Genomic DNA, 128466 nt, shown 5'->3' with positions numbered 1-128466 from the left:
TCTATGATGAGTATATTGGGTAAACGCTCGGGCAATTTCAGGATGTTAGCTACCTGCAAATAGCACATCGTCCAAAACCAGCAGATTGTTTTTATGAGGTGGTAAAAGTTCAGACAGGGAATCAGGTATTCCTTCAACAAACTTGATTTTTATTGTCTTCAACAATTCATCATACAGAGGTTGATAACAATAACACCACACAACATTATCAGGCTTTTGAGATAACACATGTTCAGAATTCTCAAATACTTTTTACAAAACAAGTTACCACTATTCGAAGGCCCTGCGATTAAGGCCGAAAATGGTAGTTGCAACCGGGGGTCAAAACCTTCTACAGCAGTCATTATATCTTAAGCTTTAAGACACCCTGTAGCTTGTAGCATAAGTCAGTAGCCAAAGGGACAATGTGGTCCAGTCAGGCAGGCAAAAGCATAGACAACCCTGAATCTTTTTAGTAAGTGGGGCCTTCCTCAGATGGAAGCCCTTTTTTATACCCAACAATCTTTTTGTAGGAGCTCCTAAATCTCCAAGTCACTATTCCTGTCATTTAGGAACCCCCTCGAACAAGCGTGTGATTGATTCCTATTTTTACACGCGGGGTATTTTCATAGTTTTGAGTCACGCCTGACACACTGTGGCATGTAGCATAAGTCAGTAGCCATAGGGCAATGTGGTCCCGTCAGGCAAAAGCAGTCTCGTCATAGACAACCCTGAATCTTTTAGTGAGTGGGGCATTCCTCAGATGGAAGCCCTTTTTATCCCTAACCATCTTTTTGTAGGAGCTCAAAATCTCCAAGTCACTATTCCTGTCATTTAGGAACCCCTCGACCAAGCGTGTGATTGATTCCAAGTTTACACGCTGGGCATTTTCATAGTTTTGAGTCACGCCTTTGGCTTTCAAAACCACGTGATTCTTTAGAGTCCTAAAAGCATAGCTTTTGGGACCACAGGAGGACCATTCTGTGATTATGGTCACCCTCTGCGAGTTCACTCGTTAAGCCACCCAGATAGTTGCTAAGTGGGGGGCTCCAACCCCCCCGGTTTGCTTACATAGACCACAGAGTCTGTCATGGTAAAGAACCCGCCTCTGAAGCTGCTCCATGAGCGTGTACAGTTCAAGTCGGCCATAGGCCGTGGTAAATGCTGCAAGAAACACATTTACATTACCCGGGGGTAGAACCCACTTCTTGTTACGTCGCCATTGCACCAAGGCAATGTCTTGACTCTAGAATGAAAAATGTGAAATTTCGTATTGGTCCGAAAAAACAAATTCCCAAAATTCTTCAGGGTCTTTAATAATCGACGTTGTTAGCATATTACACCTCTGCGCTAATTTGCCCCAAAGCGAATTTAAGTACAATTTCGACACATTTCGTTTGGTTTTGTTGACCTCTATATTCTGTCAGGGTCAAGAAGGATGCCTTCTCTGTCATGATAGTCTTGAATGTACCTGTCTTTACTCTCTTGATCTGTGACCGATGCAGGATAGCCTGAAGCCATTTGCTTACATCTCAAGAAGGTCTTGATGTACTCTTTAAAAAGAGTGTCTTGATTTCTTTGAAAAGTTCCATACTTCAAAGATTTTGGCCACACGATAGCCCATCTCTAAAGCCTTAGAGAATTCAGCTGTGACCCATACACCTGTCAGGGCTCTTTCTTGATCGGTGTGATCACATGGGTTTTGTTGTATGTTTTCACTGCAGGTGCGACAAAGGGGAAAGAAAAGTTTTCCTTGAGGGCCCCTGTAAGGCAACACAGTTATAAACAAACCCCTTGGAGGGTAGACTGTTGCTTTGATCAGACCAAAATATTTTTGAGGTAAGTCAAAATCACGATGAATAATTTCCTGATGCCCTATAGGATAGGATGAGGAACTCATTACATGCGGATAAAGGGATGTAAAATCTACATAGCCTATTGTCTCGTCGGGTTGCGCTACATACCGCAATGTCAAAGCATTGGTACGGCCGCCATACAAGGCCTGTCTGGGATCCAGGGGCTCGGGGGTGTCAAAGCTGGAAAGGAAGGCTTGAACATGAGGATCAGACTTTGAGGGCTGTCCATTCGTGCTCCCACAAAACAACCACTTTTAGACCGTAAGTAGCCTGTAAAGAACCAACTTTGTCTTGAAACTCTTGGTACATTTCCCCAAAAGTCTTTGGGTTAGGACACATGTTCTGGGGCACAAAGCAAGATTTGCAACCATGGAAGAAACAACCGTTGTACTCATACACTGTCTCAACCCCGTCAATCTGGGTGTAGCCATCAACATGGTAAGAGCCAAATGCCTTCTCCCCTCGATTCAAAGCATGTTGAATAAAAATGTCTTTATCCTGGGCCATATACTCTAACAATTGAATGGACCCACTAGAGTATGACTTGAATTGGCGTCGGTAGTTGTCAGGCGAGGGGATAGCTATAGAGGCTGTAGGCAGATAGTGTGTACGGTAGGTTTTCATGCATGCCGATGCAATAGTTGTACAACTCCAGGGGTCAATGCCTGCATCTTTGATTACCTCTTCTCTGAATCTGAGGCATCCTTCACAAAGTATAACCACATCATTGTCACAGTATGATTCCATCTCTTTATGGAAATCAAAAGGTGCCATGTCTTACTGTCTCGTACCACGTCATGAATCTCTCACGCTCTTTGGGAGACATTTGATCACACCCGTACATTTCAGGGCTGGGATATGATCCGACATAATTTAGATTCGCCTCAGATGTGAAGTGGGGGAACCAGCCTTTCACAGAGTTTTCAAAACCCAAGGCCTCTGGCATTTGCGCCAATCGCATTGGTAAGAAGCTTAGGCTGTCAATGTATCTCTGGTTGAAGGCGGGGTCTACAAAACACAAGATTTTACTACCTTGAGCTATGACCCAGGGTGCCACGCCTTGCTGTATCAATGGATTCAGAAGCAGGTAAGAATCGTAGGCTCTAGCATTGTGGGCTATAAACGTAAAGTTTCGGTACTGTGGTTTTCTAAAATGTTTTAGAAAGAGTAGTGCACAATTGGATCCTTCTGCAGACCACTTTTCCCCCTTGAATGTCATGGTAGATACAAAAATAGGCAAATGATCCCCCGATTGCTGATTTGTCTCAAAATCATAGAACACATTTCTCTGAATGTTCATCTTCAGCCAAGGGCTGAATATAACACTCGTGTGGCACTTCTTGAACCTGTGGCACTTCTTGAACCACTTCAGCGTTTCTGCTTTTCAAAGGCCCTTTACAGATTGGACAATTTATGATTCCACACACATGTGGTTTTGGGCTATCTATTTTAAGGCTGTAATTGCAATGACATTTTGGGCATTTCTTGTTAATGGCACAAATGCTTACAGATTTACAGGCCTTAGGGTGCCATGTTTCAATTGTGTGTTCATCGTAACAGTAGGTCGAACAACATGTGCGGTGGCAATCCTCACAGGGTGTCAAGTTTAGGGGCTGCATAGGGCACTCTGCATCCTGACATACAGAACAGTTAAACGGCACGAGTGCCCCCCCTTTCGGGTGTAGCCGGTATGGCAGGATGGACACATATGCTGCGCCTAAAAAGGCTGTGATGTTGGTAACGGCGTAGTAATGTTAGTTTTGCACATAAAAGTACAGAATCTGAGGGTGTGGTTGGGAGGTGTTTTGGAACTTCGAGATGCATTAGCTCTACTGTGGTACAAAACCACAATCTTTATATTCAGAAAGTTTTCAAATTTGACTGTCTGAGAATGCCACCCCATCATGTATCCCGAGACCCACCGCCGTTTGAATCTCTCTAGCTTTTTGTAATGCCGTCAGATCAGTACATCCAGGGTTAAGTAAATGCGCTAGGCCTATTGCAAAACATAGCTTATTATTGGGATTGTGAACGTTTATGAGGTAGGCCCTTTTATTGCTTATGATTTCTGACTGCATTAGGCTCTCAAACTTCCTTCTTTGTCCCCCGCCCCCCTTGGGTTGACGTATTATTTGCACTACAAGCTCGAGTGTTCCGATCGGCTATGATGGCTAAATTTGACTGAACGCGTTCTAGCAGCGCGGGAAATTGTTCAAGATCTGCTTCGCCATTGGGTAAAATAAGAGCCTGCAAAACACAGTATATCTCCACAAATTTCCAACCGTAAGACATCACGTCGTTCGCCATAATCTCTTGCCGTCTCTAACAGATCGTTTAGAGTGTCCATTATCATCATGTAAAATAAAGCATAGTCAAGATTCTGATTCACCCATAGGAAATTGAAAAACTGTCGAATCTCTATTGTTGAATTTTTTCCTGTACACAACCCTGACACGTCTATCAAGACCATCTGCCGCCAGATTTAGACAATTTTCCAACTCCCCAAAAACATCTTGTGGCGTTTCACTCTACGGACCTGGGTGTTACTGGTTGGTCTCTCTCTGTTGGAGTGGCAGGGGCCGAAATTGTCTGACTCTCATTCATCCGATTAATTAAGGTTATGAGGGCTTCGGGAATCTGGGATAACATGTTGTCATCAGGCGCCCCTGACTCGTTCATGCGATTAATCATTTCTAAGAGTTCGGCTGGAATCTGTTATTATGCTTTCATTTGACATCCCTGACTCGTTCATACGATTAATAACTTCTAGGAGTTCTGCTGGAATCTGGGATAAGAGGCTTTCAACTGTCTCCCCTTGTTGCGGTAGTTCTGCCATTTTTGGATAATTAAGGGTGTTCGTTTTTTTGGGTCTTTCTGGAATGGTTGGTGTTACATGTATGATTTTAGCATCTGTATTTGCGTTTTTTAATGGGGTTGCTGTTTAACATGCGTGGAATTGTTCTATGCCAGAATAACATATCGTCTCTGTACTGTCTCTCAATTAAATCCCCCAGTCGTTTGTATAGCAAAACATTCAAAGATTTCAAAGCCCTGGAAAATGTGAAAAATCTTTCTTGTTCGGCTGCAGGTACTGAGGCCGTAGAATTGACGGGGTAGATAAGGTTGGCCGCATCACAGAACAGCTGGTCGTCAACATCTGACATGTCATTCAAAACAAGTCTCTCGGGTGTTTCATCGGGAATGTTCGGTGCGCCGGAATCCCCCAGCTCTAGATGTATGTGAAAATGAAAATAATACATACAAAATTCTGTTATTAAATAAAAAAAATATGTTAGATACATAAACTGTCAAATAGCTTTCCGGTATAATAATATATATTAACAAAACAAATTTAAAATACATCGGCTTTTTTGGCGCTTGTTCTGACGAATTGAGGATCCTGAGGGCTCTAGACTTTTTTCCTCTAGCGTTCCAGATTCTGCAGAGGCTGTCTCCGGGCAGTCTGAAAAAACATTATTTGTCCTTGTTTTAACATATGCTATCAGAGGTATAACTAATAAAAAGGCTTATAACTAATAACAAAATGTATAATGGTCTCATAGTGTCCCTGGAGCGCCGGATCGTGAAGCAGCAAGTTCCCGGCCCAACAGTAGTTTTCGGGTGGCGTTGAATCTGAGCAATGTACTTGGGCCACAGTTGTTCGTTGCCTGTTGGGGTCGGGAATATGTCGGGAGGGAGTCGACGTTCCCTGTATTCTCGGTGAGTTTGATAAAAAAAATTAATTTTTTTTTTTTTTTAAATCGCTCGTACAGAACGCTAGAATTGCATCTAAGTCCCCAGTGTCAGATGTCCATAACGAATCCTTTATCATTCTTGGCTGCATGTCGGCTGTAAATACAAAAGTTTTTAAATAGCACACACTATTTTTTTATTTTTATATATAAATATTCTTGGGTGTGTGTTTAATTATAAGGACTAACAACGAAAAAAGGCTGATGGCGACTGACTGACTTTTGAGCCTCATGTTGCTCCAGATCCGGCAAATCGCGCAAAAGCTGCGTAAATGTTTGGGATTCTAACCACCGTTAGACATTAAACGTTATACGCTATATATATATACATTCTTTACCTTATATTGGCCTTTGGCCTGAAATACCCAAATAACTAGGGTTTAATATTACCATAATATTCAAACAAATCTTAAAATATATTTTTCATTTACTCACCTCCAGAAATATCCATTATGAGAGATTCACTTATTCAGAATATATTTTTTAATCTGTCCGGGCAGCTAAATATTCGGGCCTTTGGGTTTGCGCTAAAGCAGTGCTAACCGTGTTAAAAATAGTTCCCCAACTATCGAAAAGTACGGAATGAGTTTCGGGGAGAGATGTATGCAACAACCGCTGTATGTTTGTTTTAGAGACCATAAGGCTGTGAATTCAAAGAACCGTTCTGTCTGCATCGGGTTTGCTGGGCTCCCGGTGCGTTGATTAGATATCAGTGTTTAACCCCGGGCGGTCGGCCGATATCTTGACATGCCATATGGCCGATAGCGCAAACCTTGGTTTCAAACGATGCTCTACAGATAGAGCGATGGGACCCCGTGTTGAACCCACACACACAAACCCTTGAAATGCACACACACACTCCTGCGGCTCCGTCACACGCCCACTCATGCACGCAACCCTATTTCCCATGTCTTTTTCTTCGAGACAGAGCTGGGGGATGATGTGAAATACTCTTTGCCTTAGTTACGGGTGAGATAGTTTAAAATTCCTTTTATTGAATTCTAAAATATTTCGTACACCCTTTAAGACATGTTTGAATTAAGTAACACATTTGAATAATATTTAAACATGCATCACACGTGTTTTATGTAAAAAAAAACCTTGGAGGCCGGTCTTTGTACATTATTACAAACTTTAATAAACCGTGATGTTCATAACATACCATTGTAGGAATAGACTATAAAATAATACATGTTTTTTCAGATCTTACTGCGCCAGACCCTAGCGTGAGAGAAAAGAGCGCTTCCCCTTAGTTAAATGGGTGCGATACATTTTCAAAACCAATGATTTAATTCTAAATATTTAACACCTAACACACGTTATAATTCAACATTTTTTACTATTTCTTACAGATATAGGGTCCTGTTAGCCACGCCCATTATCCATTTCCAATTCCCCATCGCAAAGTATTTTCCCCGCTCCATCGAAGCTCTGTCCACTTTCACTCCAGGGAAAGATCCGCCTTCGACCTTGTTGGTCCTGGGTATGTCTCAACGATAACCTCGGCCATCGCTGTAATTGTTCACGATTTTCGAAAAGACTGTCCAGCTTACTCATCAGGGTTCGGAAAATGTGGTAATCGCACCATTTAAAACTGAACATTTGAAAAAAATGTACATCCTTGCATGCTTTGGAAGATACATATGAACTGACCGTTTTTGTAGCATTTGCACTATTGCACTATTGCACTATTGCACTATTGATCACATGCTAAAATTGTCACTCTGGAGTCCGGGGTATACGCCATTGAAGTGACTCTTAGGGCCATCAGATCATTTCGTCCACAGACTTGTTCTTCCAATGCATATCCGGCAGCCTTGAAGCACTCAGGGCGCGTTCCATTTGACACACCGCTAGTCTTATTTTAAGCCATTCTCGCATCCTTAGCGCTGGAGAAAAAGTCTCGGGTTCTGCCCGATAAAAGGGTTGGGACACGCTGTCTGTGAATATCTTAACCGTAGATTCCTCAGGGTTGAATATGTACGAAATATGTCCCTCGCTTGTACACAAACATCCTTTAAAACATTCTGGAGCCTCACGCAAAACATCCTCCAGGCTTTTGTCGTTGGATTCATGACATGAGCTGCAAAGCACTAGAATTGCCCTTGTAGACATACTTTAGATGTTTAATATTCAGGTCTTAAAAATGGCTTGTTCTGGACATTTATAATGCATATGCCACAGCTCTATAGCCCCGGACATTCCTACTTCATCCGATAACAAACATAAGGGAGATAAAGCTGGGGGTGGGGGACATACACGGTCCCAAAAGTTCAAACACTCAAACCCCCCCAGTTCCACCAGACCCCTACTCATCAATCACCTGGACTACTTCAAAGCCTGACATACTATAAAATAACAACCACCCTCTAACACATGACCACACGAACAGGGGGGACAGGGCGGGGGCCCATATTTAAACATGCACGCGTCATCATGACGTAGGGTCATCAATCAATCATTTTGACTCGTGCCGTCTCCTTTAATCTCTCTAGCGTTCCCTGAACAGTCCATGATCTTCCTCTGGACACAGTCATGTAGTGAATGAAGTATTACATCAAGGACTGCGTGCTAAGCCTGGCTACATGCTGTATTGCCATTAGCCTTTACTGAGAACAGGATTATTAACGACATTACTTCCCGTTTCAATGCCATGTCTGTGGTAATGAACTTGAATGGTGCATCCGTCTCCTGCTGGTCATTCTATATCCACTAACCGGAGAGTTGTCCCTATATTTAAAAACCGTCCCCTCTTTCGAGACCACCACCAGTGGTGTTTCATTGTCCATCTATGTGCCTCACACTAAGCTAACCCCCATAACAGGTTTATGACCACAACTTTTCATAATGCGGCCAGGAAACTGATCTACATGGCTGTGATGTTCAGCTACACGTGATGTCTGAGAAAATAATACACCATGAGGTTCAACATCCTAGACTTTATTTCAGAGCAGAAGAGAAAAGACAACATTTACAGATGTTGAGATGTCCCATCAGCAGACGAGATCAATTCCTGGAAAAAAAAAAAGTTTTAATTGAAAATACTATCATTCATGGTGGGGAACAAAGCATGGCAGTGCTGTGGCAGACCAAAACGCTCTGGTTTTAAAGCTCTTAGCTAAACCCTAACATATAAAAGACCTTTACACTAACTCTAAGGTACCTGGTCAGGATCATACAGATCGTTGTTGAAAGACACAGCGTAGACTGTCTGTTCATCCATATTGGTCATCAGAGTCTCCTTGTCTGTGGACTGGCCCCGAGCTGCAGCTCTTGCTCTGCTAAACACAGAGTAGGGTATATATGTTTATGGTAGTATGATATACAGGTATATAACAGGGTATACAATGTAGGTATAGAGCAGCAGGGTAACAGTAGTAGGGTAAATAGCCATAAAGTATATAGTAGTAGGGTTAGGAGCAGGGTGTCATGAAGTTGGCTTGTGGGTAAGGTTTATGGTTTAGTAAGGTTTACCTTTCTCCCTTCCCTCTGACTCTACAGAGGGACTCTCGATTAGTCTTTGTTAAACATAGAAAGTCTGGGAACATCAAACAAGTGGAGGGAAAGGAACCATATTTAGGTAATAGAACCAGTTGAAAATATGCATTGGTACTTAATGAATATTATGTCAGTTGGGTTGTCATCTGAGACATTAAGACTGATGACAGGACGACACTATCTGGGAAAGTCTACACATAGTTATCAGATTCAAGTGGAATTGTTGTGCAATTTAAATGCAATTTAAATGAAACTTGTGAAAAGATTAAATGCAATTTTAGCTTCCAATTGAGAGAATTGGGTTTTCGTAAGATTAGAGCTCTGCTCAAATCAGTGGCCCGCCCCTGTGAAGAGACATGATTTATAAACTAATGAAACACCCTTCTCTCCCGCCACTATATAAGCCCTTGACAAAAATGTAACCTCCTGTTTTGGGTACATTAGGACGACGGTCCGATGTCAGGATTCAGATAATAACTACAGAATGAAGCCAGCCTCAGCATGAGCTTTGGTTGCGAATGGTATGAACTTTGAACTCCTATTCACTACAGAAGTGATACCTCCTAGCCGTCGAGTTAGCAGCAGCCGCTGTAAAACGTGGGCTAGGAGAGGACAGAGAGTATACCATCTACCACACAACGACGACACTACAACATTTCCTTTTCACCACCAGAGACACTCTTCAAAAGGACAAAGACCTGTTGGGCAACACGGCCTTCCATCTACCACCAACCTATTGAAGCGCAGCTCAGAGTAAATATTTATTGCATTTTCCTTTTCCAAATGGGCGGTAATTTAGAATGCATAACATTCTGTATTTACGATAGAGTAGCTGCCTACCGCCCGATAGACATAACTTCTCCTTTTATTCTTCAGTCTTCCCACTATTTCACTCAAACCCTTTTCTTTGAGTAACCAGCTGTCATATCTGTTCTGTCCACTAGGGACATTTTCCTATATGACAATTTGTAATCAAGGTATGATTCATTCTGTGTATGTAATTCTGTGTGGTTACATACACAGAATTAGGTGATTAGGTATTTAGTAAATAAATAAACTACATTTTGTATTGCTGATATAACTTGTTAGCCAGGGTTCGTGAAGATAGCCAAGAATTTACAACTTTCAGAGACTGAAATAGTGTGACGATTAATATTGACTGCCATTGATGTAAAATATTACTAGGTCTTTAAGAGTTTATTCAGAAGATAACAGCTCTATACATATTATTTTGTGGTGCCCCGACTTTCTAGTTAATTACATTTAAATGATTAGCTCAATCAGGTAATATTAATTACAGAGAAAGGATTTTATAGAATAGCATGTCTTATCACTTAATCCGGGATAGCCAAAGACACAACAGTAGTAATACAATAGTAGAGGGCTTACAGTAGTAGGGTTTAGAGCAGTAGGGTACATATACACTAGCAGGGTATAGAGGGATTACAGTAGTAGGGTTTAGAGCAGTAGGGTATATAGTATACAGTAGTAGGGTATAGAGGGATTACAGTAGTAGGGGTATACAAGGAATACAGAAGGGTATATAGTATACAGCAGTAGGGTATACAGGTATATAGATACAGCAGTATGGTATACAGCAGTCGGGAATACAGCAGTATGATATATAGTAGTTGGGTAAACAGCAGTTATGTAAGGGATAGTCATTGGGTTAGGGACAGCAGTAGGATATACAGCAGTACGGTATAGAGTAGTAGGGGTATATAGGTACAGTACCAGTCAAAAGTTTGGACATTACTCATTCTAGGTTTCTATATTTTCCTATTTTCTACCAAAAGTGTTCAATCAAAATATATTTTATATTTGAGATTCTTCAAAGTAGCCAGCCTTTGCCTTGACAGCTTTGCATACTCCTGGCATTCTCTCAACCAGCTTCATGAGGAAGTCACCTGGAATGCATTTCAATTAACAGGTGTTCCTTCTTAAAATTGTATGTGGAATTTCATCTTCTTGTGTTTGAACCAATCAGTTGTGACAAGGTAGGAGCTCTCATGAGGACCGCCACAGGAGTGGAAGACCCAGAGTTACCTCTGCTGCAGAGGATAAGTGCATTAGTTACCAGCCTAAGAAATTGCAACCCAAATAAATGCTGAACAGAGTTCAATAGTACCCCCTCACCATACCTCCATGATTTACAGTGGGAAATACACATACGGAGATCTGTTCACCCACACAGCGTTGGAACCAAAAATCTCTAATTTTGACTCCATACCAAAGGACAAATTCCCACCCGTCTAATATCCATTGCTCGTGTTTCTTATAAGCAATTGTTTTCTTATTGACATCTTTTAGTAGTTGTTTCTTTGCAGCAATTTGGCCATGAAGGCCTGATTGAGTCTCCTCTGAACAGTTGATGTTGAGATGTGTCTGTTACTTTAACTCTGTGAAGCATTTATTTGGGCTGCAATTTCTGAGGCTGGAAACTAATGCACTTATCCTCTGCAGCAGAGGTAACTCTAGGTCTTCCACTCCTGTGGTGGTCCTCATGAGAGCCAGTTTCATCATAGCACTTGGTTTTTGCGACTGCACTTGAAGAAACTTTCAAAGTTTGACAGTTTCCATATTGACTGACCTTGAGGTCTTAAAGTAAATGGACTGTGGTTTCTCTTTACTTATTTGAGCTGTTGGGTTCTGAGAAAAATGTTACGTATTGATGTCACTGAAGGAGTGCTAAGGTTGAGGGTCTACAACAGAAGTTAAGGGTTATAGGAGGAAGGTATATAGTGGGGACAACTAAGCTTGGAATGTGTTGAGTTCAGGGAAGCGATTACATGTGGCAGGCATAGATAAGGGTAGACGGGTGGAGATCCTAGAAACTAACAATGCCACTGAGGGAGAGAGGGTAATGTATAACATTTACATTATGTCAGGATATGTTACTGACATCAGGGATCCTCTGGGAGAAGAGACAGTCTGGTATCAATAACCATGACAGCCTTTAGTTGGGGAGGAGTGAGCACTTTGGGGTAGAGTTCATGTCAGATGAAGTGAGGAAGAACAGATATCACTAAGGTTCTTCCTAGCAACAGGGATGCATTGGCTATTCGGTTGTGTAGGAGACTTAGCCTAGGAGAAAGGGTTATATCAGTGCTTGTGTGAAATGTTTTTTTGGTCTGAATTACAGCTGCAATGACCCTTTGGGAAGAATTATACTTGGTTAAGCTTCTCTAGTGTCCGTGAGTTATTTACTCTGAGAAATACGACCCTAACCGAACCATTCTTGCCATAATATAGACTTGGTATTTTACCAAATAGGGCTATCTTGATCACGGAAATAGTTGGGAACAGATTTCTTGAATTAGAATGACTTGGAGCTGATTTGTGTTTTTACAGTATAAAGAAATATAAAAAGCAAATCTAATTGTATTATTTTTTCTAGAAGACTTGGGGGGCCAAATAAAACCACCCGCAGGCCAAATCCGGCCGTGGGTCGCCAGTTGGGGAACCCTGGTCTACAGGTTATATGAATGGTATGCATTTGGCCTACAAGTTAAAGAGGTGGACTGTAGAAAACTTTAGGTTTGCTCATTCAAAGTCTTAGGTATGACAGAGGTAAACCAGAAGACTGCGAATACATCTACTGACATTGGGGCCTTGAGAAAGACACTTCATTCCACTAGAGTGTGTGTGTGTGTGTGTGTGTGTGTGTGTGTGTGTGTCTCAGGGGTTGGAAAATACTGAACACATTGATTTTATTTGAGACTACCTCTTCCTGATGATGACAGCAGCGATGAGGACTCCACCAATGAGGCTGAGGATGCCCAAAGTGAGGGGGGCATTACTGACCCCTGGACCCTCACCCTCCTCACAGAACACACCATGGTATCCCAGAACACACTGGCAGGTGGTTTCTCCACCCCTTGTCACACATTTCCCATGTCCATTACACTGCTGGGCATCACATGACTCAGAGTCCAGCTTCTGCACCTCTACCCCCCCGGTGGTGGTCCTCCCAGACCAGTCCTGGCTAGGGGGGACGGTGCTCCCAGCATGCCCCTGGGAAGGTTTACTATGGCTGACATCTTGGGGATTCACTCCAGACCAACCTGGAGGTTACAGAGAAATCCTTGGTTATAATAAGAGAACAGGGTGTTAGAGAACCAGTGTTACACTTACTGTTTTCACATTGGATTTACAGTAATTTCCTAATAAAAAATATTGGCTAATGATTTTGCAACTCTAACAGGCCCATTTTTGCATGCATTTTCGAGCACGCTGGGAATGAATGGTAGTAGCGGTCTGCAGATGTAGGTGGGCGGCCATTTTAAAATCCATTGATACACACCATCAAAAGTAAATATATTATTCATGAATTTAGGCAGGTCCTAAGGAACAACAATTAATCAAATATATTTTCAAAAGAAAGGAATAGTTTAATTAGGCCTATTTTACAGGTCAATGATATCACTTGGTTGTGCATGTCACTGCAACAACGTCGATAGACCAACCGTAAACCAGCCTTGAGCCGTAGGCAGAACTTTACAGAAATAAGGTCGTAAGGTGGAAATAAAAGTTTGTTTTCATAACGGCAATACCATTCAGATAAAGAAAAGGAAAAAAGTTGCCAGAAAAACATCTTTGTATGAAAGGGATGTCACAACCTCAATTAAAATCTGTCTAAAAGTACAGCAAACGTGCACTAATCAACCAGCAGTTTCATTCTATATACTAGGTTACCAGTGAACATTTCCTACACTGGACATGTCCTACACTGTCACTGATAATAAAACACTTCCCCCCCATATCATTACATGATGATTTAAGGGGGGATTCATAGCAATTTTCTATAAAATTCACCAGTTGATTTAAAACCTGTTTAACCTTTTATCATAGTTTGTCTTGACAGATGTCCAAAATCTTATGATTTAACTTTACTTTGTCTTTGCATTTATGGCAGTGTAAGTAGTCATATCATATAGTCAGGGTTGGTGAGTAATGGATTACAAAAACAGGGAACAAAAACATTACCAGCCAAAATATTGTTATCAGATTAGATACTTTTGAAACACTGGAATTAGAATCTTTGACACTTGTTCTCAAATGACATTCAAATTAGCATTGAAAAAGTCCCACCTGAGCGAGTCGGACCACAAGTCAGAGACCACTATGATGACACACCAAATGTGTTTGATGGATTGTGGGAAAAGTTCAGGAATAGGCTTTTGTTGGCTACAATCCAAGGTGATTCTTCCAATGGTGCGACTGCTGTCGGCATCCAATGATTATCCAACTTGAATAAATGATTGGAAGTAAGGATAACAGCAGTGGTGTAGTCTATGGCAATACGGATTTCACATATTTTTGATAACTACACAGCGCATAGATGTGAATAATACTGCGGTTCTCTCATTTAGCTAATTGCGCCTTACGGCTTGTTGTGTGGATGGCTGTTCAAATTTAAAAGTGTGTTTGAACCATTTAATGGTTGAATTGAAGAAGTTTAAGATGCCCATCAATCATTGTTTTTGAAACCAGTGGCCAGCCACTCTTGCAACAGCTGCATAGTGCAGATCCCAGCCTATTATGGAATAAAAGTAGGGATTTTATTGCTCAACCTAATTCATGCTGATAAAATAAATAAATATAACATTTGATTTATTCTTTGTTTAACTAGGTAAGTCAGTTAAGAACAATTTCTTATTTACAATGACAGCCTAGGAACAGTGGGTTAACTGCTTTGTTCAAGAGCAGGAGGACATTTTTACCTAGTCAGTATGGGGAGTCGATCTAGCAACCTTTCGGTTACTGGTCCAATACTCTAACCACAAGGCTACCTGCCGCATAAGCCTAATGGACAAATGCTCAAACTCGCACAGTTTTGATAGACTTAAAGGGGCAATCTGTAGTTGCCCCACACATCTCCAATGATTCTTGAACAATATAACTTATACATGCCTCATGAGCTTAGTTCAACTGTCACAATGAGAACACAAAAAATAAGCTTGTTGTTCTAATGTTTGTAAACATTCTTGTAAACAAACACTGTTTAGCCTCATACCATGGTTAAAATTATTTTGATATCATGGTCAGTCCTTGCATCCACACCTCCATTAATCGAATAGTCACCCACGATATACAACTGTTCAGGGAAGTCAGGAACCAATAAACACAGCAAGCATAGGATTGCTTTTTCAAACAGAAATTTGCATGGCACTAATGTCCATGGAGAACAAGAGCACCTCCTCCCAGCTGCCCACTGCACTGAGGCTATGCGACACGGTCACCACCGATAAATCTAAGATGATTGAATATTTCATTAAGATTTTTTTTACAGCTGGCCATGCTTTCCTCCTGGCAACCCCAACCAACAGCTCTTCACCCCGAGCAGCAACTTACCCGAGCCTCTGCAGCTTCTCCTTCACCCAAATCCAGATCGCAGATGTTCTGAAATAGCTGCTAAACCAGCACCCGTACAAATCAGCTGGGCTAGAAAATCTGGACCCTCCCTTCCTAAAATTATCCACCGCCATTGTTGCAAACCCCTATTATCAGTCTGTTCAACCTCTCGTTTCTTCCGAGATCCCTAAAGATTGAAAAGCTGGTGCGGTCATCCACCTCTTCAAAGGGGGCGACAGCCTAGACCCAAACTGTTAGACCTACATCCATCCTGCCCTGCCTTTCTAAAGTCTTCGAAAGCCAAGTTAACCATTAGTGACACCCCATCCCGTGAACCGGGACAGTTGTCATCCGACACTAATTAACATAATGCAACGGACAAATATTCCTAGGAAATATTCCTTTTCATGAAAATCACAAATGAAATAATGACACAGCGTAGCCTTTTGTTAATCACGCTGTAATCTCAGATTTTCAAAATATGCTTTACAGCCAAAGCTAGACAAGCATTTGTGTACATTTATCGATAGCCTAGCATAGCATTTTGTCCAGCTAGCAGCAGGCAACTTGGTCACAGAAATCAGAAAAGCAATCAAATGACAATATTTTTACAGTTTTGGAAACTTGTGTTTTCTATCCTAAGCTGTCAATTATATGCATATTCTAGCATCTTGTCCTGACAAAATATCCCGTTTACTACGGGAACTCAGCGGGTTCGGACCTAGAATACGTGGACAACGACAAATACCTAGGTGTCTGATATGAGTCTGGAAGTAGTTTAGTCTGCCAAACATCTTTTCATGAAAATCACAAATGAAATAATGACACAGCGTAGCCTTCTGTTAATCACGCTGTAATCTCAGATTTTCAAAATATGCTTTACAGCCAAACGAGTGCCTGAAAGTCCTTGAATTTGACATGCCAATGTCTGTATGAAGTTCAGATATGGGATCATTTGCATAAATGTCACTTTTATTCCTCCAAGTACACATGTGGAACTGCATGCAGCTATATTTTTGTTACAATGTCACATTAGACCCATTTACTTCAGAAAGTTCACACCCCTTGACATTGTCCAGTTTGTTCTGTTTTCAGCCTGAATAAAAGTATTCAACCCATTTGTTATGGCAAGGCTAAATAAGTTAATGAGTAAAAAAAATCCTAAACAAGTCACATAACTTGCATGGATTCACTATGTGCAGTAAGTGTATTCAGAATAAAATACATTTAATGGTGCTAAGCACAGGTAAAATCTTAGAGGAAAACCTGGTTGTCTGTTTTCCAAACAGAGATGAATTCACATTAGTAGGACAATAACCTAAAACACGAGTTGCTTACCAAGAAAACACTGAATGTTCATGCGTGGCCAAGTTAGTTTTGACTTCACTCTACTTGAAAAGCTATGACAATACCTGAAAAATATGTTTGTCTGGCAATGACTAAAAACCAATTTTACAGAGCTTGAAGAAATGTGAAAATAAAATATGCAAATATTATACAATCCAATGCTCTTTGAGACTTAGCCAGAAAGACTGTTTTAATCACTGCCAAAGGTGCATCTACAAAGTTAACTCAGGGGTGTAAATAGTTATGCAAATGAAATCTGTATTTCATTTCCAATTAAATTTGCAAACATTTCTAATAACATGTTTTCACTTTATTATTATGGGGTATTGTGGAAGATGTGAGAAAAGAGATTTAATCAATTTTGAATTCAGGCTGTAACAACAAAATGTGGAATAAGTCAAGGGGTATGAATACTTTCTGAAGGCACTGAACATGCAGAAAAAAAAGCTTCAAATTGGTGTTGAAAGAAAGAAAGTGTTGTATTGTGCATGTAATTACAAAGCAGCAAACCAGAGCTGTAATTCTAACCAAACAAGTTGTCATGTAGTGGTGTAGTGTCTCATTCCTGCTGATACTGAACACAGAGCTCACACTTAACCTGCTGATACTGAACACAACGGAGCTCACACACGATATGGGTCATTAATAGAACAGCTCCATTGTTATGAAGGCATAATGAGATCTTAAATACATTGTTAGTATTGTTGGTTAGCTATCTTTAATTTTGTCTCTCCATATTAGCATAGATCGGACATCAGTGAAAACACCAGAAAATAAGATGCAATGAGCAGCTTCTTGTCATTGTTACTAGCTATCTGAACCCATAACGCACACCTTTCGGCCACATCGAGTCGAGCATCATTTTTGTGAAGTTGTCAGCCAACCTGTAGTCTATTTCTACGTGAGTCAGGGGGTATAATCGGTTCACTTTATTTCTATGGGTGAGTCAGGGGTATAGTCTATTCACTAATTCTTTATGCGAGGCAGGGCAGACGGGGTTGGGGTTACTCACATTTGATCTCGTCTGAATGGTCGAGGCAGTCGGTTTGGTGGTTACAGAACTTTGTGAGGGGGAGGCACCTGCTGCCGTCGCTACAGGCCCTGCTGCCCTCTGGACACTGGAGGGGGGGGGAGGGGCTACACGTGTTGGTGTCGACAGGTTGGTAACCACGTCCACATCGGCAGCTACGCCCCCCTGGGTAGGCCAGGCACAGCTGACTGCAGCCTCCGTTCCGCTCTGAGCAGCTGTTAGTTCCTGGGACAGAGAGGACAGAGTAGAGTTGGTTAGACCATTGGCAGAGCTAGATGTGACACTACTTACCTCCGAAAACACTACACGCAGAGGAAGTGCGCTTGTTCAGTGTCTCTGCACAGTGACACCGTTATACCACCACCTAACTGCACAGTGACACCATTATACCGCCACCTAACTGCACAGTGACACCGTTATACCGCCACCTAACTGCACAGTGACAGCGTTATACCGTCACCTTACTGCAGATTGACAGCATTATAACGTCACCTAACAGTGAACACATTCACTGGGCCGTGGTGGACACTCACCTTTCTGACTGGTTTTGCTGTAAACCCTCAGTGCCACTACATTGGTATTGACCTCAAACAGCTGCTTGGGCTGAAATCCATCACTGAACCAGATTCTAGTCACATCTACAACAGAGAGGCAGAGCCAGAAGGTGTTATTAGAAATCAGGCATTCCCCAGTGTAGCTGTCTAGGCCCTTTACTTGTTTCAATCTTTACTAATGACATGCAGCCAGTGTACCATGTATGCAGTTTGCTTCAGTCACCGCTGTTCCATAAGGTGAATTATCTGTTATTTTTATCTGATTCTACTGCTTGCATCAGTTACCCGATGTGGAATAGAGTTCCATGTAGTGCTGTACGCCTCCCATAGTCTGTTCTGGACTTGGAGATTGTGAAGAGACCACTTGTGGCATGTCTTGTGAGGTATGCATGGGTGTTTGAGCTGTGTGCCAGTAGTTCAGACAGCTCGGTGCAGTCAGTATGTCAATACCGCTCACAGAAACAATTAGTGATGAAGTCAATCTCTCCTCCGAGCCAGGTTAGAGTTACATGCAGATTATTAATGTTAGCTCTGTGTACATCCATGGGCCAGCCATACTGTTCTGAGCCAAATGTAATGTTCTTACGGCCCCATTTGTGGGACCTGACCACACGACTGAACAGTAGTCCAGGTGTGACAAGACACGGGCCTGTAGGACCTGCCTTGTTGACAGTGCTGTTAAGGCAGCAGAGCAACACTTTTATGGGCAGATTTATTTACACAAAGCCAGTGGCATGTCGTTAGTATAGATTGAAAAAGTAAGCTGCCTAGACAGCTGCCCTGGGGAATTCTTGATTCTACCTGCATTATCTTGGAGGCTTCCATTAAAGAACACCCTCTGTTCTGTTAGAAAGGTAACTCTATCCACAATATAGCAGGGCATAACAGTGACAAGAAAATGTAAACTCTTGAAATACCTGGATTTCTGCATAAATTGGTCATAAAATTTGATCTGAACTTACTCTAGGTCAACACAATATGCTAAAACAATTATGTTTGTTTTTATTGAACAATGAAAACATTCACATTGCAGTGTGGAAAAAGAATGTGACCCCTTGGATATAATAACTGGTTGACCCTCCTTTGGCAGCAATAACCTCAAAAATGTTCTGTAGTTGTAGATCAGACCTGCACAATGGTCAGGAGGTATTTTGGACCATTCCTCTTTACAAAACTGTTTCAGTTCAGCAATATTCTTGGGATGTCTGGAGTGAACTGCTCTAATGAGGTCATGCCACAGCATCTCAATCAGATTGAGGTCAGGACTGACTGGGCCTTTGATTTACTAATGTGTTTTGGTTTGTTGTCCTGTTGCATCACCCAACTTGTTATGCTTCAATTGGCGGACAGATCGCCTTAAATTCTCCTGCAAAAAGTCTTGATAAACTTGGAAATTAATTTTTCCATCGATGATAGCAAGTTGCCCAGGCTCTGAGGCAGCCCCAAATCATGATGCTCCCACCACCAAACTTTACAGTTGGGATCAGGTTGATGTTGGTGTGCTGTGCCTTTTTTCCCATACTGTGTTCCTTCCAAACAACTCAACATTAGTTTAATGTGTCCACAGAATATTTTTCCAGTAGGGCTGTGGAACATCCAAGTGCACTTTTTCAAACTTCAGACGTGCAGCAATATTTTTTGGGACAACAGTTGCTTCTTCCATGGTGTCCTCCCATGAACACCATTCTTGTTTAGTTTTTTTTACATATCGTAGTCTCGTCAACAGAGATGTTAACATGTTCCAGAGATTTCTTTAAGTCTTCAGCTGACACTAGGATTCTTCTTAACCTCATTGAGCATTCTGTGCTGTGCTCAGGCAGTCATCCTTGCAGGACGGCCACGACTACGGAGAGTAGCAACAGTGTTAAACTTTCTCCATTTATAGACAATTTGTCTTACCGTGGACTGATGACCATCAAGCCTTTTAGATGTACTTTTGTAACCCTTTCCAGCTTTATGCAAGTCTACAATTCGTAATCTTAGATCTTGAGATTTATTTTGTTCGAGACATGGTTCACATCAGGTAATGCCTTCTGTGAATAGCAAACTCAAATTTTGCGACATTTTTTATTGGGCAAGGCAGCTCTAACCAACATCTCCAATCTTGTCATTGACTCCAGATTAGCTGACATACTTTTTCCGACCTACACTGAATGTTTAAATGACGTATTCCAATATAGACAAGAAAAATACAATCATTTGTGTTAGTTTAAGCACACAATTTGTCTATTGTTGTGATTTAGATTAATATCAGATCAATTTATGCAGAAATCTTGGGAATTTCACAGGCTTCACACTTTTCCTTGTCACTACATTTTTCCAGCAACAGACTGATGATAATGTCAAAAGCCGCACTGAAGTCAAACAAAACAGCCTCCCCCAATCTTTTAATCTATTTCTATCAGTCAGTCATTTGTGTAAGTGCTGTGCTTGTTGAACATCCTTCCCTATAAGCATGCTGAAAGTCTTGTCAATTTGTTTACTGGTCAAACATTCTTTCCCAAAGTTTACTAAGGCTTGGGTAGAGGCTGACTTGGGCCAGTAAAAAGGGGCTTTTACTATTCTTAGGTAGCAGAATGACTTTAGCTTCCCTCCGGGCACACACTCTAGTAGGCTTAAATTGAAGATATGGCAAATATGAGTGGCAATATAGTCTGCCATTATCCTCAGTTATTTTCCATCCAAGTTGTCAGACCCAGGTGGCTTGTCACTGTTGATAGACATTTCTTTCCCCTCTTCCAAACTCACTTTACGGAATTCCAAATGAAGGGTGGGGCTGTGTCTTTCAGCGGTTTGGGCTAGGGCTGTACTGTTCAGGGGTTAAGGGTGTGAGGTGTGGAATGTAGGGTGAGGTGTGAGGCTGTACTGTTGTCAAGGTTATGGTTAGGGGTGTTGGATTGTACCATTTTCAAGGTTAGAATTAGTGGTGCCGGGGAGGTTAGCAAAAGTTCAGACGCCACACTTATGGCGAGTCGTATTGAATCGAAATTAAGAGCAACCTAGCAAGTTTAAGCACTTTACTTGATGTACCGATTGGATTCATACAACCGCTCAGACTTCCTCGGTTTTGGGTGGAATTCAAGCATAACAGCGATCTTTCCTACATCTGCGAATATGAGACCATGATTACGCTTCCGTGGTGGTTGGTAGAGAAGCATGTATTAATATAAATTACCATTCCTCCCGACAGTGGAAGTGCTCTGGCACACTGCATGAGTGCTTCATCAGCACCGCATTGACAGAGCGGCAAAGGCTATCCAACCAGACGCAACTAACGGTTTCAGACACTATCCCCCTCTTCCAAAGAATAAGTGAGGTATTTTTTTCCGGTGCGGCGATAGAGCTGTGTTTGATCTAGGGTTTATGGGTGTGCGGTGTGGATTAGTGAGGTGTAGAGCTGTGTTTGATCAAGGTTTTAGGGGTGTGAGGTATACCTTTATCCAGGCTGCTCCACAGGAGCACGTTCTCAGCCAGTGTGAAGGACATGAGGCCAGGATCTGCTTTAAACTGTTTATATCCAGAACCATCCAGAAGAATGGAGTCGATTACTCCAGCACCTGCAACAAGGGACATGTTTTCACTGAGGACAGCAGGCCTGGGGAAATCAATTCATCCCAATGAGGTATTCCACATTGCTTGTAAAGTGCCATAATAATCTAGGTCCGCCCAGTTAGTACCTATTATATATCTCCTGATGTCAGCCCAGTACAGGTTACAATCTCTCACCCATGTCGGCCCAGTACAGATTATAATCTCACCCAAAACAGCCTAGTACAGGTTACAGTCTCACCTATGTCAGCCCAATACAGCCGAGTGCCCTTGTTGGAGAACAGAAGGGAGGTTGGCATCACAGCCTTCCTCCAGAGCAGCTTCTGACTACGTCCATCCATGAAGGCACAGTCCACCTGCGGCAGGCTCCTCACATTCACCTGGCCCAAGGCCGTGAAGCACAGGCGTCCTGAGGGGGGGTGCAGGGCGATGGAGGTGGTTCCCTGAAGGCCTAGTTGGAGTAGAGGTGCAGTGTGCTGCCCCCTGGTGGTGGTGACATGTAGGTCAGGCTGCTTCCTGCTGCTCCAGTACAAGTTTAGTGTGACCCAGTCCACAGCCAGAGCCATCACTGTATCATCCTGGAGATTCAGGACTCTACTGCCATGTTTCAGGCCTGAGCTACTCAGTTTCAGGAGATCGACTGAGCCCTGCGCAGCATCAGCCAGGTATAAATTCCTCTCCTGTACAGCAAAATCCAGCCCCGAGGCCTGGTGCGCCCACGGCAGAGACCATATATGGTGCTCAGGCAACCGCTTCAACCCCACACCATTATGGATGGTGCTAAGGTATATCTGAACAGAAAGACACGAGCAGACATTAATCTAGAGTCATCTATAGGTGGAGGCTATCTGACCAACAGTCAGGTTTATGTAAAATCACTATACTGTCCTACATGACTGACTGCAGTTGGAGTCACATACCTGTGTAACTGCAGTAGGAGAGAGGAGCAAGAGGAAGGTGGTGTCTACAAGGGTGGAGCAGGTGAGGCCGTCCCCAGCCAGGAGAAGCCCTGCTGCACATCTACACACAGCTTTGGGTCCCGTAGACCCAGCTCTGGGGCCTGTAGACAGTCCTGGAGCCAAGAGACAGATGTGGGAACACTGGAGCTTCTCACAGGGGCTGGACACGTTGGTCTGCCGGAGGGGGTGCATAATCTACACAGAGAGAGAGAAAGAGAGAGAAAGAGAAAGAGAAAGAGAAAGAGAGAGAGAAAGAGAGAGAGAAAGAGAGAGAAGAGAAGAGAAAGAAAGAGAAAGAGAAAGAGAAAGAGAGAGAGAAAGAGAGAGAGAGAGAGAAGAGAAAGAGAAGAGAGAGAGAAAGAGAGAGAGAAAGAGAGAGAGAGAGAGAAAGAGAAAGAGAGAAAGAGAGAGAGAGAAAGAGAAAGAGAGAAAGAGAAAGAGAGAGAAAGAGAAAGAGAGAAAGAGAAAGAGAGAAAGAGAAAGAGAGAAAGAGAAAGAGAGAGAAAGAGAGAGAGAGAAAGAGAAAGAGAGAGAAAGAGAGAGAAAGAAAGAGAGAGAAACTTTTTACTGACCATTATAAGCAACTTCATTCTTTTTTGTACACCTTTATTTAACCATGTAAGCCAGTTGAGACCAAAGAAGTGTGAACAAAAATCAAAGTTACAAACAGTCAATAACACAATAGAAAAATGTTCAGTGCAAATTTAGAAGAGTGTAGAAGATGAGGTAAGGCCATAAATAAGCCATCGAGGCAAAATAATTACAATTTAGCATTAACACTGGAGTGATGGATGTGCAGATTATGTGCAAGTAGAAATACTGGGGTGCAAACACACACGAGGGTAAGGTAGTTGGGTGTGCTATTTACAGATTGGCCATGACAGGTACAGTGATTGCTAAACTGCTCTGACAGCTGATGCTTAAAGTTAAAGGAAGATATGACTCCAGCTTCAGTGATTTTTGCAATTCATTCCTATCATTGGCAGCAGAGAACTGGAAGGAAAAGAAAAGGAAGTGTTGGCTTTGGGGATGACCAGTGAAATATACCTGCTGGAGCGCATGCTACGGGTGGGTGATGCTATGGTGACCAGTGAGCTGAGATAAGGCAGGACTTCACCTAGCAGACTTCAATGACTTGGAGCCAGTGGGTTTGGTGATGAATATGTAGTGAGGGCCAGCCAACGAGAGCATACAGGTCGCAGTGGTGGGTAGTATATGGGGCTTTGGTGACAAAACAGATGGCACTGATAAGACTGCATCCAGTTTGCTGAGTAGTGTTGGAGGCTATTTTATAGATGACATCCCCGAAGTCAAGGATCGGTAGGATAGTCAGTTTTAGAGGGTATGTTTGGCAGGATGAGTGAAGGAGGCTTTGTTGTGAAATAGAAAGCCGAATATAGATTTAATATGGGATGAGAGATGCTTAATGTGAGTCTAAGGAGAGTTTAGTCTGACCAGACACCTAGGTTTATGTAGTTACCCACATATTGGGGCGGCAGGGTAGCCTAGTGGTTAGACTGTTGGACTAGTAACCGGATGGTTGCAAGTTCAAACCCCCGAGCTGACAAGGTACAAATATTTCATTCTGCCCCTGAACAGGCAGCTAACCCATTGTTCCTAGGACGTCATTGAAAATAAGAAATTGTTCTTAACTGACTTGCCTAGTTAAATAAAGGTCAAATAAAAATATTTGAAGTCAGAACCGTCCAGAGTAGTGATGCTAGTCGGGCGGGAGAGTGTGAGCAGAAATCATTTGAAGAGCATGCACTTAGTTTTACTTGCATTTACAAGCACTTGGAGGCCTCGAAAGGACTGTTGTATGGAATAGAATCTCATTTGGAGGGGTTTTAGCACAGTGTCCAAAGGGCCAGATCTATACAGAATGGTGTCGTCTGCGTAGAGGTGGATTAGAGAATCAGCAGCAAGAGCGACATTGATATTTACAGAGCAAGAAGTCGGCCCAAGAATTGAACCCTGTGGCACCCCCATAGACTGCCAGAGGTCCAGACAACAGGCCCTCCGATTTGACACACTGAACTATCTGAGAAGTAGTTGTTGAACCATGCGAGGCAGTCATTTGAGAAGCCAAGACTGTTGAGTCTGCCGATAAGAGTGTGGTGATTGACAGTCAAAAGCCTTGGCCAGGTCAATGAAGACTGCACAGTACTCTATTTTATCGATGGCGGTTATGACATCATTTAGGACCTTGAACGTGGCGGAGGTGCACCCATGACCAGCTCGGGAACCAGATTGCATAGCGGAGAAGGAACGGTGGGATACGAAATGGTTGGTCATCTGTTAACATGACTAAGATTTTAGAAAGTCAGGGCAGGATTGAAATAGGTCTATAACAGTTTGGGTCTAGAGTGTTTCCCCCTTTGAAGAGGGGGATGAACGCAGCAGCTTTCCAATCTTTGGGTATATCAGACGAGACGGAAGAGATTGAACAGGCTAGTAATAGGGGTTGCAACAAGTTTGGCTGATAATTTGAGAGGGTGCAGATTGTTTAGTCCAGCTGATTTGTACAGGTCCAGCAGCTCTTTCAGAACATCTGCTATTTTGGTAAAGGAGAAGCTGGGGAGGCTTGGGCAAGTAGCTGCGGGGGGTGCGGAGCTGTTGGCCGGGACTGAGGTAGCATGAAAGCATGGCCAGCCATAGAGAAATGCTTATTGAAATTCGATTGTGGATTTATTGGTGGTGACAGTGTTACCTAGCCTCAGTGCAGTGGGCACCTGGGAGGAAGCGCTCTTGTTCTCCATGGACTTTAGTGTCCTAAAACCTTTGAGTTAGAGCTACAGGATGCAAATTTCTGCTTGAAAAAGCTGGCCTTTGCTTTCCTGACTGACTATTGGTTCCTGACTTCCCTGAACAGTTGCATATTGCGGGGACTATTCAATGTTATTGCAGTCTGGCACAGGATGTTTTTGTTCTGGTCGAGGGCAGTCAGGTCTGGAGTGAACTAAGGGCTATAACTGTTCTCAGTTGTACATTTTTTTGAAAGGGGCATATTTATTTAAGATGGTGAGAATTACTTAAGGAACGACCAGGCATCCTAATGGCATGAGGTCAATATCCTTCCAGGATACCTGGGCCAGGTCGATTAGAAAAGCCTGCTCGCAGAAGTGTTTTAGGGAGCGTTTGACAGTGATGAGGGGACCCATTGCGGATGCAGAAAGTGAGGCAGTGATCACTTAAATCCTGATTGAAAACAGCAGAGGTATATTTGGAGGGCAAGTTGGTCAGGATAATATCTATGAGGGTGCCCATAATATTTACCGATTTAGAGTTGTAACAGGTGGGTTCCTTGATAAATTGTGTGAGATTGAGGGCATCTAGTTTAAATTGTAGGACTGCCGGGGTGTTAAGCATATCCCAGTTTAGGTCACCTAACATAACGAACTCTGAAGATAAATGAGGGGCAATCAATTCACATATGGTGTCCAGGGCACAGCTGGGAGGTCTATAACAGGTGGCAACAGTGAGAGACTTATTTCTGGAGAGATTCATTTTTAAAATTTGACTCAAACTGTTTAGGCATAATAGACCTGGAAAGTATGACAGAACTTTGCAAGCTCTCTGCAGTAGACTGCAACTCCTCCCCCTTTGGCAGTTCTATCTAGAAGGGAAATGTAGTTTGGGATGGAAACCTCCATTTTTGGTGGCCTTCCTACACCAGGATTCAGACATGGCAAAGAATTCAGGGTTGGCAGAGTCTGCTAAAACAGTGAGTAAAACAAACTTAGAGAGGAGGCTTCTTATATTAATATGCATGAAACCAAGGCTTTTTCAGTTACAGAAGTCAACAAGTTTGTTCCTGGGGACACGCAGGGTCTTGGTTTACCTCCACATCACCCAAGGAACAGAGGATGAGTAGATTGAGGGTACAGCTAAAGGCTAGCAAAATTGGTCGTCAAGTGTGTTGGGGACAGAGAATAAACTGAAAATTTCTGGGTGTGGTAGAACAGATTCAGGGCATAATATACAGACAGGGGTATGGTGAGGTGTGGGTACAGTAGAGGTAAACCCAGGCATTTTGTGATAAGAGCTTGCATCTCTGGACATACTAGTTATGTGTGGGAGGTGGGACAAAGGCAGTATCTAAGGCATGTACAGTGGGACTAGGGACTCCACAGTAAACTAAAAATGATAACTTTCCTAAACATACAAGGCATATTGAGATTTGAGAGAGACAAAGCAAGGCATAAAGGAATCACAGGTGTTGATTGGGAGAGCTAGCTAAGACAACAGCTAATCAGCCAAGACAACAGGTAAAATGGTGATGATTGGGCAGAGAGGGTCAGTTATTAACTACACACAGGGCCTGATCCGAGGCTGGGGCCAACAGGAAAAAAAATGGAGTACTGTGATTAGTGAACAGTTCAGCAGGTATCAGCTATGTAGCCAAGTGATCATAGGGTCCAGTGAAAAGCAATAGATGAAACAAGGAAGCTGCTGGGTAGTTGTTACTACCTAGCAAGTGGGAGACATCAATTGAAGCTAACAGGCCGGGGCTTGTAGAAGCAACTGCTCGAATGTCATGCAAAGGCCGGTTGGGGGCACAGCGGATGGAGTTAGATCAGTCGGCAGACCAGTCGTGGTGGAATGGCAGAGCTTCGTATCGACAAAAGGGTCAAGGCCAGTTGGCGAAAGAGACATTGTGGTTGTAGTAATTTCGTTTGCTAGCCAGGAGATGCGCCTGGCACACGGCTAACTGGTGCTAGCTTCGGGACAGGGGCATTAGCTAGCAGCGATAGTCCAATGCCAAAGTCCAGAGCTTACGGCAAGGACCCGACCCGGTGGAGTAGTGGAATTCTAGCCGTGTTGGGGAAGAGTCAGGGAGGCATCAGCTGTGTAGCCGATGTGATCACTGAGCGGGCCGGGAGGTGGGCCTGGATCATAGCTAACGTCGGGGCTGGGTCACTCGGTGGCAGCTAGCTAGCTGTGATGATCAGGAGTAATGGTCCAGGGCTTACGGCAGGTATCCGGCATTGCAGTGGAGAAAAAAGTCCGATGCTGGCAAGTATTATCCAGGCTAAAAGCAGCTGGAGTCTGTGCTGAAGTTAAAGGCTGCTAGCAGTGGCTGACAATGACTAAATAGCTAGTAGCTAATTAGCTGGTTAACTTTGATGGCTAGCTGCTGATGGAGGTTCTGGCTAAAATGTCTAAAAATAGCAGATCCGTATCAAATTGGGTGAGGCGGGTTGCCGGAAGGTATATTTAATTTAAAAAATGGATAAGATTGAAAAGAAATGTACACAAAAAAGACAAATACACAGGAGATAGACAAACCACGTCTGCACTGCTACGCCATCTTGAATCTTTATGGGACACAAAGCCTCAACTATCTCATCCTGTAATATCCAAGGCCTGAGGTCATCTACCTTTGGGCTAAAGAGCAGGAACCTGGACTTTACCAAAATAATCAGAATTAGACATTGTTATCCACCAAAGAAACATGTATAGAGGAGATGGACCCACTGGTTGTCCTCTAGGGTAGAAAGCTGGTAGTCCCATCCACCAAACTTCCAGCTGTGAATCAGGGAAGGGACTCAGGGGGTATGCTATTTTGGTAGAGAGCGGACCTAACTCAATCTATTAAATTAATCAAAACAGGAACATATGCCATTTGGCTAGAAGTAAAAGGAAATGATCTCAGCTGACAAAAATGTCCTCCTGTGTGCTACCTACACTGCTCCAAAAAATAAAGGGAACACATCCTAGATTTGAATGAATGAAATATTCTTATTATACTTTTTTCTTACATCGTTGAATGTGCTAACAAAATCACAAATATTCAATGGAAATCAAATGTATCAACCCATGGAGGTCTGGATTTGGAGTCACACTCAAAATTAAAGTGGAAAACCACACTACAGGCTGATCCAACTTTGATGTAATGTCCTTAAAACTAGTCAAAAAGAGTCTCAGTAGTGTGTGTGGCCTCCACGTGCCTGTATGACCTCCCTACAATGCCCAGGCATGCTCCTGATGAGGTGGAGGATGGTCTCCTGAGGGATCTCCTCCCAGACCTGGACTAAAGCATCCACCAACTCCTGGACAGTCTGGTGCAACGTGGCGTTGGTGGATGGAGCGAGACATGTCCCAGATGTGCTCAATTGGATTCAGGTCTGGGGAACGGGCGGGCCAGTCCATAGCATCAATGCCTTCCTCTTGCAGGAACTGCTAACACTCCAGCCACATGAGGTCTAGCATTGTCTTGCGTTAGGAGGAACCCAGGGCCAACCGCACCAGCATATGGTCTCACAAGGGGTCTGAGGATCTCATCTCGGTACCTAATGGCAGTCAGGCTACCTCTGGCGAGCACATGGAGGGCTGTGCGGCCCCCCCAAAGAAATACCACCCCACACCATGACTGACCCACCGCCAAACCGGTCATGCTGGAGGATGTTGCAGGCAGCAGGATGTTCTCCACGGCGTCTCCAGACTGTCACATGTGCTCAGTGTGAACCTGCATTCTTCTGTGAAGAGCACAGGGCGTCAGTGGCAAATTTGCCAATCTTGGTGTTCTCTGGCAAATGCCAAACGTCCTGCACGGTGTTGGGCTGTAAGCACAACCCCCACCTGTGGACGTCGGACCCTCATACCACCCTCATCGAGTCTGCTCAAACGGTCAGAAACAGACACATGCACATTTGAGGCCTGCTGGAGGTCATTTTGAAGGGCTCTGGCAGTTCTCCTCCTGCTCCTCCTTGCACAAAGGCGGAGGGTAGCGGTTCTGCTGCTGGGTTGTTGCCCTCCTACGGCCTCCTCCACGTCTCCCGATGTACTGGCCTGTCTCCTGGTAGCGCCTCCATGCTCTGGACACTACGCTGACAGACACAGCAAACCTTCTTGCCACATCTCGCATTGATGTGCCATCCTGGATGACCTGCACTACCTGAGCCACTTGTGTGAGTTGTAGACTCAGTCTCATGCTACCACTAGAGTGAAAGCACCGTCAGCATTCAAAAGTGACCAAAACATCAGCCAGGAAGCATAGGAACTGAGAAGTGGTCTGTGGTCTCCACCTGCAGAACCACTCCTTTATTGGGGGTGTCTTGCTAAATGCCTATAATTTCCACCTGTTGTCTATTCCATTTGCACAACAGCATGTGAAATTTATTGTCAATCAGTGTTGCTTCCTAAGTAGACAGCTTGATTTCACAGAAGTGTGATTGACTTGGAGTTACATTGTGTTGTTTAAGTGTTCCCTTTGATTTTTTGAGCAGTGTATATCCATCCCCACTAGAATCCCCATAATTTAATGACAGCTTCTCCTTCCTGGAGGAGAAAATCAATCATTTACAGGCCCAGGGACATGTACTAGTTTGTGGCCACCTAAATGCCAAGAATGACAAGAATCCGACAGCCTCAGCACACAGAAGACAAACACCTACCTGGAGGTGACAGCAATGCCCCCCTAGGCACAACTACGAGAACATAAATGGGTCACAACTCCTGTATCTCTATATGTACAAAGTCAATGGTAGGCTTCGTGTAGACTCCTACGTTAGGTACACCTATAGCTCATCTCTTGGCAGTAGTACTGTAGACTACTTTATCACTGACCTCAACCCAGAGCATTCAGTCAGTCCACTGACACCCATATCAGATCACAGTAAAATCACACTACTTTGCTCAATCGTGAGGCATCAAAGCCAAAGGAGCTGAATAATATTAAGAAATGCTATAAATGGAAGGAGACTACAAAATTAGGCAACGAATTCCATCTCTTCTAGACAATTTCCTGGACAAAAAGTTACTAGTAGTGAAAGTGTAAACAGTAGAAAACCTAAACAGTATATTTAGCTTCCCTATCAAATCTAAAAAATGTCAAGCAGACATCCTAAGATCTCAGAAAAAAATGTATAGACCTCCACAAGTCTAGTTCAACCTTGGGAGCAATTTCAATATGCCTGAAGCTACCACGTTCATCTGTACAAACAATTGTACGCAAGTATAAAGACCATAGGACCACGCAGCCGTCATACCGCTCAGGAAGGAGACGTGTTCTATCCTAGAGATGAACGTACTTTGGTGCGAAAAGTGCAAACCAATCCCAGAACAGCAAAGGACCTTGAAGATGCTGGAGGAAACGGTTACAGAATTACCTATATAGACAAAACCTTTACGGCCACTCAGCAAAGAAGCCACTGCTCCAAAACCTCCATAAATAGCCAGATTACGGTTTGCAGCTGCACATGGAGACAAAAAGCGTACTTTTTGGAGAAATGTCCTCGTCTGATGAAACAAAAATAGAACTGTTTGGCCATAATGACCATCGTTATGTTTGGAGGAAAATGGGGGAGGTTTGCAAGCCAAAGAACACCATCCCAACCGTGAAGCACAGGGGTGGCAGCATCATGTTCAGGAGGGACTGGTGCAATTCAAGAACTGAAGAACTGAAAAATCATGTGCGAGCAAGGAGGCCTACAAACCTGACTTCGTTACACCAGCTCTGTCAGGAGCAATGGGCCAAAATTCATCCAAATTATTGTGAGAAGCTTGTGGAAGGCTACCCAAAATGTTTGACTGAAGTTGAAATTGTTGAAGGCAATGGTACCAAATACTAATTGAGTATGTAAACTTCTAACCCACTGGGAATGTGATGAAAGAAATAAAAGCTGAAATAAATCACTATCATTCTGACATTTCACACTCTTTAAATAAAGTGGTGATCCTAACTGACCTAAGACAGGGAATTTTTACTAGGATTCCATGTCTGGAATAGTGAAAAACTGATTTGAAATGTATTTGGCTAAGGTGCATGTAAACTTCAACCACACACACACACACACCACACATATACATACATATTAATATATAGGCGCAGTTTAAGTTTATACATACACACAAATACTTTCACAGCATTGCCCCGTTCCTGATTTATATTTTATGTCACACTTAAACATTTCAGATCAAACAAATGTTAACATTACACAAAGATAACCTGCATTTTCTGTTTACTTGGGTCAAGAGATACTTGAGCTTTTTTAATAAATCGAAGTACCTGAACCTTCATGGCCCTGTGAAAAAGTAATGCCCCCCTTGTTAAATCATGAATTAATGTGGTTAATCACATTTTTTTGAAAGCGGAGTTCAATTTCACTAGCCACACCTAGGCCTGATAACAAATCAAATCACATTTTATTTGTCACATACACATGGTTAGCAGATGTTAATGCGAGTGTAACGAAATGCTTGTGCTTCTAGTTCCGACAATGCAGTAATAACCAACAAGTAATCTAACTAACAATTCCAAAACTACTGTCTTATACACAGTGTAAGGGGATAAAGAATATATGACTGAGTGATGGTACAGAGCAGCATAGGCAAGATTCAGTAGATGGTATTGAGTACAGTATATACATATGAGATGAGTATGTAAACAAAGTGGCATAGTTAAAGTGGCTAGTGTTACATGTATTACATAAGGATGCAGTCAATGATAGAGTACAGTATGTACGTATGCATATGAGATGAATAATGTAGGGTAAGAAACATTACATAAGGTAGCATTGTTAAAAGTGGCTAGTGATATATTTACATCATTTCCCATCAATTCCCATTATTAAAGTGGCTGGAGTTGAGTCAGTGTCAGTGTCAGTGTGTTGGCAGAAGCCACTCAATGTTAGTGGTGGCTGTTTAACAGTCTGATGGCCTTGAGATAGAAGCTGTTTTTCAGTCTCTCGGTCCCAGCTTTGATGCACCTGTACTGACCTCGCCTTCTGGATGATAGCGGGGTGAACATACAGTGGCTCATGTCCTTGATCTTTATGGCCTTCCTGTAACATCGGGTGGTGTAGGTGTCCTGGAGGGCAGGTAGTTTGCCCCCGGTGATGCGTTGTGCAGACCTCACTACCCTCTGGAGAGCCTTACGGTTGTGTGCGGAGCAGTTGCCGTACCAGGCGGTGATACAGCCCGCCAGGATGCTCTCGATTGTGCATCTGTAGAAGTTTGCGAGTGCTTTTGGTGACAAGCCGAATTTCTTCAGCCTCCTGAGGTTGAAGAGGTGCTGCTGCGCCTTTCTCACGATGCTGTCTGTGTGAGTGGACCAATTCAGTTTGTCTGTGATGTGTACGCCGAGGAACTTAAAACTTGCAACCCTCTCCACTACTGTTCCATCGATGTGGATAGGGGGGTGTTCCCTCTGCTGTTTCCTGAAGTCCACAATCTCCTTAGTTTTGTTGAGTGTGAGGTTATTTTCCTGACGCCACACTCCGAGGGCCCTCACCTCCTCCCTGTAGGCCATCTCGTCATTGTTGGTAATCAAGCCTACCACTGTTGTGTCGTCCGCAAACTTGATGATTGAGTTGGAGGCGTTCGTGGCCACGCAGTCGTGGGTGAACAGGGAGTACAGGAGAGGGCTCAGAACGCACCCTTGTGGGGCCCCAGTGTTGAGGATCAGCGGGGTGGAGATGTTGTTGCCTACCCTCACCACCTGGGGGCGGCCCGTCAGGAAGTCCAGTACCCAGTTGCACAGGGCGGGGTCGAGACCCAGGGTCTCGAGCTTGGAGGGTACTGTGGTGTTGAATGCCGAGCTGTAGTCGATGAACATCATTCTCACATAGGTATTCCTCTTGTCCAGATGGGTTAGGGCAGTGTGCAGTGTGGTTGAGATTGCATCGTCTGTGAACCTATTTGGGCGGTAAGCAAATTGGAGTGGGTCTAGGGTGTCAGGTAGGGTGGATGTGATATGGTCCTTGACTAGTCTCTCAAAGCACTTCATGATGACGGAAGTGAGTGCTATGGGGCGGTAGTCGTTTAGCTCAGTTACCTTAGCTTTCTTGGGAACAGGAACAATGGTGGCCCTCTTGAAGCATGTGGGAACAGCAGACTGGTATAGGGATTGATTGAATAGGTCCGTAAACACACGGGCCAGCTGGTCTGCGCATGCTCTGAGGGCGCGGCTGGGGATTCCGTCTGGGCCTGCAGCCTTGCGAGGGTTAACACGTTGAAATGTCTTACTCACCTCGGCTGCAGTGAAGGAGAGTCCGCATGTTTTCGTTGCAGGCCGTGTCAGTGGCACTGTATTGTCCTCAAAGCGGGCAAAAAAGTTATTTAGTCTGCCTGGGAGCAAGACATCCTGGTCCGTGACTGGGCTGGATTTCTTCTTGTAGTCCGTGATTGACTGTAGACCCTGCCACATGCCTCGTGTCAGCCGTTGAATTGAGATTCTACTTTGTCTCTACACTGACGCTTAGCTTGTTTGATAGCCTTGCGGAGGGAATAGCTGCACTGTTTGTATTCGGTCATGTTTCCGGTCACCTTGCCCTGATTAAAAGCAGTGGTTCTCGCTTTCAGTTTCACGCGAATGCTGCCATCAATCCACGGTTTCTGGTTAGGGAATGTTTTAATCGTTGCTATGGGAACAACATCAACGCACGTTCTAATGAACTCGCACACCGAATCAGCGTATTCGTCAATATTGTTATCTGACACAATACAAAACATATCCCAGTCCACGTGATGGAAGCAGTCTTGGAGTGTGGAGTCAGCTTGGTCGGACCAGCATTGGACAGACCTCGGCGTGGGAGCTTCTTGTTGTAGTTTCTGTCTGTAGGCAGGGATCAACAAAATGGAGTCGTGGTCGGCTTTTCCGAAAGGAGGGCGGGGCAGGGCCTTATGCGTCGCGGAAGTTAGAGTAACAATGATCCAAGGTTTTTCCACCCCTGGTTGCACAATCGATATGCTGATAAAATTTAGGGAGTCTCGTTTTCAGATTAGCCTTGTTAAAATCCCCAGCTACAATGAATGCAGCCTCCGGATAAATGGATTCCAGTTTGCAAAGAGTCAAATAAAGTTTGTTCAGAGCCATCGATGTGTCTGCTTGGGGGATATACGGCTGTGATTATAATCGAAGAGAATTCTCTTGGTAGATAATGCGGCCTACATTTGATTGTGAGGAATTCTAAAATCAGGTGAACAGAAGGATTTGAGTTCCTGTATGTTTTTCATCACACCATGTCTCGTTAGCCATAAGGCATACGCCCCCGCCCCTCTTCTTACCAGAAAGATGTTTGTTTCTGTCGGCGCGATGCGTGGAGAAACCCGCTGGCTGCACCGCCTCGGATAGCGCCTCTCCAGTGAGCCATGTTTCCGTGAAGCAAAGAACGTTACAGTCTGATGTCCCTCGAATGCTACCCTTGCTCGGATTTCATCAACCTTGTCAAGAGACTGGACATTGGCGAGAAGAATGCTAGGGAGTGGTGCACGATGTGCCCGTCTCCGGAGTCTGACCAGAAGACCGCCTCGTTTCCCTCTTTTTCAGTCGTCGTCGCATAGGATCCATTCCGTTGTCCCGGTTGAAAGGCAGAACACAGGATCCGCGTCGCGAAAAACATATTCTTGGTCATACTGATGGCGAGTTGACGCTGATCTTATATTCAGTAGTTCTTCTCGACTGTATGTAATGAAACCTAAGATGACCTGGGGTACTAATGTAAGAAATAACACGTAAATAAACACTGCATAGTTTCCTAGGAACGCGAAGCGAGGCGGCCATCTCTGTCGGCGCCGGATGTAACATGCAAGACATGTTTAATCAAGAAATAACTTCAATAGAACCCGTCTGACAAAGTGAAGTAGGCCAACAGACCTCAAAAAGCAAGATATGCCACGATACAAATACATTCTGGAACAGATGAGAAACAAAGTAATTGACATTAGTCTGGAAAGGGTTAAAGCTTTGGTACTCCAGCAAACCAGTGAGAGCAAAAATCCACAAATGCGGAACATTTGGAACAGTGGTGAACCTTCCCTGGAGTGGCCGGCCTACCAAAATTAAATCAAGAGCACAGCGACAACTCAGAGGTCACGAAAGAAACCACAATATCTAAAGAACTGCAGGACTCACTTGCCTCAGTTAAGGTCAGTGTTCATGACCATAAAAAAGAGACTGGGCAAAAATTACATCATTGGCAGAGTTCCAAGGCGAAAACCACAGCTGACCAAAAAGAACAAAGGCTCATCTCACTTTTGGCAAAAAACATCTTGATGATCCCCAAGACTTTTGGGAAAATATTCTGTGATCTGACGGGAACAAATGAAATGAACATAATGAAATGAACATAATACCAACAGTCAAATATGGTGGTGGTAGTGTGATGGTCTGGGGCTGTTTTAGGACCTGGACGACTGTCTGTGATTGATGGAACCATGAATTCTGCTCTCTACCAAAAAATCGTGAGGGAGAATGTCCTGCCATCAGTTCGTGACCTCAAGCTGAAGCGCACTTTGGTTCTGCAGCAGGAAAGTGATCCAAAACACACCACCAAGTCCACCTCAATGGCTTAAAAAAAATACGTTTTTGGGGTGGCGTAGTCAAAGTCCAGACTTGAATCCACTTGAGATGCTGTGGCGTGACCTTAAAAAGGAAGTTCATGCTCTAAAACCCTCCAATGTGGCTGAATTAAAACAATTATGCAAAGTTGAGTGGGCCAAAATTCCTCCACAGTGATGTGAAAGATTGATTGCCAGTTATCGCAAACTCTTGATTGCAGTTGTTGCTGCTGAGGGTGGCGCAACCAGTTTAGGGAGCAATTACTTTTTCACATAGGGACATGAAGGTTCGGATAGCTTTTTCCCTTAAGAAATAAAAGTATCACTTAAAACTTGTTATGGCTGCAATCCCGCTAACAGGATCGATATTACAACTACCAGTGAAAATAGAGGGTGCCAAATACAACCCACAGAAATCTCATAATTACAATTCCTAAAACATATATGTCTCAAACCATTTTAAAGCTATTCTCGTTAATCCCACCAGTGTCCGATTTCAAATATGCTTTTCAGCAAAAGCACTACAAACGATTATGTTAGGTCTCCACCAAACTACAATAAGCACAGCCATTTTCCAGCAAAATATAGCTTTCACAAAAAGCAGAAAGATAAAATTAATCACCAACCTTGAATTGTCATCAGATGAGTCAGAACTTCATGTTAAACAATACATGCATGTTTTGTTTGATAAAGTTTATATTTATATAAAAATATCTGAGTTTACATTGGCTTATTATATTCACTAGTTCCAAAAACATCAAGTGATTTTGCATAGCCACTTAGTTTCAACAGAAATACTCATCATAAATGTAGATGATCATACAAGTTATACACATGGAATTATAGATGTACCTCTCCTTAATGCAACTGCTGTGTCAGATTTGTTTTTTAAATGTATGGAAAAAGCAACCCATGCAATAATCTGAGATGGAGCTCAGAACAGTAGACAAATTAGCCGCCATGTTGTAGTCAACAGAAACCAGAATATACATAAATGTTTCCTTACCTTTGATCAACACCAGAATGCAGTCCTAGGAATCCCAGGTCCACAAATGCTTGATTTGTTCGAAAATGTCCGTTATTTATGTCCAATTAGCTACTTTGGTTAGCGCGTTTGGTAAACAATTCCAAAGTCAAAGCGCGTCCACTATAACGTGACGAAATGTCGTAAAGTTCCATAACAGTCAGTAGAAACATGTCAAACGATGTACTGAAACAATCTTTATAATGTTGTTTACATATATCTTGAATAACGTTCCAGCCGGAGAATTATGACTTCAGATGACCGGTGGAAGGCAGGTCCTTCCCCGGTGAACGCGCATAGTGAATGCATGGTCAACTTGTGGCAGTGGTGACTATTTCCTTTCTCATTTGACCCCCCCCTTCACATTAGTCAGACAAAGTTCTATTGACATCTAGTGGAAGGAGTAGGAATTGAAAACTCATCCATATCTCGCTGTAATTTCAATGAGAGCTTGGTCAAAAATCTGCCACCCCCAGAAAAAAAACAGGAAGTGGAATTTCAGGTTTTTGCCTGCTATATGAGTTCTGTTATACACAGACATAATTTAAACAGTTTTAGAAACTTCAGTGTTTTCTATCCAATACTAATAATATGCAAATATTAGCAACTATGACTGAGGAGCAGGCCGTTGAATATGGGCACCTCTGTGCACCTTTCATCTAAGCTACTCAAATACTGCCCCTGCAGCTATAAGTTAAAAACTGCATTGTGTGTTTACTTTGGTTACCTTTGCGTAATATTTAAATGTGTTTGATGATCTGAAACATTTAAGTGTGAGAAATGTGCAAAAAATGTAAATCAGGAAGGGGGCAAATATTTTCACAGCACTCTAAATGTCTACTCTATATAATGTCTACTTATTAATGTCAAGAAATTGGTGATGGCACTAGAACAGTCTGCAACACTCTGCCTCAGCCTACTAGAATCTGAAGTCAAATGTTTACTGTTTGCTGATGATCTGGTGCTTCTGTCCCCAACCAAGGAGGGCCTACAGCAGCACCTAGATCTTCCGCACAGATTGTCAGATCTGGGCCTTAGCAGTAAATCTTAGTAAGACAAAAATAATGGTGTTCAAAGGAAGGTCCAATTCCCAGATCACAAGTAGAAATTACATCAAAACACTGTTGCCCTAAAACACACAAAACTATACATATCTCCGGCCTAAACATCAGTGTTATAGGTAACTTACACAAAGCTGTGAACGATCTGAGATACAAGGCAACAAGGGCCTTCTTTGCCATCAAAAGGAACATTAAATTCAACAAATTAGGATCTAGCAAAAAATACTTGAATCAGTTGTAGAACCCATTGCCCTTTATAGTTGAGATCTGGGGGTCATTCGCATGAAACAGCATTCGTGTGAAACTGAAAGTGCAAACCACTGCTTTTAATCAGGGCAAGGTGACCGGTAACATAACCGAATACAGTGTAACTATTCCCTCCGCAAGGCAATCAAACAAGCTAAGCGTCAGTATAGAGACAAAGTAGAATCTCAATTCAACGGCTCAGACACAAGAGGTATGTGGCAGGGTCTACAGTCAATCACGGATTACAAAAAGAAAACCAGCCCAGTCACGGACCAGGATGTCTTGCTCCCAGGCAGACTAAATCACTTTTTTGTCCGCTTTGAGGACAATAGTGCCACTGACACAGCCCGCAACTAAAACATGCAGACTCTCCTTCACTGCAGCCGACGTGAGGAAAACATTTAAACGTGTCAACCCTCGCAAGGCTGCAGGCCCAGACGGCATCCCCAGCCGTGCCCTCAGAGCATGCGCAGACCAGCTGGCTGGTGTGTTTACGGACATATTCAATCAATCCCTATCCCAGTCTGTTCCCACATGCTTCAAGAGGGCCACCATTGTTCCTGTTCCCAAGAAAGCTAAGGTAACTGAGCTAAACGACTACCGCCCCGTAGCACTCACTTCCGTCATCATGAAGTGCTTTGAGAGACTAGTCAAGGACCATATCACCTCCACCCTACCTGACACCCTAGATCCACTCCAATTTGCTTACCGCCCAAATAGGTCCACAGACGATGCAATCTCAACCACACTGCCCTAACCCATCTGGACAAGAGGAATACCTATGTGAGCATGCTGTTCATCGACTACAGCTCGGCATTTAACACCATAGTGCCCTCCAAGCTCGTCATCAAGCTCGAGACCCTGGGTCTAGACCCCGCCCTGTGCAACTGGGTACTGGACTTCCTGGCGGGCCGCCCCCAGGTGGTGAGGGTAGGCAACAACATCTCCACCCCGCTGATCCTCAACACTGGGGCCCCACAAGGGTGCGTTCTGAGCTCTCCTGTACTCCCTGTTCACCCACGACTGCGTGGCCACGCACGCCTCCAACTCAATCATCAAGTTTGCGGACGACACAACAGTGGTAGGCTTGATTACCAACAACGACGAGATGGCCTACAGGGAGGAGGTGAGGGCCCTCGGAGTGTGGTGTCAGGAAAATAACCTCACACTCAACGTCAACAAAACTAAGGAGATGATTGTGGACTTCAGGAAACAGCAGAGGGAACACCCCCCTATCCACATCGATGGAACAGTAGTGGAGAGGGTAGTAAGTTTAAGTTCCTCGGCGTACACGTCACAGACAAACTGAATTGGTCCACCCACACAGACAGCATCGTGAAGAAGGCGCAGCAGCGCCTCTTCAACCTCAGGAGGCTGAAGAAATTCGGCTTGTCACCAAAAGCACTCAAACTTCTACAGATGCACAATCGAGAGCATCCTGTCAGGCTGTATCACCGCCTGGTACGGCAACTGCTCCGCCCACAACCGTAAGGCTCTCCAGAGGGTAGTGAGGTCTACACAACGCATCAGAGGGGGCAAACTACCTGCCCTCCAGGACACCTACACCACCCGATGTTACAGGAAGGCCATAAAGATCATCAAGGACAACAACCACCCGAGCCACTGCCTGTTCACCCCGCTATCATCCAGAAGGCGAGGTCAGTACAGGTGCATCAAAGCTGGGACCGAGAGACTGAAAAACAGCTTCTATCTCAAGGCCATCAGACTGTTAAACAGCCACCACTAACATTGAGTGGCTTCTGCCAACACACTGACTCAACTCCAGCCACTTTAGTAATGGGAATTGATGGGAAATTATGTCAAATGTATCACTAGCCACTTTAAACAATGCTACCTAATATAATGTTTACATACCCTACATTATTCATCTCATATGTATATGTATATACTGTACTCTATATCATCTACTGCATCTTTATGTAATACATGTATCACTAGCCACTTTAACTATGCCACTTTGTTTACATACTCATCTCATATGTATATACTGCACTCAATACATCTACTGTATCTTGCCTATGCCGCTCTGTACCATCACTCATTCATATATCTTTATGTACATATTCTTTATCCCCTTACACTTGTGTCTATAAGGTAGTAGTTTTAGAATTGTTAGCTAGATTACTTGGTTATTACTGCATCGTCAGAACTAGAAGCACAAGCATTTCGCTACACTCACATTAACATCTGCTAACCATGTGTATGTGACAAATAACATTTTATTTGTTTTAATTTGACCCCCCAAAAAAAAAAAAAATCACAAAAATGGGACAAAAAACAAATTGAGAAACTGCATGCAGATTGCTGCAAAAATATCCTCTATGTACAGCAGAAAACACCAAATAATGCATGCAGAGCAGAATTAGGTCGTTAACGCTAATTATCAAAATCCAGTAAATAACCTACAACCAAAAAGGAAGCAATTCCCAAACCTTACAAAGTCATCACCTACAGAGAGATGAACCTGGAGAAGAGTCACCTAAGCAAGCTGGTCCTGGGCCTTAGTTCAAACAGACCACAGAGCCTTAGGACAGCAACACAATTAGACCCAACCAAATCATGAGAAAACAAATTATTCTTGACACACTGGAAAGAAATTACAAAAAACAGCAAACTAGAATGCTATTTGGCCTTAAAACTACTTGCAGCCACCACGTACCTCTAGTGGTCCCAACCCCCCCTGCTCAACTGACACAGTGGCGCACAGAACGCAAAAATATTCTTAGAAATATTTAACCTCCACACATTAACAAGTCCAATAGCTCAAATGAAAGATAAACTTGTTTATCTAGCCAGCAAGTCAGATTTCTAAAATGTTTTACGGCGAAAACATAGCACATATTTATGTCAAACCACCACCGAAGACCAAGCTAATTTCCATAGCCAAATTCAACAAAATATGCAATCACCAAACGCAGGATTAAAAGAAAAATAATTTCACTAACCTTTTGAAATCTTCATCAGATGACAGTAATATAACATGTTACACAGTACATTTATGTTTTTTTCAATAATATGCCTATATATCCATAAATCTGTTTACAATGACTGCATGTTCAAAAAAATGCTACTCAAATGTCCGGAGAAATTATGATATCTGCCGGATTTAACGTCAGATAACAAGCAATACACATCAAACTTTGACTAAATATGCATGTTCTACATATATATATATAGAAAGATACATTTATTTTTAACGTTACAGATTTCGTTCACTAGGCTATAATATGAGTCGGCGCTCAGGAATTAGCATTTTGGCTCCTCTACTTCGGAGTCCACAGAAACCCATAATAAACATAAATATTCCCTTACCTTTGCTGTTCTTCCATCAGAAGACCTGGAAGGGTTTATACTTACTTTATACTTAGTTTGGAAGTTTGTGTCTTTCGGTGATCAAACGACACATTTCGGTTGAAATGCAGCCAAAAAGTCAAGTGGGTGCGCACCAAAACGTCGAAATTACATATTATATGTCGACTAAACTTGTCAAACTATGTTCAGAACACAGCATTAGCATGTTATCTAGCTTCACAGCAATTCTCAGGACGATCAGAAACACACGAGTCGTTTAATCAATCTTGGAACAAAGACATCACCCGAGCAGAGCGCGCATGAGTGTAACCTGTTTTCTCGCGTGACCGAAAGGTTTCGGCCCGCCAAAACCCTCGTGAGCGCACGATTCTCACAATGAGAAGCCCCATTGAAAGCAGACACCGCGCTGAAGAGATAGAAACTGTTCCCAGGACTGTAAGTGCTTGGGAAGGGTGGGGGCGATGACATCAAAGTTGGGCCAACTTTTATGATGACAAGAGAGAGTTTGGGAGAATGAGTGCCCTGAGAGTTCTGCTTTACATAGACATAATTTAAACGGTTTTAGAAGCTTTAGAGTGTTTTCTATTCAATAATAATTTTTATATGCATATATTAGCAATTTTTGACAGATTTTTTTTCTGTTTACTATGGGCACCCAATCACCCCAAAGGGGGCAGTAAATCAGCCCTATCTTACACAGTGGCAGAATACCTGACCACTGACTGACCCAAAATTAAGGAAATCTTGTACAGACTCAGTGAGCATAGCTTTACGATTGAGAAAGGCCGCCGAAGGCAGACCTTGCTCTCAAAAGAAGCCAGGCTATGTGCACACCCTATCCCAAAATGAGGTGTAAACCGAGCTGCACTTCCTAACCTGATGCCAAATGTATGATCAGGTTAGTGTCACATATTTCCCTCAGACTACACAGATCCACAAAGAATTTGAAAACAAATCCAATTTTGATCAACTCTCTCCCATCTCTCTACATATAGTGAAATACCGGTGTGCAAACACAGAAACCACAAGAAAAAGGGCAACCAGTGAAGAACAAAGACCATTGTAAATACAACTTATATTTCTGTTGGTTGATTTTCCCCTGTACACTATTTGCACATATGACACTTGAAAGGTCACTTCTTGGAGCTTTTGTGATTCATGTTCCCTGTAAATTAGTATCGTTTCAATATTGTTTATTATCTACATATGTTTACCATGCCAATAAAGGCCTTAAATTGAATTGAGAGAGCGAGAGAGACTGCAAGACATTTCAAGACAGAGGGAGAGAAGGGCAACATGACCACTACCACTGATTATAAGGTTGAACCCATTCCCTTAACCCCAATCCTCGTCTAAAGCCTTACCCTGATGTCAAAAGGCTGTCCAGGTCTTTTGAGTAAAACTTTGCGGTTCTTGCCCGTGTTCTTGTGGGATACTTGAATAGTTCTCCTCTTGGTGTCAGACCAGTAGACCATGTCATTGAAAACCATTACAGAGAATGGACTGGGCATTTCAGTCAGCTGCAGAAGCTTTTGTGAAGACAGATAAGAGCAAAAAGAACCGTCTTAACGAGTCACATTCCATGCTTACAGTTAAGTTCATATCTAGACATTCCATGTTTACTGTAAAGAGTATAACCATAATTCATGTAAGCTGCAGTGTTACCCTGACATTGTGTCCTTCCAGGGATACAGAGCCGATGCACTGCAGTTTTTCATCTGCCCAGTAGATTCGGTCAGTGAGAGTGTCCACAGAGAGACTGACTGGCCAGCTGAGACCATGAGTCAACACCACCTTCCTCTCAGAGCCATCCATCGCTGACCGCTCAATCTGGGGATCGCTACCAACCTCTGACCAATACATCAACCTGGGAGAGAAAGAACAACGATTCGTCTACATCAGGGGTAGGCAACCCTGGTTCTGGAGTGCCCAAGGAACTTCAAGTTTTTCATTTAACCAACCTGGAAGACCAAGTGTGTTGAATTTAGGCAATCATTACTAAACTGATCAATTAGCTCAGTTGGGACAAAATCCTGCAGTAGCTGCAGCACTCCAGGAACAGGTTTGCCTACAGCTATCAGTGTACCAAAATCTGTCCTACAGTCCACAACTTCAGACGAGTTTATGCTTTATTATATTCTACTGAAGCTTTATTTTAACACCCTGTCCCCTCACCCACCTTTGTATTGGCAGCTGCCCTTTCACATATGATATGTTTTATGACTGCTGCAAAATGAATTGCCTGTGAGGACATTGAAGTTCTGAATACTGGCTAGAGCAATTAAACATGTAAGGGGGAGGAGTGTTTTTACAACCAACATAAAATTTAAAAAAGTCTTCCTTCAGGCTCAACCAAGCAGAGAGAGGTGCTAAAAAACAGGACAGACTTTCATACAAACTTCTAAACAGGTGGAAGCGACAGAGGGACCTGCACATCTATCAGACTGAATTAGGCAATTTTGATTATGAAACATTTTCCCCACACCATTTACAAACCAACCACATTGGGAACCTAAGTTGGAGTCAGTGTCAAACTATACAGACCCTAGGGCCTCCCGAGTGGCGCAGGGGTCTAAGACATTGCATCGCAGTGATAGCTGTGCCGCTAGATATCCTGATCCTGAAGTCCAAGCTCTGTTGCAGCACGGCTGCGACCAGGAGACGCACGCAGCGGCGCACAATTGGCCCAGCGTAGTATGAGTTAGGGGAGGGTTTGGCCGGCAGGGATGTCTTGTCCCATTGCGCTCTAGCGACTCCTGTGGCAGGCCGGCGCATGCACGCTGACACGGTCACCAAGAGTACAGCGTGTCCGCCGACGCATTGGTGGCGCTGGCTTCTGGGTTAAGTGGGCATTGTGTCAAGAAGCAGTGTGGCTTGGTTGGGTTTCGGAGGATGCACGGCTCTCGACCTTCGCTGCTCCGAGTCCGTACGGGAGTTGCAGCTATGAGTTAAGACAAGACTAACCACCAATTGGATACCATGAAATTGGGGAGATAAATGTTGTTTTTTTTAAATATGAACTATACAGACTCATATAGGGATGTGGTTTCATTTTCACAATTCGGGCCAATTGTACTTGTCATGATTTATGGGCTTCATTGTATGATTATTTTTTTGATTTGTGGATTTTATAGAAATTGTGTGATGAAAATTCCATATGCCTATTTTAGTTTTAATTGGATTGAATTATAGTTGTTTATAAGCATTGTTTGAAGCTCAGTTATATTCAAATCACCCTACCATCATATCTAAGCCAATGACCCCATTAGAGGAAAATTTGCAAATCAACACTGACTCATGAGCAAGAACCACAAGGAAAACAAATTGTTCAGTTCCATATTGGCTTAAGTGTCTTTTTTCACCTCCCTCTAGAAAATGAGCTTTTAATATTCAATAAATTCTAACTACATAATTTCTGTTCCCATTTTTCATTGATTACTTTTACCTAACTTGTATTGTTGTATAATATGTTGAATAATAACCTTCAGGTGTAAACATCATGGAAATTGAAAACAAAAAACTATATGAGAGAAGGCATGGACCTGAAGTCCCCCCCCCCCAAAAAAATTGAAATTCACATGAGAACCACAATGCCTATTCCACCCATGCTCTATTAAGGTTTTCCTGCACACAGCTATGACGGTCTATTGTGCATCAAACAATTTGTACACAGGTTGCTTTAAGTCTCAAAACCTCCTCTCAACCTAATTCATACTCTTCAGAGGGATAATGGACTTTTCAGGGTCGTGTTATAAAAACAGAGTGATAGGTATATTCATTTGTATACTCTTTGGGCGGCAGCAGCCCTCACTCCCGAACCCACCCTTTGTGTGGCAGCAGCAGCAGTGAGCGAGGCTGCTCCAGATCCTCATCCAGAACCACTATGTAGTTCTGAGACTTTACTGTAGATGTGCCCAGCCTCACAGCCAGAATCTGACTGGCAAGCCCATCCAGCCAGTACAGGTTCCTGCCAACCCAGTCCACAGCTATAGAATCAGACTTCACACCTACAGAAAGAGAGCATTCTGTTAGCAAACATCTAGTAGACAGTAGGGCTGAGACTGTACTTGGTACTAACCCTGTCCTTGTTTAGGGTACTAACCTTTGACCAGAGTGCCTGTGTCCTTGGTGTTGATGGAAGTCCACTTGATGCTCTCCTCCTCCAGACTGACCCAGTATACCCTCTGGTCTCTCCAGTCATAATCCACACAGAACACAGGTGTCTGACTAGTGGAGAGCAATGAAAGGCTGGCGCTATGCAACCCCAACACCAGCAGCTCATTCTGAACAGATGCCAGCAGGTGAGCCTCATCTACAGACAAAACACACCATCAATATACCATGACAAAACACACCATTCTGAATACAATGACAAAACTATAATTAGACAAATCTACATTAGTTGCGTCTATTAGGTTGAGCCAGCAATGCATGTTAGAGTCGTTTCTCCCCTTAATTTCTCCATGTTACATAATTAAATTTGGCACACTGGTTGGGAACTCAATTTCCTAAATACTCAGATGGCACTGCAATCCGCTGGCTCGTTTTCTTGCTGGAAGGATAGAAAACTAGAATTCTCCCATAGGGATTCTCTAGATGCCATTTGTGACCCACCATCTTTTTTCAGTCTTATGTACCAAAATTTGAATTGGTGTTTTTACTTTGATAAAAGTACACTCAGAGCTTCAAAATGGCATATCATACACCATAGTTGGAGGAAACAGGAAGTAATGCTGCTTTAAAAAGTTGATATACTTAGAATCCCATTTAGTAGTAAAAAGCATTCGAACATTTGAGACCAACTGGCTTGATTCGGTCTTATGTAGCAACATTTGAAAAGGTTTATTTTATTTTTTACATTGGATGAGAGTAGACAGCTAGTATATGGTATATCATACAATAGTTGAACCCAAAAGTAATTCTGCTTTGAAAGTTAATAAACTTGTAACCTCACTTGAGAAAATGGCCCTTGAATATTTGGTACCTACTGAGAGCTCGTGAACACACATTCAGCATCGTTCACACCCTTTTAAGCTTAAGCCCCACCCATCTAAGGATTCACATGTGAGGCAATGTACTAAACCACCAAAGATGAAGAATAAAAGCTGGTTTGTACTTTGAGTGTGCTTGTAGATGTAATCTGGGCGTTGGTAACCTCAGAGCGGTATCAGATTGTCCGTTTGTAAATTGAGCATTTCGGTCTCGGAGTGTTCAGAGCACACATTGGACGCTCTGGCCGATGAGTAGGGTTGAGCCGAGCGTTCTGACCTAACAGCGGTCAAACACCCAAGCCAACTGGCCAACGTTGACGAGCTACTTCCAGACACAAATGAGAGAACAGCGCACTGACCAGTTCACTCACCCTAGCAGAGCTGGTTCGGCTGGCAAAAATATTATGTTTCATTGCCTGTTTAGTGACACCAGCCATGTTCAATGGGATTTGAGTGTTGGTAAATTCATCAGTTATGCGCTCTATCACAGACGAGTGGTCTGAATTCGACATGTCCAGCCCACTCATAAGAGAAAGCCCATCATGGCTAGTGGGAAGGTTGCTGCTTTTTCCATAACTAAACCAACTAGGCTCTTAATTTAACAATTGTACACTGCTCAAAAAATTAAGGGAACACTAAAATAACATCCTAGATTTGAATGAATGAAACATTAAGTACTTTTTTCTTTACATAGTTGAATGTGCTGACAACAAAATCACACAATTTTGGAAACCAAATTTATCAACCCATGGAGGTCTGGATTTGGAGTCACTCAAAATTAAAGTGTAAAACCACACTACAGGCTGATCCAACTTTGATGTAATGTCCTTAAAACTAGTCAAAATGAGGCTCAGTAGTGTGTGGCCTCCACGTGCCTGTATGATCTCCCTACAACGCCCAGGCATGCTCCTGATGAGGTGGCGGATGGTCTCCTGAGGGATCTCCTCCCAGACCTGGACTAAAGCATCCACCAACTCCTGGACAGTCTGTGGTGCAACGTGGCGTTGGTGGATGGAGCGAGACATGTCCCAGATGTGCTCAATTGGATTCAGGTCTGGGGAACGGGCGGGCCAGTCCATAGCATCAATGCCTTCCTCTTGCAGGAACTGCTAACACTCCAGCCACATGAGGTCTAGCATTGTCTTGCATTGTCTTGCATTAGGAGGAACCCAGGACCAACCGCACCAGCATATGGTCTCACAAGGGGTCTGAGGATCTTATCTCTGTACCTAATGGCAGTCAGGCTACCTCTGGCGAGCACATGGAGGGCTGTGCGGCCCCCCAAAGAAATACCACCCCACACCATGACTGACCCACCGCCAAATCGTCATGCTGGAGGATGTTGCAGGCAGCAGAATGTTCTCCACGGCGTCTCCAGACTGTCACGTCTGTCACATGTGCTCAGTGTGAACCTGCTTTCTTCTGTGAAGAGCATAGGGAGTCAGTGGCTAATTTACCAATCTTGGTGTTCTCTGGCAAATGCCAAACGTCCTGCACGGTGTTGGGCTGTAAGCACAACCCCCACCTGTGGACGTCGGACCCTCATACCACCCTCATGGAGTCTGTTTCTGACCGTTTGAGCAGACACGCACATTTGTGGCCTGCTGGAGGTCATTTTGAAGGGCTCTGGCAGTTCTCCTCCTGCTCCTCCTTGCACAAAGGCGGAGGGTAGCGGTCCTGCTGCTGGGTTGTTGCCCTCCTACGGCCTCCTCCACGTCTCCTGATGTACTGGCCTGTCTCCTGGTAGAGCCTCCATGCTCTGGACACTACGCTGACAGACACAGCAAATCTTCTTGCCACATCTCGCATTGATGTGCCATCCTGGATGAGCTGCACTACCTGAGCCACTTGTGTGGGTTGCAGACTCCGTCTCATGCTACCACTAGAGTGAAAGCACCGTCAGCATTCAAAAGTGACCAAATCAGCCAGGAAGCAAAGGAACTGAGAAGTGGTCTGTGGTCCACAAGTGCAGAACCACTCCTTTATTGGGGGTGTCTTGCTAAATGCCTATAATTTCCACCTGTTGTCTATTCCATTTGCACAACAGCATGTGAAATTTATTGTCAATCAGTGTTGCTTCTTAAGTGGACAGTTTGATTTCACAGAAGTGTAATTGACTTGGAGTTACATTGTGTTGTTTAAGTGTTCCCTTAATTTTTTTGAGCAGTGTATTTGTATTGACAGATAACATAGTCTGTAATAAAGTTAATTATGGCAAGGCGACCGGAAAAATAACCAAATACAAACAGTGTAGCTATTCCCTCCGCAAGGCAATCAAACAAGCTAAGCGTCAGTGTAGAGACAGTCGAGTCGTAATTCAACGGCTCAGACACGAGACGTATGTGGCAAGGTCTACAGTCAATCACAGACAACAAAGAAAACCAGCCCAGTCGCAGACACCAATGTCTTGCTCCCAGACCAACTCCTTTGCTCACTTTGAGGACAACAGTGCCACTGACATGGCCCACTACCAAAACCTGCGGACTCGCCTTCACCGCAGCCAACGGGAGTAAAACATTTAAACGTGTTCACCCTCGCAAGTCTGCCGGCCCAGACGGTTTCCCTAGCCGCGTCCTCAGAGCATGCACAGACCAGCTGTCTGGTGTGTTTACGGACGTATTCAATCAATCCCTATCCGAGTCGGCTGTTCCCACATGCTTCAAGAGGGCCACCATTGTTCCTGTTCCCAAAAAAGCTAAGATACCGGAGCTGAACGACTATCACACTCACTTCCATCATCATGAAGTGCTTTGAGAGACTAATCAAGGACCATATCACATCCACCCTACCTGACACCATAGGCCCACTCCAATTTGCTTACCGCCCCAATAGGTCCACAAACGAAGCAATCGCAATCACACTGACTTAACCCATCTGGACAAGAGGAATACCTATGTAAGAATGCTGTTCATCGACTACAGCTCAGCATTTAACACCATAGCACCCTCCAAACTCGTCATTAAGCTAGAGACCCTGGGTCTGGATCCCGCCCTGTGCAACTGGGTCCTTGACTTCCTGAAGGGCCTCCCCAAGGTGGTGAGGGTAGGTAACATCTCCACCCCGCTTATCCTCAACACTGGGGCCCCACAAGTGTGCATTCTCAGCCCTCTCCTGTACTTTGTTCACCCATGACTGCGTGGACTTCAGGAAACAGCAGAGGGAGCAACAGCGCCTCTTCAACCTCAGGAGTAACTGATTTTGTTACTTTGCTTTATCTTGGCCAGGTCAGTTGTAAATGAGAACTTGTTCTCAACTGGCATCCCTGGTTAAATAAGTGAAATTAACTACACTAGGGTAGGGGGCAGTATTTGGAATTTTGGATGAAAAGCCTTCCCAAATTACACTGTCTGCTACTCGGGCCCAGAAGCTAGAATATGCATATAATTGTCAGATTAGGATAGAAAACAAAAGTTTCCAAAACTGTCAAAATATTGTCTGCGAGTTTAACAGAACTGATTTTGCAGGCGAAAACCTGAGGAAAATCCAACAAGTGCGGTTTTTCCTGAAAGCTCTCTGTTCCATTGGATGCCTTGCCTCCATTTAAAAGGGATATGAACCAGATTCCTTTTCCTATGGCTTTCTCAAGCTGTGAACAGTCGACAGTTTCAGGCTTTTATTTTGAAAAATTAGCGATAAAGAACCCATCTCGTCAGTGGATGGCTGGGTGCCAGCAGAGTTTCTCATGCACAGCCATATTCTCTCTCGCCTATGGAAGAAGCTACATTCCGGTTGACATGATCGATTATATATTGTAAAAAGAACCTGAGCTTTGATTATAAAAAACATTTGACATTTCTGTGGACATTACGGATACTATCTTATAGCACTTTCACTGGCTATTGTCAAATCGATTCCGTTAACGGGATTTCAGCCCGTCTCCTCACTAAGTTAGATATTACTGCACGGTCTGAACTAGAAGCACAAGCATTTCGCTATAGTCGCATCAACATCTGCTAACCATGTGCATGTGACGAATAAAATTTGATTTGTCATGCAGCAAGACAATGGTAGAAAACAATCAAATCTACGTGAAAATGGCTAAAAAGCAACAAATTTGAAGTTTTGGAATTTGCCGAGCCAAAGTCCAGACCTAATCCCAATTGTGACCCCTTTCAGAAAACTAGGCATATGTCAAGCCACAACTTCACAGGAGGGCCATTTTAACATGGTGTAGTCCTTAGTGAAATAATTACAATACCTTAACCAACAATACAAATATTATTCGGGTCAGAGCCATTTGCTTGACAAGTAATAGCTTAACTTCTTCTATGGCTTCCCTAATGTGTCAAGTGTCACAATAGTTTCAGGCTTTTATTTTGAAAAATGAGCCTGAAAGTCAACATTGTGTCAGTGGTCAGCTGGAGTCTGTTTTGTGCTTAAAAGACAATTTCCGTCCATTTTCTCTTTCCTACTAAGAAGCCACGTGTCCCGGTTGATATATTATCGAATAGATATTTGAAAAACACCTTAAGGATGGATTATAAACAATGTTTGCCATGTTTGTCGATATTATGGAGCTAATTTGGAATATTTTTCGGAGTTGTCGTGACCGCAATTTCCAGTCGAATTCTCAGCCAAACGTGAACGGAGTGGTTTCGGCTACAAAAAAAAATTGGAAAAAAGGAACATTTGCTATCTAACTGGGAGTCTCGTGAGTAAAAACATCCGAAGCTCATCAAAGGTAAACAATTTAATTTGATTGCTTTTCTGATTTCTGACCATGTTGCCTGCTGCTAGCTAGGCATAATGCTATGCTAGGCTATCGATTAACTTACAAAAATGCTTCTTGCTTTGGCTGTAAAGCATATTTTAAAAATCTGAGATGACAGGGTGATTAACAAAAGGCTAAGCTGTGTTTCAATATATTTCACTTGTGATTTCATGAATATGAATATTTTCTAGTAATATTTTTTGACTGGTGCGCTATGCTATGCAGCGGTTGCTTCCTGATCGGATTTTTCAGGCTTTCGCCTGCAATATCAGTTCTGCTATACACAGACAATATTTTTATATTATATATATATATTTCATATTATATGCATATTCTAGCATCTGGTCCTGAGAAATAGGCTGTTTACTTTGGGAACGTCATTTCTCCAAAAATTTAAAGTGTCCCCTAGCTTCAAGAGGTTAAAACAGGAATACATATTAAGAGTACATAGAGATACATTTTCAATTCACATCGCTTTTTTGTTTTTACACTTATTGATAATTTTAATTCTCTTAAACAATGTGAAGAGGGGTTTGTTCTCCCCCCACTATTTTAGGATAAAGAATTTCATTAAAAATGTGCCAATTAACAAGCAAAGTTAAAAATCAGCGTCCATATAATTTGGATGAACATAAAATATCAGCGTCTTCCAAATTAATGTTAGCTTATTTTAAAATAAAATCTATTTCACTGCCAAATCTGACATGAGAATAGTCCCAAAATAAAAGGGTCAAGAGTGTGTCACAACCACAAAATACACATGTTATCAATAGCCATTTTGAATCAGTGTATAAAGGTATTTACAGGGGTGCTTGACTGAAGTTAGTACAGAACTCAAATTAATCCTTAAAGAGCTGGGTGGGTTAAAAGCTTAAGAGGGTGTGAACGATGCTGAATGGGTGCCAAAGATAAAGCAAAGCAGTGCGACAAACAGAGTGGAATGAAATGGAATAAACAAGAAAAAAGTATATACAGTGTGTGCAAATGGAATGAGGTGGTAAGGCAATAAATAGGCCTTAGTAGCAAAGTAATTACAATTTAGCAGATTAACACTGGAGTGATAGATGAGCAGATGGTGTGTAAGTAGTGATACTGGTGTGCAAAAGAGCAGCAAAGTAAATAAACACAATATGGGGAGGAGGTAGGTAGATTGGGTGGGCTATTTACAGATGGACTATGTACAGCTGCAGCGAATATAGAGAGACAGCATGGTAACCCATAGGCCCTGCAGAGAGACAGCATGGTAACCCATAGGCCCTGCAGAGAGACAGCATGGTAACCCATAGGCCCTGCAGAGAGACAGCATGGTAACCCATAGGCCCTGCAGAGAGACAGCATGGTAACCCATAGGCCCTGCAGAGAGACAGCATGGTAACCCATAGGCCCTGCAGAGAGACAGCATGGTAACCCATAGGCCCTGCAGAGAGACAGCATGGTAACCCATAGGCCCTGCAGAGAGACAGCATGGTAACCCATAGGCCCTGCAGAGAGACAGCATGGTAACCCATAGGCCCTGCATGACCAAAGATTTTAAAAACTACGCCATGTCCAGAAAATTCTGTTAGGGTCAGTCGATTTTTTGCCAATTGGCCCGGTCATGTCAGTGAGAAACAAAGTTAGCATTGGACCTGGTCTCAGCCTACGAAAAGGATCCAAAGTTTCACCCAACCAGGTGATTGCGATCAGGATAAACTCCAGGCCCCAGAAAAGACAGGTATGAATTTTGCCACACCACATTTAGGGTCTGTTGCCACCTCTGCTTTAAATACTATAACTTGTAAATGTCTAAAGAGCATAGCGTAACAGTCTTAAGACAACATATAAGATTCCATTACTCCAGTTTATAACTTGTTTTACTTACGTAGTTAAATAAAAATGAACAGGAATATTAACCATGTATTGCTTCAAAATATGTTAAAACGCTGTCAACTACCTTGTCCATTTCCCATCTGAGTCAGTTTATGTATTAGTCTTGGTTAAATGTAGGGTTAAGGAGTGGTTTCGCAGACAGATTTCACTTCGTCCCAGACTAGAAATTATATTGGCTGGATATTTTCCATTGATCTTGCTTTTTAGTCCAAGACTAGGCTTAATCTGTGTCTGGGAAAACCTCCCCATAATGTTCAAGTGAGTGGAATGATGTCTAACATGAAAAAAATATGTTTACATGACCAGGTACATTAATGGGGTAAACCTACTCTAAGAGTATGTATTAGGCTGTTTGAGAAGGTTTGAATCCTAATCAACCCATCCAATGGGAGTACATCTGTTGTGGAGGTATAGTAGATGAATTAAGCTTCAGTACTCCAGCAGTAGTTAAGCCATTTATTCTGAAAAGCCTAGTTTCTGCAGTAAAAAAAAAAAAGTAAATATTTCACTAAAACAATGTCTTAATTACGTTCAAGCAAAGACACATTTGGAGTACCTTGGGTCTTGCAGCTGTGACCATTTGGTTCCAGCAGATATCCATGGTGACAGCGACACAGGAAGGAGCTGCGGGTGTTAAGGCAGGTGTGGCTGCAGACAGGTGTTAGGACCTCATTACACTCGTCAACATCCACACAGGACACACCGTTAGCCTGGAGCCGGAAGCCTGCAGCACAGATGCACCTCTGTAGGAGACAGAAGGACCACATGTCACAGCCACACTTCTGTAGGCCAACAAGTTGGGTTTTGTTTTAACTCACCGGTCCATGGGGGCTTAGGGCTTGTGGCATTGTCTAGGGCATGTGACTAGGGTTAAGGCGTGTTGGGTGGCATGGTCTAGGGTGTGTAGCTTAGGGCGTGGCGGGGGTCATCGTTGGGCTGTGGGTGTGAAAGATTCAGCAGTCTACAGGCATTACACCTAGCTAAAATATTCCTGTAGCTCTGTTGGAATAACTTTTATAGATCACTGACATCTTCTGGAAACGGAAGATGCTCTACATTGACTTAAGCCCAGCTCATAAATAGCCCACATTTACATATGTAGCCTAAGAAACAAGGTTCATGAAACAGATTACTTGCTAGTAACAGAAGACATTCATATTCTGACCATCTGAAACTCACTAAGATAATACCGTTGATGATACAGTAGCAATCCGTGGTTATAACATCTACAGAAAAGACAAATGCCAACGGGGCAGTGTTGCAGTCTATATTCAGAACCACATTCCTATAAAAGTTGAGAGGATCTCATGTTAAATACTGTTGAAGTAATAAGGCTACTGGTTTACCTCCATCACCTAAAGACCATTCTGGTGGGAAGCTGCTATAGACCAAGTGTTATCAGCCAGTATCTGGATAACATGTCAAATGCTTGATATGTTATCACAGGTGTATTTTCTGGGTGACCTAAATATTGACTGGCTTTCATTAACCTGCCCACTCAAGAAAAAGCTTCACACTAGTGCCTGCAAACTGGTTCAGTAAACCTACCAGGGGAGATATACAGCACAGGAATTAAAACATATATTGATCACATCTTCAATTATGCTTTAGATATCTGCTTTAATGCATTAAAGCAGTATCCAAATCCTTTGGATGTAGTGATCACAATATGGTAGCGATATCTAGGAAAGCTAAAGTTCCAAAGGCTGGGCCTAATAGTGTGTATAAGAGGGCATACAAAAACATTTGTATTGATTCCTATGACGTAAAGAATATTTGCTGGTCTGTGGTGTAATTAGGAGCAACCAGATACTGCATTTGACACAACAAAAAAGTTTGATACATCGCACAGACAGGAATAAAGAATTCTCAGTGAAGATGACTGATGTGCGTTTCATGATTAACTACTTATGGTGTGAGTCCAGGTACATCTATTCACCCGACCTAGAATCAAATGCCGACCGTATACCATCAAGAGAATTCTCTTCGGTTATAGTCACAGTGTATATATTCCCCTTCGAGCAGATACGACGGCCCTCAATTAACTACACTGGACTTCGTGCAAACTGGAAACCACATATACTGAGGCCGTATTTCTAGTAGCTAGCTAGTCTAAAAAAATTCATCAGGAAGTGGATAGGGTATGTTCCCACTCACTATTAAAACCTACCTAGTCTATAAACTGTGAAGAGATGGCAGCAGTTGCACAAAACTGAATGTGCGAACCACCGCATTTACCACCGCATCATGACTGGAGTCATGACTGTCCTGGAAGTATCCAAATAGGTCAGCTCAGCTTGGCAATAAATAACTTCAGCCAGACCCCCTTTCAGTCGCAGAGGGGAACTGGTGGTGGGGGGGGGTGACAGCTAACACCCTGATGTAAATCAAGTACAAGAACTTTCAGCCATCTTCCTCTCCAAATTCACACAGGAATATGCCTTTGTTACAGACATTCGTCCCCCGAAACTAACACTTCCTAAAGCGAATACTGTCAAAATATTTTTAACATAGAATGTGGCGAATGGTCAGAGGCGATCTAAAGAAAGTCATTTGTGACCAGATTCAGGAAACTAGGCGTATGTCGCAAGTCACAACTTCACAGGAGAGATATTTGAACAAAACTCTTTGGGAAGTAAATGCATTCGACCATGAACTTTCTTACGATTAAAATGGTTAAATTATAGGAGCCTTGTTGGTTAAGCCACAAAACGCTAGCAACCTTCCCATTAGCCATGATTGGCTGAGATGAGTGGGCTGGACATGCCAAGAGAGGCATTCAGATTTGTCTCCCATATTGAAGACTGTTTATTTGAGCTCGTCAGACTTGATAATCCTGTCTAATGCAGCTTTTTTTTAAGTAGTGGAGCTGCATAAGTGTTGCTATCCATTTGAGGATCACATTTTGAAATCAGTGGAATTAGAGTATGATAGCTAAGGAGACGTAGAAAACACCAGTCTTCAGATTATATCTTCAAACTAAGGGCAACCATGGTATTGCATTCCTGACAGGGTGACGCGTCCATGATGCATGTTGATGTATACAGGTAAGACAGCTAGCTACATTCGGATACATGTTTTCTAATTTCGACAAAGTGGTTTCATTTCAAGATAAAGTGACTGTTAGCTAAACATCAGTACAGAGACAGTGGCGTCCCTATTGAACAGCTCAGACATATGTAGCAGGGACCCCAGACAATCACGGATTACAAAGGGAAAACCAGCCACGTCGACACCGCCTTCTTCACCCTCTGAGGATAACATGGCACCACTGACGCAGGCCTCTCAAGGACTGTTGGCTCTCATTCTCCGTGGCCGACGTGAGTAAGACATTAAAGCGTGTTAACCCTCGCATGGCTGGCAGCCCAGAAATCCCTACCCGCATCCTCAGAGACCAACTGGCTGGAGTGTTTACAGACATATTAAATCTCTACTTAGCCCAGTCTGCTGTCCCCATTTAATTCAAGATGTCCACCATTGTTCCTGTACAAGAAAACAAAGGTAACTAAATGACTATCATCCCGTAGCACTCACCTCCACCATACCCTAGACACTTCAATTTGCATACCGTCCTAAAAGATGATGCAATCGCCATCACTGCAAATGGCCATATCCAATCTGGACAAGAGGAATACTTCCAGTACCAGTCAAAAGTTTGGACACCTACTCATTCAAGGGTATTTCTTTACTTTTTTCTACATTGTAGAATAGTGAATCCATCAAAACGGTTGTAACTCCCCAAGCATTTTACATTAAATTCTTCAAAGTAGTCACCCTTTACCTTGACAGCTTTGCACTCTTTGCATTCTCTCAACCAGCTTCATGAAGAATGATTATCCAACAGTCTTGGAGCTCCCACATATGCTGAGCACTTGTTTGCGGCTTTTCCTTCACTCTGAGGTCCATCTCATCCCAAACCATCTCAATTGGGTTGAGGTTGGGTGAGTGTGGAGGCCGGGTCATCTGATGCAGCACACCATCAATCTCCTTGGTAAAATAGCCCTTTCTAAATAATTGTCAGCTGCAAAGCACCCCCACATCACACCTCCATGCTTCAGGGTGGGGAAAAAACAAATCAAATTTTATTTGTCATACACACATGGTTAGCAGATGTAAATGAGAGTGTAGCGAAATTCTCTACACGTGGAGAAAATCTGTTCACCTACTGTCTGACACAGCGGTTGGAACCAAAAATCTCAAATTTGGACTCCCACCAAAGGACAAAATTCCACCACTAATGTCCATTTCTCGTGTTGCTTGGCACAATCAAATCTCATTCTTATTGGTGTCGTTTACTGGTTTCTTTGCAGCAATTTGTACATGAAGGCCTGATTCATGCAGTGTCCTCTGAACAGTTGATGATGAGCTAGGTCTGTTAAATTGAACAAGCATTTATTTGGGCTGCAATATCCGAGGCTGGTAACTAATGAACTTATCCTCTGCAGCATAGGTAACTCTGGGTCTTCCTTTCCTGTGGTGGTCCTCGTGAGTGCCAGTTTCATCATTGTGCTAAATACTTGACATTTCCCAGATTGACTGACCTTCATGTCTTAAAGTAATGGACTGTAGTTTCTCTTTGCTTATTTGAGCTGTTCTTGCCATAATATGGACTTGATCTTTTACCAAATAGGGCTATCTTCTGTATACCAACCCTACCTTGTCACAACACAATTGACTTAAGCTGGTATTTTATGCAAAAATGCTGTTCATTGATGACAGCTCAGCCTTCAACATCATAGGATATTGGTCCGTCAACAAGTCCAGGGTGGGGTTCAGCTTATCCTCTAAGCTCGGGGCCTTGAGTCTGAACCCCGCCCTGTGCAACTGGGTCCTGGACTTGCTGACAGACCACCCCCAGGTGGTGAAGGTAGGACAACGCTGATCCTCAACACAGGGGACCCCTCCTGTACTCTGCTCAGCCCTCTCCTGTACTCTGCTCAGCCATGACTGCATGGCCACTCACACCTTCAACGCAATCATCAAGTTTGCAGACAACAGTAGTAGGCCTGATTACCAACAAAGATGACAGCCTACAGGGAGGAGGTGAAGGTCCTGGTGAAGTGGTGCCAGGAAAATAACCTCAACGTCAAGGAGACGATGGTGGACTTCAGATATAGCACTCCCCCATCCACAGGCGGCAGTGGAGAAGGTGAAAGGCTTAAAGTTCCTCAGTGTACACATCACTGACAAACTGAAATGGTCCACAGTGTGGTGAAGGCGCAACAGCTCCTCTTCAACCTCAAGAGGCTGAAGAAATTTGGCTTGTCACCTAAAACAAACTTTTACAGCTGCGCAATCGAGAGCATCCTGTCAGGCTGTATCACCGCCTGGTACTGCAACTATACCACCCACAACAGCAGGGCTCTCCAGAGGGTGGTGCGGTCTGCCCAACGCATCACCGTGGGCTAACTACCTGCCCTCCAGGACACCTACAGCACCAGACATCACAGGAAGGCCAGAAAATAATATCAAGAATAACCACCCGAGCCACGGCCTGTTCACCCCGCAATCATCCAGAAGGTCAGTACAGGTTCAAAGCTGGGCCCAAGAGACTGAAAAACATCTCAAAGCCATTACGCTTAAATAGCCATCACTAGCCGGCCTCCAACCAGTACCCTGCCCTGAACTTAGTCATTGTCACCACCCACTTACTCAGCCCTACAGAGGCTTCTTGTACATAGACATGGAATCTCTGGTAATGGAACACTGATCACTTTAATGTTCACATACTGTTGTACTCATTTCATATGTATATACTGTATTTTAAAATCAATGCCATCCTGTTCAACTATTGTTGTATACACACACTATTCTACAGATACAAAATATTTTGTATATCCATTTACTGTCTCATACAGCCCCTTCTAACCAACCATATTTACACTCCGGACTCCAACGTTGCTCATTCTAGTATTCATATAAGTCTTAATTCCATTATTTTTCTTTCAGATCTGTGTATAGTTGTGAATTGTTATATATTACTGCAGTGCTGGAGCTAGGAACACAAGCATTTCTCTACACCCGCAACACCTGCTAAATATGTAAATGTGTATGTGACCAATACAATTTGGATGGAAACTGAGGATGATATTGCCACTCCTATTTGCCATATCTTCAATCTAAGCCTACAAGATAGTGTGCCCTCATTCCTAGAGGGAAGCAAAAGTAATTCCGCTACACCAAAATAGTAAAGCCTGCTTTACTGGCTCAGATAGCAAACCTTTGTATCTAGTCAATCAAAAGTTTACTATGCTATTTTACAGTAAAGAAATTGATATACTTTCAGCATGCTTGTAGGGAAAGGCATACAACATACATGCCACTTACAAAAATGACTGATTGGCTGAGAGAAATGTATGATAAAAGATCATGGCTGCTACTTTGTTAGACTTCTGTGCAGCTTGACATTATCGATCACAGTCCGCTGCTGGATAAACTTGTTTTATGCTTTACAACCCCTGCTATATTGTGGATAAAAAGTTAGCTGTCTATCAATAGATTCAGGGCATAATGTACAGACAGGGGTATGGTGGGGTGCGGGTACAGTGTAGGTAAACCCAGGCAATGAGTGATAAGAGCGGTTGCATCTCTGGACATGCTGATTATACTGGGTGAGGTCACCGCATGTGTGGGAGGTGGGACAAAGGAGGCATCTAAGGCATATGCAGTGGGACTAGGGGCTCTGCAGTAAACTAAAACAATGATAATTATCCTAAACAGTATACAAGGCATATTGACATTTTAGAGAGACAAAGCAAAGCATAAAGCAATGACAGGTGTTGATTGGGAGAGCTAACTAAGTCAACAACAGGTAAGACAACAGCTAATCAGCTAAGTCAACAACAACAGGTTCAATGGCGATCCGGGGTAAATAGAAGCATCTGCTCCGTCGTCCAGCAAAGGCCGGTTGAAGGCACAGCTGATGAAATTACATCTGCAGACCAGTCGTGGTGGTACGAAGCGACATGGCCAGATGGCGAAAGAGGTATTGTAGTTGTGGTAATTTTGTTTGCTAGCCGGGAGATGAGTCTGGCTCAGGGCTAACTTCAGGGCTGGGTCACTCAGTGGCAGCTAGCTGTGATGATCAATGGTCCAAGGTTTATGGCAGAAATCTGGCGTTGTAGTGGAGAAAAACAGTCCGAGGCTGGCAGGTATTATCCAGGCGAAAAAAACAGCTGGTGCCTGAGCAGAGGGTAAAGGCCGCTAGCAGTGGCTAACAATGACTAAATGGCTAGTAACTTAACTAATTAGCAGGCAACCTTCTGATGAAAGTTTTGGCTATAGGGTCTAAAGAAATTGCGGATTGTGTCACATTGAGTGAGGCGGTTACCGGAAGGTATATTTAATTTAAAAATGGGAAAATTAGATTGAAAAACAAATTGGAATATATACAAAAAATACAAAAAATACAAAAAGTAAACGAGAGGAAAACCAAACACGTCTGCACTGCGATGCCATCTTGCCTTCTGGATGTTAACGGGGTGAATAAGCAGCGGCTCAGGTGGTTGTTGTCCTTGATATTTTTGGCCTTCCAGTGACATCTTGTACTGTAGTTGTCCTGGAGGGCAGGTAGTTTGCCCCCAGTGATGCGCTGTGCAAACCGCACCACCCTCTGGAGATCCTTGTGGTTGTGGGCGATGCAGTTGCCATATCAGGCCCAACAGGATACTCTCAATTGTGCATCTGTGAAAGTGTTTTAGGTGGCATGCCACATTTCTTCAGCCTCTGCGTAAAGCCAGTGTGTATGCGAAGGACTCCACACCATACACATCAGCTACTACAGCGAGTGAAATCTCTGCAACCCTTAAAGAGCTGCAGTTAGTTTCAGAATGGGTGGCAAGAAATAAGTTAGTCCTAAATATTTCAAACTAAAAGCAAGTTAAGGTGACTAAACTGCTTTGAGTCAAACTATTGTAAACTGTCATTTTCAAACATATTGATACAAAAGTAGCTAAGATGGGGAGAAGTATGTCCATAAAAAAGCACTGCTCGGCCTTAACTATCAACAAGGCAGGTACTACAGGCCCTAGTTTTGTCTCACCTGGACAACTGCCCAGTCGTCCAGGCAAATTGACACCCTACCATTTGGACCCAGTAGCAGGTTTAGCTTCATACTTTACTTTCAGTGCCAAAGGAGTTACTTTGTACTAAACTTCCTGTTGTACTCAATTTGCTGTTTGGCTGTCAAATTACAAATCGGCACCAAGGTGTCTGTTTAAAATACTAGCAAACAGCTCAGACAGCCATACATAATCCACAAGGCATGCCACCAGAGGTCTCTTCACAGTCCCCAAGTCCAGAACAGACTATGGGAGGCGCACAGTACTACATAAAGCCATGACTACATGGAACTCTATTCCACATCAGTTAACTGATGCAGCAGTAGAATCAGATTTTAAACAGATAAAAATGAAACTTATGGAACAGCGGGGACTTTAAGGGTCACAAGCATACACATACTAACACGTACTCTACCCACACGTAACATGGATTTTGTTGTGTAGATGTGGTAGTAGAGTGGTGTCCTGAGAGTACACAATGTGTTGTTAAATGTAATATTACGCAGGACCGGGTTTTGAAAACCCTGGGTTGGGGTACTAACCGGTCCGTAAGGGGTGCTGACACAGTGCTGGTCACATTGGGGGGTCCCAGGGCTGGAGCAGTTATTGGTGGAACAACCGTGCCCCTCGTCAGATCCATCAGGACAGTTGATGATGTGGTCACACAGCAGGGAATGGTCCACACACTCTCCACTACCACACTGGTAAAGCTGGTTGGAGCACTTCAACTGGTCACCTACAGTAAAACAACAGACTGGTCCACACACTCTCCACTACCACAGCTGGTTGGAGCACTTCACCTGGCCAACTACAAATGTAACCATAACCCTTTGTGTAAGCTCACATCCAGCCTCGTCACTGTAGTCCTCACAGTCCTTCTGTCCATCACACCTCCAGGTTGCAGGGATACACTGAGTCTTAGAGACACAGCTCCACTGGAACTCCCCACACATCACTGGAGACACCTTACAATTCTGAAGTTTACCCAGAATTTAGAGATGGGTTAAGGTAAATTGATTGTGCGAGATGATTTAACCTAGCATGCTAGTTTGTATCGGATTCCAAAACTACCTTGGACTTCCTTAATACTGGTCATGGAGCCATAAAAGTGGTATCCATGAATTCATCTGGCTGTGAGCAAGTATATAAATGTTTTGCACAATCATTTTAAAGTGAAGGTTAATATTAGGCGGGTTCCTCACCATCTCGTCTGAACCGTCCTGGCAGTCCTGTTCCCCATCACACAGCCATTCCTCCACAAGACATTCATGGCTGTTTGGGCAGCGGCGCTCCGGGGGACAGTGGGGGGGTTTGGCACAACCCATCTCGTCAGAATGGTCTCCACAGTCAGCATGGCCATCACAACGGAGAGCCTCAGACACACACTGACCGTTACTGCAATGATACTGCTGCTGGCCACAAAGCTTTGCCACTGGGAGGAGAGCGAGATGGCAGAAGCAGAGGAGAGCAATGATTGCAAAAAACTAAGTAGAAACGGGTTCAGAACAAGGTGGAAATGGGTTCTAAACACCCATTACAATGGAAACGGTTTTTAGAGATCAGGCTCATACCACAGTCTTCCTCATCAGAGCCGTCCGAACAGTCACTCTCTCCATCACAGAGGAAGGTTTCTGGGATACAGCGGCTATTGTTGTCACAGCGATGACTGCAGCTCTTGGTGGGCTTGAAGCAGTCCATTTCATCAGAACGGTCCTGGCACTGTGCCTTTCCATCACACATCTGCTGCTGGTCGATACACTTCTTCCCATGAGCACACTGGAACTGACCTGAGGTAGGAACCAATGAGCACACTGGACCTGAGCTAACAACCAATGAGTACACTGGAACTGACCTAAGGACATTGATATGAATGGATGGATTTGTGTTGAAACTGGCCACTTGTGATTAAACACATTACACCAGATCAAGAGGTGAGCTTCTGACCTGCTTTGCAGAGGAGCTCACAGTCCTGCTCATCTGATCCATCCTTACAGTCCACCTCTCCATCACAAACATGGCTGTGCAGGACACACTCTCTACCATCCTTGCACAGTCTAGAACCCATACGGCACTTCAGGGGCGCAGTTTGGGATGTTGGCGCAGTGATTGTTGGACAGCCAATCTCATCTGAGCCATCATGGCAATGAGCGCGTCCATCACAAACCAGACTCCTCTTAATACATTTCCTCCTGTCCTTACACCGGAACTCACCTGGGAGACACACATAAGAGGGACCATGAAGAAAGGTTAAGAGGGTTAAAGGGGTTTTCTGGGTGGCAAAGCAGTATCAAATATCAGAACACATTAATATATCTACCTCCATTTGGACATTTAGTAATGCAGGACTCCTCATCAAAACCATCAGGGCAGTCTCTCAATGTGTCACACAGCTGAGTTTGGGAGATGCACAAAGTTGAGCCCCGACACCTCACTGATGGACTGGTACAGGTCTGAGCCAGAGTTGGCAGGATAGGAGGAAGGGCCTTGTTAGAATCTAGGGAGAGAGGTTACATTAGATTAATTTAAAGAGAATCTCCTCAACCTTCTGTTCCAACTGAGTCAGCAGTGTCTCACCACAGCCTTCCTCATCAGAGCCGTCCGCACAGTCTCTCTCTCCATCACAGAGGAAGGTTTCTGGGATACAGCGGCTATTGTTGTCACAGCGATGACTGCAGCTCTTGGTGGGCTTGAAGCAGTCCATTTCATCAGAACGGTCCTGGCACTGTGCCTTTCCATCACACATCTGCTGCTGGTCGATACATTTCTTCCCATGAGCACACTGGAACTGACCTGAGGTAGGAACCAATGAGCACACTGGACCTGAGCTAACAACCAATGAGTACACTGGAACTGACCTAAGGACATTGATATGAATGGATAGATTTGTGCTGAAACTTGCCACTCGTGATTAAACACATTACACCAGATCAAGAGGTGAGCTTCTGACCTGCTTTGCAGAGGAGCTCACAGTCCTGTTCATCTGATCCATCCTTACAGTCCACCTCTCCATCACAAACATGGCTGTGCAGGACACACTCTCTACCATCCTTGCACAGTCTAGAACCCATACGGCACTTCAGGGGCGCAGTTTGGGATGTTGGCGCAGTGACCGTTGGACAGTCAATCTCATCTGAGCCATCATGGCAATGAGCGCGTCCATCACAAACCAGACTCCTCTTAATACATTTCCTCCTGTCCTTACACCGGAACTCACCTGGGAGACACACATAAGAAGGACCATGAAGAAAGGTTAAGAGGGTTAAAGGGGTTTTCTGGGTGGCAAAGCAGTATCAAATATCAGAACGCATTAATATATCTACCTCGGTTTGGACATTTAGTAATGCAGGACTCCTCATCAAAACCGTCAGGGCAGTCTCTCAATGTGTCACACAGCTGAGTTTGGGAGATGCACAAAGTTGAGCCCCGACACCTCACTGATGGACTGGTACAGGTCTGAGCCAGAGTTGGCAGGACAGGAGGAAGGACCTTGATAGAATCTAGGCAGAGAGGTTACATTAGATTCATTTAAAGAGACTCCCCTCATCCTTCTTTTACCAACTGTCCGAGTCAGCAGTGTCTCACCACAGCCTTCCTCATCAGAGCCGTCCGCACAGTCTCTCTCTCCATCACAGAGGAAGGTTTCTGGGATACAGCGGCTATTGTTACAGCGATGACTGCAGCTCTTGGTGGCCTTGAAGCAGTCCATTTCATCAGAACGGTCCTGGCACTGTGCCTTTCCATCACACATCTGCTGCTGGTCGATACATTTCTTCCCATGAGCACACTGGAACTGACCTGAGGTAGGAACCAATGAGCACACTGGACCTGAGCTAACAACCAATGAGTACACTGGAACTGACCTAAGGACATTGATATGAATGGATGGATTTGTGCTGAAACTTGCCACTCGTGATTAAACACATTACACCAGATCAAGAGGTGAGCTTCTGACCTGCTTTGCAGAGGAGCTCACAGTCCTGTTCATCTGATCCATCCTTACAGTCCACCTCTCCATCACAAACATGGCTCTGCAAGACACACTCTCTCCCATCCTTGCACAGTCTAGAACCCATACGGCACTTCAGGGGCGCAGTTTGGGATGTTGGAGCAGCGATCGTTGGACAGCCAATCTCATCTGAGCCATCATGGCAATGAGCGCGTCCATCACAAACCAGACTCCTCTTAATACATTTCCTCCTGTCCTTACACCGAAACTCACCTGGGAGACACAAGAGGGACCACAAAGAAAGGTTAAGAGGGTTTAAGGGTTTTTTTGGGTGGCAAAGTAGTATCAAATATCAGAAAGTGTTAATATACACTGTATCTACCTCGGTTTGGACATTTACTAATGCAGGACTCCTCATCAAAACCATCAGGGCAGTCTCTCAATGTGTCACACAGCTGAGTTTGGGAGATGCACAAAGTTGTGCCCCGACACCTCACTGATGGACTGGTACAGACTGGCTGAGCAGGAATAATATCTGGAACGGTTGTAGTTGGAGCCAAATAAGCTGTAGTAAGTGGAACTGGAGATTCTGTAGGGAGAGAGTATTACCAAGATAACGGACAGGCCTTTTACACTCTACCCAGAACATGTCTAATGAAGCGTTAGTTTCCCCAAAACAATTCAGCACAAAGGGTTAGACTGTAGGTAACATGTGTCAACTGCTAATATACTAGCTAGTAAACATTTTCCAACTGTCAAATCAATTTGTATTTGTCAGATACACATGGTTAGCAGATGTTTTTGCGATTGTAGCGAAATGCTTGTGCTTCTAGTTCCGACCCTGCAGTAATATACAAGTAATCTAACAATTTCACAACAACTACCTTATACACACAAGTGTAAAGGAATGAATAAGAATGTTGGTTGAACAGAAAGTGGCTCGGGTAGTTGTTGTCCTTGATGATCTTTTTGGCCTTCCAGTGACATCGGGTGGTGTAGTTGTCCTGGAGGGCAGGTAGTTTGCCCCAGTGATGCGTTGTGCAGAGCTCACTACCCTCTGGAGAGCCTTACGGTTGTGGGCGGAGCAGTTGCCGTACCAGGCAACAGCCCGACAGGATGTTCTCGATTGTGCATCTGTAAAAGTTTGAGAGAGTGTTTGGTGACGAGACAAATTTCTTCAGCCGCCTGAGGTTAGGGCTGCTGCGCCTTCACCATGCTGTGGGTGGACCATTTCAGTTGTCTGTGATGTGTACGCCAAGGAACTTAACTTCCCACCTTCTCCACGACTGTCCCGTCGATGTGGATAGGGGGCTCCTCCGTCTGCGGTTTCCTGAAGTCCACGATTATCTCCTTTGTTTTGTTGACGTCGAGTGTGAGGTTATTTTCCTGACCACACTCCGAGGGCCTTCACCTCCTCCCTGTAGGCCGTCTCGTCATTGTTGGCAATCAAGACTACTGTAGTGTCATCTGCAAACTTGATGATTGAGTTGGAGGTGGGCATGGCCACGCAGTCATGGGTGAATAGTGTGGATGATCAGGGGGGTGGAGATGTTACCTACCCGCACCACCTGGGGGCGGCCCGTCAGGAATTCCAGGACCCAGTTTCACAGATGGCGGGGAGCTTAATGACGAGTTGGGGGTACTATGATGTTAAATGCTGAGCTGTAGTCGATGAACAGCATTCTTACATAGGTATTCCTGTTGTCCAGATGGGTTAGGGCAGTGTGATTGCGTTGTCTGTGGACCTACTGGGGCGGTAAGCAAATTGGAGTAGGTCTAGGGTCTCAGGTAGGGTGGAGGTGATATGGTCGCTTGGCTTGTTTGATTGCCTTGGGAATAGCTACACTGTAGTCGGTCATGTTTCCAGTCACCTTGCCCTGATTAAAAGCAGTGGTTCGTGCTTTCAGTTTTGCAAATGCTGCCATCAATCCAGTTTCTGGTTGGGGAATGTTTTAGACGCTGTGGGTACAACATCACCGATGCACTTGCTAATAAACTCGCTCACCGAATCAGCATTCATCCATGTTAATGTCCGACGCTATGCCGAACATATCCCAGTCCAAGTGATCGAAGCAATCTTCAAGTGTGGAATCCGATTAGTCGGATCAGCGTTGAACAGAACTGAGCACAGGCTTCCTGTTTAAGTTTGTCTATAGGCTGGGAGCAACAAAATGGAGTCGGTCAGATTTTCCAAAAGGAGGGCAGGGGAGGGCTTTGTATGCGTCGCAGAAGTTAGAATAAAAATGATCCAGGGTTTTGCCAGCCCACGCAGTCAATATGTCAATGTACACTTAAAAATATAAACGCAACAAAGATTTTACTGAGCTCCCTCAACCCCCCCCCCCACAACAACCTCACTGCTCAGCTATGAAGAGCCATTGACATTTACTTGTTGCACCCTCTACAACCAATGATTATTTTTTTCACCCTGCTGGTCATTATCAACTTTTGAACAATCTGGCCTTAAATGGCCATATACCCTCCACACAGCACAGCCAGAATAGGACTGGCCACCCCTCAGTGCCTGGTTCCTATAGGTTTCTTCCTAGGTTCCTGCCATTCTTGGTAGCTCAATGCCACCTTGCTTCTACGTCTGCATTGCTTGCCGTTCGGGTTTTAGGCTCGTTTTCTATATAGCACTTTGCTGGTGTACAGTCTTTATAAATCGATTTGATAAGGAAATCAGTCAATTGAAATACAATCATCAGGCCTTAATCTATGGATTTCACAACTGGGAATACAGATTTGCATCAGCTGGTCACAGGTACCTTAAAAAGGTAGAGACGTGGATCAGAAAACCAGTCAGTATCCGGTGTGACCGCCATTTGCCATTTTCATGTAGAGTTGATCAGGCTGTTGATGGCAGCCTGTGGAATATTGTCCCACTCCTCTTCAATGGCTGTGAGAAGTTACTGGATATTGGCAGGAACTGGAAAATACTGTCGTACACAGTCTTCCAAACATGCTCAACGGGTGACATGTCTGGTGAGTATGCAGGCCATACTTCAGCTTCCAGGAATTGTGTACCGATCCTTGACATGGCGCCATGCATTATCATGCTGAAACATGAGGTGATGGCGGCAGATGAATGGGCCTCAGGATCTCATGGCATCTCCGTGCATTCAAATTGCCATCGATAAAAGGCAATTGTGTTCATAGCTTATGTTTGCCCATACCATAAACCCACCATGGGGCATTCTTCACAACGTTGACATGAAACCTCTCGCCCACACGATGCCTTTTGCTATCCAACATCTGCTTGGTACAGATGAAACCAGGATTTAATCCACGAAGCACACTTCGCCAGAGTGCCAGTGGCCATTGAAGGTGAGCATTTGCCCACTGAAGTCCGTTACAATTTCGAACTACAGTCAGGTCAAGACCATGGTGAGGATGACAAGCATGCAGAAGCGCTTCCGAGACAGTTTGAGCAGACTTTCTTCAGTTTTGTAAACCCACAGTTTTATCAGCTGTCTGAGAGGCTGGTCTCAGATGATCCTGCGCGTGAAACTGGATGTTGAGGTCCTGGGCTGGAATGGTTAAATGTGGTCTAGAAATATGTGATTGAAACAAAATGTGAGTTCGTATCATTTACTATCATCCCAAATTATAATGATTTATCCATTTCTAAAAAATGTATATTACGCTACTTTCCAATATGTGGATAGTATGTTATTACATTACACAAGGCAACATTTTAACCACATTACACACAAATTACACTTCAGTTTGACCTCAGTTTGGTGATGTTATAGTATAAAAGTTTAGTCAACATGACGACAAGACCAATTGCTTAAAACAGCAATAGATTTGATTTTGTCATAGGAGTGTGTGGGGGTGGGGAGGAGGTCACAGAACTTAGAATGCAGTTTGAATTTTCCTCAAATGGTGCAGATAATTCTGGGCAGTCCCCAAGCCACTGGCTACACATCAATACCACGATTTGAAAGTCAAAAATAGCCTCCACTCACGCCGCCAAACTTAGCCTAGTAAAACTGACTGTCCTACCGATCCTAGACTTCGGCGATGTCATCTACAAAATAGCTTCCAATACTCTACTCAGCAAATTGGATGTAGTCTATCACAGTGCCATCCGTTTTGTTACCAAAGCGTGTTATACCACCCACCACTGCGACCTGTATGCTCTAGTCGGCTGGCCCCGGTAACATATTCGTCGCCAGACCCACTGGCTCCAGGTCATCTATCAGTCTATGCTAGGTAAAGCTCTGCCTTCACAGCTCACGATAACACCCACCCATAGCACGCGTTCCAGCAGATATATCTTACTGGTCATCCTTAAAGCCAACAGCTTCTTTGCCCGCATTCCTTGCAGTTCTCTGCTGCCAGTGACTGGAACTAATTGCAAAAATCTCTGAAGCTGAGTCTTACGTTTCCCTCACTAACTTTAAACATCAGCTATCTGAGCAGCTAACCGGTCGCTGCAGCTGTACAGAGTCCATCTGTAAATAGCCCACCCGATCTACCTACCTCATCCCATATTGTTTTTATTTACTTTGCTGCACTTTTGCACACCAGTATCACTACTCACACATCTGCTTATACATCACTCCAGTGTTAACCTGCTAAATTGTAATAATTTTATTTATTTATCACTCACTGCAGATATTCTATGGCAGGTCGTGATTCATTGACCTTAGTGGTTTATTCCTTTTTCCTTGATGCAGACCACCAAAATCAAAATCTGCCATTCCAAAATGTAAATGGAAGCCTTCTATAAATTCTCATCTAACCAACCATGTATAGGTTAATCCAAGTTTCCATGTGGCTTTAAAATTTCAAAATAAATATTTTTCGAAATAGTTCCTCTTCCTGTTTTTGTGATCCCCTATCAAAACATCACAAAATAGTGGACATTTCCAAAGGTTATCCTCTAATAAGTGACATATATAAATCCTCTCTAGGGTAGGGGGCAGCATTCGGATGAAAAGCATGCCCAAATTAAGAAGCCTGCTACTCGGGCCCAGAAGATATGATATGCATGTAACTGGTAGATTTGGATAGAAAACTCTAGTTTCCAAAACTGTTAAAATATTGTCTCTGTGTATAACAGAACTGATTTGGCAGGCGAAAACCTGAGAAAAATCCATTCAGGAAGTATTTTGTGTTTTGGTTTTGTAGTTTTCTATTCAATGCCATTACAGTATCCATCGACTTAGGACTCAATTTGCAGTTCCTATGCCTTCCACTAGATGTCAACAGTGTTTAGAAATTGTTTCAGGCTTGTATTCTTATAAATGAGGGAGTAAGACCAGTCTGAATGAGTGGAACCTTACGTGTCAGAGCTTTTTCATGCGCAATCCCGAGAGAGTGCATTTCTTGTGTACCTTTTATATTGACAAGGTCATTGTCCGGTTGAAATATTATAGATCATTTGGGCTAAAAACAACCTGAGCATTGAATATAAACACCGTTTGACATGTTTCTATGAACTTTACGGATACAATTTGGATTTTTTTGTCTGCCTGTTTTGACTGCGTTTGAGCCTGTGGATTACTGAAGAAAATCTGAACAAGAGAGGTTTTTGGATATAAAGAGACTATCGAACAAAAGGAAAATTTGAGTAAATGAATGTCTTCTGAGTGCCACCATATGAAGATCAAAGGTAAGGGATTAATTTTCTCTCCATTTCGGAGTTCTGTAACGCTTCTGCTTGGCTGGTTACTATTTGTAATAATTTTTCAACTAGGCTATGTTCTGGGCTAGATATGTTCTGGGCTAGGTATGCTTTTGCCAAAAAGCATTTTATAAATCTGACAGTGGTTGGATTAACAAGAAGTTCATCTTTAAACCTATGTAAAATATGTTTTGTTTTCTGAATTTTTACAACAAGCATTTCTGAGAGGATAAACCTAGAGCGGATAAACCCTACCGGTCAAAAGTGTTAGAACACCTACTCAAGCAAACGGTTCCTTATTTTTCCTATGTTGCAGAATAATAGCGAAGACAAAACTATGCAACATATGGAATCATGTAGCAACCAAAGTGTTAAAAATCTAAATATATATTTCAAATAGCCATCCTTTGCTCTGACAGCTTTGCACACTTGGCATTCGCTCAACCAGCTTCACATGGAATGCTTTTCCAAGTCTTGCGTTCCCACATATGGTGAGCACTTGTTGGCTGCTTTCCCTTCACTCTGCAGTCCAACTCATCCCAAACCATCTCAATTTGGTTGAGGTCGGGGGATTGTGGAAGCCAGGTCATCTGATTCAGTACTCAATCACTCTCCTTATTGTTAAAATAGCCCTTAAACAGCCTAGAGTTGTGTTGGGTCATTGTCCTGTTAAAACAAAATGACAGTCCCACTAAGCCCAAACCAGATGGTATGGCGTATCGCTGCAGAATACTGTGACCGTGTCACCAGCAAAGCAGCCCCACACCGTAACACCACCTCCTTCATGCTGTATGGTGGGAAAAACACATGCGGAGATCCGTTCTTGCAAAGACATAGCGGTTGGAACCAAAAATCTCCAATTTGGACTCGGACCAAAAGGACAAATTTCCACCGGTCTAATGTCCATTGCTTGTGTTTCTTGGCTCAAGCAAGTCTTTCTTATTGGTGTCCTTTAGTAGTGGTTTCTTTGCAGCAATTCGACCATGGTGGCTGGATTTGCAGTCTCCTCTGACCAGTTGATGTTGAGATGCGTCTTACTTGAACTATGTGAAGCATTTATTTGGGCTGCAATTTCTGAGGCTGGGAAATCTAATGAACTTATCCTTTGTATCAGGGGTAACTCTGGGTCGTCCATTCCTGTGGCGGTCCTCATTAGAGCCAGTTACATTATGGTGCTTGGTTTTTGCGACTGCACTTGAACTTCAAAAGTTATTGACATTTTCCAATTGACTGACCTTCATGTCTTAAATGGACACTCATTTCTCATTGCTATTTGAGCTGTTCTTGACATATGGATTTGGTCAATTACCAAATAGGGCTCTCTTCTGTATACCCCTCCTTACATTGTCACAACGGATTGGCTCAAACACATTTCACAAATACTTTAAGGCGGCACACCTGCTAATTGAAAACACATTCCAAGTGACTACCTCATGAAGCTGGTTGAGAGAATGCCAAGAGTGTGCAAAGCTGTCAAGGCAAAGGGTGGCTTTTCTGAAGAATTTCAAATTTATAAAATATATTTTGATTTTAACACTTTGGTTACTACATGACTCCATATGTGCTAATTCATAGTTTTGATGTCTTCACAATTATTCTACAATGTAGAAAATGGTAAAAAGAAAAACCCTTGAATGAGGGTTTTTGGTGCGTGTGCAGTTTATAAGGTACTCGTTAAAAAAAATAACGTTTTAGGAATATCATTTAAACTTTCAACATTCATTTCGAATGGTATTGTACTTAATCAGTAAAAACTGCTGAATGAGTCCAAAAGCGTGCTGTGCCTCAATTATTTTGATAAACCCCCCTGCCTATTCAGTGAACCATCATTTAAGATTCATACAAAAAACATTACAAGAATATTGATGTCTTGACTTTGTCTAGGGTAACGGTTAGCAAAATTAGGTAAATTGACAACGCACACTTTCTTTAACTGCAATGTTAATATGCATTACATGGCATTGTAGATTTGAGATCTCTTTTGCCCTAATGTTGCACGCTTTCAGACAATGCGCTTATTCGCAATAAAGAAAATGCGCACTAAAATTTCAAAAAGATTAACTTACGTTAACTGATCAACTCTGACAACCCTACAAAAACATTCAATAACCTTTGTCACATTGTTGACCGTGTACTGCAAGTGGCAGTTGTCCGGTTCCCCATTTTTGTGATGTCATGCCATTTTACAAACACCGTCAGACACTTAGTCGATTTAGAAAACGTCCCGACTGACCAGTCAGAAATCAGACTCACCTCCACAGTCCTGTTCATCTGATCCATCCTTACAGTCCACCTCTCCATCACAAACATGGCTGTGCAGGACACACTCTCTACCATCCTTGCACAGTCTAGAACCCATACGGCACTTCAGGGGCGCAGTTTGGGATGTTGGAGCAGCGATCGTTGGACAGCCAATCTCATCTGAGCCATCATGGCAATGAGCGCGTCCATCACAAACCAGACTCCTCTTAATACATTTCCTCCTGTCCTTACACCGGAACTCACCTGGGAGACACACATAAGAGGGACCATGAAAGGTTAAAGGGGTTTTCTGGGTGGCAAAGCAGTATCAAATATCAGAACGCATTAATATATCTACCTCGGTTTGGACATTTAGTAATGCAGGACTCCTCATCAAAACCATCAGGGCAGTCTCTCAATGTGTCACACAGCTGAGTTTGGGAGATGCACAAAGTTGAGCCCCGACACCTCACTGATGGACTGGTACAGACTGGCTGAGCAGGAGGCACTGAGTTGGAAACATGAGCATCCATTTAAATTCATTTTTGGATGAATTGCTTTTTCATATGGAATTAAAGACATTAATGATCCCACTAACCTTTCTTTACACAACGTAAGCCCCCTGAGATTTTAAATACAACTTTTAATGCAAAAATATAAATACAACATGTAATTGTTGGTCCCTAGTTATGATGAAAAGAAAATCCCAGCGATGTTGCACAAACTTTTTGCGGCATATCAATTAAACAACGTGATCATTGGGGACAATATAAGGCCTCTAACATTTCACGTGTGAGTTCCATATATCTAATGGTTCCCCCAGCATGAGTTTTTCTATGTGAGGGATGTTAGAATACTCAATCTGATACTATAGGCTATTTTTCTAACAGTTTGAATTCTTACATGTAAAAAGTAGCCCATTTCACTGTTGCGGAATGCATGTTTGAGGCATCACTGAGCCAGTCAAACTTCTTTCTTTGACAAGAGCCCAAGCACTTCTCCAGTGTTTCCACAGATCAGACATTTGCTCATAACAGGAGGTATATAGACATAAATTAACTTTATCGAACAAATCGAACATTCATTGTGGAACTGGGATTCGTGGGAGTACATTCTGATGAAGATCAAATGTAAGTGAATATGTATAATGCCATTTCTGACTAATGTTGACTGCGCAACATGGCGGATATTTTTTTGGGCTGGTTTGGGCTCTGAACTCCGTACTCATTATTGCATGGTATGCTTTCTCCGTAACGTTGACACAGCGGTTGCATTAAGGAGAAGCGTATCTACAGTTCCATGCATAACACCTGTATTTTCATTCGCAATTATAATGAGTATTTCTGTTAATCGGTGTGCCTCTGCAAAATCGTTTCACGCCAATGTAAAATTACATTTTTGGATATAAATATGCACTTTATTGAACAAAACCTACATGTATTGTATAACATGAAGTCCTATGAGTGTCATCTGATGAAGATCAAAGGTTAGTGATTCATTTTATCTCCATTTGTGATTTGTGACTCTTTGGCTGGAAAAATGGCTGGGTTTTTCTGTGACTTGGTGGTGACCTAAATCGTTTGTGGAGCGTTCGCTGTAAAGCATTTTTGCAATCACACTGTGGCTGGATTAACGATAATTTTATCTTTAAAATAGTCCCTAATTACATGTTTGTTTGAGAATTTTGATTTATGAGATTTGTTGATTCGTATTTGGCGCCCTCCAATTTCATTGGCTGTTGGCAAGGGGTTCCTCTAGCGGAAACCGTTCCCAGACAGGTATACTAAACGAAGTTTAGGGATGGTTCACGCCACTGACTTATGGTGCTTTCAAGACAACTGGGAACTCCGGAAATATACGAGGTCAAATCATGACGTCCGTGATATTCAGGTCAGAAAGTCAGTGCTCTAGAAAGAAGCCCATGTTCCCGAGTTGGATTACAGTTCAAAACACAATTCCCCAGTCGGGGGCTAATTTTTAATTGCCAGCTCGGACCCCCTTTTCCAGGAGTTTTAGTTGATAAATCCCCCTCATAATATTTCCTGCATCACACTCCCCCCCCCATGATACTTTCCCCATTTTAACCCACAATGACCCTGAAACTACTCCCCTCCAAATAAAATTATCCCCACTACAAACCCTAAATAATTGTTTACCAATATCTGGCAACCCTGTTTAGCTTTCACGCTACAGTTAGGTTTGTATTTAGGGTGAAATGTGAGGTGATTTGCTTTGTGGTTTGTCATACTAAATTACTTTTATCCTACATACACTAAGTAGTACATTGAAGATTTGTAAAATGCTGAAAAGTGGCCAAACTAAGTTGATATTTCAGGCAATGGGCGCACGGGCGGCAGGTGGTGGCAGCCTAGTGGTTCGAGCGTTGGGCCAGTAACCAAAAGGTTGCTGAACCAAATCCCTGAGCTGACAAACTAAAAATCTGTCATTCTGAACAAGGAAGTTAAACCACTATTCCCCGGTAGGTCGTCATTGTAAATAAGAATTTGTTCTTAAATGACTTGCCTCGTTAAGTAAAACAAATGTAAATCCATATTTTACTTGGTTTATTTTAGTCTTATAGTGAATGGCATTAGGGAGTTTGCTTCTCAAATACAAACAAACATGGCTGCCATCAAAGAATTTAGGTCAAAGGCATTTTTTTAACATTAATTTAGTCTCATGCTCACCAGATATGTGATGCATTGTAAACAAGTCTAGCTGTTAGGGAAGTTTATTTGTTTTTAGTCAGCGCAACATGTGACTGGTTTATGGAATGAATTTGGCTGTGTTCCATGTGATGCTTGGATGATGATGTTCACATTTTACAAGGAAATGTGAAATTAGGACTAAATGTGGGAAGTCCTTTAGTTCCCGTCAAAACAAGGTTGAGATGCTTTTATTTCAGTCTAATAAAACCCTGCTGGGGAAAAACCTATTGATTGGCTGGGCCTATGACCTCCCCAGTGTGTGGGCCTGGCTGCCAAGTGGGTGGGTCTGTGCCTCCAGTCATTTTAAATCTGAAGATTAGCACCTAATTAATTTATTTCAATTGACTGATTTCCTCCAATGAAGCATCTGTAAAATCTTTGAAATTGTTCAATGTTGCATTTATATTTTTGTTCACTATACATTAGACGCTATTGTACTAACCTTCCTTTACATCCAGAGCCACGATCACCCTGACAACGCCTGGTCCGACAGGGACATCGTGGACACGCCTCCTGTCCCGCCGGTCCCACACAGTGATGACATCATTAAACAGCGACACCAGGAGTGGAGAATGAGCGGCCACGATGGAACCAGGGACATTCCACTCTCTGCCTACCAGGTGAGTCTGGGACTTCAACAGACTCATGATCTTCAGATCTACACAAGGAGCACAAATGACTTGTTTGAGTGGTAAGGCGAAAGCAACCGGCTGTTATTTAAAGTTCATGTGCAAAGTCAGTGGCGACAGCCGAACACCGATGTAGCCTTCCAATAGCAAAGTTCAGATCAACCTGGTTCTTAATGTTTAGAAAAGTTTATTTATGTCAAAATAAACACTTCAACACCCATATCACACACAAACTGAAAATACATAGGTGTAAAATAAATTGGTGAGATGCTCAAATGTTACAATAATTTGTACATGGTTGCGTTTCAGTCACTTCTTTGGTTGCGTTTGCACCAGCCCCGCCATCCCCACACGACATGATCATTCCTAACCAGATGACCAGCTCAACACCGAGGAGCACAAGAAAGAATTATAGGAGACAGAATCACTGTTAAAGATAATATTGCAGTAAGTGATACTGACCGTCCCCATCGGTGTTCCAGAGTAGTGTGTTAGATTGTAGGTCCAAAACAATGCGCCCAGCGACGTGTCCCTCCACTCTCAGGACTTTCCTAGGGTTTCCTCCTGGCAGTCTCATGGATAGGATCCAGCCAGCCTCCAGCAAGTACAGCCTCCCCCGCTGCCAGTCCAGATAAACATCTCTTACCTCACTGCCTGACTGGTACAGTCTCCGTGGGTAACCCTGATCCATGTTAGTGACGCCAACACAGGCTTCATCACATGACAGCCAGTACAGATTTCTCATCTTCTGGTCTACTGACACCATGCAGGCTAGGAGGCAAGGACAGCACAACATGAATATACTGGACCAGAACAGGCTAGGAGAGGGAATGGACCAACATAACTCAATATTCGGAAGGCGTTCCTAATGTTTGATATAGATATATGATTGGCAGAGAAACAAAAACATACAACAAGCAACAATTTAAGATTTTACCGTGTTACAGTTCATAAGGAAATCAGTCAATTGAAAAATGTCTCATTCCCTAATCTATGGATTTCATATGGCTGTGCAGGGATGCAGCCATTGGTGGGCCTGGGAGGGCATAGGCCCAGCCAATCAATGAGTTTATCCCAAAATACAATCTCAGCTCCTCAGTACCCCACCCACTCCACACCCCCCCAAACATTGGTTATAAACTGAAACACCCTTCTCTCCCCTCCTTTTTAAAGCCCTTGATGAAAATATAACTTTCTGTTCCGAGGACGTTAGGGCGACCGTCCTATGTTAAAAGGGCTCAGATAATAAGCTGTTCCAAGGACGTGTGGACTTGAGGTCCCCACGTTGAAAGGACAAAAACCACCTACAGAAGTAAGACAACCTCAGCAAGAACCTAACGAATATAGCATCGAATTTCAATGTGAAGGTGATGACCTACACACCGGAAGGATGAATTTCGACTACCAGCCAGAATATAGCAAGAGCTTAATTAAAAGTAGGGCAACTTGGTATGAACTTTCAACTCTTATTCACTCCAGAAGTGATACCTCCTAGCCGTTGAGTTGAAGAAGTCACTAAACGTGGGCTAGGAGAGGACAGTCTCCATTCTACCACGCTCCAGTTCACCACTAGACATTCAGAGGACCAGAGATCATAAAGGAAAAAACCGGCCTTCCATCGACAACCAATCTACCGAAGCGCAGATCAGAGTAAATATTTATTGCAATCTCCTTTTTGAAATGGGCAGTTATTTAGAATGCATAATGAAAGTATTTACAATAGGATAGCTTCTCCCTTTGTTACTTTAATCAGATATTAATTACAGAAATTATTTTATAGGATAGTCACTTAATCCGGCATAGCCACGACATATAGGACAGACTTTACATGTTGCGTTTATATATTTGTTCAGTGTACATGCATATATGCACACAAACACTAAACCTGCACAATATGGCTCCATTATATGTACCCGATTTCTGGTTGGGAGAGTAAAACATGTACCTGGTCTCAGCGTAGGGACAGTCTCTGTTTGGCCGGTATTGAGGCTCCAGCGCATCACATGACCAGTGCTGTTCGCCCAGTAGACCCAGTCCCCCCTCCAGTCGATGTCAAAAGACTCCATGACATCATCCGTAGTCAGCAGTTTTGTCTTGATCAGCTCCTTCCCTTTCAACTCAAACAGGTTCAGTGTTGTGGATGTTGCATAAGCAAACCTGGGATCTGTTTGATAGAATAACAAGTACATTGCTCAACAGATGCTCCAAAGTGCCAGAACTAGCAGAGAAAGAAACAGGGTTAGAATTCTGTAATACATGGTAATCATACATTCACATGAGCCATCTGCCATGAGCAGTTTGTCATCAGGACAGGTACAGGTGAACCCAGCAGGCAGGTCCAGAGTCAGCATGCAGAGCTGGCAGCCAGACTTTACACAGGCTGATGGAGCTTCAAAAAAATATATTAAAAAAATAACATGGAGTTCTCCTACAACAAAGGAGATGTTAGCCTTCGCATGATATGACCCATACCTCCAGAGTAAGCGTGATATGCCCCATTGGGGCGGTAGGTAGCCTAGTGGCTAGAGCATTGGGCCAGTAACCGAATGGTTGGTAGATCGAATCCCGAGCTGACAAGGTAAAAATCAGTCATTCTGCCACTGAACAAGGTATCTAACCTATTGAGGTTAGGGGGCAGTATTTTGATGTTTGGATGAAAAACATACCCAAATGAAACTGCCTATTTCTCAGGCCCAGAATCTAGAAAATGCATATAATTGTCAGATTAGGATAGAACACTAAAGTTTCCAAAACTGTCAAAATATTGTTTGAGTATAACTGATAATGCAGGTGAAAACATTAGGAAAATCTAAACCGGAAGTGCGGTTTTTCCTGAAAGCTCTTTTCCATTGCCTGCCTTCGCTCCATTTAAAGGGATATCAACCAGATATCAAATGAGCGAGAAAGATCACATCGTGTCATTTTATGGCTGGGTGCCAGCAGCGTTTTGCATGTGCAACAGCTTGGAGCAGACATTTCTCGCTCTCCTATTGAAGAAGCTTACAGTCCCGGTTGAATTATTATCGATTATATATTGTAAAAACAACCTGAGGATTGAGTATAAAACTTTTGACATGTTTCTACAAACTTTACGGATACTATTTGGATTTGTCTGCCCCATCGTGACAGCTCGAGCCTGTTGGTTTCTGAACATAACGCGCCAACCAAATGGATGTATTTTGGATATAAAAATAATCTTTATGGAACAAAAGGAACATTGGTGTAACTGGGAGTCTCGTGACTGCAAACAGCCGAAGATCAAAGGTAAGCTATTCATTTAATTGCTTTTCTGAATTTCGTGACCAATCTACTTTGCTGCTAGCTGTTTAGTGTTGTCTGCTGAGAGAGATGTCCTAACAAACACTTGGATAGATTTTCCTCTAAAGATTTTTTATCCAACATGCCAGGTGGATTAACAACAAGCTAAGCAGTGTTTTGCTATATTGCACTTGTGATTTCATGAAAATTAAATATTTTTAGTAATTTAATTTGTATTTGGCGCCCTGCAATTCAGCGGATGTTGACGAAAATGATCCCGCTAACGGAATGGGTGCATCAAGTTGAATAAAATACCTCCAGAGTAAGCGTGATATGCCCCATACCTCCAGGGTAAGCGTGATATGCCCCATACCTCCAGGGTAAGCGTGATATAGTAGAAGGAATATGTATTGCTGCCATTTGGCTCGGTTTCCAACAGTGAAGACTCGTACATTTCTTCGAGACAATTATCAGCTTCCATTGTCAGTAGATAAAACTGCTTCGCCAGGCCACACATACACTCCTTTCTTGAAACATGAATATCTTAGCAGCTTTTCTATTTATTATAGACCTGTTCGAGTAGGGGCGAACCCATTGGACCGAGGCCTTCAGAGTGCGACAGGTTCATGATGCCGGAAGGACAGCGATGGTAATAATAAAGTTTGGTCCGAAGTCTTGATTAGTAAGCCATTTGTGATGTGATATTCAGTCATGGGCCAGGCCCACCCAATCAGATTGAGCAAAAACCTAAAAACACATTAAAAAAAAGTGATACTCACCAGATGACCATTTGAAACAAACCTTTTCTGCAGTCAATGAGCTAAAGCGCCCTCTTTGGCCTCAGTGGAACATTAATATACATACTTGATTTTTTTAATAAACAAAAACCCAAAGTTACTATGTTAAACCATTTTAGTTAGATTGTCTTCTATGATGCATATAAAGTGTAATATGGGATGTAAACTAAACATTGAATACAATTCAACTGACGTGGTTCAGGTGTTATTTAACCAGTTGGATTTAGGGGGCGCTATTTTAATTTTTAGGATGAAAAACATTCCCGTTTTAAACAAGATATTTTGTCACGAAAAGATGCTCGACTATGCATATAATTGACAGCTTTGGAAAGAAAACTGACGTTTCCAAAACTGCAAAGATATTGTCTGTGAGTGCCACAGAACTGATGTTACAGGCGAAACCCAGATAAAAATCCAACCAGTAAGTGCCGCATTTCTTGAAACCGCCTCATGCCAATGACTCCTTATATGGCTGTGAATGAGCTACGAATGAGCTTACGTTTTCCACGTTTTCCCCAAGGTGTCTACAGCATTGTGACGTCATTTTAGGCATTTCCCTTGAAGAATGGCTGTAAGGGACCATATGGCATGTGTGTCTCCCGCAGAAAACCTTGCGTAAAATACTGAGGTAGCCATTTTTCCAATCGCTTCTTATGAGAAACCAACTGCCTCGACGGATATATTATCGAATATATTTGTTAAAAACACCTTGAGGATGGATCCTAAACAACGTTTGCCGTGTTTGTCGATATTATGGAGCAAATTTTGAAAGAAGTTTGGCGTTATAGTTGTAGCATTTAAGGTCGATTTCTCAGCCAAGCATGATGAAGAAACGGGAGCCATTTCGCCTACAAAAATAATATTTTTGGAAAAAGGAACATTTGCTATCTAACTGGGAGTGACCTGAGTGAAAGCATCTGAAGTTCTTCAAAGGTAAATGATTTAATTTGGTTGCTTTTCTTATTTTCGTGAAAATGTTGCCTGCTGCCAGCAGAGCCTTGCATAGCATTATGCCATGATAAATTTACACAAATGCTTGTCTAGCGTTGGCTGTAACGCATATTTTGAAAATCTGAGATGACAGTGTTGTTAACAAAAGGCTAAGCTTGTTTGAATATATTTATTTCATTTGCGATTTTCATGAATAGGAAAAGTGTAGGGGTATGCTCGTCGCAAAAGGTTAACCTCTTGAAGCTAGGGGGCAGTATTTGTATTTTTGGAGAAAAAAAAGTTCCCATAGTAAACGGCCTATTTCTTAGGACTAGATGCTAGAATATGCATATAATTGACAGATTAGGATAGAAAACACTAAAGTTTCCAAAACTGAAAATATTTTGAGTATAACAGAACTGATATTGCAGGCGAAACCCTGAGGAAAATCCAATCAGGAAGTGCCTCTTATTTTGAAACCCTTCTGTTCCTATGCATGCCTATCCTCCATTTAAAGGGAGATCAACCAGATTCCCCTTTCTAAGGCTTCCATAAGGTGTCAAGTCTTTAGACAGTTTCAGGCTTTTATTTTGAAAAATGAGTGACAGATCACATTGCGTAAGTGGATAGGTGGGGCTCGGAGTGAGTTTTTGCGCAACTGAGTAAAGCCGCCATTGTTCCTCCCGCTGTTATTGAAAAACCTACACTCGGTTGATATATTATCAAATATATATTTTAAAAACTACCTGAGGAATGGTAAAAAACGTTTGACATGTTTCTGTGGACATTATGGAGACTGGATTTTCCATCTGCGTTGTCGTGACCACTTTCCTGTGGATTTCTGAACATGACGACAAACGGAGGTATTTTGGATATAAAAATAATCTTTATGGAACAAAAGGAACATTTGTGTAACTGGGAGTCTCGTGAGTGAAAACACCTGAAGATCAAAGGTAAACAATTAATTTGATTGCTTTTCTGATTTGTGACCAAGCTACCTGATGCTAAGTGTACTTAATGTTTTGTCATGCGATCGATAGACAAACGCTTGGATTGCTTTCGCTGTCAAGCATAATTTCAAAATCTGAGACGACAGGTGGATTAATTAACAAAAGGCTAAATTGTGTTTTGCAACATTGCACTTGTGATTTCATGAATATAATTGTTTTTAGTAATATGTGAATGTGGCGCTATGCTATTCAGCAGTTGTTGATGACAATTACCACGCTAAAGGGATAGGTAGCGTCAAGAAGTAAAGGTCTTTCTCACATCTGCTACAGAGAGTGTGATCACACAATCTGTAACAACCACTCCCTGACCAAGTCTAATACTTACGTTTCATGCAGACCACAAGTCAGTCACAAGTCAGTGTGTCCAAGAAAGTGAAGGTAGCCTGCCTAAATGACTTTCGACCTGTAACTCACATCGGTAGCCATGAAGTGCTTTGAAAGGCTAGTCATGACTCACAACATGATTATCCCGGAAACCTTAGACCCACTCCAAACCGCCACAACAGATGACGCAATCTCAATCGCACTCCACACTGCCCTTTGCCACCTGGACAAAAGGAACTCTTATGTTTGAATGTTCTTTGTTGACTACAGCTCAGCGTTCACCTTTGTGCCCTCAAAACTCCTCACTAAGCTAAGGACCCTGGTACTAAACACCTCCCCCTGAAACTGGATCCTGGACTTCCTGACGGGCCGCCCCCAGGTGGTAAGTGTAGGCAACACCACATCTACCACGCTGATCCTCAACACTGGTGCCCCTCAGGGGTTCATGCTCAATCCCCTCCTGTACTCACTGTTCAACCACAACCGCATGACAAAGCACGACTCCAACACCAGCAATAAGTATGCCAACTTCACAAGTGGTAGGCCTGATCAGCGACAATGAGAAGGCTGATAGGGAGGTCGTCAGACCGAGCAGTGTGGTGCCAGGAATACAACCTCTCCCTCAACTTGAGCAAGACAAAGGAAAGGAACGTGGACTACAATGAAAGGAAGGCCGAACATGACACCATTCACAGACAGGGTTGTAGTGGAGCGGGTCGAGAGTTCCAATTCCTTGGTGTCCATCACCAAACTATCATGGTCCAAAAACACCAAGACAGTTGTGAAGAAGTCACAACAATGCCATTTCCCCCCCAAGATACTGTAAAGATATGGAATGGGTCCCCAGATCCTCAAAAAGCAATCCACCTGCACCATTGAGAGCCTCCTGACCAGTTGCATCACCACCTGGTATGGCAACTTCTCTATAAGGAGCTACAGAGGGTAGTGCTTACAGCCCAGTAAATCACTGGGGCTAAACTTCCTGCCATCCAGGACCTATATACAAGCCGGTGTCGGAGGAAGGCAAAAAAAAAAAATATGTCATCGACTTCAGTCACCCAAGTCAGATTGTTCTCTCTACTACAGCAGTACCGGAGCGCCGCCACCAAGTCTAGATCCAAAAGGCTCCTTAACAGCTTCTACCCCCAAGCACCGACACTACACATCCAAATACAAAAGTTTAGGGTCACTTCGAAATGTCCTTGTTTGAAAGAAAAGCACATTGTCAATTAAAATAACATCAAATTGATCAGAAACAGTGTAGACATTGTTAATGTTGTAAATGACTATTGTACCTGGAAACGGCTGGTTTTTAATGGAGTATCTACATAGGCGTACAGAGGCCCATTATCCGCAACGATCACTCCTGTGTTCTTAGGACACTAAAGAAGCCTTTCTATCGACTCTGAAAAACACCAAAAGAAAGATGCCCAGGGTCCCTACTCATCTGCGTGAATGTGCCTTAGGCATGCTGCAAGGAGGCATGAGGACTGCAGCTGTGGCCAGGGCAATACATTGTCATGTTTTTACTGTGAGACACTTAAGAAAGCATTACAGGGAAACAGGATGGACAGATCGTCCTCGCAGTTGCAGACCACGTGCAACACCTGCACAGGATCGGTACATCCGAACATCACACCTACGGGATGGGTACAGGATGGCAACAACTGCCCCAGTTATACCAGGAACGCACAATATTCTTACTCATTCCTTTACACTTGTGTTTTTAAGGTAGTTGTGAAACTGTTAGGTTAGATATTACTGCATGGTCAGAACCTGAAGCACAAGCATTTTGCTACACACGCATTAACATCCGCTAACCATGTGTATGTGACAAATACAATTTGATCCTTCCATCAGTGCTCAGACTGTCCGCAATAGGTCGAGGCTGGACTGAGGGCTTGTAGGCTGGACTGCGGGCTTGTCATTTTTTATATTTTTACATTTTATTTAACTAGGCAAGTCAGTTAAGAACAAATTCTTATTTACAATGGCGGCCTAGGAAGAGTGGGTTAACTGCCTTGTTCCGGGGCACAATTACATTTTTACCTCGTCAGCTCGGGGATTCGATCTAGCAACCTTTCGGTTACTGGTCCAATACTAACCACTAGCCTACCTGCCACTCGAACATGTTATTTGATATGCCCCATGCCTTTAGAGTAAACATGATATACCCCATACCTTTTGGCTGCTGTTGTTCATGGTATGCCTCTAGGACAGGGAGTGTTGTCCTCTGAATAAAGGTCTTCTGATTAGGTCGGTCCTGAGGGGAGCGCCACAGACCCTTCTGATCTGTCCAGTAGAACCACCTCTCAAACACCGCCAGGCTCTGAGCTAGTCTCCTCTTGAAGAACTCCAGAAAGCTGTAGCGACCACTCCCATCCACTCGCACAGTCTCTATGGACTGAGAAAGAATAAAAACAATTGGTTCTACCTTGGCAATATGTTAATTGCTGTGAACAGACAAGCAGTACTATTGCTTATAGCTGGACTATATCATGAACCTTTTTAAAATCACTCATCCAGTACAGCCTCCTAGCTGTAACATCCAGGGTCAGACTCCGTGGAGCCTGTGCAGTGAGGACCACCAGAGATTCCTGCTTTATCCCATCCATCCCAGATCTCTCCAGAGAAATTTTATCATCTGGACCTTTGTTGATCCAAAACAACAAGCTGCAAAGTAAAGGAGAAAATGACAAATCGTTGCGATAAATGCCCCAACCACTGATCAAAAGTAACACAAATATTAACATGATCCAACCTTTCAATGGGAAGAAGGACCAGCTCCAACGGGTCTATGTTCTTGGCCAAGACCGTTGCAAATCCACTCCCATCAGCTGCCCCAACATGAATAGACCGGGTCTTCTGGTTGGTCCAGTATAGCTGGCCTGTCAGCCAATCACAGACTAGACTTCTAACCCCATATTGTCCTGAGAGCAGAGGGGGAACCACATCACAACTCTACACACCTAGTGTCCAGGGCAGGCTCCAGGCATAATCAAACTCAGTCAGGGTCTCAACTTAACTTCTTCGATATAGGGGGCGCTCTTAATTTTGGGATGAAAAACGTTCCCGTTTTTAACAAGATATTTTGTCACGAAAAGATGCTCGACTATGCATATAATAGACAGCTTTGGATAGAAAACTGACGTTTCCAAAACTGCAAAGATATTGTCTGTGAGAGCCACAGAACTGATGTTACAGAAAAAACCCAGATAAAAATACAATCAGGAAGTGCCGCATTTTTTAAATCGCCTCATGGCAATGACTGCTTATATTGCTGTGGAGGAGCTAGGAGTCAGCTTACCTTTTCCACATTTTCCCCAAGGAGTCTGCAGCATTGTGACGTATTTGTAGGCATATCATTGGAAGATTGACCATAAGAGACCACATTTACCAGGTGGTCGCTTGGTGTCCTTCGTCGCAATTGTGTAATCTCCAGCTGCAGTATTTTTCCGTTTGCCTCTGATGACAAACCGACTGCCAGGAATGATTTTTCATCGAATAGAATTGTGAAAAACACCTTGAGGATTGATTCTAAACGTTTGCCATGTTTGTCGATATTATGGAGCTAATTTGGAAAAAAGTTTGGCGTTTTAAGTGACTTTAAGTGACATTTGTTTTTTTTTTCTTAGCCAAATGTGAACAAAACGGAACTATTTCTTACACAAATAATATTTTTGGAAAAAAGGAAAAAATGAACATTTGCCATTAACTGAGAGTCTCGTCATTGAAAACATCCGAAGTTCTTCAAAGGCAAATGATTCGATTTGAATGCTTTTGTTTGTGAAAATGTTGCCTGCTGAATGCTAAGCTTAATGCTATGCTAGGCTATCAATACTCTTACAAATGCTTGTGTAGCTTTGGTTAAAGCATATTTTGAAAATCTGAGATGACCGTGTTAACAAAAGGCTAAGCTTGACGAGACTCTCAGAAACATACAGGAACTCAAATCCTTCTGTTCACCTGATTTAGAATTCCTCACAATCAAATGTAGACCGCATTATCTACCAAGAGAATTCTCTTCGATTATAATCACAGCCGTATATATCCCCCCCCAAGCAGACACATCGATGGCTCTGAACGAACTTTATTTAACTCTCTGCAAACTGGAAACGATTTATCCGGAGGCTGCATTCATTGTAGCTGGGGATTTTAACAAGGCTAATCTGAAAACAAGACTCCCTAAATTTTATCAGCATATCGATTGCGCAACCAGGGGTGGAAAGACCCTGGATCATTGTTACTCTAACTTCCGCGACGCATATATGGCCCTGCCCCGCCCCCCTTTCGGAAAAGCTGACCACGACTCCATTTTGTTGATCCCTGCCTACAGACAGAAACTAAAACAAGAAGCTCCCACGCTGAGGTCTGTCCAATGCTGGTCCGACCAAGCTGACTCCACACTCCAAGACTGCTTCCATCACGTGGACTGGGAGACGTTTCGTATTGCGTCAGACAACAACATTGACGAATACGCTGATACGGTGTGCGAGTTCATTAGAACGTGCGTTGAAGATGTCGTTCCCATAGCAACGATTAAAACATTCCCTAACCAGAAACCGTGGATTGATGGCAGCATTCGTGTGAAACTGAAGGCACGAACCACTGCTTTTAATCAGGGCAAGGTGTCTGGTAACATGACTGAATACAAACAGTGCAGCTATTCCCTCCGCAAGGCTATCAAACAAGCTAAGCGCCAGTACAGAGACAAAGTAGAATCTCAATTCAACGGCTCAGACACAAGAGGTATGTGGCAGGGTCTACAGTCAATCACGGACTACAGGAAGAAACCCAGCCCAGTCACGGACCAGGATGTCTTGCTCCCAGGCAGACTACATAACTTTTTTGCCCGCTTTGAGGACAATACAGTGCCACTGACACGGCCTGCAACGGAAACATGCGGTCTCTCCTTCACTGCAGCCGAAGTGAGTAAGACATTTAAACGTGTTAACCCTCGCAAGGCTGCAGGCCCAGACGGCATCCCCAGCCGCGCCCTCAGAGCATGCGCAGACCAGCTGGCCGGTGTGTTTACGGACATATTCAATCAATCCCTATACCAGTCTGCTGTTCCCACATGCTTCAAGAGGGCCACCATTGTTCCTGTTCAAGAAAGCTAAGGTAACTGAGCTAAACGACTACCGCCCCGTAGCACTCACATCCGTCATCATGAAGTGCTTTGAGAGACTAGTCAAGGACCATATCACCTCCACCCTACCTGACACCCGACCCACTCCAATTTGCTTACCGCCCAAATAGGTCCACAGACGATGCAATCTCAACCACACTGCACACTGCCCTAACCCATCTGGACAAGAGGAATACCTATGGAGAATGCTGTTCATCGACTACAGCTCGGCATTCAACACCATAGTACCCTCCAAGCATCAAGCTGGACCCTGGGTCTCGACCCCGCCCTGTGCAACTGGGTACTGGACTTCCTGACGGGCCGCCCCCAGGTGGTGAGGGTAGGCAACAACATCTCCTCCCCGCTGATCCTCAACACTGGGGCCCCACAAGGGTGCGTTCTGAGCCCTCTCCTGTACTCCCTGTTCACCCACGACTGCGTGGCCATGCACGCCTCCAACTCAATCATCAAGTTTGCGGACGACACAACAGTGGTAGGCTTGATCACCAACAACGACGAGACGGCCTACAGGGAGGAGGTGAGGGCCCTCGGAGTGTGGTGTCAGGAAAATAACCTCACACTCAACGTCAACAAAACTAAGGAGATGATTGTGGACTTCAGGAAACACCAGAGGGAACACCCCCCCATCCACATCGATGGAACAGTAGTGGAGAGGGTAGCAAGTTAAGTTCCTCGGCATACACATCACAGACAAACTGAATTGGTCCACTCACACAGACAGCATCGTGAGGAAGGCGCAGCAGCGCCTCTTCAACCTCAGGAGGCTGAAGAAATTCGGCTTGTCACCAAAAGCACTCAAACTTCTACAGATGCACAATCGAGAGCATCCTGGCGGGCTGTATCACCGCCTGGTATGGCAACTGCACCGCCCTCAACCGTAAGGCTCTCCAGAGGGTAGTGAGGTCTGCACAACGCATCACCGGGGGCAAACTACCTGCCCTCCAGGACACCTACACCACCCGATGCTACAGGAAGGCCATAAAGATCATCAAGGACATCAACCACCCGAGCCACTGCCTGTTCACCCCGCTGCCATCCAGAAGGCGAGGTCAGTACAGGTGCATCAAAGCTGGGACCGAGAGACTGAAAAACAGCTTCTATCTCAAGGCCATCAGACTGTTAAACAGCCACCACTAACATTGAGTGGCTACTGCCAACACACTGTCAATGACACTGACTCTACTCCAGCCACTTTAATCATGGGAATTGATGGGAAATGATGTAAATATATCACTAGCCACTTTAAACAATGCTACCTTATATAATGTTACTTACCCTACATTGTTCATCTCATATGCATACGTTGATACTGTACTCTATATCATCGACTGCATCCTTATGTAATACATGTATCACTAGCCACTTTAACTATGCCACTTGGTTTACATACTTATCTCATATGTATATACTGTACTCGATATCATCTACTGTATCTTGCCTATGCTGCTCTGTACCATCACTCATTCATATATCCTTATGTACATATTCTTTATCCCCTTACACTGTGTATGACAGTAGTTTTTTTTGGAATTGTTAGTTAGATTACTTGCTCGTTATTACTGCATTGTCGGAACTAGAAGCACAAGCATTTCGCTACACTCGCATTAACATCTGCTAACCATGTGTATGTGACAAATAAAATTTGATTTGATTTGATTTGTGTTGGAATATATTTATTTCATTTGAGAATTTCATGAATAGGAAACGTTGCGTTATGGTAATGAGCTTGAGGCTATGATTACGCTCCCGGATACGGGATTGCTCGATGCTAGAGGTTAATATTGAAAGTTTGAATAGTAGAATACACAAGGTGCCATTTAGAAATGGACCAGGCCCAAATCCGACATTTGGAGGAAGAGGCAAATTTAGGGGCCGGTGTGCAGGATACCTGACGAGACCTGAGTGGATAAACCACCTCAAACCTCTGTTATAACATTCAATCACTGGAGAATAAACTGGATTAGCTGCATTCTACACTATCAATGTAATATTTTTCTCCAACTAGTGGCTGAACAAGAACATGGAGAATATACATCCAGCTGTTTTTTCTACTCTATACTGCATTGGGTAAGCTCGGGGGGTCAAACTTTGTCAAACTTTCCATGGAGGGCCTAGTGTCAGCTGGGTCTTATTTGAAAGGGGAAAAACAAGACAACCAGGTGAGGCGCATTCCTTACTAATTAGTGACCTTAACTCGTCAATCAAGTACAGGGAAGGAACAAACACTCCATGGAATGAGTTTGACACGTGCTGTAAACCATACTATTTACCAAGATAGTTTATTCAACTTTTTGTCGCAGTCTACTTACCACCACAAACCAATGCTGGCACTAAGTCTGCAATCGAGCTGTATAGGGCTATAAGCAAACAAACTGCTTGCCGTAAGGTAGCAGAGAGAAGTCTATGACTTGGCTGGCTGGAGTCATAGAACTTTTAGAGCCTTCCTCTGACCGTGCATAGTATATAGGTTCTGGATGGCAGGAAGCTTGGCCCCAGTGATGTTCTGGGCCGTACGCACTACCGTTTGCACCAGGCGGTGATGCAACCAGTGATGCAACATGCTCTCAATGATGCAGCTGTAGAACCTTTTGAGGATCTGAGGACCCATGCCAAATATTTTCAGTCTCCTGAGGGGGAATGTTTTGTTGTGCCATCTTCACGACTGTCTTTGTGTGCTTGGACCATGTAAGGGAACACCCCCCTGAAATGGACAAAAATGAATGGGAAGTCATTGGCACTGGACAAACCATATACACGGTGTCCAATACCACTCAAATCGGCATTGTTTTGTTCAAAGTTGATTGCAAATGCCATATGGCAAATGCCAGGTGTAACACTTTAAAAATCCAACAGGTGGCGAGCGCGCTCCGTGGTTTTTCATATTGCAAATGCAACACGAGTCAACATCCAAAAGCAACATTTTGAAAAAGTGAATTTTTTCAACATATCCCCATAAAAGTGCTTTCTTTTCGAAATTATTTCGATTTTTTTGTCAATTACATATGTGTAAGAACTGTATGAATATACTTTTGTCCAATTTTATTATCATATATTATTTTTATTTCACTTGTGCATAAGGCATATGTTTTGTCCATTTGCAATATGATTTCATAGGAAGTCAAGTCTCTTTTTGGGGCCAAATGCCATAAGAAATTTGTCATGCTCAAAAATCCTGCAGAAATGCAAAATTGACTGGCCTGATGAACACAGGATGGCCGGGCAGTGATAGTTGTTCATTACCTTCGCTCGTTAGGGTTTATTTCAGAATGTCACTTTGGTGATGGTATGGTATGATGGTACCTCACTGTTTAAACATATTGCAAATTGACAAGAGTCACCAGCAAGTCATCATCCATCAGTCAATTAGATATCATTCTGACACCAAACTGATACAAACTGACACCAAACCCACTTTTTCCAACTCGTTTAGTAGCCAACTATCACATACTTCAGAGCTGGCCCAAAATTCACGACGCCTTCTGTTCAAACCATAATAAAAATGTAAAACACGTAGTTACAGTCTAGCTGCGGTTCCAGTTCTGATGTTGTGTAGGCCTAGTTGAGGCAACCCCGAATCCCAAGTTTCGGCTCGATAGGTCATTTGGTGCCCGAGCAAGACCCTAATTGGTGCTGAAAAGCCAATTTTTTCCATGCCTTGCTACGGGGTCCTTGAATGAGCTATTCGACAGAAACATTGGGGTCCATCTCTATGGGCCGAGTCGGTTTCAATGCACCTAGTCTTGCGTCAGACTTTTCTAAATGTTGTCATTTTCGTAAGGGTCAAAATGAATTGAAGTCATTGCAAATGTACGAGGCTGTTTCTCTGTCCGAGAACTTTCTAGAGCCACCTAACTCACCACGCACTATCGACCTAGAACAGGTTTCTAAAGTTTCAGAACTCTAGGTCTGATGGTTCTTTAGCTCGAACAAAGGTAACTATTGCAGGCACTGTATCTCTACGCACCCCAATGGGTCCCTCCTGCCAAGCGGTGTGTGTGTGATTTAGTTTCTTTGAAATTTTATGAGAGTCATGACTGATTTATAGTTCATGGGGGTTGCCTAATCACACATATGAAGCTTTGAAAAGGTCTGACCATTTTAACCCTTCAAAACAGCCACTGTGACACCATTTAAGGCACTTGCGGTTGGCACAGGAAGCTATAAATAAACTCATATCCTAATTCGGGTATGCCTTTACAGAATCCTGAGTTTTAAGTCTTTACGTTAAGAACTGAGTAATTTACGGAGGTTTTAGTGAGTGTTATTTCAGAAAATCACAGAAATCTCGCAGAGCTCCGCAGCACTCTTTAAAAAGATTCGTATGAACACCCTGCAACTGGATCTGTTTAAAAAATATATATATTTATGAACATCACCAATTTGACATTGTACAATTTCTCTTAAACAACGATAGATACTGGTTATTTTTTTATTGACACAGTAGGTTCCTTTAATTATGCCAAACCTACGCTCACCAAGTTTCGTCTTTGAAGTTTTCTGTTTTGGGGATGAGGCCACGTCGCGATTCGTGATGTTTTGTACATTTGCAATATGATTCCATTCGCCCTCGTGGTATTTATCGGGACAGCGGAAAAATGACCAAAATGTGATTATTTTATAAAACGGAAACCGAATGTCCGAGAGAGTTCGTTTGATGACTTCCCGGTAGAGCCGGCCCTGCCGCACGGCCCGACGCCATCCGCGAATTTTACAAACGTTTTCGTCTGGTAAGGGACCGTACATTTGCAACATGGACTTTCTCACTAACCATACGGCGAATGTTCCCTTAAGGTATGTTAGTTTGTTAGTGATTTGGACACCAAGGAGCTTGAAGCGCTAAACCTGCTCCAGCACAGCCCCGTCAATGAGAATGGGGGCATGCTCGGTCCTGCGTTTCCTGTAGTCCACAATCTCCTTTGTCTTGATCACATTGAGGGAGAGGTTGTTGTCCTGGCACTATGGCCAGGTCTTTGACCACCTCCCTATAGGCGGTCTCATCGTTGATCAGGCATACCACTTGTGTCATCAGCAAACTTAATGGTGTTGGAGTCGTGCCTGGTCATGCAGTCATGAGTGAACAGGGAGTAGAGGGGACTGAGCACACACCCGAGGGGCCCCGTGTTGAGGATTAGAGTGGCGGATGTGTTGTTGCCTACCACTACCACCTGGGGGTGACCTTTCAGGATGTCCAGGATCCAGTTGCAGAGGGAGGTGTTTAGTCTCATGGTCCTTAGCTTAGTGGTGAGCTTTGAGGGAACTATGGTGGTGAACGCTGAGCTGTAGTCAATGAACAGCATTCTCAAATAGGTGTTCCTTTTGACAAGGTGTGAAAGGGCAGTATTGGAGTGCAATCGGGATTCCATTTATGAATCTGTTTGGGCAGCATGGAAATTGGAGTGGGTCAAGGGTTTCTGGGATGGTGTTGATGTGAGCCATGACCAGCCTTTCAAAGCACTTCATGGCTATAGTGCTTCAGATCGGTAGTCATTTAGGCAGGTTACCATAGTGTTCATGTGCCCAGGGACTATGGTGGTCTGATTGAAACATGTTAGTATTAGACTCAGACAGGGAGAGGTTGAACATGTTAGTGAAGACACTTGCCAGTTGGTCAGCTCATGCCTTGTGAATGTTGACCTGTTTAAAACGGTCTTTCTCACACCGGCTACAGAGAGCGTGATCACTGCCGTCTGGAACAGCTGACTCTCACAGGTGTCAGTGTTATTTGCCTCGAAGCGAGCATAGAAGTATTTTAGCTCATCTGGTAGGCTCGCATCACTGGGCAGCTCGCGGCTGTGCTTCCCTTTGTAGCCTAATAGTTTGCAAGCCCTGCCACAAGACTAGCGTCAGTGCATTCAATCTTAGCCCTGTATTGGCACTTTGCCTGTTTGATGGTTTGTCAAGCATAGCGGGATATGTTATAAGCTTCCGGGTTAAAGTCTGGCTCCTTGAAAGCTGCAGCTCTACCCTTTAGCTCATTGTGGATGTGCCTGTAAGCAATGGCTTCTGGTTGGGGTATGTACGAAGTCACTGTGGGAATGACGTCATCGATGCACTTATTGAAGAAGCCAGTGACTAATGTGTACTCAATTCCATCGAAAGAATCCCGGAACATATTCCAGTCTGTGCTAGAAAAACAGTCCTGTAGCTTAGTATCTGCTTCGTCTGACAACTATTGACCCAGTCACTGGTGCTTCCTTCAGTTTTTGCTTGTAAGCAGGAAGATGTAATTATGGTCAGATTTGTCAAATTTAGGGCAAGGGAGAGCTTTCTGTGTGGAGTGAAGGTGGTCAGTTTGTTTTCCTCTGGTTGCACATTAACATGCAGATAGAAATTAGTTCAAAACGATTTAAGTTTTCCTGGATGAAAGTCCATGGTCATCTCCACCTGTTTGCTTATGGCCGTATACAGCTCATTGAGTGCTGTCTTAGTACTAGAATCGGTTTGTTGTGGTATGAAGAACATAGATCAATTCTAGGTACGTAGATAGTGTGGTCTACAGCTTATTATGATACTCTACCTTAGGCTAGCAAAACCTAGAGACTTTGATATTGTGCGCCACCTGTTTACAAATATACATAGACCACCACCCCTTGTCATGCAAGAGGCTGCTGCTACAGTGTATAACCCGCCAGCTGTGTGTTATTCATGTCGTCATTCAGCCACGACTGTGAAATATAAGATATTACTCTTTAATATCCCATTGGTAGGATATACGTGTTTGTAGTTCGTCCACTTTATTATCCAACGATTGTTCGTTGGCCAATAGTACCGATGCTAAAGGCAGATTAGCCACTCGCCGCCATATCCTCAAGACAATGACAACCTTCCGCGATACCAGCGTCTCTTTAACCTGCAAATGAGGGCCTGTTAGGGTGTCTGGATTATATCCATCTCGTCCGACTCGTTCAAGACAAATTATTTGTCCTGTTCAAGGTGAGTAATCGCTGTTCTGATGTCCAGTAGCTCTTTTCAGTCATAAGAGACAGTAGCAGCAACATTATCTACAAAGTTAAATGTGAAAAAACATTGTCCCCCTAATTGCCCTGAATGCCTCAACCTATGAACCAGAGTTACACTGTTAGCACTGAGGAAGTCTACTTCTGATAAGGTTCCCAGTAAAGCATTAACCATCAAGCAACCCAGAAGTGTTAAATGTCCCATGTGAACATATGCATCCTGAGAAACAAGGTTCCATGAAGTCAATAACTTACGTGTAACAGATTACATTCATATTCTGACTCTGAAGCTCCCTTAGATAATACCTTTGATACAGTGGTAGCAATACACAGCTATAACATTGACCGAATAGACAAATGCCAAAGTGGGCTATGTTCGTCTATATTCAGAACCACATTCCTGTAAAGTTTAGACGATCTCATGTTGAATACTGTTGAAGTAATAAGGCTACAGGTTCATTTGCCTCACCTTAAGCCCATGCTAACAATACACATCCAAGTATATCTGAACAAATTATGAAAGACAAGAATTTACTTTTGAATTCCGTAAAGTCAGTGTGGAAGAGGAAATAATTATTGTTGTCTATTAACAATAAGCCACCTGGGTCTGACAATCTGGATGGAAAATGATTCAGTATAATGGACAATATTGCCACACCTTCAATTTAAGCTTACTAGAAAGTGTGTGCTCTCAGGCCTGGAGGGAAGCTAAAGCCATTCTGCTACTCAAGAAAAGTTCAAACCCCTTGACTGGCTCAAATAGCTTACCAATCAGCCCGTTACCAACCCTTAGTAAACTTGTGTAAAAAAAATGGTGTTTGACCAGATACAATGCTATTTCACGGTAAACAAATTGACAGCAGACTTTCAGCACGCTTATAGGGAAGGACACTCATGCACAGCACTTACATAAATGACTGATGATTGGCTGACAGAAATTGCTGATACATTGATTGTGGGGCTGTCTTGTTAGACTTCAATGCAGCTTTTAATGCTATCGATCATAGTCTGCTGCTGGAAAAACTTGTGTTATGGCATTACACCCCCTGCTATAATGTGGATGAGGAGTTACTTGTCTAACAGAACACAAAGGGTGTTCTTTAATGGAAGCCTCTCCAACAATCCAAGTAGAATCAGAAATTCCCCAGGGTAGCTGTTTAGGTCACCTTTTTTCAGTCTTTACTAATGACATGCCACCGGCTTTGTGTAAAGCGCAACACGATACATGTCAGCCACTACAGCAACTGAAATGACTGCAACACTTTAGAGCTGCAGTTAGTTTCGGAATGGTAGCAATGATTTAGTCAAATATTTCCAAAACTTAAAGCATTGTATTGGGGACAAATCATTCACTAATCCCCAAAGCTAAACTACATCTCCTAATGAATAATGTGAAATTTGAGCTAGCTGATGTGACTAAACTGCTTGCAGTAACCCTGGATTGTAAACTCATGGTCAAAACATATTGATACAACATTAGCTAAGATGGGAGAAGTCTGTCCATAATAAAGAACTACAGGCCCTAGTTTTGTCACCCAGACTAAATCAAATCAAATTTTATTTGTCACATACACATGGTTAGCAGATGTTAATGCGAGTGTAGCGAAATGCTTGTGCTTCTAGTTCCGACAATGCAGTAATAACGAGCAAGTAATCTAACTAACAATTCCAAAAAAAAACTACTGTCTTATACACAGTGTAAGGGGATAAAGAATATGTACATAAGGATATATGAATGAGTGATGGTACAGAGCAGCATAGGCAAGATACAGTAGAGGATATCGAGTACAGTATATACATATGAGATAAGTATGTAAACCAAGTGGCATAGTTAAAGTGGCTAGTGATACATGTATTACATAAGGATGCAGTCGATGATATAGAGTACAGTATCAACATATGCATATGAGATGAACAATGTAGGGTAAGTAACATTATATAAGGTAGCATTGTTTAAAGTGGCTAGTGATATATTTACATAATTTCCCATCAATTCCCGTGATTAAAGTGGCTGGAGTAGAGTCAGTGTCATTGACAGTGTGTTGGCAGTAGCCACTCAATGTTAGTGGTGGCTGTTTAACAGTCTGATGGCCTTGAGATAGAAGCTGTTTTTCAGTCTCTCGGTCCCAGCTTTGATGCACCTGTACTGACCTCGCCTTCTGGATGACAGCGGGGTGAACAGGCAGTGGCTCGGGTGGTTGATGTCCTTGATGATCTTTATGGCCTTCCTGTAGCATCGGGTGGTGTAGGTGTCCTGGAGGGCAGGTAGTTTGCCCCCGGTGATGCGTTGTGCAGACCTCACTACCCTCTGGAGAGCCTTACGGTTGAGGGCGGTGCAGTTGCCATACCAGGCGGTGATACAGCCCGCTAGGATGCTCTCGATTGTGCATCTGTAGAAGTTTGTGAGTGCTTTTGGTGACAAGCCGAATTTCTTCAGCCTCCTGAGGTTGAAGAGGCGCTGCTGCGCCTTCCTCACGATGCTGTCTGTGTGAGTGGACCAATTCAGTTTGTCTGTGATGTGTATGCCGAGGAACTTAACTTGCTACCCTCTCCACTACTGTTCCATCGATGTGGATGGGGGTGTTCCCTCTGCTGTTTCCTGAAGTCCACAATCATCTCCTTAGTTTTGTTGACGTTGAGTGTGAGGTTATTTTCCTGACACCACACTCCGAGGGCCCTCACCTCCTCCCTGTAGGCCGTCTCGTCGTTGTTGGTAATCAAGCCTACCACTGTTGTGTCGTCCGCAAACTTGATGATTGAGTTGGAGGCGTGCATGGCCACGCAGTCGTGGGTGAACAGGGAGTACAGGAGGGGGCTCAGAACGCACCCTTGTGGGGCCCCAGTGTTGAGGATCAGCGGGGAGGAGATGTTGTTGCCTACCCTCACCACCTGGGGGCGGCCCGTCAGGAAGTCCAGTACCCAGTTGCACAGGGCGGGGTCGAGACCCAGGGTCTCGAGCTTGATGACGAGCTTGGAGGGTACTATGGTGTTGAATGCCGAGCTGTAGTCGATGAACAGCATTCTCACATAGGTATTCCTCTTGTCCAGATGGGTTAGGGCAGTGTGCAGTGTGGTTGAGATTGCATCGTCTGTGGACCTATTTGGGCGGTAAGCAAATTGGAGTGGGTCAAGGGTGTCAGGTAGGGTGGAGGTGATATGGTCCTTGACTAGTCTCTCAAAGCACTTCATGATGACGGATGTGAGTGCTACGGGCGGTAGTCGTTTAGCTCAGTTACCTTAGCTTTCTTGGGAACAGGAACAATGGTGGCCCTCTTGAAGCATGTGGGAACAGCAGACTGGTATAGGGATTGGTTGAATATGTCCGTAAACACACCGGCCAGCTGGTCTGCGCATGCTCTGAGGGCGCGGCTGGGGATGCCGTCTGGGCCTGCAGCCTTGCGAGGGTTAACACGTTTAAATGTCTTACTCACTTCGGCTGCAGTGAAGGAGAGACCGCATGATTCCGTTGCAGGCCGTGTCAGTGGCACTGTATTGTCCTCAAAGCGGGCAAAAAGTTATTTAGTCTGCCTGGGAGCAAGACATCCTGGTCCGTGACTGGGCTGGGTTTCTTCCTGTAGTCCGTGATTGATTGTAGACCCTGCCACATACCTCTTGTGTCTGAGCCGTTGAATTGAGATTCTACTTTGTCTCTGTACTGGCGCTTAGCTTGTTTGATAGCCTTGCGGAGGGAATAGCTGCACTGTTTGTATTCAGTCATGTTACCAGACACCTTGCCCTGATTAAAAGCAGTGGTTCGTGCCTTCAGTTTCACACGAATGCTGCCATCAATCCACGGTTTCTGGTTAGGGAATGTTTTAATCGTTGCTATGGGAACGACATCTTCAACGCACGTTCTAATGAACTGTTCAGTAGTGTGGTCAGGTGCCACAAAGAGGGACTTAGACAAATTGCAGTTGGCTCAGAACAGAGCAGCCCTGTGGGCCCTTAAAAGTACTAATTCTCTTCGAAGTATTTAGCAAGTTAGCCAATGGTTAGCCTGGGTGCTTGACTGTTAAGGCCAGATCAACGCTCGGATAAACACTACTTTTCGGCCAGAGCATCCAGTGTGTGCTTGGAATGCTCCAAGAGCGAAACGCTTTGATTTTATGAACGGACAATCTGACAAAGCTCTGAGTTTACGAACGCCCAGAGCACAAGCTGGAACTCGATTAAATGTATGAACAGTCCAGTAAGTATAAGCCAGCCTTTAGTATTGAAAAGAAAAGCTTTGGTTGTTTAGTACATAGTCTCACATGTGAATTCTTAAAGAGATGAGTGGGTCTAAAGCTTAGAAAGGTGTGAACAAAGCTTTCCAGTAGGTACCAAAACACTCAAGGGCCATCATTAGTCCTTTATTTATAAGGGGAGATCAAACTGATCCTAACTGTTATAGGCCTATTTCACCCTGTATCAAAAGCATTGGAAAAACTTGTCAATAATCAACTGACTGGCTTTCTTGATGTCTATAGTATTCTCTGTTATGCAATCTGGTTCCCGCTCAAGTTATGGATGTGTCACTGCAACCTCAAAGGTCCTCAATGATATCACCATTGCCCTTGATTCTAAGCAATGTCGTGCTGCTATTTTTATTGACTTGGCCAATTCTTTTGATACAGTAGACCATTTGTGGGCCGGCTAAGGAGTTGTCCGAGAGGTCTTTGGCCTGGTTTGCTAACTACCCCTCAAAGAGTGCAGTGTATAAAGTCAGAAAATCTGCTGTCTCAGCCAGTGCCTGTCACCAAGGGTGTAGCTCAAGGCTCGATCCTAGGCCCCACACTTCTCAATTTACATCAACATAGCTTCGTACTGTCTAAGCTCTCATCCATGTATATGCCGATACAGTCTTCTACTTCCTCCCTGGATTGTGTTAAATACTCTACAAAGCTTTCTTAGTGTCCAACAAGCTTTCTCTGTCCTTAACCTTGTTCGGAACATCTCCAAAACAAAGGTCATGTGGTTTGTTAAGAAGAATGTCCTCTCCACAGGTGTGATTACTACCTCTGTGGTTTTAGAGCTTTAGGTAGTGACCTCATACAAGTACTTGGGAGTATGGCTAGATGGTACACTGTCCTCAGCAAATATCAAAGCTGCAGGCTAAAGTTAAGTCTAGACTTGGTTTCCTCTATCGTAATCACTCCTTTCACCCCAGCTGCCAAACTAACTTATACAGATGACCATCCTACCCATGCTAGATTACGGAGACAGTTTATAGATCGGCAGGTAAGGGTACTCTCGAGCGGCTATAAGTTCTTTACCATTCGGCCATCAGATTTGCCACCAATACTCCTTATAGGACACACCACTACTCTATACTCTTCTGTAAACTGGTCATCTCTGTATACCAGTCACGAGACTCACTGGCTGATGCGCTTATTTATAAAAACACTCTTAGGCATCACTTCCACCTATCAGAGATATCTACTGCAGCCCTGATCCTCCACATATAACACCCATTCTGCCAGTCACATTTTGTAAGGTCCCCAAAGCACACATCCCTGAGTCACTAGTCTTCAGTTCTCTGCAGCTAGCAACTGAAACGAGCTGCAACAAACACTAAAACTGGACAATTTTATCTCAATATCATTCAAAGACTCTCATGGACACTGACAGTTGTGGCTGCTTTGCGTGATATATTGCCGTCTATTTTCTTGGCCTTTGTGCTGTTGTCTATGCCTAATAATATTTATACCCTATTTTGTCCTGCTGCCCTGCTGCCCTGCTGCCCTGCTGCCCTGCTGCCCTGCCCTGCCCCTGCTGCCCTGCTGCCCTGCTGCCCTGCTGCCCTGCTGCCCTGCTGCCCTGCTGCCCTGCTGCCCTGCTGCCCTGCTGCCCTGCTGCCCTGCTGCCCTGCTGCCCTGCTGCCCTGCTGCCCTGCTGCCCTGCTGCCCTGCTGCCCTGCTGCCCTGCTGCCCTGCTGCCCTGCTGCCCTGCTGCCCTGCTGCATATTTGTCCCAGCCCCCATTCCCGCAGGAGGCCTGTTACCTTTTGGTAGGCCGTCATTGTAACGACAATGTTCTTAACTGACTTGCCTAGTTAAAGGTTATATTAATTAATTAATTAATAATAAAAATCTGCCACATCAGAACAAACCAACCATCAGAGGATTCTGCTACATCAAACAAACCAACCATCACAGGATCCTATCAGAACGAACCAACCGTCAGGATCCAGATTGGTTGTCATCCAATATGATTACGTGTTACTTGTTGACTATCAAACCAGGAGAAACTAGTTAAGCTAGCTAGCTTGGCTAATTGAGGCTGCATGTACTCTCGTACCACAGTTCAAAATAACTCTAATCAGAATGTTAAGTAGCGCCCTACCTGTTGGCTTTTGGTCATTGTAGCCTATCCTTCTGTTTTATCCCTTCCCCTATCCTTCTCTAATGTTATAAATTTCATAGATGCAGTATCTCATAACTTTTGCCAGAGGCTTTGACTGTAGTCTTTTGCTGCTTTGACTGATTGACCAACAACTAGTTACATGCGCCACTCTCGTGACAACCAAGAGCAGCAGCATAAATTACAATTTCTCTCTACTGCAGCAGTCGCCATCAGATCTGTATGGGTCCTTCCGGACAAGTCAATTAAAATTACACACCCTGATAGACTAACCACACTGCTCGCGTCGCAAAATAAATACATCTATGTTATTCAATTATTGCACCCACACTGCTTGCGCACGTCAATGAGCGTCTGCGTTGCCAAGGGCTAAAATAGAAGTCCTTTCTATTCCTGACGCAGATCAGGCAGCAAGTGCTGCCTCTCCCATCTCCTCGGTTTATAGAAGCAGGTACCCACATGCCATCTCATTGGTTATACCCATATGGGTGATTGAAAGACAAACTGTTGCTGGTTGTCGAGGTAATATTTTTACATTTTAGATGCCAATCATCATATAAGTTAAACAGTGAAAAGCCTGGAAGGAGGAGAGATTACTAGAAACGATTCGGTTGACCATTTATGTGTGGATTAATTGTCGGAGTAGAGGCCCTTGTGCATTTCAGGTAAAATAACAACCTAATTTTAATATCCCAGGATAAATTAGCTAGCAACAGCAAGCTAGCTAAATAGGACGAATTAGCTAGCAAGTGCATGCTAACTAGCTATATTGCCATAAATGTTGAATGCTTTTCGACCTGTCCCCAAATTAATGTCATTGGTTCAGAGTTTTTGATATTTCAACCTGCGTGTCGTGATCGTGTAGGGGGACAAAATAAATTCATGCTCGATGGAGCACTCGCGCAGCCGGTTTGGGTTCAGTGTGAGAACCATGATAATCATATCAGATCCAAACCAGACCTGTGAGAGTTAGAGTTCTGGATCCGGACCTGATCAGGTCCCTAATCGGGTATTCAGGTACATGTGGAGCCATAAAGACCACTAGATCCTGCTACATCAGCAGAAACCCATCATGATAGAGAATCAGAAGACACTAACCATGATAAAGGATCCTGCTCTGCTGTTCCTTAGCCTTGTAGATGTTCCCCTGGTTATCAGCCCAGTAGAATGAGCTCCTGGAGAGGTCAAAGGCCACGGCCAGAGGATCATAGCCAATACTCTGAATGGACTCGAATCTCAGAGTCTTCAGATTCAGAAATCCGATAGTTCCCTTCTTTGCAGTCAGAAACTTTGTATAATTTCCTGAAAAGCATCAGATGTTGAACAGGTTTAGATAACCAGTCAGAAGTTAACCAAACTAATGTTATGAAAACTCACCTTTAGCATAGCAGTAGGTGGTTCCTTGAAGCTGGAAGCCATCTCGGCAGTGGCAGTAGAAGGACCCGGGTGTGTTGACACAGAAGTGCATGCATGGACCATAAGGCAGAGCGCATTCATCCACATCTAAAGAGGGGAGAGCAAACAGGTTCAGTATTTGAGTTAACCCTCACCAACTGAGCTACAGAGGACCCGAAACCAACTAAGGCAGAGCGCTTTCATTCACATCTACTGAGGGGTTTATAGTATTTAGGCTTACAGTAAAGGAATAGATAATGAAACCAGTCATGACAATAACTCAACAGGATCACAGACATCCTCACCCAGACAGGAGGCACCGTTAGCAGACAGCCTATAGCCTTTAGGACAGGAGCAGAGGGCTCCCCAGGGCTGATCCACACAGGAGTAACTGCAGCCACCGTTCTCTTCAGAACAGGTCCTCCCTGGAAGGTAGAGATGAGTCAGATCCGCCTGTCCTTCGACATGTTTCAGATGCCATAACAGTCAGTTATGAATAAGAGGTTCATATAGGTAGTGGTGAGGGGTTAGATGTTAGAGCAGGGGTGTCAAGCTAATTGACCCGTGGTCTGCATGTGGTCTTCACCGAGGTCTGGTGGGACCCACTTAATGTATTATATAGGGGCCTCCCGAGTGGCGCAGTAGTCTAAGGCACTGCATCAGTGCTAGCTAGGCCACTAGATACTCTGGGTTCGAGTCCAGGCTCGGTCGCAGCCGGCCGCGACCGAGAGACCAATGGGGCGTCGTCGCACAATTTGCCCGGCGTCGTCTGGGTTAGGGGAGGGCTTGGCCGGCAGGGATGTCCTTTTCCCATCGTGCTCTAGAGACTCCTGTGGAGGGCCGGACGCAGTGCACGCTGACACGGACGCCAGGTGTACGGTTTTCCTCCGATACATTAGTGCGGCTGGCTTCCAGGTTAAGTGGGCATTGTGTCAAGAAATGGTGTGGCTCTGTTGGGTTTCGGAGGACGCACAGCTCTTGACCTTCTCCTATCCCGAGTCCGTAAGGAAGTTGCAGCGATGAGACAAGACTAAATGTTTTTTTATTTCATTGCGGTCAAAATTTGCAAAGAATTGTGTTCTTGCTTTTGTTTGGATGATTATTACCATGCGGGACAGATTGAAAAGTCAATAAATGTAGATCCACAATTTGGTTTTAGTGATCTGTGTACAGATTTTTTTCCCCTGAAAAGCTTCCCTTTAAATCCACATGATTGAATTGGCCAAGGGGCCGGTTCTGGCCAGTGAGCCGTATGTTTGAAACCTCTGGGTTAGAGGTTCCTACCACCAGTAAAGGGTTAGACTGAAGGTTAGGGTTAGCGGTCAAAGGTTAGATTTCCTACCACAGGTAGAGGGTTCATCACTGCCATCAGAGCAGTGCAATTTTCCATCACATCTCTCATCTTCAGTCAGGCACGCCCCTCCAGGACAACGCACAGCCATTGGCCCACACCAGCCTGGAAGAGTAAAAGCTTTAACGCATCAAAACTACACCGCACTACATGCCTTCCTGCAAGAGGAACAAACACATGCCCAGACCTGTAGGTTACATACTACTTCGCCCAATTATTTTTGGTCAGTCTAATTTATTGATATATTGTCACTGCAAAAACATGGAAGCCAGAATGTTGAATGAAATAACATGTAAACATACTCTATCAGTGGTCTGTCATGTTGGCCCTTCAGCTGCTCAAAATGTTTGACAAAATAACCGTAAGAATGTATTGTTAAACCAAGGTTTTAGAACACCGGTTATGAAGATTGAATTTCTATCACCTGGCACATAGGCAAGACCATGTCAAAACCTGCAAGACTTCAGTTAGTATGCATGGTTCGCGTGCATGCACTCTACTTCCTGTGCCCATGCTTTCGGTCATGAGCCAACATTTATTGCCATGTCTGTTTAATTATACTTTCCTGTGGATATTTTGTCAAATGTTGATCGGCTGAAGGTCCAACACCACAGACAATTGGTAAAGTTAGTTCAAATGTAATTTGGAACATAGTTTTTCTTACTGTTTAAATGTGCATGGCATTGCCTACACAATTGAAGGTCTTATGTTGTGACTACATACTCCCATTACATGGTAACTGAATAGTTCCTAAATTCCATAGTATCACATACATGCTCTCGTTGTTTCCATAATATCTCACCACAGGCCTCATCAGAGTTGTCCACACAGTCGTTAGCACCATTACAGTATTGGTCCTTGGGGATGCAGATCTTATTCCTACACCTCCAGTCCCCCTGCAGACAGCCCTGGTTCTCTGGGCAGTTAAACTCATCAGACCCATCAGAACACTGGCGCTGCCCATCACATACTGCAGAGGTACTTACACAACCAGGAGCCCCGGCCATGCAGGCAACCTGGCCCCTAGGACAGGCTGGGGAACAAGGACAAACAGACCTATTGTGAACAGACTACAGTAAATACATTTAACAGACCTAAGTGATATAGGTCAACAGTAAATACAGGGTTAACGTTACATTTAGAACTTCACCACATCAACAAATGTGTTCTCCTGGAAGAGAGCAGAAACAGTGAAACATAACATAACTTACGGCAGGCCATTTCATCAGAGCCGTCCATACAGTCTCCATGTCCATCGCAGTGCCAGGAAAGAGGCAGACAAGTTCCATCATCACACTGCCACTGGTTACCCCCACACTGCTGGCCAAAACCTGCAAGACAACACGGGTTAGGGCCCACACAGGTTAGTGCCCAAACCTACAAGGCACAAAACATTCCACACAAATAACTGGCAGGTGTTTTCTACTGTAAGGCTACATGATATCAATCAATGTTTACAAGACAAAAATGAATAAACTTAATACTGCAACTCATTCAGAACCATTTTACCTGTCAAACATTTCAAGCTGATAAGTAAAAGCAGACATGTGAACTGCAGCAGTTCCATGACCGACCATGAAGCTTGTTAGGTCCAAACAGTACAAGCCTTACAGGGATAGTCTTTATTGAGTAACAATCAACTACACATTGTTCTGATTGGTCTAATTAACTACACTCTGTTCTCATTGGAGGGTCACTGGGATCACCAGCTGCAGGTTGATTGGAGGGGGAAGGGAAGATAGAGCCATAGGATAAAGACATGGGGCTGGTTTCTTTAAATCATCTTTATGCCTGGTGTACACTACACAAATTTCAAAATCCTAACATCGCTGACCCTCTCGCATTATATTACAATCTTTTCTGATGTTTTTTGTCTTGGTGATGTAGTGGTTCTAAGTGATTCTTTACTTGGATTCTCAATACCACGATGTCTCGCTTAAAATAATGTGATTAGATTGTTAACATAGCTAGAACCAGCAGTGGCTCAAAGTAACCTCAAATGTTTTCATTTAGATATTCAAGCTTGCCATGCAGAGTTGAATTGAATACTAACATTACTTGAGCTGCGCTGTTCCTTCAGAGCTTGATGCTTTGGTTAAAGGCAAGTGTAAATGCATGCTAGTAGTAGTCATTGCTCCTGCTTCAGAGTCTACACATTCTGGGTGATGGGATACAATGTCATCATCTTTGGCTTCTTCTCTGGCCAGCTCTCATTGGCTATTGCTGATCATAATTCTCAAAACTTGTTGTAGCAATCTCACACTACAAGTGCATTGCAGATTTTGTGCCGATAAAATCAAACATCTTTGGGCCTCCCGAGTGCCACTAGAGATCCTGGTTCGAATCCTGGCTCTGCCGTGAACGGGAGACCCGTGGGGTGGTGCACAATTGGCCCCAGCGTCGTCCGGGTTAGGGGAGGGTTTGGCCGGCAGGGATGTCCTTGTCCCACCGTGCTCTAGCAACTCCTGTGGTGGGCTGGGCTCATGCACGCTAACACGGCGCCAGGTGTAAGCTGTTTCCTCAAACACATTGGCTGGATTCTGGGTTAAGCGGGCATTGTGTCAAGAGGCAATGCGGCTTGGTTGAGTCATGTTTCAGAGGACTCTCGACCTTCGCATCTCTCTCTCTCTCTCTCTCGTCCATACGGGAGTTGCAGCAATGAGTCAAGACTGTAACTACCAATTGGGTGGAAAAAAAGTTAATATCAACCATGTTTGAAAATATCGGGAAGGATCGGTAGCCCTCAGATTGCGACTGACCCGCTCACATTAAAAGTGCTTCCGAGTAAGCAATACATTGGGATTTTGTCTCCGATCTCAAAAATGTGTCTGGGACAGCTAAATTGAATGCAAAGCCAAAGTTTTTTTTAAATGTTATGCCGTCAAAAGCAAGTGTATTGCTGTCAATTACAAGCGATATGGTCATCTGTTAAAAATGTATTTTTATCATGTTTGTCTTTGTGTTGCATTGTATAATCCGTATTTGTCTCCGATTGGGGTTTTACGTGCTATTTTTATTATGTTAATTCAGAATTTATTCAGTTTCTGTCAACTGTGATCAATGAAATCTAAGTCTCTTGTCATTGATATAAAAAAAATGCATAATGAACAAAAATATAAAGTGTTGGTCCCATGTTTCATGAGCTGAAAAAGAAGATCCCAGAATTTTCCAGACGCACAAAAATATTATTTCTCTCAAATGTTGTGCACAAATTGATTTTACATGCCTTTTTAGTGAGCATTTCTCCTTTGCCAAGGTAATCCAAATCCATCAACCTGACAGGGGTGGCATATCAAGAAGCAGATTAAACAGCATGATCATTACACAGGTGCACATTGTGCTGTTGACAACGGCCACTTTAAAAGGTGCAAGGCCACAAATGTCTCAAGTTTTGAGGTAGCGTGCAATTGCCATGGCGACTGCAGGAATGTCCACCAGAGCTGTTGCCAGAGAACTGAATGCCAATTTCTCTACCATAAGCTGCATCCAAAGTCGTTTTAGAGAATTTCACAGTATGTATAAACGTCCTCACAACCACAGATCACATGTAACCATGCCAGCCCAGGACCTCCACATGGACAGCTGATGAAACGGAGTATTTCTGTCTGTAATAAAGCCCTTTTGTGGGGGGAAACTAATGTTGATTGGCTGGGCCTGGCTCCCAAGTGGGTGGGCCTATGCCCTCCCAGGCCCACCCATGTCTGCGCTCCTGCCCAGTAATGTGAAATCCATAGATTAGGGCCTAATGAATTTATTTAAATTGACTGATTTCCTTGTATGAACTGTTTTTGTTCAGTATAGTTGAGGGTCAAAGATGGTTAGCAGACTGACTGACTGCATGATTGACTGGGCACAGACGTCAATGCAAACGTCTAGTCCACCTGGTTTCAAAGTAATTTAATTGAAATCATGTAGAAACAATGTTGATTCAAACCAGTGTGTGCCCTGTGGTTAATGGCCCTACACAGACTCCTTGCAATGACAAACAATGCAATTGTAGAGCTATTGTCTGCATATCAACAATTTTGCCTCCGAAGTATCAAGCTATATGTCCATGTGAAAACAAATCCCCTCCATCGTTTAGTAATTATTTTATAGAAACAATGGGCTTGTTCAAATCAAATTGTATTGGTCACATACACGTGATTCGCAGATGGAGCTAGAAGCACAAGCATTTGCTACAACAGTGCAGTAATATCTAACAAGTAATATCTAACAAATTACACAACATATACCCAATACACACACATCTAAGTAGGAATGAAGACTACATACATACAATGCCTTGAAAAAGTATTCATCCCCCTTGGTGTTTTTACTATTCTGTTGCATTACAACCTGCAATTTAAATTGAATTATTTTGGATTTCATGTAATGGACATACACAAAATAGTCCAAATTGATGAAGTGAAATGTAAAAATAACTTGTTTTGTAAAATTTGAAAAAATAAATAAAATGGAAAAGTGGTGCGTGCATATCTATTCACCCCCTTTGCCATGAAGCCCCTAAATAAGATCTGGTGCAACCAATTACCTTCAGAAGTCACATAATTAGTTAAATAAAGTCCACCTGTGTGCAATCTAAGAGTCACCTGATCTGTCACATGATCTCAGTATATACACCTGTTCTGAAAGACCCCAGAGTCTGCAACCCCACTAAGCAAGGGGCACCACCAAGCAAGCAACACCATGATACCAAGGAGCTCTCCAAACAGGTCAGAGACAAAGTTGTGGAGGAGTACAGATCAGAGTTGGGTTATGTTGTCGAAATTTCCTTAATTACCAAATGATGAGAGAGCAAATCACACACCAGTCAGAGTAATGCTTAATCTTCACCTTAATCATAATTAAACTTTTGCAATAACATTTTGACTTTCAACATTTCAGTGTCTCTAATGAAAAGTTGAGTGGTCAACATAATGTCAACTGAGATCTTTTATAGCAAAGATCCACCCCCCTAGTCGACATGACAAACCACAGATAATAGGAACTTTCACGAGGAAAGATTTTACCTGAGAGAGGAGTATCCCATCACCAGACCGTATTTAGCTATAAATTATAGTTCAGTTTGGTCTACTAAACGAAGTTCTTATCTCGTTCTTGGTACACCTCATCCAATGGTATATATCAATGGTCAATTCTAGATACTCCCATCTTAAATACAACCCCTCCTGGACAAGCTCACGGAGAGGAGAGTGAGCCTCTAGGTCAAGATAAGGGCAACCTCAAGGGAACATACAATGGTTCCAGACACTGCCATCCTCCTCTCCCCAATGAGAAAAGTAGGGAGTGACTGGCACACAGATATTGTGGAGCCAAGAGATAATTGGTTCCTCCTCAATCATCCCTTCACATGGTTTAAAAGATATGTTTACATATGAAGACTAGCTTGACCTCTCCCCTCTCTGGGGCCCAAGTAACTGAGCCCTGACAGAGAAAGGATAACTGCAAATTGCCAACACTATAGTACAAAAAGATACATTCTAAATGACAAGAATCTCACAAGCATATTATGAAGATAAAATATCTGAAACTTGAACATCCCACGGGAACACCTCCACAGAGCTGGGCTTTACGGAAGAGTGGCCAGAAAAAAAAAACATTGCTTAAAACCTCTTGAAGCTAGGGGGCACTATTTTCATTTTTGGAAAAATAACGTTGCCAAAGTAAACGTCCTATTTCTCAGGACCAGATGCTAGAATATGCATATAATTGACCGTTTAGGATAGAAAACACTAAAGTTTCCAAAACTGTAAAAATATTGTCTGTGTATAACAGAACTGATATTGCATGCGAAAGCCTAAGAAAAATACAATCAGGAAGTGACTCATGTTTTGAAATCGTTGTGTTCCTATGCACCCCTATTGGCCACAGAAAGGGATATCAACCAGATTCCTTTTTCTACGTATTCCCTAAGGTGTCTACAGCATTTTGACGTAGTTTCACGCCTTTCAGTCCTACTGAAAAGCTAATTGTCCCATTTGATATATTATCGAATAGATAATTGAAAAACACCTTGAGGGTTGATTATAAAAAAACATTTGCCATGTTTCTGTCGGTATTATGGATATAATTTGGAATTTCTTTTGGCGTTGTGGTGACCGCTATTTCCGGTGGATTTCTCAACATAACGTGAACAACAAACGGAGGTATTTCGGGTATAAAAATAATCTTTATGGAACAAAAGGAACATTTGCTGTCTAACTGGGAGTCTCTTGAGTGAAAACATCCGAAGATCATCAAAGGTAAACTATTAATTTGATTGCTTTTCTGATTTTTGTGACAAAGTTACCTGCCGCTAGGTGTACATAATATTTTGTTAGTATATCGATAAACTTACACAAACGCTTGTCTTGCTTATGCTCTAAAGCATCATTTCAAAATCTGAGATGACAGGGTGATTAACAAAAGGCTAAGCTGTGTTTCACTATTTCACTTGTGATTTCATGAATATGAATATTTTCTATTAAGGTTTTTTGACCATTGCGTTATGCTAATTAGTGTAGTTGACGACAATTCTCCCGGATCCGGGATGGGTAGTTCCAAGAGGTTTTAACCAATGTTTAGTTGGCTTCAAAGCCCTTTTTAGATCATCAAACAATGTTTGAGAGATGAGTGATATTGTTTCACCCGAATCAATTAGCGCATGAGAAGTTAAGCAGTCCTCCAGGACTGTTTCCAGATATGGGCGTTTCGATTCGTGTTTAGTGGACCTATTCCCCACAAAGGAGTGGTCGTTCGCAACAACGTGATGTGTCATTTCTGTTACAGGTGGAAGCAGATCAACTTTTCCGATTTTGAGTGGGCTTGGCTTTAATGAAGCGTTTGACCCTTTTCTTCGCAACCTTTGTATCAGAGTCTATGGACAAAGCCCGTGGGCTTGTTTCTTGATCAAGTGGGAACTGGATAGGGTCTCGAGGGAGAGATTTGAATTTTAACGTCCCTGCTATGGGTGTTAATTCCTGCGGACCTGGTGTCCGCTAATTCCCTGTCTAGTCCTTGTGACTTAACTTTTACGCTTTTCTCAAAGTGTTCTCGCTTATTTCGACCGCGGAGGTTATTGGAATCATGGTTTCGTGGTAGAAACTGTTGTTGTGCGTCATCTCTTAACACTCCAATACCTGATAATGCACCCTCTGACTGGAGTGACTGCTCCTGGTCAAACATCAAAACCGAGTGGTCAGGGCTCTTAGAGTTGCGAGCTTTTGATGCCTCAAAAGCTGTGCTTGCAAGCTCTCTGAGTTGTAAGATAGGCAAGCCAATGTGTGCTGCAGGGCCCAAGTATGTAATGAAGGTAGAATACATATTCGACAGGAATCAAGTCAAATTTATTTATATAGCCCTTCGTACATAAGCTGATATCTCAAAGTGCTGTACAGAAACCCAGCCTCAAGCAATGCAGGTGTAGAAGCACGGTGGCTAGGAAAAACTCCCTAGAAAGGCCAAAACCTAGGAAGAAACCTAGAGAGGAACCAGGCTATGTGGGGTGGCCAGTCCTCTTCTGGTTGTGCTGGGTGGAGATTATAACAGAACATGGCCAAGATGTTCAAATGTTCATAAATGACCAGCATGGTCCAATAATAATAAGGCAGAACAGTTGAAACTGGAGCAGCAGCACAGCCAGGTGGACTGGGGACAGCAAGGAGTCATCATGTCAGGTACTCCTGAGCCATGGTCCTAGGGCTCAGGTCCTCCGAGAGAAAGAAAGAAAGAGAGAAAGAGAATTAGAGAGCACACTTAAATTCACACAGGACACCGAATAGGACAGGAGAAGTACTCCAGATATAACAAACTGACCCTAGCCCCCCGACACATAAACTACTGCAGCAAAAATACTGGAGGCTGAGAAAGGATGGGTCAGGAGACACTGTGGCCCCATCCGAGGACACCCCTGGACAGGGCCAAACGGGTAGGATATAACCCCACCCACTTTGCCAAAGCACAGCACCCAGCACTAGAGGAATATCTTCATCCACCAACTTACCATACTGAGACAAGGCCGAGTAAAGCCCACAAAGATCTCCACCACGGCACAACCCAAGGGGGGGTGCCAACCCAGACAGGAAGATCACATCAGTGACTCAACCCACTCAAGTGACGCACCCCTCCCAGGGATGGTATTAAAGAGCCCCAGTAAGCCAGTGACTCAGCCCCTGTAATAGGGTTAGAGGCAGAGAATCCCAGTGGAAAGAGGGGAACCGGCCAGGCAGAGACAGCAAGGGCGGTTCGTTGCTCCAGAGCCTTTCCGTTCACCTTCCCACTCCTGGGCCAGACTACACTCAATCATATGACCCACTGAAGAGATGAGTCTTCAGTAAAGACTTAAAGGTTGAGACCGAGTTTGCGTCTCTTACATGGGTAGGCAGACCGTTCCATAAAAATGGAGCTCTATAGGAGAAAGCCCTGCCTCCAGCTGTTTGCTTAGAAATTCTAGGGTCAATTAGGAGGCCTGCGTCTTGTGACCGTAGCGTACGTGTACGTATGTACGGCAGGACCAAATCAAAGAGATAGGTAGGAGCAAGCCCATGTAATGCTTTGTAGGTTAGCAGTAAAAGCTTGAAATCAGCCCTTGCCTTGACAGGAAGCCAGTGTAGGGAGGCTAGCACTGGAGTAATATGATTACATTTTTGGGTTCTAGTCAGGATTCTAGCAGCCGTATTTAGCACTAACTGAAGTTTATTTAGTGCTTTATATGGGTAGCCGGAAAGTAGAGCATTGCAGTATTCTAACCTAGAAGTGACAAAAGCATGGATAATTTTTCTGCATTTTTGGACAGAAAGTTTCTGATTTTTGCAATGTTACGTAGATGGAAAAAAGCTGTCCTTGAAATGGTCTTGATATGTTCTTCAAAAGAGAGATCAGGGTCCAGAGTAACGCCGAGGTCCTTCACAGTTTTATTTGAGACGACTGTACAACCATTAAGATTAATTGTCAGATTCAACAGAAGATCTCTTTGTTTCTTGGGACCTAGAACAAGCATCTCTGTTTTGTCCGAGTTTAAAAGTAGAACGTTTGCAGCCATCCACTTCCTTATGTCTGAAACACATGCTTCTAGCGAGGGCAATTTTGGGGCTTCACCATGTTTCATTGAAATGTACAGCTGTGTGTCATCTGCATAGGAGTGAAAGTTAACATTATGTTTTCGAATGACATCCCGAAGAGGTAAAATATATATATATATATATAGTGAAAACCATAGTGAAAACCATAGTGGTCCTAAAACGGAACCTTGAACACCAAAATTTACAGCTGTTTTGTCAGGACAAACCATTCACAGAGACAAACTGATATCTTTCCGACAGATAAGATCTAAACCAGGCCAGAACTTGTCCGTGTAGACCAATTTGGGTTTCCAATCTCTCCAAAAGAATATGTTGATCGATGGTATCAAAAGCAGCACTAAGGTCTAGAAGCACGAGGACAGATGCAGAGCCTCTGATGCCATTAAAAGGTCATTTACCACCTTCACAAGTGCAGTCTCAGTGTTATGATGGGGTCTAAAACCACACTGAAGCATTTCGCATACATTGTTTGTCTTCAGGATTGCAGTGAGTTGCTGCGCAACAGCCTTTTTCTAAAATGTTTGAGAGGAATGGAAGATTCGATATAGGCCGATTTAGTTTTTAAAATATTTTCTGGGTCAAGTTTTGGCTTTTTCAAGAAAGGCTTTTGTACTGCCACTTTTAGTGAGTTTGGTACACATCCGGTGGATAGAGCCGTTTATTATGTTACTCCTGTTTGATGTAGCAGAATCCTCTGATGGTTGGTTTGTTCTGATGTGGCAGATTTTTATTATTAATTAATTAATATAACCTTTAACTAGGCAAGTCAGTTAAGAACATTGTCGTTACAATGACGGCCTACCAAAAGGTAACAGGCCTCCTGCGGGAATGGGGGCTGGGACAAATATGCAGCAGGGCAGCAGGGCAGCAGGGCAGCAGGGCAGCAGGGCAGCAGGGCAGCAGGGCAGCAGGGCAGCAGGACAAAATAGGGTATAAATATTATTAGGCATAGACAACAGCACAAAGGCCAAGAAAATAGACGGCAATATATCACGCAAAGCAGCCACAACTGTCAGTGTCCATGAGAGTCTTTGAATGATATTGAGATAAAACTGTCCAGTTTTAGTGTTTGTTGCAGCTCGTTTCAGTTGCTAGCTGCAGAGAACTGAAGACTAGTAGATCAAGCTGGTCTGTCGTAGGATAATAGAGACAATAGATCTAGCTGGTCTGTAAAAATAGAAAAGAGACAGTAGAACTAGCTGGTCTGTCAAAATATAATAGAAAGACTAAATCTAGCTGGTCTTTCATAGTATAATAGAGACAGTAGATCTAGCTGGTCTGTCATAATAGAATAGAGACAGTAGATCTAGCTGGTCTGTCATAATAGAATAGAGACAGTAGATCTAGCTGGTCTGTCATAATAGAATAGAGACAGTAGATCTAGCTGGTCTGTCATAATAGAATAGAGACAGTAGATCTAGCTGGTCTGTCATAATAGAATAGAAAGACTAAATCTAGCTGGTCTTTCATAGTATAATAGAGACAGTAGATCTAGCTGGTCTGTCATATTATAAAAGAGACAGTTGATCTAGCTAGGGTGTAATAATATAATAGAGACAGTAGATCTAGCTGTTCTGTTATATTATAAAAGAGACAGTAGATCTAGCTGGTCAGTCATATTATAACATTGACATTAGATCTAGCTGGTCTGTCAAATTATAATAGAGACAGTATATCTAGTTAGTCTTTCATATTATAATAGACAGTAGATCTAGCTGGTCTGTCATATTATGAAATCGACAGTAGATATAGCTGGTCTGTCATATTATAATAGACAGTAGATCTAGCTGGTCTGTCATAATATAATAGAGACAGTAGATCTAGCTGGTCTATCATTTTATAATAGCGACAGTAGATCTAGCTGGTCTGTCATATTATAATAGATACAGTAGATCTAGCTGGTCTGTCATGTTATAAAAGAGACCGTTGATCCAACTGGTCTGTAATAATATAATAGAGACAGTAGATCTGTCTGGTCTTTCATATTATGAAAGAGACATTAGATCTAGCTGGTCTGTAATAATATAATAGAGAGAATAGACATAGCTGGTCTGTCATAATATAATAGATACAGTAGATCTAGCTGGTCTATCATATTATTAGAGACAGTAGATCTAGCTGGTCTGTAATAATATAATAGACAGTAGATATAGCTGGTCTGTCACATTATAAAAGAGACATTAGATCTAGCTGGTCTGTAATAATATAATAGAGAGAATAGACATAGCTGGTCTGTCATAATATAATAGATACAGTAGATCTAGCTGGTCTATCATATTATTAGAGACAGTAGATCTAGCTGGTCTGTAATAACATAATAGAGACAGTAGATATAGCTGGTCTGTCATACTATAAAAGAGACAGTAGATCTAGCTGGTCTGTCATATTATAAAAGACAGTAGATCTAGCTGGTCTGTAATAATACAATAGAGACAGATCTGGCTGGTCTGTCATAATATAACATAGACAAAGAGAAAGTAGATCTAGTTAGTCTGTCATAATGTAATAGAGACAGTATATCGAGCTGGTCTGTCATAATGAGCTAGATCTACTCTCTCAATTATACTACGAAAGACCAGCTAGATTTACTGTCTCATATTGTGACAACTCTATTATGACAGCCCATCTAGATCTATCTCTATTAAATTATGACAGACCAGCTAGATCTACTGTCTCTATTATACTATGAAAGACCAGCTAGATTTACTCTTTCTATTATATTTTGACAGACCAGCTAGTTCTACTGTCTCTTTTCTATTTTTACAGACCAGCTAGATCTATTGTCTCTATTATCCTACGACAGACCAGCTTGATCTACTGTCTATTATTTTATGACAGACCAACAAGATCTATTGCCTCAATTATATTATGACGGACCATCTAGATCTACTATCTCAATTATATTATGACAGACCAGCTATATTGGCTGTCTATATTCAATTTAAACAGACCAGCTATATCTACAGTCTTAATTATATTTTGGCAGACCAGCTAGATCTATTGTCTCATTTATATTGCGAAAGACCAGATGGATTTACTGTCTCTATATTATGACAGACCAGCTAGATCTACTGTCTCTATTATATTATGACAGACCAGCTAGATCTACGGTCTCTATATTATGACAGACCAGCTAGATCAACTGTCTCGTTTGTATTATGACAGACCAGCTCGATATACTTTCTCTATTATCCTATGACAACCAGCTTGATCTACTGCAGTGGTTCTTAACCTGGGTTCGATCGAACCCCAGGGGTTCGGTGAGTCAGTCTCAGGGGTTCGGCGGAGGTCAAGACACACATCGGACTCATATGATTCGTGATGACACGCCCCGCTTGGCCATCATTGGCTGTAGGTGATCACGCTACATCGCTTGGCCTATCTGTGCTGCAGGGAATTTGGTGCGCTCAGTAGTCGACTTGTGACTGTCGTGATGGTACGTCTTGTGATTTCTTTATTAATATTTTAATACCTTCATATTTTAATACCTACTTATTATGTCGAGCAAAAAAAGAAAGTGGTCGGACGAATATGTACAATATGGATTCACATGTATAACGGAATGTGATGGGAGTCAGCGTCCTAACGGCATGATTTGCAATGCCAAGTTGAGCAATTCTAGTCTAGTCTAGCACTGGCAAAACTAAGAACACTTCCTTAAGCTGCGTGGAGATGGAAAATACAAGAACACAACGCTCACTGAATTCAAGGTGAAGAGAGCCAGATTCGATGAAAAGGCTACTCTGCCTGTTCTCGGCTTTGTACCTATCAACAAACTGATCCTCACAGCATTGTACGAAGTTGCTTACCTGATCGCAAAGCAGGGCAAACCACACACCATTGGTGAAACACTCATAAAACCAGCTGTGTTGAAGATGGCGAATATCATGCTGGGAAAAGAGGCTGAAGTTATGTTATCCCAAATTCCTCTTTCAAATGACACCATCAGCGACAGAATAGAGGACATGAGCTAAGACGTCTTGGCTCAAGTAGTTGCAGATCTGATTTCAAGCCCGGCAAAATTCAGCCTTCAACTTGATGAGACCACAGACGTTTCCAATCTAAGCCAGCTTGCTGTATTCGTGCGCTATGTGAAAGACAACGTGATAAAGGAAGATTTTTTTTTATTTTGTAAGCCTCTTACAACAACAACTAAGGCAGCCGATGTGAAGAAACTTGTGGATGACTTCTTCAAAGACAACAATCTTTTGTGGGATATGGTTTCTGCAGTTTGTTCGGACGGAGCACCAGTCATGCTGGGCAGAAAGTCTGGTTTTGGTGCGCTAGTGAAAGCCGATGCACCACACATCATTGTTACGCATTGTATTCTGCACAGGCATGCGTTGGCAACAAAAACCTTGCCTCCAAAACTGGAAGAAGTATTAAAAATTGTAGTGGAATACGTGAACTATGTGCGAACTAGTGCTCTGAGGCACCGCATCTTGAGTGAGCTGTGTAAAGAAATGGGCTCTGAATTCGAGGTACTTCTGTACCATTCTAACGTCCGGTGTTTATCCCGGGGACAGGTGCTGAATCGTGTTTTTGCCGTGCGTGTGTAATTAGCCCTGTTTTTGCAAGAACACCAACATTTGTCATGCAGATTGCTACAAAAATTCTGAGTTCATTCTCATTTTAGCGTATATGGCTGATATCTTCGCAGCTCTCAATCATCTCAATCAAAAGATGCAGGGCGGTGGAGTCAACATCATCGAAGCGGAGGAAAACCTGAAGGCTTTTCAAAAAAAGCTACTGTTATGGAAACGACGAACAGAGAACGATAACTTCGCAAACTTTCCCCTGCTGGACGAATGTGTAAGTAAGATCGAAGATGTATCTGGAATCGGAGACATTTCTGTACCCGCGGAACTGAAGCAAGCAATTGCCACGCACTTAGATGAGCTTGCAAAGTCTCTCGATGGATACTTCCCTACAAGAGTCATATCCAGCATGGGTGAGACAGCCGTTCACGTTTAGTGTTGAGACAACAGATGTCAATGATGAATACCTCAATCATTGAAATTCAGCAGAGCCAGGTTCAACAGCAGCTCTTCAGAACAACAACGCTTTCAACGTTTTGGTGTCAACAAATGGTAACGTACCCTGTTATTGCTAAGAAAGAAAAGATTTTTATACCGTTTGTTACAACATATCTTTGCGAGCAATCCTTTTCAAGGATGCTGGACATAAAAACAAAGAAAAGTAACAGACTTTGTTGCGAAAATGACATGAAAGTGGCACTTGCCAAGGTGAAGCCGCACATTTCTGAACTGGTCTCTGAAAGGCAACAGCAGAAGTCACACTGATTTGCAGTAAATATTCATTATTATGTTTTTGTGTGAAAATCATGTTTTGATGATTTTGTTCTTTGAACACAGTGATGTTGATGCACGGTTCATTTTGTGCACCAGTAAAATATATACCTATGTTTTGAATTTGAAAAAATCATATTTTATTTTTCCAATTAAGAAGGGTTCGGTGAATGCGCATATGAAACTGGTGGGGTTCAGTACCTCCAAGGTTAAGAACCACTGATCTACTGTCTATATTATATTATGATAGCACAGCTAGAACTACTACTATCTCTATTATAATAAAACAGACCAGCTAGATATACAGTTGTCACGCCTTGGTCTTAGTATTTTGTGTTTTCTTTAATTATTTGTTCAGGCCAGGGTGTGACATGGGTTTATTGTGTTGTCGTATTGGTTTTTTTTTGTAGGCATTGGGATTGTGGCTGATTAAGGGTGTGTTTAGCATAGGCTTGGCTGCCTAAGGCGGTTCTCAATCAGAGTCAGGTAATTCTCGTTGTCTCTGATTGGGAACCATATTTAGGTAGCCTGGGTTTCACTGTGTATTTTGTGGGTGATTGTTCCTGTCTCTGTGTAGTGTTCACCAGATAGGCTGTAATTAGGTTTTCACGTTTCGTTTGTTTTTTGTATTTATTTAGTTATTTCATGTATCGCTATTTTTTTCATTAAAGAACATGAGTAACCACCACGCTGCATTTTGGTCCGACTCTCCTTCAACAGACGAATCACCCACCACACACGGACCAAGTAGCGTGGTAACAGGCAGCGACAGCAGGAAAAGCGAAAGGAGGAATGGACATGGGAAGACGTGTTGGATGGCTAAGGTTGTTACACTTGGGAGGAGATACTGGCCGGAAGAGATCGCCTCCCATGGGAACAGGTGGAGGCACTTAGGAGAGCAGAGGCAGCCGGAGATAAGAGCCGACGATACGAGGGAACACGGTTGGCAAGGAACCCCGAAAAGCAGCCCCAAAAATTTATTGGGAGGGGGCTCAGGGAGAGTGTGGCAGAGTCAGGGTTCAGACCTGAGCCAACTCCCCCTGTTAATCGTGAGGAGCAGCGATCAAAGGACTTCTGGACTTGGGAGGAGATATTGGACGGAAAAGGACCCTGGGCACAGCCTGGTGAATATCGACGCCCCAAAGAAGAACTGGAGGCGGCGAGAGCGGAGAGGCGCTGGTATGAAGAGGCAGCACGGCGACGCGGATGGAAGCCTGAGAGTCGGCCCCAAAAATTTCTTGGGGGGGGGGGCTCACAGGGAGTATGGATATGCCAGGTAGGAGACCTGCGCAAACTCCCTGTGCTTACTGGAGGGCTAAAGAGACCGGGCAGGCACCGTATTATGCTAGTGTGCGCACGGTGTTTCCAGTGCGGGTGCATAGCCCGGTACGGTACATACCAGCTCTTCATATTAGCCGGGCTAGAGTGGGCATTGAGCCAATTAAGGTTGGGCAGGCTCGGTGCTCAAGAGCCCCAGTGCGCCTGCACGGTCCGGTCTATCCAGTGCCACCTCCACACACCAGTCCTCCGGTAGCAGCTCCCCGCACCAGGCTTCCTGTGCGTGTCCTCGGTTCAGTTCCAGCACCACGCACCAGGCCTTCAGTGCGCCTCGCCTGTTCAGCGCAGCCAGCGCTTTCCTCCTCTCCTGCGCTGTTGGAGTCTCCCGCCTGTTCAGTGCAGCCAGAGCCTTCCTTCTCTACAGCGCTGTTTGAGTCTCCCGCCTGTTTAGCGCAGCCAGAGCCTTTCTCCTCTCCTGCGCTGCCGGAGCCTCCCGCCTGTTTAGCGCAGCCAGAGCCTTCCTCTACAGCGCTGCCGGAGCCTCCCGCCTGTTTAGCGCAGCCTGAGCTGTCAGTCTGCATGGAGCAGTCTGAGCTGTCAGTCTGCATGGAGCAGTCTGAGCTGTCAGTCTGCATGGAGCAGTCTGAGCTGTCAGTCTGCATGGAGCAGTCTGAGCTGTCAGTCTGCATGGAGCAGTCTGAGCTGTCAGTCTGCATGGAGCAGTCTGAGCTGTCAGTCTGCATGGAGCAGCCTGAGCTGCCAGTCTGCATGGAGCTGCCAGTCTGCATGGAGCTGCCAGTCTGCATGGAGCAGCCTGAGCTGCCAGTCTGCATGGAGCTGCCAGTCTGCATGGAGCGGCCTGAGCTGTCAGTCTGCATGGAGCGGCCTGAGCTGTCAGTCTGCATGGAGCGGCCTGAGCTGTCAGTCTGCATGGAGCGGTCTGAGCTGTCAGTCTGCATGGAGCGGCCTGAGCTGTCAATCTGCATGGAGCTGCCAGTCTGCATGGAGCTGTCAGTCTGCATGGAGCGGCCTGAGCTGTCAGTCTGCATGGAGCAGTCTGAGCTGTCAGTCTGCATAGAGCTGTCAGTCTGCATAGAGCTGCCAGTCTGCATGGAGCTGCCAGAGCTGCCAGTCTGCATGGAGCGGCCAGAGCTGCCAGTCTACATGGAGCAGCCTGAGCTGTCAGTCTGCATGGAGCAGCCTGAGCTGCCAGTTTGCATGGAGCAGCCTGAGCTGCCAGTTTGCATGGAGCAGCCAGAGCTGTCAGTCTGCACAAAGCTACCAGTCTGCATGGAGAAGCCAGAGCTGTCAATCTGCATGGAGCAACCAGAGTTGCCAATCTACATGGAGCAGCCAGAGCTGTCAGTCTGCATGGAGCAGCTAGATCTGCCAGTCAACCAGACTCTTCCAGATCTGCCAGTCAACCAGACTCTTCCAGATCTGCCAGTCAACCAGACTCTTCCAGATCTGCCAGTCAACCAGACTCTTCCAGATCCGCCAGCCAGGATCTGCCGGAGCCAACTATCTGCCTGAGCTTCCCCTCAGTCCCGGGCTTCCCCTCAGTCACGAGCTGCCCCTCAGTCCAGTGGGGTTCTGGGTGAGGACTACGAGTTCATGGTCGGCGGCGAGGGTGGACTATCCCAGGACGCAAGGGGGAGGAACTAAGACATTTATGGAGTGGGGTCCACGTCCCTAGCCGGAGCCGCCACCATGGACAGACGCCCACCCGGAACCTCCCTATGGTTTTGAGGTGCGTCCGGGAGTCCGCACCTTGGGGGGGGCTTCTGTCACGCCTTGGTCTTAGTATTTTGTGTTTTCTTTAATTATTTGTTCAGGCCAGGGTGTGACATGGGTTTGTGTTGTCGTATTGTTTTTTTTTGTAGGCATTGGGATTGTGGCTGATTAGGGGTGTGTTTAGCATAGGCTTGGCTGCCTGAGGCGGTTCTCAATCAGTCAGGTGATTCTCGTTGTCTCTGATTGGGAACCATATTTAGGTAGCCTGGGTTTCACTGTGTATTTTGTGGGTGATTGTTCCTGTCTCTGTGTAGTGTTCACCAGATAGGCTGTAATTAGGTTTTCACGTTTCGTTTGTTGTTTTTTGTATTTATTTAGTTATTTCATGTATCGCTATTTCTTTCATTAAAGAACATGAGTAACCACCACGCTGCATTTTGGTCCGACCCTCCTTCAACAGACGAACGCCGTTACAACAGTCTCAATTATACTACGAAAGACCAGCTAGATTTAGTGTCTCATATTATGACAGACCAGATAGATCTATTGTCTCAACTCTATTTTGACAGACCAGCTATATCGGCTGTCTCTATTAAATTACAACAGGCCAGCTATATTGACTGTCTATATTAAATTTAAACAGACCAGCTATATCTACAGTCGTAATTATATTATGGCAGAACATCTAGATCTACTGTCTCTATTATTTTATGACAGACCCAAAATATATTTTGCCTCAATTATATTATGACAGACCAGCTAGATCTACAGTCTCAATTATATTATGACATACCAGCGACATCTACAGACTCTAATATATTATGACAGAACAGCTATATCTACTGTCTTAATTATATTATGACAGACCAGCTAGATCTATGGTCTCTCTTATATTATGACAGACCAGCTAGATCAACTGTCTCTATTGTATTATGACAGACCAGCTCAATATACGGGTTGGCAGGGTAGCCTAGTGGTTAGAGTGTTGGACTAGTGACTGGAAGGTTGCAGGTTCAAACCCCCGAGCTGACAACGTACAAATCTGGCGTTCTGCCCCTGAACAGGCCGTTAACCCACTGTTCCTAGGCAGTCATTGAAAATAAGAATTTGTTTTTAACTGACTTGCCTGGTAAAATAAAAATACTGTGTCTATTGTATTATGACAGGCCAGCTAGATCTACTTTCTCCATTATCCTATGACAACCAGCTTGATCTACTGTCTCTATATTATGACAGACCATCTAGATCTACCACCTCAATTGTATTTTGGCAGACCAGCTAGATCTATTGTCTCATGTATATTGCTAAAGACCAGATAGATTTAGACTATTATATTAATACAGACCAGCTAGATCTACTGTCTCCATTATAATATGACAGAACATCTAGATCTACTGTGTCAATTTTTTTATGACGGACCAGCTAGATTTACTGTCTCTAGTATATTATGACAGACGAGCTAGATCTACTGTCTCTACTATATTATGACAGACCAGCTAGATCTGCTGTCTCTATTATATTATGACAGACCATCTAGATCTACTGCATAAATGTTGTTATGACGGACCAGCTATGTCTATTGTCTCTAATATTTTACAACAGACCAACTAGATCTACTATCTCAGATATTTTTTTAAATACCACCTAGATCTGTCTCAAATATATTATGGCAGACCAGCAAGATCTATTGTCTCTATTAAATTATGGCAGACCAGCAAGATCTGCTCTCTCAATGTGGTTATGATAGACCAGCTAGATTTACTGTCTCTAGTATATTATGACAGACGAGCTAGATCTACAGTCTCTACTATATTATGACAGACCAACTACATCTACAGTCTCTAATATATTATGATAGATATACTGTCACATTTATATTATGACAGACCAGCTAGATCTGCTGTCTCCATTATATTATGACAGACCATCTAGATCTACTGTCTCTAATATTTTACAACAGACCAGCTAGATCTACTGTCTATATTATACTAGAGCTAGATCTACTGTCTCAATTATATTATGACAGACCAGCTAGATCTACTGTCTCTAATACATTATGACAGACCAGCTAGATCTACTGTCTATATTATACTACAGCTAGATCTACTGTCTCAATTATATTATGACAGACCATCTAGATCTACTGTCTCTATTATAATATGACAGACCAGCTCTATCCACTGTCTATTATACTACAGCTAGATCTACTGTCTCAATTATATTGACAGACCAGCTAGACCTAATGTCTATATTATACTACAGCTAGATCTACTGTCTCAATTATATTATGACAGACCATCTAGATCTACTGTCTATTATACTACAGCTAGATCTACTGTCTCAATTATATTGACAGACCAGCTAGACCTAATGTCTATATTATACTACAGCTAGATCTACTGTCTCAATTATATTATGACAGACCAGCTATATCCACTGTCTCTATATTATGACAGACCAGCTACATCTGTCTCTATTATATTATGACAGACCAGCTAGATCTACTGTCTCTATTATATTATGACAGTCCAGCTAGATCTACTGTCTCTATTATATTATGACAGATGTAGAGAAATGCTATTTCTTATACAGGTGACCAAACTATTGTTAATATAGGGCTACGACTCAAAGTAAAGCCTGTGGGGTCCCCTACAGGATAGCTCCCGCATTACACTAATTGCCAAAACCAGCGCACACACACATAATCTCCTTTATAGCTGAACATTGTGTGCCCGAAGAGGATTCTACGATGATGGACAGACAACTGAGCCAATGGCGGAAGACTACAGACTACACCCCAGCTGAACCAATCCAAAGATCAGATCTTCCAGAATCAACCTACTTTCTTTTCTATATATAAGTGATGTATTGATTGTAACGGTCTCTTTGTCTGCAGTTCCGTACGAACCAGCGGGAGAGCCGTAATTACGCTGTTCTAGATATCTTCACTCTGAATAAACTGTCGCTTGTCATACAATTTACCACCTTGTCTGAATCGATCCTTGACCGACTCGCCCGTCTACATATCTAATTTCTAACACAGACCAGCTAGATATACTGTCTCTATTATATTATGACAGACCAGCTACATCTACTGTCTCTATTATTTTATGACAGACCAGCTAGATATACTGTCTATTATATTATGACAGACCAGCTATATCTACTGTCTCAATCATATTATGGCAGACCAGCTAGTCTGTCTCTACTACATTATGACAGACAAAATACATCTACTGTCTTTATTAGATAACTACAGGCCAGGTAGATCTACTGTCTCTATTATACTAAATTCAGACCAGCTAAATCTACTGTCTAAATGATTTATTATGACAGACCAGGTACATCTACTTTCTCTGTTATATTATGACAGACCAGCTAGAACTTCTGTCTCTACTATATTATGACAGACCAGCTAGATCTACTGTTTCAATTATATTGTGGCAGACCAGCTAAATCTACTGTCTCTTCTATATTATAACAACCAGCTACATCTAGAGTCTATAATATGATATGATAAATCTACTCTCTCAATTATATTATGACAGACCAGCTACCTCTACTATCTTTTTTGTATTACGACAGACCAGCTATATATATTTTCACTATATTAAATTACGACAGACCAACTACATCTACTGTCTTTATTATATTACGACAGATCAGCTAGATCTACATTCTGTATTATATTATGACAGACCAGCTAGATCTACTTTCTCAATGATTTTATGACAGACCAGCTACATCTGTCTCTATTATATTTTGACAGATCAACGAAATCTACTTTCTCATATTATGATTACAGATGGGCTGTGTACAGGTGCAGTTATCTGTAAGCTGCTCTGACAGCTGGTGCTTAAAGCTAGTGAGGGAGTTGTGAGTCTCCAGCTTCAGAGTTTTTTGCAATTCGTTCCAGTCATGGGCAGCAGAGAACTGGAAGGAAAGTCGACCAAAGGAGGAATTGGCTTTGGGGGTGACCAGTGAGATATACCTGCTGGAGCGCGTGCTATGAGTAGGTGCTGCTATGGTGACCAGTGAGTAGAGATAAGGCGGGGCTTTACCTAGCAGAGACTTGTAGATAACCTGTAGCCAGTGGGTTTGGCGACGTGTATGAAGCGAGGGCCAACCAACGAGAGCGTACAGGTTGCAATGGTGGGTAGTGTATGGGGCTTTTGTGACAAAATGGATGGCACTGTGATAGACTGCATCCAGTTTGTTGAGTATTGTGTTGGAGGCTATTTTATAGATGACATCACCGAAGTCGAGGATCGGTAGGGTGGTCAGTTTTACGAGGGTATGTTTGGCAGCATGAGTAAAGGATGCTTTGTTGCGATATAGGAAGCCGATTCTAGATTTAATTTTGGATTGGAGATGCTTGATGTGAATCTGGAAGGAAAGTTTACAGTCTAACCAGACACCCAGGTATTTGTAGTCGTCCACGTATTCTAAGTCAGGGTCGTCCAGAGTAGTGATGCTGGACGGGCGAGCAGGTGCGGGCAGTGATCGATTGAATAGCATGCATTTAGTTTTACTTGCATTTAAGAGCAGTTGGAGGCAACGGAAGGAGAGTTGTATGGCATTGAAGCTCGTCTGGAGGATAGTTAACAGTGTCCAAGGAGGGGCCAGAAGTATACAGAATAGTGTCGTCTGCGAAGAGGTGGATCAGAGAATCACCAGCAGCAAGAGCAACATCATTGATGTATACAGAAAAGAGAGTAGGCCCGAGAATTGAACCCTGTGGCACACCCATAGAGACTGTCAGAGGTCCAGACAACAGGCCCTCCGATTTGACACACTGAACTCTATCAGAGAAGTAATTGGTAAACCAGGCGAGGCAATCATTTGAGAAACCAAGGCTGTCAAGTCTGCCAATAAGAATGTTGTGATTGACAGAGTCGAAAGCCTTGGCCAGGTCGCTGAATACGGCTGCACAGTACTGTTTCTTATAGATGACGGTCATGATGTCGTTTAGAACCTTGAGCATGGCTGAGGTGCACCCATGACCAGCTCTGAAACCACATTGCACAGCGGAGAAGGTATGGTGGGATTTGAAATGGTCAGTAATCTGTTTGTTAACTTGGCTTTCGAAGACCTTAGAAAGACAGGGTAGGATAGATATAGGTCTGTAGCAGTTTGGGTCTAGAGTGTCACCCCCTTTGAAGAGGGGGATGACCGCGGCAGCTTTCCAATCTTTGGGAATCTCAGACGATACGAAAGAGGTTGAACAGGCTAGTAATAGGGGTTGCAACTATTTTGGCAGATAATTTTAGAAAGAGAGGGTCCAGATTGTCTTGCCTGGCTGATTTGTAGGGGTCCAGATTTTGCAGCTTTCAGAACATCAGCTATCTGGATTTGGGTAAAGGAGAAATGGTGGGGGCTTTGGCGCGTTGCTGTGGATGGTGCCTGGCAGTTGACCGTGGTAGGGGTAGCCATGTGGAAAGCATGGCCAGCCGTCGAGAAATGCTTATTGAAATTCTCAATTATAGTGGATTTATCGTGGTGACAGTGTTTCCTAGCCTCAGAGCAGTGGGCAGCTGGGAGGAGGTGCTCTTATTCTCCATGGACTTTACAGTGTCCCAGAACTTTTTTGAGTTAGTACTACAGGATGCAAATTTCTGTTTGAAAATCTACTGAAAATTCTAACTGCCTGTGTATATTTGTTCCTAACTTCCCTGAAAAGTTGCATATCAAGGGGGCTATTCTAGTTCTACATTTTTTGAGAAGGGCATGCTTATTTAAGATAGTGCGAAAGGCACTTTTAAAGAATAGCCAGGCATCATCTACTGACGGGATGAGGTCAATGTCATTCCAGGATACCCCAGCCAGGTCGATTAGAAAGGCCTGCTCGCAGATGTGTTTCAGGGAGCGTTTGACAGTGATGAGGGGTGGTTGTTTGGTCGCAGACCCAATACAGATGCAGGTAATGAGGCAGTGATCGCTGAGATCTTGATTGAAAACAGCAGAGGTGTATTTGGAGGGTGAATTAGTTAGGATAAGGGTGCCCGTGTTTACTGATTTGGGGTTGTACCTGGTAGGTTCATTGATCATTTGTGTGAGATTGAGGGCATCAAGCTTAGTTTGTAGGATGGCCGGGGTGTTAAACATGTCCCAGTTTAGGTCACCTAGTAGCACGAGCTCAGAAGATAGATGGGGGGCAATCAATTCACATATGGTATCGAGGGCACAGCTGGGGGCAGAGGGAGGTCTATAGGAAGCGGCAACAGTGAGAGACTTGTTTCTGGAAAGGTGAATTTTTAGAAGTAGAAGCTCAAATTGTATGAGTACAGACATGGATAGCCTGCAGAGTTCTGTATTACTATCTTTGCAGTAGATTGCAACACCGCCCCCTTTGGCAGTTCTATCTTGATGGAAAACGTTATAGTTAGCAATGGAGATTTCAGGGTTTTTGGTGGTTTTCCTTAGGATTCAGACACGGCTAAGACATCTGGGTAGCAGAGTGTGCTAAAGCAGTGAGTAAAACAAACTTAGGGAGTAGGCTTCTAATGTTGACATGCATGAAACCAAGGCTTTTACGTTTACAGAAGTCAACAAATGAGAGCACCTGGGGGGTGGGAGGGGAGCTAGGCACTGCAGGACCTGGATTAACCTCCACATCACCAGAGGAACAGAGGAGAAGTAGGATAGGGGTACGGCTAAAGACTATACGAACTGGCCGTCTAGCACGTTCAGAACAGAGAGTAAAAGGAGCAGGTATCTGGGCACGATAGCATAGATTCAAGGCATAGTGCACAGACAAAGGTAAGGTAGGAAGTGAGCACATTGGAGGTAAACCTAGGCATTGAGTAATGAAGAGAGAGATATAGTCTAGAGATATTTAAACAAGGTGATGTCATCGCATATGTAGGAGGTGGAACAACATGGTTGGTTAAGGCACATTGAGCAGGGCTGGAGGATCTACAGTGAAATAAGACGGTAATCACTAACCAGGACACTAATGG

At 43.4% G+C, this 128466-nt stretch overlaps 1 protein-coding gene across 5 annotated transcripts; it reads right to left on the bottom strand.

Moving 5' to 3' along the window:
- Positions 1 to 8506: 8506 nt before the first annotated feature.
- Positions 8507 to 105732, bottom strand: LOC112221621 (low-density lipoprotein receptor-related protein 2). 5 transcript variants are annotated; one of them, XM_042302799.1, is made up of 41 exons: positions 105634 to 105732; positions 105336 to 105455; positions 104927 to 105157; positions 104116 to 104229; positions 103079 to 103198; positions 102756 to 102881; positions 102477 to 102680; positions 85694 to 85862; positions 85437 to 85605; positions 85114 to 85336; positions 78883 to 79002; positions 78559 to 78777; positions 77076 to 77384; positions 76427 to 76642; positions 73635 to 73784; positions 73289 to 73540; positions 65783 to 65989; positions 65407 to 65673; positions 65037 to 65249; positions 64775 to 64951; positions 64402 to 64668; positions 64029 to 64244; positions 63772 to 63948; positions 63399 to 63665; positions 63026 to 63241; positions 62657 to 62886; positions 62299 to 62428; positions 61997 to 62190; positions 53951 to 54137; positions 45926 to 46135; positions 45647 to 45830; positions 43489 to 43690; positions 43188 to 43352; positions 22840 to 23073; positions 22161 to 22710; positions 21805 to 21927; positions 18350 to 18454; positions 17799 to 18041; positions 12810 to 13149; positions 8751 to 8868; positions 8507 to 8600 (listed from the first exon to the last, which is right to left on the bottom strand). In XM_042302799.1, the coding sequence occupies exons 1-41, from the start codon at positions 105689 to 105691 to the stop codon at positions 8559 to 8561; spliced, it is 8064 nt and encodes a 2687-aa protein (XP_042158733.1). In that variant the 5' UTR covers positions 105692 to 105732; the 3' UTR covers positions 8507 to 8558. The 5 variants fall into 5 exon arrangements, with proteins under 5 accessions (XP_042158733.1, XP_042158734.1, XP_042158736.1 ...); XM_042302800.1 differs by having other exon boundaries at positions 8751 to 8865; XM_042302802.1 differs by lacking the exon at positions 65783 to 65989 and having other exon boundaries at positions 65407 to 65439; positions 73307 to 73540.
- Between the last annotated feature and the right edge of the window lie 22734 nt (positions 105733 to 128466).

The sequence above is a fragment of the Oncorhynchus tshawytscha genome, linkage group LG20 (assembly GCF_018296145.1).
Source record: "Oncorhynchus tshawytscha isolate Ot180627B linkage group LG20, Otsh_v2.0, whole genome shotgun sequence".
NCBI classification, from domain to species: Eukaryota; Metazoa; Chordata; class Actinopteri; order Salmoniformes; family Salmonidae; genus Oncorhynchus; species Oncorhynchus tshawytscha.
The sequence above is the reverse complement of the archived record's forward strand: the minus strand, read 5'-3'. Positions and strand labels throughout refer to the sequence as shown.

What these genes read in the sequence shown, in the direction of transcription:
- LOC112221621 (XM_042302799.1), bottom strand. Translation starts at nt 105,691, where the DNA reads ATGGAACTGCTGCAGTTCACATGTCTGCTTTTACTTATCAGCTTGAAA. An exon ending in GCTGTATTGGGCTGACATAG is followed by an intron (nt 21,928 to 22,160) that starts GTGAGACTGTAA and finishes CCCTTGTTGCAG; the next exon opens with GTGCTGGAGTAATCGACTCC. An exon ending in GCTGTCATCATCAGGAAGAG is followed by an intron (nt 8,869 to 12,809) that starts GTAGTCTCAAAT and finishes CTCTGTGTTTAG; the next exon opens with CAGAGCAAGAGCTGCAGCTC.